Source organism: Sinohyriopsis cumingii, chromosome 1 (assembly GCF_028554795.1).
Source record: "Sinohyriopsis cumingii isolate HCF-2022 chromosome 1, ASM2855479v2, whole genome shotgun sequence".
NCBI classification, from domain to species: domain Eukaryota; kingdom Metazoa; phylum Mollusca; class Bivalvia; order Unionida; family Unionidae; genus Sinohyriopsis; species Sinohyriopsis cumingii.
In genome coordinates, this window is record NC_142961.1 from 123,015,695 (window position 1) to 123,159,873 (window position 144,179).

A 144,179-nucleotide genomic window follows, 5' to 3' on the forward strand; every position below is an offset into this window, starting at 1 on the left:
TTATAACTTTAGATATGTGCCAGTGGACACGTCACGCATAGATGGTGATCACAGGCAGTTACGAATAGGAGACCTCCCAGTGGGGATTTCCTGGCAGCCACCACAATCTTGATGTCAGGAAATAACTGCGGGAAATTAGCCCTATGGGCTCAAATGATAAACATGAAGTTCCTCTCAGCCTCAACATTCCATGATATCCAAGGCACCTATTTGGTCCCAACCATTGACACTTTCTGGGAGGTGCATAAGCAACAAGTTAGTGTGTATGTGTGGAAAATATGGGAAGATGCCCACAGACCTGGAAAAGATGTGTTGTGAGAGACAGCACTGCATATCACTTTTGCCGGTAATGAATAGATCAACTTTTGTTCAGAATGCGCATTGTTGCTTAATGCATTATTCTTGATATGCTTAAGAGTGAATTTAACGTAGAATGTTTCATGAACTGTAGCGAGACTGCTTACAAAAGGAGACATGGTTAGATTATTTCTTTGCAATCACTGTGAATGAATTTTAAAATTGTAAGCCGTCCAAAAACAGAGATACATACATATGCAAATGATAAGGACTTTTATTATTTACAATTGATACTCATCGAGTAGATTTTATTCATTACCTGGTTTCAATGGGGGTACCTCACTATGCTAAACAAATCAAAGCTGGTGATGATAGAACTATTCTTGTGTAAATATTATCTTCATCTGCAATCAGCCATTCCCATTTGATTACAATGCAGGTGTCCCTGACTTCTAGAAATTCTCCCCAAACACGTTGAGATGTCCATCTTAATATAAATTACACTTAATATCAGTTCTAGCTGTGATGGAACTCTCAGCGCTCATGTCAAAATAAAAAAGGACTTTTATTATTTACAATTGATACTCATCGAGTAGATTTTATTCATTACCTGGTTTCAATGGGGGTACCTCACTATGCTAAACAAATCAAAGCTGGTAATAAGTGCATGTTCTTATTATTTTATACAATATATTTTTTACATTTTTGAACTAGCATATTACAAATTGGAATAATTTTTCAGGATTTCCAGGTTCTAATCCTTGATGAGGCTGTACTTGCCTTGGCCAGGATGTACCGACGGGATGTTCTTGTCCTTGACGATGAAGTTGACTTGATGAGCGCCAACAGGCATGCTGCCTATAGGCAGTTCATACTATGGTAGCATGGAAGGCTTGGGTCTGGACAGAGACGTGTCATTTCCTCTTGCTGTGTCTGCCGGATACGTGACAAATATCCTGATGTTTTTGTACAATACACTGACTTCATCCCCTCTAGGCTTGCATGAACGTAAACACTTATTGCGGGTACAAATTTGTATATAAATATACAGTTGACTTTATTCTTTGTTTTGTTGTAACTGCACCTAATATTGTATCAAACAATGCTTCCATTCAGATATTTTTAAACACCAAGTCTATTCTGCCTATAAGGTCATATATATCCAACATAAAAGTTTTCAGCACTTGCTAGATACAACATTATACATTGTTTTCAACTACTGATATTTACAGTATATTATATAAAGTGTAATCTGCCTTAGGAGACGCCTCCATATATAAGGCTCCTTTCATATATTACATAGCTAAAATCGAGAGATCTTCTCCTTCACCAAAACTTGAGTTGATGGTTCTTGAGGCACCAGGGATCATCTTCATTTAGTTCTCTTCTCCTCCTCATACCCTGCTTGTCCTCAAGTTGACAGATGAGGGCTTTCTGAATAAGCTCCCTGATGTGGGGATATGTTTTAGTTGTCTTGCAAGGGTAGACGGAGCATCTGCCACTTTTTTTGTTTTAACAGCGATAATACCTGTTTTAAAGAAAAGATTATTTTCTTAACCTGGGCGACAAGCATCCCCATGTTATCCTTTGTAAAGTTTTCACTCAATATTAGAGCCTCATCACCCATTCCCAAGGAGGAGTTGTCGAGGGGTTTTGTTCTTATTTGTCCTGTCTCCGAAGTACTACTTGAGACAGGTTGCATTTTTACCCATTTCTTCAGAAGGCAACACATTTTCATGTTTATGTATTAGTTAGTAATCATCGTGATGACATTATTGTCCACAAACCTCCTGAGGAAATTCCATGAATCCCATATATCCTTAACAGAGTCGGTCAGTCCCCTCAGAAAGTGCTATATATATCATTGGATTCAATGATTAGACTTGCAGTGCTAAAATCAAAAGAAATATCCACTAGAATGATAACACGACTAATTACAAGATCTGTATGAAAGAAAATATTAAGATTCCCTACCACAAATGTAAAGAATTGTGTGCCAGTTGCTGCAAAATGACATTTACCTAATACAAGTTTTCATGACTTCTAAATGTGAATACTATTCCATTGCCTTGATGTCCAAGCTGGGATCATAATGTACAATCAATATGCAAAATTAATTCTAATATCCTTTAGTGAAACAAACTTACACTATCTCTCCTCCTTCCTTTCTTATTACACCCCTGCCGCTAAGTATATTGTGATCCAAAGCAGCTAGCTCATTTAGAATCCTATACACAGGAGGGGTGTACGAAAATCTATTGGCACAGTACATCAGGATGTGCGGATGAAAAACTTCGAGGTCAGCAGTGTCTCTGCAATTATCAATAACATGTATCTTGTAACATGTCATTTGTAATCTGCTAACAGATTAATACAATTATTAAATAATAATTTATTTCGGTAAATTTTGCATGCATTAAAGCTTCACTGAAGTGTTTATTGATAGTGTCATGGAATTGTTTATACCTGATGTGCATGTATTATACCTGAACTTACCAAAGACTTGAGGAGAGTCACTGTACATGTATTATGTGCACACAGTATCATGTGCACACATCTTATGACTGCTAACTTATTCAGATCTTCAAATGGTAACTATATACATTAATTTATTCTTAAGTTGAGTATAATACCATTTAAATCGGTTTTAACATAATTGTGAAATGGTATACATGAAATTCAAGTAATACTCCACTCTGTTAAGGAACCTTTGGTCCAAGAGTACCTGTGTCAAGGTTTTCAGGACTTTGGCATCTTTCTTGGGATCAAGCCAAGGTTTTGTCCTCTCTTCATTCTGTGACAAAGGTTCATGTAGGCATTTATTAATGCCTTGGCCATGTGAAAGGATCCACTCATGTTTATTGGTGATATGATGAAGGACACTCCTCCAGATACTCTGAAAGAATGGCACAATAGTTAAAGCTGGTCTCTTTTGTCATGGTTACCCGAATTTGATAGATTGTAATGCAGCTTGATTTATATAATCAAGGGAAAGCTACATTCTAGATTTGGCTTACGGTTAATGTAGCAGGATTGGAATTTTGCGCAGGTCAATGTTCCTTCAATATTCCACATTACTCTGACATTTCAAGTAAATTACTTTCAATAGACTACATAACTACAAGATTTGGTGATGTATGGATAAAATATATATTAAAATATATCATTAGATAAGGATTATGCACTGTAACTATGATTCCATTACAAATATACAGTTGCAAACCTTTACATATACCTGTTCAAAATACAAGTACAGAAATCTCACCACAAATTGTTCATAACTGCTTGCAGCCTTGCATAAAAACCAAAAATGGTTCATGATATCTTGGGACCATTGTAATAAAGCCACATTTTACTTTTGTTTGGCAACCTTGAAAAGAAGGTAGATAACATAAAGTTAAAAGTGCATGAAGAGCAATCATCAAAACAGAAACAGTTTTCCAATTCCAAAGGTTTTATAACAGGAAAGAGTGAAAACCAAGTAGTTTTGTACAATTCAACAAATCATTTTTTTTTAAAACTTACAGAATTGTGAATTAAATCCCCAAAAGTCCAACAAGTTCTATCGCTAGTCCTAATCAATACAAATTTAATAAAATTCCAGTGGTGTTAAAATAAATTCACCTCTGAATGTGCTGAGGTGCTTTTAGTCGCCTGTAATATGTATATATGCCAACAGTCTTTTGATGAACTACAATAATATAATCTAGGATTTTATCTGAATTCAGAATAATTTGAATAATATAATCCATGGTGTCCTTATCTGAATTCACTATAATTTCAAGTTAATGTTCAAGTCCAAGAATATTATAGATGAGCACTTTGTATTTCTAGTGAATAATAATCTGAATAGATAAATCCACCCAAATGAAATAATGAACACAACAATAAAACTGACTCCACTTCAGATGCTATATGCAAGAACGGGTAAATTCTCAAATAAACAAGATCAAATAAATAGGACACAAAACATAACTACGCTGAGGGTCAAAATTTATTTCTAGAACAATCTACGTTGTCAATAAGATAAAATCTGTTACTAAAAAAAAGAACATCAGTGAAACATCAGGTACATGGGGGAATACCAATGCCCTATACTGCTGAGTAATAGGTGGACTAGACAGGATTCTTACCTTCATTATTTTCTTTCCACGTGTTTTTGCAACATGCTATACATCATGGGAGTGTTTGATGGTGGGATGGGACATTTCTGAAATTAATAAAATGAACACAATAAGAAAATGCAGTGCCTAGAGAGGAAAAAAGCTGTAAAATCCAGTAATATAATCCTCGCAAATAAATTTTGCAATTGTTTACGAATACACATATATGAATATAATAAAAAAATTTATAAGTCAATATAATGAGGAGTTTATTGTAAGTGTATGGATGTATAACTTGTGCTATAATGTGGACTTGTGAAAACTGAAAAGTATGGTGATAATTGCAAACAAAACAAAATAACTCACTCATAACTGATCCAATTCCTACATGAGCATCTGTCTCCACCTCCTTGAGTTTTATTCCTCTCACAGTCATTTCTGTCATGGCTTTCTGAAAACCTGCCTTTTCTAGGACTGGTGATCTTCTCTGAGCCATCCTTTTGTCCATTGTGTGAATAGTCAATATTTTCTTGCTGTTATCTTTCATTATTGTGTAGGAACAATACTCGGATGAATGGCTTGGAGAGTCATTGCGTCCATCAACTTACGAAAAGAAATGTCAGACAATAATTTAAGAAATGAGAAAAAAATTAGAAGTCATCTTTCCAACATTATTTAAAAGACCAAATATGAATTAATTTGCACTTGTATGGATTTCAAACAAATCTTCGACAATTGGGTTCAGTGGCCCACTGAGCCGACAGATCCAATTATTATGAACATTCTGTGATAACTAACTTAAAATGTCTGGTAGCCTGATGATGTTCATCTACCGCAATACCGCAATACCAACATCCAGTTACAGTTGGTGATTTTGATCCTGCGATTTGCCCAAATGGCTTTTATTCTCCATACCTGATGATTCTTACCGATGACTGTAGTCAACATTGGTCTTTTGTCCATAGAGTATAAATATAATTTAGCAATGCAATTTATTAAGTGCTACTTAGTGAGATTTTATACATCGAAATTATGTCAGGGTTGTTCCATTAAAACATACATGGGATCCAGGAAAGGCACTTTTAAAGTGGGGTACTCACCCACAAATGCAATCTAGAAATTTCTTATCATTTTAAAGTGAACTCTGTGAAATCAAGTACCCTGGCATATATTTAACACAAAAATGACTTCCTTGGGTACCATGTATATTTACATGGAACATTCCTCGTGTAATCTGATATGTATACTTCATTATAATGCAGTATGACAATAAAGAAGTATACTCTATATCTCCTATGGACAGCATGATAAGTATTATATGTACATTTTAACGTCATGATCTGTTTCATTTTACCTATTACTACTAATTCTTGGTCCCAAAAGGACGCCAAAACCTGGTACTTATGCTCTTCCCAGAAAGTGTATATGGTTAGGACCAAATAGGTGCCCTGGATATCATGGAATGTTGAGGTGGAGATGAACTTCATGTTCATCATTTGAGCCGATGCATTTTTCATCATGTGTCAAAGCCAGTTTTTTTATCTGTGTCAAGAATGCTAAACATACAGTTGTTTCTGACAATCGCTGACAGTCCTTCTCATTCCTGATTTTATCAACACCAGGTCCAGTATCTTCATTTTCTGACTCGGACTCGGACTCGGACTCTTCCATCTCCCCTGTCTCTAGATCCATACAAAGTGCTACTTATTCTTAAGCCATCTCCTCAACTGCATCATTAACCTCATCTGGTCTGGAATATGCCGATTGACAAATGTAATTATCTTTGGTAAACAGAACATTCAACCATCATATTTTATATTAACCATATGACCTTGGATGCTGAATGTATATTAATATATATGGAACTTTATAAACCAGTTAACAAGACAGGAAAACTGCACATTCTATTTTTTTCTTTTGATTTTGCTATTTTACTCTCACTAACAGCATGGGCATTAGAAAAGGCTGTACAAAACGTTATGATGCATCATATCACGTTTTCATTGAGTTGTATTCTTCACCCATACAAAATTATGGTCACTTTCTGATACGCTGAAAACAATATACTTTGATGATGCAAATACAGCAGTTATTTTTACTTTCTAACCATTACCAGTATCAAATTAGAAATGGTGGTTGTTCCAGGTCTGAAAGTAAAAAGGTTGAAGTGAGTGTTAAAACAAAGTGGTTTATGATACCACCATTCAACCAATTTGAATTGGATGGCTAAATTACAATTAATTAAATTATTCAGAATTAACTTTACAGCTTTTACTAAAGAGAATAATTGTTTAACTTTTATTATACTTACTTACTGTTATATTAAAACTGGCTTCATACTCTGGATCACTGTCATCACCATCTGCATCCGTTACCTGTGTCACATAAATTGTCAAGCTGTATATATATATATATATATATATATATATATATATATATATATATATATATATATATATATATAATTACAAATATTGGAAATGTACTATTAAAAATATGGAATAATCTTACTATCTTAGTAAAATCCATCGATTGGATAATTTGCCTTTATACCAGGTTTTAACATGTGTGAGACACTTGCCATCCTAGATTATTCTCCCTATTTTCATCATAGAATATCTTCCAAGAGCTTACAAACATACAAAACTATTTATGAAATAATGTACTACATTTCAGACTTAGTTGAGGGGTCAACAAAAGAGTCAGTAGCTTCTTTTCTACAGTTCCGCCTGTTCTGGTGATTCTTCTCTTGGTAAGTTCCCATTTCCTGAAGCAAATATATCACAGGATTAGATTTATCCATTTGTAGAGGCTAACATTTTTATTTTGCCATCACAAGGTGCCTAATATTTTATTCCACTTTAAGCTAGAATGGTACATAGGCATGAATGTCACAATAGTTATCAAGAGTCACATGAAACATGTTGTGTAGTGTATGTGACACAACTCAGACATGCGGGTCCCAATAATTAGCTGAAGTCACACCAAATATTTAGTTACTATACACCAGTGGTTCCCAAACTTTTTTCAGGGCACCAGTTCCTTGGTTGTCCTCAGTGACCCCCACCTTACCCCGTAAAAAGCATCATTGAGCATTAGCGCCCTCTCAGTTATCCCACCACCAACCCCCATACTGCCCACGTTGGGAACCACTGCTATATACGACATAACATACTTGGAAAAATACATTTCAAGTTAAATTTCACTGGCGAAACATGAATCTCTCTCTCTCTCTCTCTCTCTCTCTCACACACACACACACACACACACAAACATCCAAATGATTTAACATCACTGTGATAAAGACTAATTACTTCCAAAATTTTAGATGGAAAAATAATTCGCCACTGAAATAAAAATGTATAGTCTTTGACGTCCAGCTTAAGTAATATTCAGCTGATGACTTGCTCACTTTCAAGTATATTTGTTGAGGGCCAGGTGGTGTTTTTGTGTTCAGTTGCTTGTCCAAGGTTTTCTTTTCGTACTTTTATAGCACTTTTAATGCTTTATTGGCTCTATGATTCTAAGGAAATCCAAGCTTAGTGCTCTTCCCAAGGAGACACCAGGGCAGCTGACACAGTCTCACCAGGGGTGGGGTGGTTTATTCAACCTGCAGTCTTTTAATATGTATAAAATTTACTGTCTGTGAAACACATTTAAGGACTTAGTTAACCTTAAAAACAATTACAACTTTACATAGTATCCTAAGTAATAAAAGTAAAATACAATAATATCTAGGTATAATGAACACCTATTAATTATGAGAACGGAACATATATGAACAAGAATATAACATTCAGGACAATGAAACATAACATTCACAATGACATTTATTTAATTATGTTCACTGCAATAGATTACTGAATTTTAAAAAGCTATTAAAATGTGTATTAATTATACTTACCCATTGTCTTCGAAATTACTGCTATCAATTTCCCATCATTTCTACACTAGATACATGTGGCTCACTTGAACACATAGAGAATTAGCTTCTTATACATACAATTAAAATCAGTTATTGAGATATGGCATCTTACAATTATCTCAATATTTTGTTTTTAAATTGAATATGTTCTATGTGATTCATCATAAGCTAATTGGATAGATGGGAAGAGGATGTTAGCAAGAATTGCATGTAGGGCATTGCTTTAAATGGGAAACTGCATAGATAAAGCATATGGGATATGTAATCACAATTTCAAACTATACAATCATTGGTTCTCAAAGTATTCATTTGTCAGTAATGAAGGAAGTGGAAGGTGTGGAGGGGACACCTGGGTTAGCCAGCACAGTATACTGGAACTTTTATGCCTAACCAAAAGAATTGCAGTAAAAAATTATGCCTTTTTCCATGCATCAGGTAGCACAGTTGAGGTACCCCATCCCACGTCTGAGAAAGTGAAATTCCTTGTATTTTTTTCTCTCTTCTAACTCAAAGTTAGAAAAGTATGAAGTGGGGACTAAACCTGCTGCCACTGTTTTAAAAAGTTCCTTTATAAGCTTTGTATTTGTTAGATTATTATCTTCAGTAGCATGCCCACTGTAGCAACCACTCCCCCCAAAAAAGAAAAATCTGCAAGAAATATGTAATTTTTACCTTCCTGACTCAGTAACAGATACTTTAGATAGTGATGGTGTCTTCATTCTCTCAGTATGTTACAAAAGCACTATGCATGCCAGGTGTTGATGTGAAGCATGAAGATGTACTGGTCATTGAATTTGTATGCTTTGGTTCATCTTTTGATATATTCTTTGTAACATCGTAACTAAAAATATGTTTTCATTTGTATTATAACTTATATTTTAAATCTTTTTCTTTGTGCTTTGTGTTAAACACTTAGAAATGAAATACTTAATTTTAGCAAGAATACATAATAACAGCTCGAACAAATTTTCACATAAATAAAGCTTATTGATTGCAGCTCAAAACTTTAACTGATAAGATAACAACCTGCCACCATATATTCTGGTAGCATTATAACACCCTTTCCCATCATGACTAAATATCCATTTATAATTGTAGTCAGTACAAAGCTTTATAATAAATTTACTAGTAGTGGAAAGGTGTAAAATAAAATCTTAGCATCCAGCCTATCGTAAGCACAAGGTCAAAATTTTACTGCATCTGTTCTACATTCAGATACAGAAAACCCTATTAAAAGTTCAACATTAAACATGCATTATTTGTTCTACATGTTTACATGAACAGGTTTTATAAGCTTTTGTGCAAGTAATGTACTTGTCACATTAACCTAAGGTGTGTGTGTGTGTCAGAGAGAAACAGAGAGAGAAATACTGATAACGCTTGTATATGTATCTAAGTTCCCTCACCAAATTGAGAAAAAAAAACCTGTCTCACGAAGGTAATTGACAGGTATACAAAATGAACTTTATAAGCACGCTGTTATAAAAAAAATTAAATTCCAACTCAACATACAATACACACAATGCAGTCACCGAGTGAAATATTGATCAGGCGATCATATATATATTTGGAATCTTACAAAGCAAATCAAGTCCTAATTCCTTGTGCAAACATAGTAATAATAGAACAGTGTACTTTCAAACATACAGTAGGAACAAGATATTGACAATTGGAGAACACGTACACATAGACATTGACCTACCTGTCCAAAAACAACTTCGCCATTTGAGTTTGATGCCAGTCCTAACTTCTCCATCAATACTCTCCATCGAACAAACCGGTCCCCAAGACGAATCCTTGATAAGTCCCGTTCGGTTTCTCTGACATTTTTTTTTTTTTTGTGGGGGGGGCGGCATCAGACACATGCCCCCCCCCATTCCAAAAAATATATAAAAAGTATTTTATGTTTGTGTGTTTCTCCCTCAGATATGTTATATGTTTTATTTAAAAAGAACTTTTGTATCAAAAATTTTAGTTTGAATTTTGATGGGATATTTATTTTTCCCTAGTGTTATCGAAAGGGTTGTTCGTCCGTGCCTGGTTTTATTCACCTTGCTCGGAGACACTTCCCTTGAAAATTTTGTAACCTTTGCTAGAGATCCCCTAAGTCTAAGTGTTTGCTATGTGTGTTAGTCGTATATTATATTTATGCTATATTTTATGTTTGTTTGAGACAGCAAGTATAAATCAAGTTTTTTTTTACCAGTTGTCTTATTTCAATTCTTTGGATTTAGAATCCATTATAATATTTTTTATATTATTTATCCGTTTTCAATTTAGAATTTTGGCGATCGGAACGGTGTGCTATATTAGGTTATGCAGAAAAGGTCTATTGTTTTACTCGTGTGATAATCTGTGTCATTCCTCGCAATAGGTTCTATAAATAGATAACCCGCCCACTAGACGAAGATGACGTATACGTTTTTGTGGTCACGTGAGGTTACCTAACAGTTCGTGACCTACAAATTTCAATTAAAGCGGGCCCCACAAAAGTTCATTTTTCTCGTTTATTTATCAATTATCTAGTTGAATCTTCACAAACTCTAGGTTTTTGTGAATTATTTCAGCTTATAAGTGGATACATTTCATTAGTTTCATGATATGTAACATTCACAAAATTACACACACTCTGCACTATTGTGCCTTTAAAAGAACTTTTAATTCCCTTTATTTTGATGTATGATTGATGGGTGTAATTTTGGTTCTAGAGCATGAAGCTTGGGCTCACTTAAGATGTGCTCGTATGAAAAAAACCTGCTAGCTCCGCATGGTCAATTTCACTTCCTGGACTTCAGAGATAAATTGTAGAAAAAAGAGCTGATAACTTTCCTTACTTTTCATATATTTTTAATTGGTTCATTGTACTTTCAGTAGCTGCTATTGTCTACTTCAGCAAAATTCGTTTTCCCTATTTTAATAACTGCTAAAATTATTGTACTTTTGATTAATTCTGGTTAATTTGTCATCCATTTTGTTATACATTGTGCTTAGATCATGTACAATTTCCACAAGTACAGTATCCAAAGAAATGTCAGCCACATTACTAAAGCAGCACAGTTTTCCATTCAATGCAACCTATCTCATCTTTAGAACAATTTCAGCCACAAGAACCAAAACTCAAAAGTCGTGCAAGTACATCCATTCAGAGCAGTACCCAGGAATGAGCAGACTCCTGCCTGCAGATGGTAGCCTGCCTTCCTGGTCATTGCCTCCCTTGCCTCAGTCGGACACAGATAAGTGTGCAACGCGAGCATAAAACACCTAACATAACTAAAAGCAAAACTAAATGAATAGCGAGTGGTACTATGGTGTCAGAATCCTTACATAATTATATCAAGAGGCCTACAAAAACTACCCAGTCCAGCAGCTAGTATAAGCAGCTAACTACATTTGTAAGTTACACATCTATCATTTCCGCGAAATTACCTGAGAGGAAAAAGGACTACAGAGAAATGTAAAGAAGCAGAAGAAAACGGGGAACTTTTGGTTATAAAGCCCTTATAAGGGCTACCAATATTGCCTCATATCCAGGGAACCATTTTGGCTTGGTATCCTGTTTCGAAAAAATACGCTAACTTGATCCTTCAATCCACCGCTTCAAAATTCAAACCTTTTATGACCCAACAGTGACCAAACTTGTTATATGTCGCTTAGACATATTAGTTATTAAAAATTTGTAGGGATCTGCAACGTACACTATGTACTAGAATTTTTACGATTGTTAGGACGTAGCAAAAGTTTACAACTTGTTTTGATTTGACCCAAATGCACAGGTGGCTAACACATTATTGGCATTTTTATTGTCCATTAGTACAACTACACTAAATTTGACAAAGTACGGGCTGGCGTTCTTGGGAGTGCACGAAATCCATGGCTGGCTTGCCGAGGTCCTTGCCCTCTTGCCTCTCTCGGACATCGTATAACGGCGGAGATACGGAACAATTTCCACACGCCTAAAGCTAGGTGTAACGATGTGTCGTCATCGTTGCGACCAATCGCAAAGGGCGTTACATACTGCTTGAGTCGACACCTAGGACAGTCAATAACGGACTGAAATCAACTCTTTTTTAACATGAGTGTGTGTTGGACCCATTCCCACTTATGAAATCCCTTCATACAGGTCGGTAGAGACATATAGTCCTACGTCCTGACGGCTAAATTGGCAGTACTCCTTGAGCACATAAACGCCTGGGGGATGTGGCACCAATTCCTCCCCCTCCCCGGGAACTTTTAGCATCTATCAATCAATCAAAGTCCCAGAATTTATCGATGTGTAAAAAATTCCAGATCACTATCACATGACCGTTTACAACCAATCATATTACAGAAACTCCGTTTCATTTATAAAAATTGAAATTATAAGGAAGGACTTTATTTACTTTGTGAGTGATTAGGTAAAATTTGCACATCGATAAATGCCCAAGTATGATCATTTAATCCTCTAATAATTGGTATGACCATGCATATCATTTGTGACGTTGTCAATGGTTGTATGCCAAATATTGATTCTTTTGACCAAGTTATGTCTATACCGCTAACGTCTTTGTTACCGTCTGTGTTAAGTAAGAGGTACTTTGTTTTGAACAAATAATCTCAATAAATATGTTGTTTTCTATCGATATCTGTATCTTCCGTATTCCTCCATATATTTATTCTAATGAACGAACAGCAAACTCTGACACTGATATAAATTTCATTTGAAAGGAATTTTAGCAGCTTTGTATGGAAGCAGAAGTATGAGATTTCCATCACCGGTACCTTTGTTTACTAATGTGACCACACTACATTTAGATTTTCATTTTTTCTTCTGACAGACTGCAATTTTTCTTTCTGACGTGGTCTGTTTATTTAATTCACAATTTTAATTTAATTTTATTACTGTAAACAAATCGGGGTGGGGGAAAGGCGGTGGAAGTGAATCATAAACTTATATATATATATATATATATATATATATATATATATATATATATATATATATAGAGAGAGAGAGAGAGAGAGAGAGAGAGAGTTGGGGTTGGCGGTTCTACCCGGCGAAGACCCCCGTTAAACGCCGGGAAGAACCACCAACCCACTGGAAGCTACTGGCAAACGTTCGCACGTACCAACATTGGCTGATGCCCAAGACTCGAACACAGACAGCAGAGGTGAGATGGCAGTAATCAATAAAGGCGATCGTCTTAGACCATTCGGCCACTAGGTGTACCGGGCAGTTAAAGGAACTGTAGTATTCGATGGGATTTTCATTGTTTGTCAAATTATATAATATTAGGGTATATAATTATTTACGTTTTCTTCAAATTTTATGATATTTTATATACTTTCATTATCGATAAGTGTCTATGTTATTTGCATGAGAATTTCGCATATTCTTTAACCTTCATCAGCAGTAGTGTTAATGCACATGATAAAGAATTCACCATTAACATAGATCGTGTACTGTACGGTTTATTTGAACACAATTATGTACATAACGGATAGGTAGCAATACTTGATACCCTTCCCCACTCCATTTCGTAGACTGATATGTGTTTTACGATAAACAATTTCCTGAACACTGACATAAACTTTGGTTAACCAATACAGTCAATACATAATAGGAAGAAAATTAAAACATCGTCATGGCAGGTGAAACATGTGCATCAGCATTGCTCATAATATTACTCCTCGTTGTCTTTATGCAGGTAGGTACAATTATGTAACAGACACTTTCAATCATCAGTCGAAACTCTCTTCAAGAATTATTCAAGTATATCAAGTTTTGACATAAAAATAAGAACGATATATTTACTTAACAAATGTGACTTCACGTGACGATGTAGAAAATATTTTGCAATAAGACTAAGAAAGGTTGCTTGCAGAAATAAAATTACAGGTAACACAAACTTGTCGTAAGAATATTATTGTATTTATTATGTGTTATTTCTCAGAGATTAGTATAGACGAGTACTTGTTTGCTGTTAATTGTTTTAGATAATGACACATTTGTTTACATATAACAATAAACTCTAAGTAACATGGTAACTGTTATAGATCGTACGAGTTGTGCTTCTAAGACTTGTACAATATACATTACTTGTATCAAGAGGATTGAATGATTCCCTGTAAGTAACAAATATTAAACCATAAAACTCTTTTGACTGAAATTCTTATATTATGCTTCATTTAAAAGATTGGAACTATGTGTGTGTGTGCGCGCGCTTGCTTGCTAGTGGTACCGTATTTGCACTACTGCCACATCGCTTACGTAAAAGACTTCTTACATTATCATAGGATTTTGTGAAGTTTAGAAATTTGGTCATAATCCGTGGTGGGGATCTGCTAGCTAGGGTCAGTATGACCGGCGTGGGTGGGGTCAAGTAGGAGGTGGGTAGTTGGGTGCGCAATAATTAAGAAAAGCTCTTGGACGTGATGCTTTTCTGCAGGTGTACGCTGCCTCATCAGGTTCGTTGTAACAGTGTGTTCAGTAGGCAATGTAATCGAGTCATACGACTTCATACGTGCACAGTATCAAGTATAGATTGTAATTACTTCTAGCTGATACCAATACATAGATTACATTATGGTACCTTATTATAGATAACAATATTTAATAAGCATCACTAGAACGAACAGTTTTTATTAGTTTCTAATACTTTCCCCAAATCGCACAAACTCCAAAATATTTTACATAAATTTTGAATTGAACTTTCTACAAGTACCTGTAAATCTGAGGCTACTCAGACCTAATATATACGAAGGGTTACCACGTTCAGCATTAGCGGGGTGGGGGAGGAGGAACAGGTTGGATAGATCTGGAGCACACACACACACACACACACACACATCTATACTTTCTTATGTTACGTGTTTAGGCTCGAATAAACAGTAACACAAGAAAGAGTGGAAAAAACAAGCTTTGAAAAATTTAAAAAATAATTTATTTCCCTGGAAAAATACTGTAAAATAAAGAAGAAGAAAAGAACTTACGGTTTTAAGAATCAAATCCAAAAATAATCTAAGAATAATCCAGAAATAAAATGTTTAGAAGTCCTAATAATGAAATGTTCTAATGATCTCAAGTTCGAGTCCGGACGAAGAATCCAAGATGAAAGGCGATGACGTATGCTGTATCCTGTTCAATGGTGTTGTCTACAGTTCTTTGTAGAAACACAAGAAATAATCATATGGTTTTGGAAATCCAAGTAAAATTTTTAAGAAATGTCTTTGTTCAAGAATTTTGTATGAGCACTCAAAATATTTCCAGAGAAATGAATTAATCATTTAGAGTCCAAATAATATGAAGAAAAATTAAATTATAACTCGAAAACCGGCTACAACTGAAGGAAACGACTTGACATCAAGCGTTTTTAAGCCCAGACTGTGAGATCTCTCTCTCTCTCTCTCTCTAAGCAATGGTTCAAAACTTGAATAATACGTAAGACAGATGCCCATAAAAGGGTCACGTGATCATGTTTACATTTAATAAAAAAAACACGTAGCCCTTTTATGTTCTTGATAGAAAAAATCTTTCTACTAAGAGAATAAAAGTTGTTTACTTCACTAAAAATTATTCACAAGTCGTGGGTTACGTATCCAACACAGCTTCAATCTCAATCTTATTATTCCCACAATAAAAAAATATATAAAAAACGAGTTGACGTGACTGTTACTATATTTGAACTAAGGTCGGAAAACAGGTCATCCTTATGTGTTTACAGAAACGAACAGTCAAGTCAAACTATTTTCTGGAAAAAGTACGAGTTCCTAGGAAACAGAACTACTTTATTTTGACATATAATGAAATAAAAAAAATTAGATTTTTTAAAAACATACAAACAATTAAATTAGAAATAAATTAAATCAAATATACATACCTACTTATACAATTCAAAATCTATCGTCAGACCGATTACAACGGATAAGTAAAAAAAAAAAAGAACATGCAGCAAAATGCACGAAATACACGTCATAATTTAAGGAATGTCTATTAAGGGATACACATACATACATACATACATACATACCACTTTCATAATCACGGTGGAATCGTTACTATACCAAGGATGGGTTCTTTGTAATCATATTTGCATATATATTTATCAATGTGGTTGATCAATATGTAATTTGAAAACTACAGTATACTGTGTGTCATAAGAACCTAGTAGATCTGGAAGTAAACTTGCTTGTATTGTAGTGCATTACCTTCCTGGAAGGTACCAGTTTGGTACATATAGGAAGATATGTTTTGTGAGGGTTTTTTTTAAAATCTTTGGTCATAAAAATATTTGTATAAACCTGATCAAGGGCACAGTTACGTATGGAGTATTTCATGTGTCATATGAAGTTAAAGTTACAAATAAAATTCAGGAAAAAATTGACATCCTTTCTATGCATATATCAACAGACTTTGCGAAATTGAGTTGCTTATGCTAACCATTATCAAACTTTTCACAATCACAATTTACGTGTGTGTTATGTATTTCGACAGTGAAATGATATTTATATAGCTTTTTAAAACTATGACAAATTAGGTATGTCTGTATAATATCTACTTTTTCAAAAAACTGTTTTATTATATATCTAAGTGTGAAATATAGAGGCTTAGTGGCAAAATATTTTTCACATTTTTCATTCATTTATTTTTACATATGATAAATATATCCTTTTATTTTCACATGTGAAAAATATATCTTTATGTTTTCACTTGTGAAAATATAAGATTTCCCATCTTGACATGCTACACTTGATTGTGTGTGCCTGCAAAAGTTGTACCTGCAACAACGAACGGAAAAAGTACCTTGTGAGGTAGAACAAGTAAATCAAAACTGACTTACATTTCAGCCATGGACATTAATTTTTGATAAAGGAGTTGGACCAGATGCCACCCGCGTCTCTTTGAAATCATTTATCCTTACTTCCTTGACAACAACAACAAAAACTCATTGCGACGCATTGCGGAGTCAGACATATTGTTTTCAGATTGGGTTTAATAGTATACAGAGTGACAAAATGTAATTTACTATGACACATTTGGTCAATTCAACCACTTTCTTAAGTCAGGTACATTTGTCTGATCAGGCTATGAAAATAAGATGAATTTTTGAAAAGGGTGTGACGAGCGCGTTGTGCAGAAGAGTGAATTTGATTTTCTAAACTTCGATTCTTGAGCAACTTTGATGTATAATAAAAAGAAAATTGTCTTTTCCTAATTTAATACCGAAGCTACTCGTTAAAATATCACGTTTTGGTACCGCACGATGAAATATATCCTGTGTTAAGTTAGGAAAAGAAAATATCCTCTATTTACTACAAAGCGTATTTATTACACCATCGTTCCTAGTTTTCTCCTTGATACCAAATATTATATTTTCTTTGTTTAGAAAAAGAAAGGTGTTCGTTTAGTTATACTTGCTCTTCATCCATTGTAAGACGTGATTTAAAAATGTGTATGATAGGTGATCATCTAAGAAGATGTTGTTGTTGTTGTAGGGTTTAACGCCATTTTCAGCACAAGATAGGCTATACATGGCGGCCAGTATAATTGGTGGAGGAAGAACCCTGGAAAACCCAGGGAAGAACCACCGACCCACGAGAAGCTACTGGCAGGCTTTCTCACGTACCAACGTTAGCCGAGGCTGGACTCGAACTCACGCAGACAGAGGTGAGATGGCAGTGATCCGTAACGGCGAGCGCTTTAGACCACTCGGCCACTCGGGGCCCCCATCTAAGAAGAGAAGATTTTGTTGTCGGCAAAAAGATCATTTGGGGTAGTTTTGATTCTGTTTATTTCAAGCATCTAAAATCAAGTTTCTGGGCAAAATTTTCATTTCCATCATTACGGTATGAGCCGATTGAAGTTTTATATACAAGCAGAAAATAATTAATCAACTTTACTTTAATCTTTATTGTTATACTAAACTGGGCATTTAATTTTCTAACATAAAAATGTGTGTATATTCAATGAATTTTACTTATAACAAGCCTTAATATCGTTTAGTTTATTTATCATAGTATGTGTCAAACAATTTATGAAAAGTTACAGTGAACAACGATTACAACTGACATAAAACTTCATTTTACAGCATTTTATAGCCATAATTATGCTTGAAAGTCTGGGAAGAAAGTACTAAAGGAGAACCTACTTCAGAATGTGTCATGGCACATCCAGGAACCATCTTCATTAATGAAACCATTAATAAAGATTATACCAGTATGTAACCATAGTTGTTGTTAAGAGCTCTCTTGCCTTATATTTTATTTTAGGATTAACCCATACAAATAATTGTAAAACATATTCATGTGAACTAAGCTGATCGGATTTATATCATTCTAGAAAGTACCAAATACGTTTATCCAAAATGGATTAGGTTTCTTTCTTATCAACGAAGCAAAATCTTTTCCAAAAAGGGAAGAAATTATAAATATTTTGCACTGTAAATTGTAATAGAATTTTCAATTAAGAAGTTACAGAAATCTCATAAGCAATGAAAGATTTAAAGCATATAAAATTTCAAATTGTTTATCTTCTTTAAACATCCATTACGGTAAACTTGTATTCAGTGTTTCCTTTTTATCTTTTGCTTCATTTCATAGAAATTTATGAAGGAGTCCGTCTAGTTCATGAATTACCTATTTTGAAAGGTTTCATAAAGTTAATAAAAAATCTTAAATGTTTGTGATCAAAAGCTTTTGTAATTGCTATCGTTCCAAATTGTGTATTAACGCGCCTGTTCCATTGTAAAAGTACATGTTTAATTTCTCTGATTTTGGTGGAATATTTAAGAAATGGAATATGAAATAAATCTTTATTCAGGAAAGAATTTCAACTTACTGAGTGTTTTGCTTTCAGACAATATTACTTTTGTTTTGTCTTTAATAATAATATGACAGTAACATTAAAATATTGATACGAAAGATCTAAATCAGATTGCAAAATGTTTTCTGAACCGTTGATAGTAATGTATCTCGTCTGCACATTTAAAGATACACGAAATGTACCATCAACATTTATTTCTTAAATGGTCCTTTTATATCAATTAATATTATTTTCCGCAAACATGGAACAAGGGTCTCCCTTGTCTGTGTCCTTTAATTATATCTAACCCTTTATATGGGGAGCAAGGGTCTCCCTTGTCTGCGTCCTTTAATTATATCTAACCATTTAAATACTTGATACCTAGTGGCTATACATGATCTAATGTTACGTCAAAAAGTTTAATCTATTTTATAATTAATGTATTAAGTTTAAAAACTTAAATTACTTTATCTCTGAACAATCATACAACAGAATCAAATGATTTTTCGAAATCAATTAGGTATCAATATGGAGCCACGTCGTAGATATAAGGATGGAATCTAGTCGTAGGTATAGATATAAAGTCACATTGTAGGTATTAGTATGGAATCATCTCATAGGTATAACTATGGATTATAGTCTTAGGTATTACCGTAAAAGCTAGTCATAGGTATAAGTATAGAATCTAGTCGTATATATAAGTTTGATTTCTAGTCGTATGTATAGATATGGAGGAGTTACGTCGTATGTTATAGTATAGAATGTAGACGTAGGTAGGTAGGAACATGGAGTCACGTCGTATGTATTAGTATGGATTCTTGTCGTTGGCATAAGTACCCAGTCTAGTCGTAGGTATAATTATGGAATCAGGTAGTTGGTATAAGTATAGAATCTAGTCATAGTTATAAGTATGGAATCAAAGTCGTAGGTATAAGTATGGAATCTGCTCGTAGGTATAAGTATGGAATCTAGTCAGTAGGGAACTACGTCGTAGGTATAAGTATGGAATCTAGTAGCAAGTGTAAATATGGAACAACATCGCAGGTATAAGTATGGAATATAGTCGGAGGTATATGCATGGAATTTAGTCGTAAGTATAAGTACGTAACCACGTCGTACGTTTAAGTATGGAATCTAGTGGTAGGCATAAGTAAAGAATCTAGTCGTATATATAAGTGTGGAATCAAGTCGTATGTATAAGTATGGAATCAAGTCGTATGTATAAGTATGGAACCACATCGTAGGTGTAAGCATGACATTTAGTTGTAAGTGGCAGTTTGTAACCACGTCGTAGGTATAAGTATAGAATCTAGTCGTGAGTTTAGGTATGAATTCTCGTTGTAGGTATAAATATGGAGTCACGTCGTAGGTATTGGTATGTAATCTTGTCGTAGGTATAAATATGGATTCTAGACGTAATTTTAAGCATATAATGTAGCCATAGTTATTAGTATGGAATCTAGTCGTGGGTATAAATATGGAGTCACATCGTAGGTATAAGTACAGAATCTAGTAGTGGGTTTAAGTATGGAAACACGTCGTAGGTATGAATATGGAGTCACGTTGTAGATCTAAGTATGAAATCTAGTCATAAGATAAGTATAGAACCACGTCGTAGGTATAAATATGGAATTTAATCGTAGATATAAATACGGAACCACGTCGTAGGTATAAGTTAGGAAGCTAGTCGTCGGTATCATTATCGAACCACGTCGTAGGAGGTATAATTACAGAATATAGTTGTGGGTTTAAGTATGAAACTGCGTCGTAGGCATAAATATGGAGTCACGTTGTAGATATAAGTATGGGATCTAGTTGTAGGTATAAATATGGAGTCATATCGTAGGCATTATAATGTAATCTATTCATAGGTATAACTATGGATTCTAGTCGTTAGTAGAAGTATAGAATCTAGTTGTATGTATACGTATGGATTTTAGACGTAGGTATAACTCTGGAGTAACGTAGTAGGTATTAGCATAAAATAAAGTCGTAGGTATTAGTATGGATTCTAGTTGTAGGTATAAGCATTCAATCTAGTCGTAGGTATAAATATAGCGTTACGTCGCATGTATCAGAAAGGAATCTAGTCCGTGGTATAGGTATAGAATATAATCGTAGGTATAAGTATAGAATATTGTCGTAGGTATAAATATGGAGTCAGTTTGTAGATATTAGCATGGATTCTAGTCGTGGTTTAAGTAAAGAATCTAGTCATAGGTACAATTATGGAAGCAAGACGTAGGTATATGTATGAAATCTAGTCGTAAGTATAAGAATGGAAATAAATCGTAGGTATAAGTATGTAATCCAGCTGTGTGTATAAGTATGGAATCTGAAACTAGGTATAAGTATGGAATCTAGTCGTAGGTATAATTATGGAACCACGTCATAGCTGTAAGTATATAATCTAGTCTTGAGTTTAAGTATGAAATCTAGTTGTAAGTATAAATATGGAGTCACGTCGTAGGTATTAGTATGGAATCTAGTAGTGAGTTGAAGCATATGCATGTTTATACCTACGAATGGGCTAAATCCTTTTTCCGGGGGAAAGTGCGCTAAGTTTAGAGGATACCGGAGTTGATGCGTGCAAGTAAGGCAATTGGTACCGATAGGTCCTCCTCCGGAGAGAGAGAGAGAGAGAGAGAGAGAGAGAGAGAATTTTAACCGAATTCGTTTGGAAGACTTACTAAAGTGGTATATAATGTGGACTATAGCTTGCTTTACAATCAAATTTGCAATCGCTATCATTGGTTAATATCTTTGAAGCCACTGCTGTCTTTATTGGTGATTTACTAAGCACGTATTAAGTAATTAATAGTTTTATTTAGTATAGACTTTTGAATAATCTCTTTTCAATCGACCATTAGCACGAATTGCTTGACCATACTTAATGCAATAAATTTGTTCTTTCCACATCTACCCATACAACATTTAATGCATTTCAGTGTTGATTCCAAGAAAATGGGCATACTATTATTTACTATTACCAGGCTTTTAACAAAATTGTCGTAATAAAAGGGAAAGTTGAAGCAAACCAAGTACTTTATTCTTGTATATATATATATATATATATATATATATATATATATATATATATATATATATATATATATTTGATTTCTTACACTTTTTAGAAAAGTTCAGTCCAGAAATGTTTACATTTCTGTCAATATTTTATACGGATTTATTATCAGCTCTTTGCATATATCTGTTCCTGCCACTGATTCTTGTGCATAGAACACTTTAGTACAGGGGTTGGCAACCTAAGGCACGCGTACCATAGGTGGTACGTCAAGAGGTTTTTTGTGGTACGCAAAGGGGAGCCAAAAATCTCAATTTTAACAGTGTTACTCTTTTACTGGTGGCACGCGCTCGTTCATTTTGTAATTAATCCAGAAAAAAGTGGCACGCTATGTAAAAAAGTTTGCCGACCCCTGCTTTAGTATATCTTTATTACTATTTATGTATGAATATGTTCACATATATTCAGGGATATCCTTGTGAATATTTCAGTTGGTTGCATATTTTACACCCTACTGGGCGTGCATGCAGAGCCCGTGTGATCTGGGTGGATTATTTTATAAATGCGTACAAGCCTCATGTCATGCGATAGGTGAGTAACATTACTTGAAGTACATATCTTAGTCTTAGCTGTAAATCTGACATCTTGTCTCATTCCGTCATTAATTCGTTTGCCATCATAAAAATCCCCATCACACAGTGGTTAGCGTGATGGACGCATACGTAGAATATCGAGTTCGATTCCTGGCCAGGTGGAGTTGGCTGCCCTCTTTCGTATCTCAGCAAAACACTTCACTATCGTTTCCCAAGAAAACTAACGATAGCCTTTAGGCAAGAATCCTGAAAGCAAGCTGAGTCCAAACCAAAGCAAGCTGAGTCCAAACCAAAGCAATCTGTTGTTGTGCATCTCTTATACACAGTATTATATTATTTCTTGTCGAACTAAATCATCTATACGATTTTTTACAAATTGTTTAATATATTTTAGTTTTTGCTATTGCGTAGAACCTAACTAATGTTGATGTTTCTATTGTTTGCCTTTTAGGCAGAAGATCTGGATCAACGAGCCGTATCAAATGCGTACCATACTCGTGTGAGACGAAAGGTGAATAACATTACGTGAAGTACATATCTTAGTCTTGGTTATAAATGCTGATATCTTGTCTCATTCCGTCATCAGTTCGTAGAAACTAACTAATCCTGATGTTTCTGTTGTTTGTCTTTTAGACAGAAGACGTGCAAAAGCAAGGAACCGATTGTTGCACGATCGTAATTTGTTCATGAATCTGTGTGGTACAATTTGAACTGATAGAAGAAACATTATTTACACAGTGTTAGGTACATTTGTTCTCTGTAACTAACAATAATGCTCTAAAAATTCAAACTTACGATCATGCTGTAATTGCTTCCATGTGCCAACCGGTGCAGAATCATTACGTCGACCGTAGATAACAGGGCATAAAATAAGAATATCCATGCTGTCAGAAAGAACTATTAAAACAGTAAATTATTGTTTGAATATTGTTTGCATTTTATCTACCTATATACATAATTTATGTGCTAGATAAACTTGTAAAATGTGCAGTACCAATAAGCTAACGTTGTAATGAATATTGCTGACGGGTGGTCCGCCCTCGCGCCGCCACTGTAAGTTATAACGAATATATGGCCTTAAGTTAAGTAACAAAAAAGAGATAAAACCAGAAGTTCAGTAAAATTCAACAGATGATTTCATTCCCATGAATACAAAGTGAAAAATGTAAAACGGTTAATTTTGGTGTTGCAATTAAAAAGCTAAATAAAACTATGATTTCTAACAGCAAGAATGATTAATTTCTAGATAAACAATATTAGATAGTCTTCTACTTGATCTCAGGCCACAATTAGCATTTTTAATAACAAAATACTATTACCTACTGGAAAATTGAATTCTGGAAGGTTCCAGATCATTGCAAGATAAAATAATACCTAAACTTAGAAGGCCTGTTCCTAAAATTATAATATAAAATGTGGTAAACACAGCTTCCGCGTTATGCTGCAGTTTCAGCGGTTACTGAAAATGCGAGGAACGCGTTGGAAAGTTAGCAAGCTTTTTCTTATCGGTAATAGTGTAGCCAGAGCGTGAGTGCCAAACAAGCATTGTGGCAGATTCATTTAACCGCCCCGTGAAAATATTCCGGTTGCTGCTTTAATATTTCGACAACCTACGAAGTTCACATCGGTTTCTCCCATTTCCTAAGGTGCAAACTGGCCGTGGCCGTAGCCGTAGACGCAATTGTGCGTGTACGTACACATATGCTCTAATCATCGTAGAAGTTGCCAGTAAATACAATGAAGCCAAACTACTGACGAGTAAAGATTACACAAGTCTCCCAGTCGCAATGAAACGCATCTACGTAGGTGGGCATCTAATATTGTGGAAACGTTTGCGTGTGGATCGGTACAAATAATTTCTCTGAGCTTAGCTACGTTGTTCGCGAATAACCATGTTCGTCGTGGAAATGCAGTCACTTGTAGTGGACAGGCTATTTTAAAACGATTTAACACGTGGGTGGGCGAGGAGACTTCGCTCGGTCATAGCAGCGTTGAACAATCAAATTACACGTGCGAGAGCTATAGCGCCATCTGCTGAAATTTAGCATAAAAAGCTAACCAGAAGATTCGCTTCTAATTGCCAAGTGGTCCATTTTCAGCCATCATCGTTAGACTTAGTCGAAAACAATTTAGTTCGGTATCTGTATGCGCCGGGGAAGTTAGAAGGCTTACAACGTCGTACTTCTTACCCGGTATGGTCCGGTCATATATTTACTATCTCCCACCAAATTGATATTCCTGGCAGGCAGCATTATAGCATCTGGCGCCACTGACTTTGCCCACCAAGTAAGGCATCTATGACAGGGTAATTACAAGTCAATCCAACGAATACCGAACTACCGCTAAGATTCGTTTAGGGATTAGAGCATGCTTTAGTGGGATTTCGTCAAGGAAAATCCACCACTTAGTATCAAGCAGAGATACATTTACCTAAGTACAACGATACGGGTTATTTTCACAAAGGTCACAATACCCACAATGCAACTCGCGCGCTCCTTGCGCCACCATTCTGATTCCTTAACATTTACCCAAGTACAACGATCCTTATTGTTTTCACAGTTTTCACAATGCTCAACTCGCGAGCTCTTTTCGCCGCCATTCTGATTCATTAACAAACCTTTGTTAATATCAGTCATTACGTATATTCATGATAAAAATCTGATTAATCGTCGATACAGATATTTATTTCATCGAAATGATATATAAATTATACTTCAAATCTGGTGCTCGTATATCACGAAAGACGCAATAAAGTTTGATGTTCCCTGGCTTATATCGAAAGATGGAATAGTGAAGTTGAACTACAACAAAGCATATTGCTATCCAATAGAAGTGAACTTATTTTAGACAACAGACACTATTGTAGCTTTAAAAATATTTTGCATAACGTGCCAAAGATTGTCATCTTGAAAGAGTATTTCTGGACAATGGTCTTCAGGATACAATATCAGTTACGGAATTAAAATTTCATAGCATGTGTATTACGCCAGAACGTGCAAGTACAAATACGTTTCGCGAACGCAAATTCTTGTTTCAAGGACAGCTGACAAACCAATTTTAATTAGTTTGGTCAAATATTGTACTTATGGTGGAGCCGAATGAAAGCGGGAACTGCTTAAAGTTGTGTTATCTTCATTGTATTAAGATTAAACATGTGCTTAATGGAACACGGCTTTGTGTCCAATCATCGATGGTCAAAATTTAGTATTCCTGAAATTCTTTCAGAAATATGAAATTATATATTAACTATTGGCTTAGTAACTTGAATGATAACCAAATGGTTGATTTCGGCCAATGAAAATTGCAAATCATTACATGTTTATATTTGTTTGTATTCATTTGTTTACACATTTGTGTATATATTTGTTTATGAACGAATAACAAAGATGTTTGAAATGTGAAGAAAAAAGGGGGGAAGTCACGAGTTCGGTCACGTGCAGTTGACACACACCACATAATATGATGCATCAGGATATCCTTACGCACTAAATGAAACGTGTTCATAATTATGTGGGGAAACAATGTTGTTTGATGCATGTTCACGTGCCTAACGAATCAGATTAGAGGACACAGAACTCAGCACGTTTTGTGACGTCATGTGAAAACAACGGATACACCCATATGACGTTTCATTGACCAAATTTTTTGTGTGAATTTAGGTCGTTGTTCAAGACCCTCTACGTGCATGTTATACTCCAAACCTTTCCCGACCACAACCTGAAAACTCCCTTGACTTCTTGATTTTCTTGCTAGAGCCTTTGGCGTGACTTCCACCAGAGCCAACAGTGATCGAGTACATTTTGGTAGCAGTTCAATGCATTTCTCAGTGGGCTCTGTCGCGCATTCGACTTTGAATTTTCCCACGAATTTCTTGATGACGTTACTGAATTGCGGTTGGTCCTTCAAGTACCTGATGGTGTCCGCCAATTGTTAAAAGTCCGCTTCAATGTCATTTGATGGTAATGTGCACCAGGAACGAATCGGTATCCGTGTACAGCATCGTAATATTGTCGCTATGTAGATCGTACATAAGTAGCTTTGATAGATCTAACATGGACTCGCCAACGCAAATTACTTTCGGCAACTTGTACCAAGATTTATATGGTCTTTGTCCCAAACAAGGTCGACAGGAATTCGATTTCGCATATTTTCCATAATTTTTCCTAACATGGCATTTTTCATCAGCTGGGAAGAAGACCTTTTCATATTTGTTTCGTGGCAGCTGTTCTCAGATCCATACTTATTTGGATATAAGGGACCACACATGTGTACTGGCGAAATCGAAGAATATGAAAAATTCGTGAAGCACGCTTTTGCTACGCAGATACAACAATGGATTTCCTACTTTGATAGCATTATTTGATTAAGCTTGGTGCATCTGACAAACTCCCCACCGGACCCTTCCAGGAGTGCACATTGGTACGGCAATAACCACTCACGGAGAACAACGCTTCGAAGCTAACGGAAAATAATTTTGTGACTGGTGAAGTTCATAGGGTATTCCAAGTTCACCAAGTTGCCAATGTCGCTGTTGTTGTTATTGCATATATCTTGTGGATATCCACGTCCGCTAGACGCACATCCTCAGATTCATCGACGTATATTTGCATACGGGCCTGAGTTGCATCATCGCCTAATCATACATGTCTGAATCAAGCCGTGGGTGGGGTGGGATCATATCTGGCCGCGCATGGTTTGTTCGCGTTAGCGTAACGGTAACTCACCATGGAAATTCTTCCGCGGATACCACGTTTGATACACAGCTGTTGATCAATGTAAGTGAGCAATTCCAACTTTCTCCATTTATCTTTGCTTTGCTAGTAAACTATTCAGGGTAAATTTTTCATCTGCAAGTAATTGTATCGCGTCATGTGCTGTCCAGGTCAGAGCCGTTGTATATCAATATGGGGATAGTCGAATCGCCTGATTTCTACGGTTTCAAATTTAGTCGAATTGCCAGAAGGTCACTGTTTCAAATAAATACAATAACGGTCATATCAATTTGAACCGTAAAAAGTATGATGTCCGAAACTTGTAACGGGAGTACTGTTTCCCTAAATTCAAATTCCCCTTGTGTTTTTGGTATTTTCGAAGTATTTTTTAGCGCGAATAAGATCGCTCATGCAAAACATTGGTTGTCGTTTAACACATTCATCACTGCTCGCCGTAGAATACGCTCAGCGTTTGACTATAACTCAATCCGTGGAAAGGCTTGTACGGGGCAAAATCCATATGAACTTCCCCGCATGAGGAAAGAATTCAGTCTGAACCTTCTCTGTGTGATCATCAAACTTCTGAAAATAGTTGCTAAGCCTTAGTTGATTTCATTATTAATTATAACAGCGTCTCCGCAGTTTAAGACCACAAGGGCACCACATGCAAACTACTAGAGTGAGCATTTTCCCCTTTCAATGGCTTTGATACGCTTCACCTGAACTAGTGGCATAGAAAAGTCACCATATAGAAGAATGTTGATCTTCGACCCGGGTAGCCAGATGCTCGCGTGCTACAAGTCTGATCTGACTCCAGGACGCACGTTTGAAGGAAGCTCCATTGGGTCGCTGAGCTGGTTATATCTGTTTGGAATGATTACCCGATAGGCTACGAAATCACAAGAACGCTCGTGTGAATTAAACTCTAGGACTTGAAAGCTCTGGCAAGCCTGTGTGTCAGACACAGATATGCGATACCTCTGAGTTTTTCCTCATCAGCGACCAATTCCTGCATTCAGCTGCTTTGTGTTGTGGCACGTATATATCTGCCTTTTATAAGCCACTTTGTAATATTAGTCCAAGCTTTTTCTCGAATTGTTGGAGCGAATTCATGGCAGGTACGCTTATAATAAAAAGGTAATGTAATTGCAAATCTATGTAATATTACTTTCATTTTTCAGGATCGAAATATTTTATTTCCTTGACTTCATTGTCTTTTTTCATTTGGTACCGTTGGTTTTTTCCACATTCGTGATGGAAAATCTTCACCTATGCGCGCGATAATATTCAGCTACGGACCTACACGACCTGCAATGCTGATTATACGACTTAGTTCTGATGTCGTATTCAAGACATGGCTGAGCACTGGTTTCAAAACAGTGTATGAGCAAGTGGAATTTAAAATATTCATAATGGTATTTTCTGCCGTAATGTTCGTTTTCCATGAGAAACGTACTGAGACTATTGCGTCCAAAAGATATCACCCTTTATATATATATATATATATATATATATATATATATATATATATATATATATATATATATATATATATATATATATATATATATGAGATTATTTACTTGGATTCTACTTCTTGTTTCTGTCGTCAAGGGGCCGCTCCGGTGGCCTAGTGGTTAGATTGTCCGCCCTAGGAGGTCGTGGATTCTAACCCCGGCAGAGTCATACCAAAGACTTCAAAAAATGGTACTAATAGCTGCCTTGCTAGGCGCTGAGCATTAAGAGGCTAGCGTTGGGACTGGTCGGCCTGGTGTCAGGATATTGTGGCTTGGTGGGACATCACGCTACATGTCTGCGGCATGATGCCCCGTGCAAGAAATGACTTTAAGCTATCACACTGCGGACACCGTAGCGATATGACTGGAAAATTGTTAAAGATACGTTAAAAATCTAAATCACCCACTCACTCACTCTGTCGTCGAGTATATCCTACTTTGAATGCATTGGTATTTTAAAAAAACACATCATAATGTAATTAAGGGTGCAATGGTCACTACCATAAATCGTAGAGTGATTTTTGCTCTGCGATTACTCGAATTTTCAGATCATGTTCTTGAAAATGTACAAGTTTCCAAATTTTCCGTTGCAGCCGAAAGTGCTACTGTTGCTCAAATGGATCTTGATATAAGTCCACTATAGGCCAAATTAGTCCCTGGGATCCATTACCAGAATTGCATATACTTTTCTCTGGTTATTATATGTGGTTTTGTATGAAATACTATCAGAAGACTTGGAGTGCTCGAACACATCAGAAATAGATTGTCTCCTTGTTGACCAGAATATCCGTTCATTAAATATCTCTCGTTCACTACACTGTCTTTATCTGCTTCTTCGTGCACTTCTTTGTATCTCTTCTCGAGGTTAGCCAATTTGGATACCATCTGTATACTATATACCAGAACAATTCTCTTTTTGTTTGGCCATTTGCGGGACGGAATAAAGATTTGTATTGTCTTCGAACAAAGGCGACCCAGTTAACGTGAGACACTTGGAGTTTTCTTACACCATATCATGCAAACACCTCTCTAGCGCCTTGTTCTATTCTTCGCTGAACTATCGTCATGCTTGCCCCAAGGTTATTGTTGACCCTCTTAATATATCAAGAAACTCCGGAGACATATTTGAAACATTGTACAGGATTTTGGGGCCTTTTTGATAAATTCATTTAATGAATCCAGGATAACTAGCGATTTAATCTTTTGTGCGGAATAAATAACGCAGCATTGGTCAGACAATTTAATCCCCACACTGCCTACGCGCATGAAATCTTTCAATTGTGCTTTCAATGCCATTATATAATCTCGCTGTTAGTAGCTAATATAATATTCTCAAAGAAACTAGAACCGCCTCCGCTCAGGTTGTGTTTTTTGATAGCATGTCTTTGAAACTCAACAGTGGGCTTCTATCTTAAGCTGTTCCACATCATTTCAATATAAGTATTCTGGGCATTGTTAATTACGACGGTTTGAATGTGCAACCATGAATGAACTCTAGGGTGCCAAAAGACATTCTAGAAAGCTCATATGTTGTTTCAAGCTTGATTACCTCTCAAAGAAGTATGAGTATTTGCTAGTGTAATTTTCACTATAAGTTCATCGGCACATTTGTGTTTTAAATTTATTGTGCCCCTTCAAAAAATAAAGATATTACGGCCAGCGTGATTTGAGCCTAAAATTTCTGAATTACGGATTAGGATCTAAACAATTAGAACAGGGCAACGCTAACACACGGATGAAAGCAACTCAAATACAAACTTAACAGCTTTAAATAGAAACATATAATGTACCCCATTTGATGGGAAACTTTGAGTTACTGAGGGTTTTGTGCCCTGGTCAGTCATCGCGGTCTCATTGCGTTATAATATTAATAATACAATCGGAATAATTTCACTGTCGTAGGTACTTCACATAATTTATTCATTTTTATATGTATTACATTTTAGTTCTTGATAATGACATCATGACATTGGATACGATTGTCTTCATCTCTAACTTTGTTCTCATGGTTGTGTTGATGCACACATGGAAGATGTTCAGCTTCTCTTTTGGCGGGTTCTCGTGCAAGGCGATCGTCGGTATAGGAATCTGGGCTGCTATTAATGGTGAGTAAGTTTTGTAATGCTACCTTGCCAGTTCATAAGAATTAATAGTTCCATAAAGGCCAATACTCTCATTCGAAAGAAGTGAAGAAGAAAACCGTATGATTTTAAAGTCGTTTTCTGTCCAAAGGACGACTGCTGTTAAATTCGTGCTAATTTCAGTCACCATTCTGCACTTAAATAGACGATGTTTCCATTGAGTGGTCGTTTAGCTCAGTCAATATACAGAAAAGCAGACTCTTAAGTTATTTGTTCGGTGGCGCGTATAAACATTTGCGTCTGTGGCTGTGGGTCAACTTGAGTTGTCTGTTTCGTATTTGACGAAGGCAGCAGCCGTTATACTCAGTCCCAAGAATAGTAATAAATTCTTTGTATTTAGTGTACCAATACAATGTGCCCTATTTAAACATACAGTAGTGCGTATATGCCTGTACATTGCTGAGAACCACTCCGTGTGTCAGCTTGTTCAGTTTGCACAAAGACGGACGTTGATAGATATTTATGTTAAAATTTCTTTTCTGGTATGGGTGAGTTTGATGATAAAAATGTGAGGCACAATGTCTAGGTAAGGCAATACTGTGTAATTGGAATCTTATTTCGAAAGATTATTACATTAAATTGTTCATATCATTACTGTGTAGTTTAAGCCTTATTTTTAAATAATATTACTTTAAAAGCATTACACCGTTATTTCGATGATACCTCCGGATAGAGATGCGTGTCAGAGAGAGTAGCATTTTCTGACCAGCCACTGCCATATTGTTCTGTGTGACCTTCAAATAATAGAAAGTGCAATACGAGGAACAGCAAATCATCTTATAGTCTTTCGATTCACGCCACCTTTTATATAGGTGGATATTTGACTTTCAAGAAGAATAACACGTGAAAAAATACTTTGGAATTATTTAACATACATAACTTTCACAAGATATACCCAAAGTTACCTCAGTATTTATCACCATGGCTGTATTCATGTTGCTTGTCGCGAAGTAAGAAAAACCATAGTCACGCGTAAGTCATGCAACAAACTCTCTGCATGTTTCATTGGCTTTCATGGTAGATTTAAACGGTATATTCTTTTCACTAAAAATGTAATTCCTTATTACAAAATATGCAGCTTCTAAATATCAATGCATTTTCGCTATAACATTCGACATATATGGTCCTTAAAAGCATAATGTATGCGAAATGTATGTTAGAAAAATTTTAACCCCGCGAAAACGTATAATTCGTTCCTTACACAGTGAATTCTGATGGCAAATGCTTGAGATAGGGCGCTTTGAAACTGATTGGTTCTGCCTGTACTAGCGTGAGGTGAGAACTTCATATGAAAACAAGTTGGAGCATAACTGACCAATCAGATGCCTATTTAGAGGCCTGTTCACTACAACGAACAGAGAGAAAACAACCACTGCTTACTTCAATCATCATTTTATACACAAACTCTGCCTTTAAGGATGGTGTCGTTGTGCTTTCACTTCTTTATATCATTTTCGTTATTGCCAATATCTAAATTTACATTTATAGTTAACGTAATTCTAATTTTTGCTTTCAATATCAAAAAGTTATAACAGAAAGTATTTATAAAAATAAATAGAACTACTTAAGTCCCAAAGTAGTAATGTTATTTTTTCCTTCCAGTTTTATGTCTATTCTGAAACATATGAATCAATTAAATTACACTGAAAAACTCTAATATCTTTTTCAGACATTCTAGCCATTGTTGGACTGATTCTAGTGTACGACAGATTTCAGATTGTTGGGTGGTCCGCCAATCTATTTACAGCAACAGCAGTTTTATTCTGTATTATAGACGCTATTGCATTCATGGCATGCATCAAAGGGAAATGTAGCAAGGTCACACCTTGGTAGAACGTTGCCAAATATTTTGCACGCACAGTCAAACTGGAACCATAATTCAACTTCACATATATGAATATCTTTGGAAGCCACCCATCACATTGATAATTTATGAATAATTTTGTTCGATGTGTGATGAGGTTCAATGCAACGCGAGTTTAGCATTCCATTTGATGGAATGTATCATGGCTTTCCTGCATGAAACTTAAAATAAAAGAAGATATAGTAAGATACGTATGTATTATTTTGAATGATAATTCAATCATATATTGCCGGGTAGCTTCATGTTTTCTCAATATTGGCTGAAAACCATAAGCAACTAAATTATATACATCTGTTTTATATATCTGCAATAAAACGTACTTGAAAACTACAATAAACACGGAAAGATAGTATTCAACAACTTGAGTTAAAGGTGTCCTTCAATCTTCACCCATAATCCAATTTTTTAGGAACACTGTCAAATTTTTACTCGACATAATTACAGCTATATGCAGCAGATAGATCCGTTTGTGATAATTTGCATGGCAGACCTTCACAAAGCATATCAGGCTTCATTATTCACCACTTCACAAGATTGCATTTTAATTCAGTTCAATAGATAACTGTGCTTTCATAAATCATACTGTGTATCAGAGGATATCTGTCACTGCTGAGTTCAGTGCCAGTATTTCCATGTCGTCAGTGAATGGGGATATATATATATATATATATATATATATATATATATATATATATATATATATATATCAATCATTGCGTGTGTTCGCAAAATAAAAAATAAAAAGAATATATGGTACAAAAGACCATATAATATCTAGACTATTTGTATGTTTAAATAAGAAAGGAAATCTAAGCAAAGGAAAAGTTACAAAATAAGAAAAAATCAGATGTAACATAGCATAAATATGTGAACTATATATCTGTCGAATATCAAAGATTTATGGAAAACAATCAAATGCTATCCACGTATTGAACCAAACTACTTTGTTCCAGACGAAAAAGTACGCCACCTAGGACCAGAAGCAGCAAAACAAATGACGTCAAACTTATATCCCGTGAAGATAACTGAAGAAAATACTACTTAATGAGAATGTTGTTTTGGAATATTACTGCCACTACTACTACTACTACAACTACTGCTACTACTACTTATAAAGAGCCAGGCATATATATATATATATATATATATATATATATATATATATATATATATATATATATATATATATATTGATGTCAAGACGGTCTTATTGCTCTGCTTACGGTGTCTAGCAAGCGTCTTGTGGCTTTTACTCTGATTAGAACAAGGCCATTCCTACGGAACAAAAAGTCATTCTTTGGCCTTAACAAAAGCGGGTAACATGCAGTCTTTGAATGAGCTTATTGACGTAAAGTAGTATTTATGCTTATGTATCTTATTTTTATAAATGTAATCGTTCGTATAAATAATGAAGTGACGGTTATCGATTACAACCAGTAATAAACAGGGAAATCTGCATGAAGCAGAATAAAATCAAACACACATTTGTCTACAAGAAGGTCAATGACGAGAAAACAAAGATTCCTACAATGAATCACACTAATGGAGCTTCAAAGAGACCATATTTTCTTGGTAATCATGACAAATGGCTGTATTCTTTTTAAAATCGAGTTTCATGAATGAGAGACAGTGCATTGTCATGTATTTATGTGGTTTTACAAAAAAGACAGGTACATATCTTTTTTCTTCTTCTTTAAGATTTCACGCCCACTGCGACTGATAAAATAGCAGTTACACGTGTGTAATTGTTACATAGTCTACAAGAGAAAATGTTATTAAGGGTCATGCAGGTAACCAATAAGCTTTTCTCCAGGAAAATTATCTTTGCGAATAAGACCTTGCAAGACATTAACTGTATGCACTACTATGACTTGACAGCAACATATCTGTTAGTAACAAATAATTTTGGTTGGCACAAAAACACAAACATTTGGTCACGTATATATCGGAAATCTAGCCTAAGACATATAATTACATTTCCATACACTCCTAAATTAGACAAAGTATTTAAGATTGACCGCATTCGTTGCATTAAATCTTAAATAATACTGTCGGATCCACATCATTGATCATTAACAATTGTCCTGAAAATACGGTAATGAATTTATTTTGATATTTTAAAAAGGCATTCGGAGCTTTCCTTTCATTGCTTAGATTTGGAAAGATTCAATGTGTCATAATGTCATACAAAATCAGATGTTTAACCCGGCATTATCAGCACTTAGAAAGTTTGAACAATGACAAGGCTTTCGTTTGTATCAGTATACAGGAACGAATCGGTTGTACTTGTCGCATGTATTTACGAACTTTCTCTTGTAAGGAAACGGAACACGATAGGCATCGTTTGAACAACTTTCTTGTATTTTGATTCCTATGAAATGAAAACAGATACTATTCAACTCTTGTTATTGCTCTTGATCGTTTCAGTGGATTTATGTTATAATGGTACCTATTATTATTATTATTTTATTATCATTGATCCGATCGCTATGTATTTTCATTGGGGATATACTAATAAGCAATGTCTGTCTGTCTATTTATCCGTTAGCACATAATCGCTATAACCGCTTGGTGGAAATGGACGAGAATGTAAGGTGGCATTGCCCGTATGGTAACCATTTTACAAGAGTGGTGTCATCATTGGCTTTCTTCTCGGGCCCCCGGGAAGATGTCAAAGATTGATCGTGCAAAAATTGTATATTCACGCACAGAAGGGTTTTATCTATCCTAACCTTGAGGTTTACATGTCACAAAAATCACGAAATTAAGTCATCGGAAACGTATAAGCCGTAGTTCAAAAGAAAGCACAACTTTCAGTGAAATATGTCCTGGTCACAAAATAATGAAACTTCAATTTCCTATGTCGAACATTTAGATTTTGTATGTTGATTTACATAGCAGAGGTTGAAATTGCAATGTTGCATATCGAAAATTATCATTTTAGACGTTGAATCAACGTGCTTGTGCTGAAAGTTCCATTGCATAAGTGGACGTTTTAGATTTCATCTGTCGAACCTCGCGGTTATGGTAGAAAGTTTCATTATATTTGTCGTAGTTGTTATTTATATATGCTGGAATGAAAAGTGTGCTGAAAGTTACATTACACAAAGAGACTAAGTTAACAATTACAAAAAAAGATCGAGTATTAAATTTAATAATGAAAGTTACCATTCACAGGTTAACAATTACTAAACATTTGCTCGCTGGAGGTCGCTCTCTTAACAGGACCGCATTATATTTAAATATGGAAGCTCGTCGTTGATTCTTTCTGATGATGAACGGTAATGCATTGAAACATTTCCCAACAGTATCTTAGTCTTCTTTATTGAACAAACAGCATTCAATATGGGGCATGACTACAGTTTTAGTAAACATCATTACCTATCAAATTTTACGAAATTGTGCTGTTTTTATTGCAATCTTAATACTCGCAGATGGCTTGTACTAGGGTTAGTAGTAATACCATTTATCGGAGTAATGCTGATTTGATTTAATGCAGCATATACAGTATAAATAGTGTACGTCCGGAGAGCATTTATTAACTTATTTGTAAAACGCTTTGCTTTGTTGAATGAATGATATAAGGGAGATAAACCAGTGAATACATACAATATAACCTTCTGCAGTTGTGAACTTGTTACATATCCACTTTCGGTTGATCGAGACCCAGTTTGAAACAGAATGTTAGTACGCATATACAGGCGCGTAGAGAGGTAAATGCTGAGACGTATGTTTAGTCCATACAAATGTTGTACATAATGTACTGAGTGTGGCGCTACCAAATAGATGGAAACTGTACCAAAATAAATGTAGTTAGAGACATAAGGGAACACGAGCTCATGAGTTTGCAGAATAACGTAGAGCTCTGCAATTACTGACAGCGGGAAGCTTTCTCTACACCGAGACAAAGTCGGTTTGCAATGAATAAACATAATGTTAAAGTCATGCACAAATTTCTCATCCACCCACCCAATACCAATATGAGCTATATTCTTCTATGCTTCTTTGAAACCTTGTCTTTTGTTTGTCTCTATTTATTCATTGAACTACCTGTCGTGCTATACTGAGGAAGATAATTAATCTTGGAATCATGCAGTCTGGGCTAAAAAGGAAATTCCACAACAAATGATCATTGTAGATGGTGGTGCATATGCACAAGCATACATTCCAAGACATTTTACGCGTTGAGACAAGTCTTCATAAGACCTCCTTTAGTCGATGGTAACGGACTGTATTCGGAAGCATTAGACTTTAAATTAAATGTTGATATTGTTCACACCTTCATTATTCACTGGAAAGCTGGAACAATATTCAGAGTTTAATCCTAAATTTTCTGTTATTACTTATGTTAATAAATGGTTTGTGTTTGCTCGGGGGACCGGAATGATAATCAGTTGTAAACAATATAAGCTAAGTTTCAGAAAATGATCAGATGCTTGTTCTTTTATGGGTTTAAAGCACATGATACATGGCGGTCAGTATATTTGTTGGAGGAAGAACCAGGGAATAACCAACCCGGAAAGCTCTTAGCAAGATTTCTCACGTCCGCTCGTTGGCCGGGCCGAGACTCAAACTCATGCTGACAGAGATTAAATGTATGAGTGATGTGAATAGGTGAGCGTCTCGGTAACACAGAGCCGCACAATTCTCAGAAGCTATGGGACCATTACAATGACGTCGTATGTCATGGTAACATGACATGTTACATTTATTCACCAGGGTAAGGTCAAATGCTATATTAAGATTATTACCATCAGTATATGTTGACCATTACACCAAGGTCATCAATCAGGTACGGTTAAAGATTTCAGTAAGTAGTCAATGTGAACATGACAGCTGACAGCTGTACTATGGAATCATCAGAAGAATAACACCAACTATTACAATCAGGTTTCCATATGCATAACGATTACAACAAGACCAAACAAATGTTGCATCTCGATCGCTTCGCATTTTCTATTATGTCCGCACTTGAACACACTTTGAATTTTCAATGTATACATCATCTGAGATGCTGACATAGCTGGACATAATGCACATCAGAATATACGATAGGAAAATGTCCATGAAGTAATACCAGCCTTTATAGGTAGTAATTGGTCATCATTCATAATAGTTCAACCATAGAAATAACCTTTCATGAGCATCAGAAGAACAAGTGCAGTAAATGATATATCATGATTATTCTTGGAGATTTCAACTTTCACTTTGACTGGTCCGGAAACCCAAATACATCAAAACTCATAGATTTCATTAATGTTTTCAACCTCAAAAAATCAGTTAATCAACCCACCCATAAATATGGTCACATTTTAGACTGGATTCTTCATAGACCTGATGATAACATTCTACGGTTCTCCCCGGTATCCCATGACCTTGCATCAGATCACCTCTGCATTATATACCATCTTGACGTATCAGTCCCTAACCCTCCACCTTTATCTGCTACTAAGGGATATTTTCGTATCATAAATAGAACCAAACTAATGCACGACATCCAAGCTAACCTAAACACTTGATTGCCTCCTACCGCAGAACAACCTGCGTTCATTGCTTCACAAACATACCCCAGCTAGCAAGTGCATAGTATCAATTCAAAAGTGTTATCCATGGTATAGCAGTAGACCAGCTTCGCACTGCTAAAAGAGACCGCCGTAAAGCTGAGAGGCTTTGGCTTTCCACCAGCCTCACTATTCATAACCAAATCTATGAAGCAGCTAAGAAGAATGTCACATATATAGTCTATTCAGCGAAATCAGCCCACTATACTACTAAGATCATGGAAAGTTTCAGCTGCAAAGAGCTCTTCCATATTACTAACAAGCTAATGCCAAGGAACAAATCTACACCAGTTCCAACTACCTTCTCTCCAGTTGACCTTCCGGACATGTTTGCAATATTTTTCCATGAGAAAGTACAAACCATTAGAGATAAGCTTGACAACACAATTTCAATTGACTCGTATTCACCATACAGTTAGGATACAGAATTTGAGCGGCAACCATTACCAGCATTTGACCCTGTCTCTATGGATTTCGTACGTACAATCCTGAAGAGTGCACGAAAGTCATGTGAACTTGATCCCATTCCAACATCACTGCTGCTTGAGTGCTTAGATCCAGTATTGCCTTCACTAACTGATGTTATTAATATCTTACTCTCATCTGGGGAATTCCCATAATTTTTCAAAACTGCCATTGTAAAGCCTCTGCTGAAGAAACCAACACTAGACCATAACGATTTAAAGAACTACCGCCCAGTTTCTAATCTCCCATTCATATAAAAAATCTTAGAAAAGGTTGTTCTATCCCAGTTTGTATCTCATCTAAATTTAAACAGTCGTTTTAGTAATGTACAACCTGCATATCGCCCTTGCCACAGTACTGAAACTACTCTTCTAAAAGTAGTTAATGACATTCTCTCTGCGTTGGACAGAGGAAAGATTAAAGTTCTCACCCTCCTTGATTTATCTGCAGCATTTGACACAATAGACCATGATATATTACTTCACCGTCTCCAGCATGTATTTGGCATTCATGATACAGCCGTACTGTGGTTCAAGTCCTACTTGGTCAACAGGACACAAATTGTATCTGCAAATGGAATACACTCCAGCCCAGTTGATCTATGTTGTGGTGTTCCACAGGGGTCAGTTCTTAGACCTGTTCTCTTCATTCTGTACACTCAGTCGCTCTCAAGTGTCATAGATCATCATCCAGTGTCTCACCAATTGTACGCTGATGACACCCAAATATGCAAATCTAGTCACCCAACTGAAGTTGATGCTACCATCCAATGTGTAGATAGGTACATTTCTGATCTGCAATCATGGATGACACGTAACAAGCTGCAGATGAATGATGATAAACTGAGGCCATTCTGATCACAACACAAAGACATTCTCATTCACATCCTTTACCTCAAACAATAAATATCAGCCTCACCAACATTAAATTCACACAATCAGTACGAAACCTAGGTGTTACTCTGGACGGTACTCTCACATTGCACCAACATGTCATGAACATATGCAAGGCTGCATATCTTGAGCTGAGACGCATCAGCTCAATTCGCAAATATCTTTCAGTTGATCCACTAAAAGACTTGTGTGTTCATTAGTACTTTCAAGACTGGACTATTGTAACTCAATTATGTCTGGTTCATCTCAATATCAGGTCCAGAAACTTCAACAAATTCAAAACACAGCTGCTCGGATCATACTTAGAGTACCACGATCAGAGCACACCTCCACGATGCTCTGTACCCTACACTGGCTATCCATTCGAATCAGAATCAAACACTAAATGTGTCCTCTGTGCTGCGTTTCACTGTCGGACTCTAGTCCAACATACCTATCTGACCTCCCCCATGTCTAAACACCAGCAAGATAATTACACTCCTCTTCTAACAATCGTATACTCATTATTCCCACTATGAAAACAAAGTCATATGGACAGCGTTCTTTTGCATACCAGGGACCAGCAACGTGGAATGAATTGCCCACTGAACTTAGACACAAAGACAGTGATCCCATTCAAGAGTGCTCTCAAAACTCACTTATTTCGACTGCAAATACAAACTTAAAGACCTAATAATGTTTCCTACCTTAAATATTCTCAGCATGTTTTTTAATATTTTCTAATTTCATGGTGTTTGTTTTTGTAATCATATCATTATATGTCTTTTATCTTATAGGTGTTGTCTAATGTTGTAAAGCGCTTAGAGCTTCTAAAGATTAGGCGCTATACAAAGTCTCTTTTATTATTATTATTATTATTATTATTAAACAAACAGAACATCTTTTTTTAAAAATGCAGTTGTTAAAAGTGAATTAGTATTTATGTACCCAAAATATCACATTTTAAAACTTGAAAAATGTTGAAAGGAAAAAACACTAAAGTCTAGGTAACTTAAATTATAAGTTAAATATTACGTTAAATTAAATCATAACTGAAGCACAAGTTTTGACTAAAACGTGCTTGGCGGAAAGTTAAGCCCATTTATAAAAAAGGGGGGAAAATAACAGAAGGGTGCATGATGATACATCAGTCACAAGCAGTAAAACAAAACCATGACAAATATTACTTGTCATCGTGACAGAAGAACTGGAAGGTGATGTTGGAGAGAAGCGGGTATTATGATCTTATTGGTTAATGATTAAAATGTAACTCGTTCCATTAAATGACAGCTGCATATATAAAAGACTTTTTACCATGTGCAAAGAATTTTATTCTTGGGACATAAAAAATTGGATATCTAAAAGTGTATTTATTGTATTAAAAATATAAAACGATCCAAACATTGGGTAGCGCACTTGTTGGTAGTTCTAATTAGTATAGACTATAATACGGTATCTTTCTAATTGAACTAGCTCCCATTGTTTGACCAAACCTAATCCAATAAAACTATTGTTTCAAAGCAAGGCAAGAAAAGGAGCTAATTAGATATCCAAATACGTCGGTATAAAGATTTTTGAGAAATAATTACAATGTCTGGGGACAGTATTAAGCTAGTTCGGTTAGTTTTTTATTTTTATTGTTCGGTGTTCACAGCACAGCGCCACAGGTAGGTTATTTAGTGCTGACATTATGTGTCTTTTAGTCTTACGTTACGTGTTTAGGCTAGAATAAACAGGAACACAAGAAAGAGTGAAAATAATAAGCTTTGAAAAATTTAACAAATAATTTATTTCCCGGAAAAATGCTGTAAAAATGAAAAAATAAGAACTTACGGTTTCAAGAATCAATTCCAAAAATAATCATAGAATAATCCACGAATAAAATTTTAGAAATCCTAATAATAAAATGTTCTACTGAATTCAAGTTCTAGTCCCGACGAAGAATTCAAGATAGAAGACGATGACGTATGCGGTATCCTGTTCAATGTTATTGTCTACAGTTCCTTGTAGAAACACAAGAAATAATCCAAATAAAAGTTTTAAGAAATGTCTTTTTCAAGAATTCTGTATGAGCGCACAAATATTTCCAGAGAAACAAATTAATCTTTTAAAATTTAAATAATCTAGAGAAAATTTAACATATAACTCGAAAACTGGTTACAACAGAAGAACAAGACTTGACCATAAGTGTTCTAAACCCAAACTGAGATTATATTCTCTAAAACGATAGCTTAAAACTTGAATTTTACGCAAAACAGATGCCCGGATAAGGGTCACGTGATCATGTTTACATATAAAACAAATTACGTAGCCCCTTTGATAAGATCCTGTAATTTCACTCCGAGAATAAAAGCTGTTTACTTCACTAAAAAGTATTTACAAGTGGAGGGTCACGTATCCAACACAGCCTCGGTCTTAACCTTATTATTCCCACAAAAAAAAAATTTAAAAACATAAAAAACTTGTTGACGTGACTGTTACTAAATTTGAATTAAGGTCGGGAACCAGGTCATCCTTATGTGTTTAGAGAAATGAACAGTCTTGGTCAAACTATTTTCCGGAAAAAAGTACGAGTTCATAGTAAACAGAACTACATTATTTTCACATATAACGAAATTAAAAAAATAGAAATATTTTAAAACTTACAATTAAATCGTATGTAAATTAAATCAAATCTACATTAGTTAGAATGACAAACCAGGGTAGTCGATTCAGATTGGACAGATAGTAGGATTCAAATTCACGCCTTTTCTGTGTCGAGTTTGGACGCTAACCACAAAGCCTTCACGGTTCATGACACAAGAGAGAGAGAGAGAGAGAGAGAGATAAAGAGGGCACAGTCAGGACGTCGTTCGAATACAAAGAAATTTTTACTTAGATAAGTGGTTGTTGACATAATTGGAAATTCAGGATAGAAATTACGATCAATGGAACACAAATTATTCTTCGGTAAGATCTTTGCTTTACAACGATGAGCCTATTTTACTTTCCTCTTCTTGAAAGAAATAGAAACAACAGCAAACACATCGATTAAAGACAATTATAATTTATCGAAATTTTGATAAAATAATATCAACCATTTTATCAAACTTTTTTAAAAAGCAGATGCCATCTTTTCTGAACTCAATAATTCTTAAAACTTTTATACATTTGGTCTGATGTAGAAGTAACTCGGTATTATTTGTTTTCTTTGTTATTTAAATTAGATACATTCAAGAAGATTTTGAAATGTATCACCCACACAGTTTTGCATGCAACGCTTGCACAATATTTCTTGTCTATGCAAATTTTCCCATCTTCCCTTCTCTATAAGTAAACAAGGATTGCATGCTAGAAATCGTATTATATTTCCCTCATATTTTTACAAATCTTTTAACAAATAATGTTCTAATTTTAATTCTGTTTTAAAAGTTCTACATGTGTCAGCTTTGTCGAGTTAATAATGGATGATTCCCATGTCTGTATAAACTGATCATGAAGTCTTTCCGTAAAGATTTTATGTAACCTGAATGTGTTGGGAACATTTGTATTGATCAAAATAAAATGAAACCTAGTTTCCGATAAGATGTTATGAATTCACTCTGTTAATTTCTTTCAGCAAAGACCATTATTATAATCCTGCAATAGACTCAGATACAGGATATAAGATAGTTTCGTTTATTTACGATTAATGAGATTTACTCCATAGCCAAACCATTCCCCTTGTTATTTGTAAATGTATAGGGGGTTCTACCAAGTTCACCAAAAAAGCGTATATGTTGGGGTGGATTTAAAAAACAAAACAAATCGCACATATTTTAGAAAGTAATAATAAACCCATCTGTCGTTGTCTAAATTGTCGCAATCCCAGTGTTAATCAATGTTTTCCATAAGCCAACTCTCCATGCTCTCGAAAGAATGAGAAAAATCCACAAAAGTACAAAAATAACGTTTTTCTTCTTCGATTTAAAAGTTCCATAAAGGAATACATGTATAAGTAAGAAAGAGAGACAAAAAAAGCAAGAGACCAAAACAAACAAACAAACTATTATCAGTTGCGAAGTACTCTTTCGAAAACCTGTCTGTACCTCTGATAGTAGAATTGTTTTCTTGTAGAATTTTTTTTTATTTTGCTACGAAGAGCAGTAAAGATCTATGTACTTTATATTTGTCTATTTTCCTATTTGTAACCGTATTAATAGCATTGTCGGAAAGAATTGCCTTAATTTCATCAGAAACCTCATTTACCTTTATTGATCGATATTGTTCGTGTCTCTCAAGCCGTGTATATCGCTAATTAAGGATTCCTCCGAATCTCTACTAATGATTGATATGAAGTTAGGTAAATATACAGATATGCTCTAATTAAAGCAAAGATAGGAACTGGCTATATTTAGGGTCGATACTTCTGAAATTTAATCTACATGCCAAGGAACGTCCCATAGACTGACCTGTTGTATTTCATATAGCTACCTATAATGGATGGTATTCAGTTTTCATAAACGTTGAACCGCTGTTATCCAACTCCATATAATACGACCCCGCCTGCCCACGCACAATTAATTGGATGCAAAATGTGTAACCCCGGGATTTCATGATATGACCTACACTCAGAAGTCTCTACCTCTTTGGAAGGTACCTGATAGTAAAGACTGTCAAAGGGAAATATATCGAATGGGTTATGTGTAGTCGTCTGGTCATGCGCAGTAAATGCATGCTGTGGATGTAACACGGTCTCGAAGTTATGACATAGGGTTTAAGTATTTTAGGTGTAAGGACTGAAACAGGGTCCAATGTCAGTTGCTTGTATAGATTTGTATTTGTATGCTCAGCAAGTGAATTATGGGTTATTGGACGGGATATCACAAGTTTCTGTGCTATAACTCCTGGCCCAAGTTCTTTATGGGTAGGGAAAGACCCTAATGCGTGACACAGTGGCCTAAGACTGGCATGTTGATATATTGGTACTTAATCATGTATTTCTATTTCCAGACAAGTTAGAGAACCATCTCAGGATTTTTAAAAAACAAAATTACCAAATCATTCCTAACTCCAAATTGTTGACAAAATCTACACTCACTGGTGAAATATCAGTGATTTGTAAAGGTGTAGCACTTTAGACCACTTGCCCTCCCCCCACCCCATCCCCGGCGCCCCCGATGGAGAAGGAGTATAAAGAGATTACACGCTTAAACACATACGATGGAAATCTCGTACATACTGGCAAACGGACGGATTGATCCACAAAACCTTGCTTATTTGAAAGCGCGGAGATAAGATATCACAATACAACGTTTAATGCATTCAGCGTTTATTTCATTGGAAATGTGGATGCTAATATTACTTCTGTCAAAATACTACCGGTAGGCCTATTTGACAAAAATATTATTAGGAAAAGTGAATGTAAACCATATACCTTATCGTTGTATGTATTACAATGGGAAAATTAGCCCAGCCCCATATATATATATATATATATATATATATATATATATATATATATATATATATATATATATATATATATATATATATATATATATATATATTGCAAATGTATTTGTTTATTTAATTTAAACACATTCTTTTACATTTATTTTATCGTTATTTTCTGTGAATATTTTGTACGTGTTTACCATTAACCTTTGTAGAAAATTTATTTCCGCTACTCACTGTAGTGAATAGAACACTTACTGGAATTAAGTTTCTTTAGTATTTATTTATGAATATGAATATGTATATTTATGAATATGCTTATGGCCCTATCAGTTTCTTGGACATATAACTCCTTAGTGGGCCTATAACCCGAGCCAGTGTGATCTATATGGATTGTTGTACACATATGCAAAAGGTTCCTGTGAGGAAAACAGTACGAATCAACACGTTAACGACATATTTCAGTCGGGGTTTTAAAATCTGACTTCGTGTCTCAGCAGTTCAGTTGCCACCGCAAAAATTTCCACACGGTGGTTAGCGTGATTAACCCCTCGTTGGAGGACAGGGTTCTGTTCCCAGGCCAGACCGGGTTGGCTGCCTTATTTGTGTATCTTGAACATTTCGGTCTCGTTGCTAAAAATAAGTCTAGACAAAAAGCATGAAAGCAAGCTTAGTCCAAAACAAACCAAACTGTTGTTCTGCGTCTCTTTTGCACACAGTTATATCTTTTCTAGACGAAACTAAAATTTCTATGTGAGAGTTTATTGCATTAGTGTAGAGACGAATTAACCCGGATGTTTCTGTTGTTTATATATATGGGAGCTGCTTCTGAAGGGAATCGATTACCGTCCGATCTTCACTTATTCATGTATCTATGTAGTACATTTTGAATTGTCACAAGATACATTATTACGTAATGTAACACATATTTATTCTCTGTAACTAACAAAAATGTTGTATAAAAAAATATGATCGCACTGTAATTGCTTCATTGCGGCTACTGGTGCAGGCACTCTACATTATGCAGCCTACATATACTGTAGCTAACAAGATGTGCAATAAGAATGCACATGCTCTTAAGAAGAGATATTTGTAAGAAGAAATTGTTTGAATATTGTTCGTATAAGAAGAAATTGTTTGAATATTGTTCGTATATTGATTTACCTTTATACGAATTCTTTTTTTGTGTTTGCTAAACTTAAAAGATGTGAAGAACAAATACTTCTACTTTGCAATATTTATTACTTTGGGGTGGATGGTGGTGATTGTTGTTTATTAAAAATTGTTTTTAGAGTTATTGATCCTTTGTTATATGACCTGCGAATCCTCAGTCTTTCATATTATTTTTTTATTGTGCATTTTTAAATTCGATTTTAAGTAAGGAAGCAGTTTGGGGTTGGTGCAAGTACCACTTAGCGCCGGGCGAAGTGGGTTGCAGTCTGGACCTTAGTATTTTCTTTCTTTGATTGCAGCTGTAAGTATAATAGTATTACACCTTCACCTTACTGTAACAGATAAATTCTTCAAAAAATATATATTTAGGAGGGTGATGGGTATAACTGATATAGTAACTATTCTCATTTGTAAGGCATGGGCGCCACCAATAAACTCTAAGCTGCTCGAAGAACAAACACCATGAAATTAGAAAACATAAAATAACATGCTGAGAATATTTAAGGTAGGAAACATTATTAGGTCTTTAAGTTTGTTCTTACAGTCGAAATAAGTGAGTTTTGAGAGCACTCTTGAATTGGATCACTGTGCCTTTGTGTCTAAGTTCAATGGGCAATTCATTCCACGTTGCTTGTCCCTGGTATGCAAAAGAACGCTGTCCATATGACTTTGTTTTCATAGTGGGAATAATGAGTATACGATTGTCAGAAGAGGAGCGTAAGTATCTTGCTGATGTGTACACATGGATGACGTCGGATAGGTATGTTTGACTAGAGTCCGACAGTGAAACGTAGCACAGAGAACAAATTTTGTGTTTGATTCTGGATCGAATGAATAGCTAGTGTAGGGTACAGAGCAGTGGGTAGGTGTGCTCTGATCGTGGTACTCTAAGTATCATCCAAGCATATGTGTTTTGAACGTTTTGACGTTTCTGGAGTAGATACTGAGATGAACCAGACAGAATTGAGTTACAACAGTCCAGTCTTGAAAGTACTAATGAACACACAAGTGTTTTAGTGGCATCAGCTGAAAGATATTTGCGAATGGAGCTGATGCGTCTCAGCTCAAGATATGCAGCCTTGCATATGTTCATGACATGTTGGTGCAATGTCAGAGTACTGTCCAAAGTAACACCTAGGTTTCGTACTGATTGTGTGAATTTAATGTTGGTGTTGCTGATATTTATTGTTTGAGGTAAAGGATGTGAATGAGAATGTCTCTGTGTTGTGATCAGAATGGCCTCAGTTTTATCATCATTCATCTGCAGCTTATTACATGTCAACCATGATTTCACATCAGAAATGCACCTTTCTACACCTTGGATGGTAGTATAAACTTCAGTTGGGTGGCTAGATTTGTATATTTGGGTGTCATCAGCGTACAATTGGTGAGACACTGGATGATGATCTATGACACTTGAGAGCGACTGAGCGTATAGAATGAAGAGAACAGGTCCAAGAACTGACCCCTGTGGAACACCACAATATATATCAACTGGGCTGAAGTGTATTCCATTTGCAGATACAATTTGTGTCCTGTTGACCAGGTAGGATTTGAACCACAATAAGGCTGTATAATGAATGCCAAATACATGCTGGAGACGGTGAAGTAATATATCATGGTCTATTGTGTCAAATGATGCAAACAAATCAAGGAGGGTGAGGACTGTAATCATTCCGCTATCCAACGCAGAGAGAATGTCGTTAACTACTTTTGGAAGAGTAGTTTCAGTACTGTGGCAAGGGTTATATGCAGATTGTACATTGCTAAAAAGACTGAATTCAGATGAGATGCAAACTGGGATAAAACAACCTTTTCTACGATTTTTGATATGAATGGGAGATTAGAAACTGGGCGGTAGGTCTTTAAATCGTTATGGTCTAGTGTTGGTTTCTTCAGCAGAGGCTTTACAATGGCAATTTTAAAAATTATGGGAATTCCCCGGATGAGGGAGAGGTATTAATAACATCAGTTAGTGAAGGCAATACTGGATCTAAGCACTCAAGCAGCAGTGTTGTTGGAATTGGATCAATAGGGAGGGGAGGCACTTTCTCTCCCCGCCTTTTGCCCGGATTGTACCTCTAAACAGTTTTTGGCCTACATCCGTAAACGTAATAGCTGACCACTACATGTTTGCCCTTCCCATCCCACCCCGGATAAATTTCTGCGGTCGCCCTTAGTGAGTTACGTTAATTGCTTTGCGGTTAAACCTTGCTACCTTCCCAGTTAACACAGCAGAAACAGGTGCAAAATAGGCTATGGTGTGTTATTGAAAGAAGACAACAACAACAACAACAACAAATTAAATGTCATATTCTGTGAAATTGCTGTGTCTTTCCTATTTCTGATCATATCAGTCAAAATTGAGCAATGAAGTCGACGATATTTCATTTTTGTGATAGTTAGCTCATCCAATATAAAAACAAGCAGGTCCTTCAGTACTTTGTAATATATGGTTCGTATAACTTCTTTCGTCTTTGGTGGCAAGAGTCTCCGATCTTAGCCCGAAACAATAGGAGTCACTTCTGTGCAAATTGTGTGCCGATACAATGTGCCCCACTGAGTGCATATTTGCCTGCACGTCATTGTAAACTATCCCTTTTGTGAACTCGTTCAGCTTGCTCAATGACTGACGTTGAAAGCTGTCTGCCTGCAGAACAGCCTTAATGGAAACTTAAGTTTTATTCGAATTTTATGTATAATAACGATATAATTTTAAATCGTGAAAATCATTACTGTGTAATTGAACCCTTATTTTGAAATAATATTTCTTTGAAAGCGTTACACGTTATTTCAATGATAATAATGTGTAGAGACGCTAGCTTGTGAGAGGGGTGTAAGCGGGAGCTGCATTTCTTGAAGAGAAGCTGCATTATCGTTAGATGTGGCCGCAAACAAATAGCAAATGCAATATAACGAACAGCACATAACCATGTAGTCGTTCGATTTGCGCCACTATTGAAATAAGTGGATAGTTTGCTTTCTACAGAAATAAAAGCTCAGATAAATGCCTGTAGAGTATTTAACATAGTAATTATATGACTTTCCCATGAGATACCCAAAATTCTCATCAGGACTGATCAGCATTCATGTCACTTTTTTGCGAGTTAAGAGTAACAACTATAATCACACGTAAGTCATGCAGCAAACTACTAGCATGTTTTGTGTAGGCTTTTATGGCAGGTTTGAGCTGTAAATTTGTAACACTAGAAAATATATTTCCTTCTTGCAAAGTGTACACCTTCAAAATATCAGTGCGTTTCCGCTATAAAATTAGACACATTTACTTCTTTAAAGAATTATGGGTGAGATATACATATGCTGGGAAAACAAACATCGCGAAAACGTACAATCCTTCCCTTACACAGTGAACACTCATAACTAAATGCATTAAAAACAGGAGTTTAAAGACTGGTTGGTTATAACTACACATGTGCGATGGGAGTCCATCCAATCAAAACAAAGTAACTTTTTAGAGTCCTGTTCACTCAAATAATCAGATCAAAAGAACGACCACTACTCATTTCAATTATCATTTTATACTTCACCTCTGGCATTTGCCTTCACTAGGTTAATTCTTTATTTTCTATGTCTACAGTCTACATTTACACTCGTTGTTAACATTATAAGAAACAAATTTCGGACATAAAAGTACTTAAATTCCTTAACACCAACGTTATTTTCATTTCAAACTTTATGTCCACTAAAAATGTTTGAAACGCTTTGACAATTAAATGAAATTTTATCAACATATACTTCTAACCTTAACGCCTAAAATTAAAAGAATTTTTTTATGATAAATCATACAACAATTCAGATAGCAGATCGAATTCTTTTCATTCTGAATAATGGGTTATTTTAACACAATTAAATCATCTTTTACACCAGCTAGTGGACGTGATTCATATTTAGATTTTTATATTGACGCGATCACAAAAGACATATTAACTGGTAATCATCAAAAGCAATATCATAGTAATATTTCTAAGGACGAAATTAAGTCTTTATATAATCTAATGAATGACGACAGTATAGTGATTAAAAAGGCTGATAAATCAAAGACTATTATTATTATGAATCAATAAGATTATGTTTAAGAAGTTGAACGTCAATTAGATGATGAAAAATACTACAAACATATTAACGAAGACCCGTCAATAGAAATTGAATGAAAAATTCAACATGCATAATTGAGATCGCTAAAAATAATAATTTCGTATATGAGGAATTTGATACTTTCCCTCTTATCATACGTACACCTCAATTCTACATATTACCCAAAACACATAAAAATCCTGACCATAATTTACCTTTAAATTATCCAGGACGACCCATTATATCAGGTTGTAATTCATATACTGAAAACCTATCCAAATTTATTGACAGTGTTTGACAACCTTTAATGAAATCACTTCCCTCATACATTAAAGATACTACTGATTTCATTAAAAAGTTGAAGTCTATTCCACAGCTATCTGATAACTCAATCCTCGTACCATTAGCTGTAACATCACTATATACCAACATTCCGCATGCAGATGGTATTGTAGATTGTGCATATTTTCTTGATAAAAATCCTAATAATAGTACACTGTCTAGTGAAGATATTTGTAAAATAATAAAACTTATCTTGGAAAATAATTTTTTTCAATGTAATAATACGAATTACATCCAAATAATGCGTACGGCAAGGGATAGTCCTATGGCTCCTTCATGCGCTTCCTTTTTCATGGGTAAATTAGAAGTTTTCTTCAAAATGAAAAGTTTAATCCATTTGTTTGGTTCAGATTTTTAGATATTTATGATATGGAACCATTCAACTGAAAAAATGAAAAAATTTATTGAGCGCCTAAATCGTTTTCACCCGACGATTAAATTTCCTTATACTTCATCTAGTACGCATGTTTCTTTTTTAGATGCAAATTTAATAAGAAATATTGACAACACTATCTCTACAAATATTCATATCAAGAAAACTAATATCCACCAATATGTGGAATATTCTTCATGTTATCCCATGTCATGTAAAAACGGTATATCATATGGCCAGGCAAAAAGATACCGACGCATTATTTCAGAAGATTTTCAATTACGAAATTCGTTGAATAAATTACAAACGTATTTCCAAAATAGAAATTATCCTACACATATAATCGATTCTGCGCTGAACAAAGCCCGTAATCTCACTCAATAAAAGGCTTTAAACACAGCACAATGTAAAATAGAGAAAAATATAATTCCTTTCATAATACAATATAATCCTTCATTACCTAATATAGGTCGTATAATTCATAAATAGTATAGTCTCCTAAATTTATGAAATAAATGAAGCATAAAATCACTTTACAAATATAAACCAATTTTCGCTTATAGAAAACCCAATAATACACAAGATCTTCTAATTAGAACTAAACAGACAGAAAATAAAAAAAGACAATTTTCGGCATCTAAATGTAACAGACACCGGTGCTCTCAATGTACAAACATGAGAGAAAGTACTTCTTTTAGTAACGCTAATACAAAAAAGGTATTTTCTCTACGTGATACCACTAACTGCATATCAACTGATGTGATTTATTTAATAATCTGTAAAAATGTATCATGCAATATGTTGGACAAACACTTCAACATGTTTCTAAGAGAATTAATAATCATCACTTTCATATAAAACAATTTATAGAGATCCTCAGTTTTCTTCTAATATTTCAACACACTTTAACACCAATAATAACTCTCTACTCGATTTTTATTTTATGCCAATATATATTGTGCACTGTGACATGAATAGACTCTGGTTTCTCTTCACATCGTATTAATCTTTCGCCTTTCAACGCGGCATTTTTATACTCCTTGAGAAGTACAGTCTGTTGTTTTATCGTCTAAAATGGCAAGGACAAAGCAAAGGACATAGTAGAGTACTGGTGAGACATTTCATTACTAACGCCTTTTACATTTATTTTATTATTATACATAATTATTTATCTTGATGTGGTCTTCTGCATGTAAATAATCCCGGCTGGGATTAACAAGCAGTAGACGGGAGTGAGATATACTCAGCATATACATATCATCGTCTAAAAACTGTTGTGTTTAGACACATAGCACTTTTAACCTTCTCTATATTTAGGGCCAGCTTAAATCTGATTGAGTGACCCCTAAAATAGATCTTTTGACGAAAAAGCAGGAATATTGACCGCCTTTCATTTAGGAAAAAAACATTCCAAAACTTACTTTTGTAGAAATAGTATTGTGAGACCTGTAGTTTTTGTGTTTACAAGCAAGCCTACACTGCAAAATGGAAACGGAGACTATGCCTGTAAGAGCCATACCGAGAGGCTCGAAAATCAAACAGTATTTCCACACTATAATTGAAGACACGAGGATGGTTGTCTGTCACCCAGAGGGATGCCAAACGCTCGATTTTGGGGCCACAACACCCATGCCTAGACAAGGGGAAGTACTCATGGGCCTACACACTCTTGGCATCGATACAGGGAAGATAGATGCCCTACAGAATGAAGGGATGAACAAATTTGTTCTTTATCCAAAACAACCAAATCATAACATACCTCTGATTGAAACTGACACAATCGAGATAAAAGGGATGCCAGTTATTGTTACTAAGACACCTCCTTTCATCAGAGAAATTGAACCCAGAGCAACGAAAGTCCACGTCATGGGACTTCCGCTAGAAGTGGACAGCAGAGAGCTAATTCAAAAGATAGAAAATAAACTAGGGGCCAAAGTGATTACTCATAAAATGGCCACTGTGTGGGGATTTGCCCCCATCAAGTCTGGAATTAGACTCGTTTACATGACTAAAGAAGATGCAAAGAAAATACCTGTTTTTGTCTACGTTCTTGGATTCCGACTGAAATCGTGGTATAAGGGGTGTGAGAACGATAGGATATGTCCCATGTGTCATCAGATAGGACATGGCCCCAGGGACTGCCAGGCGACAAATGCACAACAAGTGGGAACGTATGCCAGCAAAGGCGCTACCCAGAAACCAACACAGCAGAAGCAACAACAGCAACAACAAATGGGGAACCTAGAGCAAACTTTGGAGATACTCAAGCTCGTAAAGTAGGTGAGGGGAGAAAAAGAAACAGAAGAAGTGATTCAAACACTACCGGAACTCGACATAACCCACATAGAAGGACAGAAAACCCTAGAGTGGGAACATTTTCTAAGTCCCAACAAAACCGGAAGGGCTCCCACACTGGCAATGGAAACAGATGTATACACCAAAAACAAATTCGAGGGTCTTGAGATTGAATCAACCCAAAAGTAAGAAGAAGATGAAAAAATAGCAGCCGTTCCCTTAACATCCACACCTCTACCTAGGAGAAATAGGAAAAGAAGGAAAGCGGATTCTATATCCCCCCAAGAGGGGACTACATCACCCATAAAAGAAGCCAGTCAAAAGACCCAAACCAAACAAAAAAAGATAAGAGAAGAAGAAACAGATGAGGAAACAGATCAAGAGAGTGAGAGGGAAACAAATGATACTGAAGAGGATGTGGAAACTGACCATGGAAATAACCAAGAAGATGAATCAGAATATGAAACAGGAACAGAGATGGATACAGAAGAACACACCACAAATGAAGAGACAAAAGAAACAATTAGGACCGAAACAACTGATGGAACAAACAGTACACTACAAGAAACAACTCCAACAAACACACTAACATCAGAAATTGAAATTACACCCAGTTCATCTGAGGGGGGTGGAGAAACCAGTGCCCCCATCCCGTAAATTCCAATATAACCCCAATGAAACAAAATTATTTAAAGATAAACAAATCTTAAGGTATAACCATCAATGCGACATCCTGGTAAGAGACAGAAATGGAAGGAATAAACTTACAGCTCCTGTCTATTAATGTAATGGGATTAATAAAGATAAAATACTAAAGTTTCCAAAAGACCTAAAGTACGATTTAATCTTTATTCAAGAAACGCACAATGGATTTAATAATGAAAACAGAATATTATGTGAAAGTTTTATAGATGGCATACTCTTGATGAACAATTACGAAGGAAATGATGTTAAAGGGGGAGTAGCGACTCTTATAAAAAATAAAAGGGGATTGAATTGGGAAAGAGTAGAGGAAGGAAAATTTTTCAAAGGAAGGCTCCTACATATAGTTATAGAAAGAAACTCACTTTATAAATATATATATGCCACCTAATAGAAATCACAAGAAAATATTTCTAGAAAAATTGTCAAAATACCTGGAAAAGTTTTCCATGGAAAATGTAATAATAGGGGGGATTTTAATTGGGTAGGTGATAACATAGACAGGGAAGGGGACCTAGCACCAAACGATATAAGAATCAAACCAGAAATGGAACTTTTCATCAAGAAACACAGTTTAATAGACATATATAGAAGGTTAAACTTATTGAGAAAAGAATACACATATGATTATAAAATAAATAAACTCTAAAGGAAGTAGGTTAGACAAATTTCTCTGTACCAATTACAATGAAAAAACTTACAAAAAAGCTGGGATAGAAAATTTTAAAATTTCGGACCATAAACTTATATATATGACTATGGAAATTACAAATAGGAAAAGATGGGGAAAGGGGAGGTGGATGATTAACAACTCATTACTAAAAGATACAAACTTCATAAATGAAATTAAACAGGAAATAGAGAACTTTATACAAAAAGGAAATATAGATATTACGATAGAATGGGAAACTCTAAAACAGAAATTTAAAGAAATTGCAATAAAATATTCAAATATTAAAAGTAAAAAATTGAAAATGGAAAAAGAGGCAATTACATTTCAACTTAAAAAAAATAAACAATAAAGAATTAGAAACCAAGCTTAAAAATAGAATAGACGAAATTATAGGGGAAGAAATTAGAGGAAAAGAAATCAGAGCGGGAAAATTTACCCAAATCTATAAAAAGGCAGAAGGACTATATAAAAGGGAAGAAAGAAGGAAGGGGGGGGGGGGAGAAAAAATACTAGACCAATTAAAAGTAGCGGAAGATAAGATAGCAACAGATCAGGGAGAAATCATGGAATATATAAAAACAAATTTACACTAATTTATATAAATCACAAAATATCACAGGAGATTTAATTGATGAATATTTATTAAAAAAATCCCCTGTGAGGTGATATCGACAGAACATAAAGACTTATGTGACGATTTCATCTCGCAGGAAGAAAGAAGACAAAGTATCCTAACACTAAACAAAGGGAAATCACCAGGAGGAGAGAGACTCTCCGCGGATTTCTATATCAAATTCTGTGGAGATTTGTCGCCCATACTTGAATGGTTATACAATAATATATTACTAAAAAATAACGAAATGCCTGAAACGATGAGGGAGGGAATCATAATATTAATATATAAAGGAAAAGGGTAAAGAGATGATCTAAAAAATTGGAGGCCCATCTCCCTCCTAAATAATGATTACAAGATTTTAAGCAAAACTTTATCGAATAGAATTAAAAAAGGGTTGGACCAAATTATAAACATACATCAAACATGTGGACCTAAAAAGAGAAAAATCCAAAATAATATATTAAACATAAGAACAATCATAGATTATCTACAGGAAAATGGGAAAAAAGCTGCCATGGTACGTTTTGACCAAGAAAAATCATTCGACAGACTTGAACACAACTATATGCAAAAAGTCCTAGAAAATTTTGGCTACGGAGAAAACGTCCGAAAATGGACTAAAATACTGTACAATAATATAACCTCTAGAGTACAGGTAAATGGAGAGAAATTTGATATCCAAAGATCAGTGAGGCAAGGATGCCCACTATCCATGCTATTATACGTAATAGCAATCGAAATGCTAAGTATCAGCATAAAACTCAACAAAGCTATAAAAGGTATAAAAGTTCCAAACATAAAAGATGATGTGAAAATGCTACAACATGCTGACGATTGCACAAACTTGATAGAAGATCCTAATTCCTTTAAACACTTAAGGAATTTGAAAAATTCGGCAATGCATCAGAATCGCAAATCAATCACGATACAACAGAAATCCTAGAGATACGCAACTGGCGTGGTAAGCACTCAGACTTACCGGCACACCTGTTCAAACAGACAGTCAAAGCATTAGGGATATATTTTGGAGCAAATGAGGAAAAAGAAAACTGTAAAAGAAATGGAAAATAAAATTAAAAGAAACGTTGATATCTGGGCACTAACGCCACTATGCATCATGGAACGAGCCCAAATGACCAAAACATATATGTATACTAATGTGAATTATACTATGAAGTCCACTGATATAAGTAACGTTATATTAAACAATATAGATAAGAATATTATTAAATACATATGGAATTTTAAATTGCATTATATTAATAAGGAAACCCTATACAGAGCTAAAGAAATGGGGGTGGGGTGGGGTGGTGGATTGGTCTACCGAGCCCTATACTTATGAAAATAACCAATATTATTAATAGATTTAAAAATTAAATGCGGACCCCAAACTACCGTGGGAAGGAATATATATATATATATATATATATATATATATATATATATATATATATATATATATATATATATATATATATATATATATATATATATATATATATATATTGGTTCGGGTTTATTTTGAGAAATAGGGTAGATATATACAAAAATAACAAACTTACAAAATTGTTAGAAAGTCCGAGAAATTTAAAAACATCAAAGACTTATTATTAAAATTTAGGGATAGGAAGGAATTTTGGGAAACAGAAGAGAAACTTGCCTACGATTGGATTAGAAATGATATAAAAGGGAAATTACCATGCAGAATTGAAAAAGAGCACATGTATGTCAATTGGAAGAGAGCATGAGGGCACTGGTCTAAACTAGGCTTCCTAAAGATTCAAAGCCTCTCCTTCAAATACATGCATGATGCATGGTTGACGGGAGAGGCTGCAGCGAGACGGCGCATGGTCAGAGTACCGCCCAAATGTCCGCTGTGTAAAATAGGACCCTTTAGCAAAAGACACACACTAATACAATGCACACAGACAAAAGAACATAGAGAAAGGGTAATAGCAGAAATTAGGAAATATGAGACATATAAACCTCAGAATATATTAGTTTTAGACGGAAATTTTAATAAAAACACATCATACAAGATCACAGAGTTTATAGTTACCACAATGAAAGCGTGTGGTCAGGTAATAATAATAGATAAGTAGTATAGGAGTCCTCCATGAGGAAAGTACAGACAAGGACGTTATGGGGCTATGTCACATGGCGCTACGCGAAGTGAACAGGCCCATAAAAGAGTCTGGAAAAAGAACCCTCAAATGGACAACATAATTTATAGATATACCTTCATCAGATTACCTGTACCCCTCCCTTTATTTCTTCTTCCTTTACACATACTAACATAGTGCAGCTGCAATGCTGCGCCAATACCCCGAAAGGGAAGACTATTGAGAATTTTTTTTCGACCCTTTGGCATATTTAAAATGGGTGGACATGCTCTAGATGGGAGATATAAAACAAATAAATGAAGTATAAACCCCACCTCGGGCAAGGCCTATCCCTTCCTATCTGCGAAAGTGTTTCAGCACACACATACAAACCACTAAGGTTTCAAATAGTTTCTATGAAAAACACTTTTCGCCCAAATTTCAAAATTGAATATTTTTCTCCTGATGTGATATAAACAAGGAGAAAGTCAGGACAACTGGGATTATCTAATTTGGAATAACTGCTGTCCCTACACGGAAACATAATATAGCAACTACAGACATATAGCACATACACATAGCAAACACGGGACATAGGCGACCCAAGCAAAGTCGACAAAAAAAAGAAGAAAAAAAAAAAAAATAGAATCATAAAAGAAACTTATTGGATTCATAAGCTAGATACTTTGTATCCTAATGGCCTCAATTCCAATGCACTATATAAAATTGTATAATTATTTTTTTAAATTGATATATTGTATATACTTTATAACAATATAATTATATGTATGACTGTTTGTCTCTATTTTATTCTATTATTTTGCTAATTCAGGTTTCATACGAGACTCGTGTATCTTTTAGATCCTGTCATATATATATATATATATATATATATATATATATATATATATTCTCTTTTTTCTTCTTCTTTTTCTTCTCCAATTTCGTCCTTTATTTCGTCAAATCAACTGATTCCATCAACATATCATTCCAATTTAAGTAGCGCGTACTTCCCTTTCATTCGCCTCATCACATCGCCCCATAATACATAACCTGTACAGAATCACACGAAGATATCGACTACTGTCACAGTTACGTTTATTCAGATATTTCATACTTTACATCTTAGGCAATGGCTACCGGTGGTTTCAACACATTTGGTTTATTTACAACATTCTTGTTCAATTTTAGTCAGTCCCACCTGCTACGTCAGATGATCATGACCTTACATAATAACAGCAGATACGGAATGAACAAGTGTGCAAGATTAAATTTCCAATATAACCATAAATTATAATGGATTTTATCAATGAACAACATGGAAATATGAACAAGATGATGCTATCTCTTACTAACATAAAGGTAACAATTAAATAAATTGTATACAGGAATAACATTTTATATCATTCTCAACCGCTTTAATACTTGTGAAGAACCGTTCAATGATCTAATGTCAAATGAAATAAAGTGAAATAAAACGTGCAGTTGTTAAATGTAGAGTTGCCGGGAAAACCAGCCATATGTTTTTGTTTGGTTGCATAGTTGGGTGCTGGAATGCTGGAAGGAATTAATGACTTCACATCCAAAATAATTTAAATGAGCAAAACAATCACCTTTATGGATTACATATACATTTTTCAATGGTGTTAAGTCACATTGGTGGAGATGGTAGTTTTACCATTTAAAAACTTTATTCAGTCTTTGAATAATAGTCTCATAAATATTTGTTTTTATTTTAAATAAGTAAACAAAATAAAATTTTACCACTGAAACGCCAGTGCTTCATTTTGTCTTTCGGTTAATAACCTCTGAGTATTGATTTATTTCAATAGCTGTTAAGTCCACTTCGGATCGTGTATTGAATCTTGCATTAAATCCCTCAGTGGCCTCAAAATTGACTGGCCCAGTTCCTACGCTATTATTGCTGCTGTTGTGTATGGCTCGGGTGACTTACGATATGGGGTACTCTTTGGAGATTTTTATCAATCTCTGTTGTTCTGTTTCATTTTCAGCATTTGTAAAATCCATCGCATTATCGTCAAACCATTATTTCTTTTAACTCATTGTCATCTAATTGTTAAAAAAAACTCGGCAGAAAATTGCATTGAAAAATACCACCGTAATCGGCCATTTTGCGTGACTATGTAGCAGACGAACGCCAAATGCATTTCAATCAAAGAATATTTGTAAAAGTATAAAATGGGTGTAATTTATATTTATTTACTGAATAAAAAGCTAAAAGATGAATCAATATTTTCACAATGACGTGTCTGAAATGTTTATTTATATCGCAAACAGTACAAAAACCGAAAGTAGTCCCAGATTTTTGTATTGTCCATTAGTACAGCTAGACTAAATTTGACTAACTACGTGCTGGCGTTCTTGGGAGTGCACGACATCCATGGCTGGCTTGCCGAGGTCCTTGCCCTCTTGCCTCTCTCGGACATCGTATAACGGAGGAGATGTGAAATAATTTCCACCCGTCTAAAGCTAGGTGTCCCGATGTGACGTCATCGTTGCGACCAATCGCAACGGGAGTTACATACTCATTTTGTCGACACCTAGTACAGAAACTACGGACTGAAATCAACTCATTGTTGTTGTTGTTCTAGGGTTTAACGCCATTTTTCAGCACAAGATAGGCTATACATGGCGGCCAGTATAACTGGTGGAGGAAGAACCCTGGAAAACCCAGGGAAGAACCACCGAACCACGAGAAGCTACTGGCAGGCTTTCCCACGTACCCACGCTAGCCGAGCCTTGGACTCGAACCCACGCAGACAGAGGTGAGATGGCAGTGATCCGGAACGGTGAGCGCTTTAGACCACTCGGCCACTCGGCAACTCATTGTTAACATGAGTGTGTGTTGGGCCCATTCACACTCATGAAAGCCCTTCATTCGGGTCGTTAGAGACATATAGTCTTACGACCTGACGGCTAAATTAGCAGTGTTCCTTGAGCACATACACGCCTGGGAGATGTAGCACTAATTCCTTCTCCAGGAACATTTAGCATCCCGCTGTGCGGGAATAAACCCGTCGCACATGCCCTTCTGGGCGCACGCGACGTAAATCCAATCAATCAATCAATCAATCAAAGTCCCAGAATTTATCGACGTGTAAAAATTCCAGCTCACTATCACATGACCGTTTACAGCCAATCATATTGCAGAAAATCCGTTTCATTTATAAAAATTGGAATTATAAAGAAGGACTTTATTTACTTTGTGAGTGATTAGGTAAATTTACACATCGAAAATGCCCAACCATGATCATTTAATCCTATAATAATTGTTATGACGATGCAGATCATTTATGACGTTACGTAATGATGTAATTGTTAATTTAAAATAAAAGATGTCATCCGTTTTCTTTCAAAATATTTCCTGCCTGAAGAAGCATAAATGCGAAACTAGTTGCATAGAATTTTCAACGTTTGTGTTGTTTTGTTTTTAATCCCAATTTATCTGTATCAGACATTCTACCCGTTGTTGGACTGATTCTGGTGTATGCCACAGGTGCTCGATGCGAGCTTGATGTTGAGAGAAAAAAACAAAACAAAACAAAAAAAAAACCAATAATCTGGACAAAAAATCATACAGAATGACAAAAATACCTTTGATTACCCCCATGACCTATTCTGACACAGGACACTCTCTATTATAATATATAATATACACCTGTGGCGTATGCCAGATTTCATCTTGTTGGGTGAACTACCTATTTCTTTAAAGCAGTATTTCCCGCCGCGACATTGTTTAGAAGAAGAGCATCTTCATTCTGAATTATTTGCATTGTTGGAATGCATCATAGATAAATCTTGGTAACGTATCTTAGGCATACTAGAAGAGAAAAATTCGAATATACGTCTTTATTATTATGGCAACAACAACAACAGAAACTACTAGTACATAATAATTTTATTCGGTTTTGTAGTTTTCAAAATATTTTTAAACAGGAGGTAAAACTGCATTGAAACTGTACAACAAAAATAAATCACTTTAATGCAACTCTTTTTCTCCCGGCCCAAAAGAGCTGCATCAAAAATCTAAACCATCGAAAACTACACTCTGGAAATCAATAAATAAGTTCAAAGGCAATTAGAACACTTTTTAACACACTATTTAAATCCCATGGAATGTTTATGTGACTGCATAACTTTAAAGGCATTTAAAAAGTATTTTTTTTGAAAAAAATGTTATCCATGTTTAATTTTACACTTTACACAAAAGATGTGTAAATGCGTGCATTGGGATAATCGATTGCCGGTATTGAGAATATATAAGGATTCGTTTAGAATTTTTTAAAGTTTAAAACTGATTTTTATCGAACTATAAATGTGTCTATGAGCCACATGTAGTAATATAATAATATAATAAATTATACTATTCTGATGAGAAGAATAAAGGGTTTTCATTTGGTGTGCTTTATAGCGGCACTGTCAACACATTATTGGCAATATATAATGCCGAGAAAATGCGTGCTAAGTGCCTTTCCCAAGGACACACCTGGGCAGCTAGCTTGGACTGGCCCAGGTGGGCATCGAATCTATGGGCCTTAAATTACGAATCAGATGCCATCAAACTGAGCTACCCGGCTCCACCATTGAGAGAGAGAGAGAGAGAGAGTATTTATATGAAACTTTGAGGAATGCAATTAATTGCTAAGTTTCCGATTAATAACTTAGTTTCGATATTGGAACAATAAATGACTGTAAATAGTAGTAGTAATTACTTGAGCACCAACCGTAATTGTCAAATAGTATGCCCTCGTTGTCAATGGTTGTATGCCAAACATTGGTTCTTTTGATCTAGTCATGTCTATACCGCTAACGTCTTTGTTACCGTCTGTGTTAAGTAAGAGGTACTTTGTTCTGAACAAATAATCTCAATAAATATGTTGTTTTCTATCGATATCTGTATCTTCCGTATTCCTCCATATGTATATTCTAATGAACGAACAGCAAACTCTGACACTGATATAAATTTCATTTGAAAGGAATTTTAGCAGCTGTGCATGGAAGCAGAACTATGAGAATTCCATCACCGGTACCTTTGTTTACTAATGTGACCACACTACATTTAGATTTTCATTTTTTCCTTCTGACAGACTGCAATGTTTCTTTCTGACGTGGTCGGTTTATTTCATTCACAATTTTTATTTAATTTTATTACGTCTAAAACAAATCGGGGTGGGGAGAAGGCGGTGGAAGTTAATTATAAGCACACACACACACACACACACATACACACACACACACACACACACACATATATATATATATAGAGAGAGAGAGAGAGAGAGAGAGAGAGAGAGAGAGAGAGAGGGGGGGGGGGCGGTTCTTTCCGGCGAAGACCCCGGTTAAACTCCGGGAAGAACCACCAACCCACTGGACGATACTGGTAAACTTTCTCACGTACCAACATTAGCCAATGCCCAAGACTCGAACCCAGACAGCAGAGGTGAGATTGCAGTAATCAATACAGGCGATGGTCTTAAACCTCTCGGCCACTAGGGGCTCCGGGCAATTAAAGGACCGTTAGTATTCGAAGGGATTTTCACTGTTTGTCAAATGATCGGATAATATTAGGGCATATAATTATTCATGGTTTCTTGGACATCATTTTCTCCAAATATTATGGTATTTTATATACTTTCATTATCGATAAGTGTTTATGTTATTTGCATGATAATTTCGCGTATTCTTTAACCTTCACCAGTAGCATTGCTGCATCAAAAGTGTTAATGCACCTAATAAAGAATTCACCATTAACATATATCAGGTAATGTACGGTTTCTTTGAACACAATTATGTACATAACGGATAGGTAGCGATACTTGATACTCTTCCACACTCCATTGCGTAGACTGATCTGTGTATTACGATAAACAATTTCTTGAACACTGACATAAACTTGGAAATGTTTGGTTAACCATTACAGTCAATACATAAAAGGAAGAAAATTAAAACATCGTCATGGCAGATTATAGCTGTGCATCAGTATTGATCCTACTATTACTCATCGTTGCCTTTATTATGCAGGTAGGTACAAGTATATAACAGACACTTTCTATCAGTCATAAGTCTCTTCAAGACTTTTTTAAGTGTATCTAGTTTTGACATAAAAATAAGAACGGTCTAAAATAAAGTATGAGAAATTATTCACGTGACGATGTCAAAAATATTTTGCAATAAGACTGAAAAAGGTTGCTTGCAGAATCAAAATTACAGGTAACACAAACATGTCGGAAGAATATTGTGTTTACTACGTGTTATTTCGCAAAGATTAGTATAGATGAGTACATGTTTGCTGTTAATTTGTTTAGATAATGATACATTAGTTTACACATAACAATGCCTCTAAGTAACATGGGGACTGTTATAGATCGTACGAGTTGTGCTTCTAAGACTTGTACAATAAATATTACTTATTTCAAGAGGATTGAATGATTCCCTGTAAGAAATAAATATTAAACCATACAAATATTTTGATTGAAGTTCTTAAGTTATGCTTCATTTAAAAGACTGGGACTATGCGTGTGTGTGTGCGCTTGCTTGCTAGTGGTCACGTGTTTGTACTACTGCCACATCGATTACGTAAGAGATTTCTTACATTATCACAGGATTTTGTGAAGCTTAGAAACTTGGTCATACTCCGTGTTGGGGATCTGCTAGTTAGGGGCGGTATGACCGGCGTGGGTGGTGTCAGGTAGGAGGTGGGTGGGTGGGTGCGTAATAATTAAGAAGAGCTCTTGGACGTGCTGCTTTTCTGCAGGTGTACGCTGCCTCATCATGTTCGTTGTAACAGTGTGTTCAGTACGCAATGTAATCGAGTCATATGACTTCATACGTGCACAGTATCAATTACAGATTGTAATTACTTCTAGCTGATAGTAACACATAAATTACATTATGGTACCTTATAATAGATAACAATATTTAATAAGCTTCACTGGAACGAACAGTTTTAATTAGTTTCTAATAATTTCCCCAAAACGCACAAGCTCCAAAATATTTTACATAAGTTTTGAATTGACCCCTTCTACAAGTACTTGTAAAGCTGAGGCTACTCAGACCTAATATATACGAAGGGTTACCACGTTCAGCATAAACGCGGTGGAGAAGGAGTAACAGGTTGGATATATCTGGAGCACACACACACACACACACACACACACACACACACACGTATATCTATACTTTCTTATATTACATGTTTAGGCTCGAATACATAGTAACACAAGAAAGAGTGAAAACAACAATTTTTGAAAAATTTAACAAATAATTTATTTCCCTGGAAAAATACTGTAAAAATGAAAAAAGAAAAAAAAGAACTTTAGTTTTAAGAATCAAATCTGAAAATAATCCAAGAATAATCCAGAAATAAAATTTTAGAAGCCCTACTAAAAAATGTTCTAATGAATTCAAGTTCTAGTCCCGACGATGAGTCCAAGATGGAAGGCGATGACGTATGCTGTATCCTGTTCAATGTTGTTGTCTATACAGTTCTTTGTAGAAACACAATAAATAATCCTTCGGGTTTGACCTTAAGAAATGTCTTTGTTCAAGAATTCTGTATGAGCGCTCAAAATATTTCCAGAGAAACGAATTAATCTTTTAGAATCCAAATAATCTGAAGCAAAATAACATATAACTTAAAAACTAGCTACAATAGAAGGAAACGACTTGACATCAAGCGTTTTTAAACCCAGACTGTGAGAGCTTTCTCTAAGCAACGGTTTAAAACTTGAATAATGCGTAAGACAGATACCCAGAAAAAGTCACGTGATCATGTTTACATATTTAAAAAAAATCACGTAGCCCTTGAATGTCCTTGATAAGAATCCATCGTTTTACTCCGATAATAAAGGTTGTTTTTTTTTTAGGTCACTAAAAACTATTCACAAGTCGAGGGTTACGTATCCAACACAACCTCAATCTCAACCTTATTATTCCTACAATAAAAATAAATATAAAAATTCTTGTTGACGTGACTGTTACTAAATTTGCACTGAGGTCGGGAACTAGGTCAGCGTTATATGTTTACAGAAATGAACAGTCAAGGTCAAACCATTTTCTGGAAAAAGTACGAGTTCCTAGTAAAAAGAACTACATTATTTTGACATATAATGAGATAAAAGATAGAATTCTTTTAAAACTTACAAACAGATATAAGTTAAATGAAATTTACATAACAACTTATACAATTCAAAATATATCGTCAGACCGATTAAAATGGATAAGTAAAAAAAAAAAAGAACAGGCAGCAAAATGCACGAAATACACTCCATAATTTAAGGTACATTTATTAAGGTACATACATACATATATACACACACATATACACACAAACAAACATACATACATACATACATACATACACACACATATATACACACAAACATACATACATACATACATACATACATACACACACATACATACATACATACATACACACACACACACACACACACACACACATACATACATACATACATACATACATACATACATACATACATACATACATACATGCATGCATGCATGCATGCATGCATGCATGCATGCATGCATGCATACATACATACATACATACATACATACCACTTTTATAATCACGTTGGAATCGTTACTATACCAAGGATGGGTTCTTTGGAATGATAGTACATATATATTTATATTTATGAATATGGAGTGACGTCGTAGATCTAAGTATGAAATCTAGTCGTAAGTATAAGTATAGAACCACATCGTAGGTATAAATATGGAATTTAGTCGTAGGTATAAGTACGGAACCACGTCGTAGGTATAAGTAAGGAAGCTAGTCGTCGGTATCGTTATCGAACCACATCGTAGGTATACGACCATAATCTAGTCGTGGGTGTAAGCATGAAACCACGCCGTAGGTATAAATATGGAGTCCCGTTGTAGATATAAATATGGAATCTAGTCGTAGGTATAAATATGGAGTCATGTCGTAGGTATTAGAATGGAATCTATTCATAGGTATACCTATGGATTCTAGTCGTGGGTATTAGTATAGAATCTAGTCGTATGTATACGTATGGATTTTAGACGTAGCTATAAATATGGAGTAACGTAGTAGAGCATAAAATCTAGTCGTAGGTATTAGTATGGATGCTAGTTGTAGGTATAAGCATTGAATCTAGTCGTAGGTATCTATATCGTCACGTCGCAGGTATCAGAATGGAATCTAGTCCTAGGTATAGGTATAGAATATTGTCGTAGGTAAAAATATGGAGTGAGTTTGTAGATATTAGCATGGATTCTAGTCGTGGTTTAAGTAAAGAATCTAGTCATAGGTATAATCATGGAAGTAAGACGTAGGTATATGTATGAAATCTAGTCGTAAGTGTAAGTATGGAATTATGTCGTAGGTATAAGTATGGAATCCATCCGTATTTATAAGTATGGAAATAAATCGTAGGTATAAGTATGTTATCAGGCCGTGTGTGTAAGTATCGAATCTGAAACTAGGTATAAGTATGGAATCTAGTCGTAGGTATAACTATGGAATAGTACGGAGCCACGTCGTAGGTATAATTATGGAACCACGTCATAGGTATAAATATATAATCTAGTCTTGAGTTTAAGTTTGGAATCTAGTCGTAGGTATAATTATGGAATCACGTCATAGGTATAAGTATATAATCTAGTCTTGAGTTTAAGTATGAAATCTAGTCGTAGGTATAAATATGCAGTCACGTCGTAGGTATTAGTATGGAATCTAGTAGTGAGTTGAAGCATATGCATGTTTATACCTACGAATGGGCTAAATCCTTTTTTCCGGGGGAAAGTGCGCTAAGTTCAGAGGATGCCGGAGTTGATGCGTGCAAGTAAGGCAATTGGTACCGATAGGTCCTCCGGAGACTGGAGTTTAGTTGTCAGTAGAAGACGAATGAAAATTTCACTAAACTGCAATTTAATATTGTAGAGAGAGAGAGAACCGAGTTTGTTAGGAAGACTAACTAAAGAGGTAGATGATGTCGACTATAGTTTGCTTTGCAATCGAATTTGCAATCGCTATCATTGGTTACTGTCTTTCAAGCCATTGCTGTCTTTATTGGTGATTTGCAAAGAACATATTAAGTAATTAGTAGTTCTATTTATTATAGACTTTTATATAATCTCTTTCCAATCGACCATTAGCACGAATTGCTTGACCAAACCTAATCCAATAAATTTCTTCTTTTCACATTTACCCAGAGGGCAACAGAGGCTAATCAATGTCATAATATGTCGGCATAAAAGAATGTACACAATAATTACACCAATGGGGCCATGTTACAGTAATCAATGTTATAATATGTCGGAATAAAGGAATATACGCAATAATTACACCAATAGGGGCCATGTTACAGTAATAACTCGGACATTATGATCTGCCACTGGAAGTTTGGTGTTTTTGCTTTCGTGTTCTTCTTGCAGCAACATGAGGAGGTTATTTTGTGTTGAGGCAGTTTTAGTAACCTACTGACAAACTAAAAGGACTGTTTCACAAAACCACACTGCTTTCTATTAAAACGCGACTATTAAATCTTATCAATAAATGTTTAATGCATTTCAGTGTTGATTCCATCGATGGAAATGGGCATAATATTATTTACTATTACCAGGTCTTTAACAATATTGTTGTAATAAAAGTGACAGTTGAAGTATACAAAGTACTCTATTCTTGCATATATATATATATATATATATATATATATATATATATATATATATATATATATATATATATATATATATATATTTGTTACTGATTTTCTGTCAGTATTGTTTTACGGATTTATTATCAGCTCTTTGCGTATATCTGTTTCTGCCACTGATTCTTGTGCATAGAAAACTTTAGCCGATTTTTATTACTATTTATGTATGAATATGTTCACATATGTTCATGGGTATCCTTGTGAATATTTCAGTTGGTCGCATATTTTACTCCCTACTGGGCGTGCACCCCGAGCCCGTGTGATCTAGGTGGATTATTTTATAAATGCGTACAAGCCTACTGTGAGAAGAAAGGTAAGTAACATTACGTGAAGTACATATCATAGTCTCGGTTGTAAACGCTGACATTTTGTCTCACTCCTTCATCAATTCGTTTGCCACCATAAAAATGCCCATCACACAGTGGTTAGCGTGATGGACACCTACGTAGAATATCGAGTTCGATTAACGGCCATATCGGGTTGGCTGCCCTTTTTCGTATCTCAGCAGAACACTTCAATCTCGTTTCCCAAGAAAACTAATGAAAGTCGTTAGGCAAGAAGCCTGAAAGCAAGCTGAGTCCAAACCAAAACAATCTGTTGTTGTGCATCACTGATACACAAAATTATATTATTTCTTGTCGAACTAAATCATCTAAACGAGTTTTTTGCTTTTGGTATAGAAAATAACTAATCGTTATGTTTCTGTTGTTTGCCTTTTAGACAGAAGACCTGCAACCGCAAGGAACCGATTGCCGTACGATCGTTATTTGTTCATGAATCTGTGTGGTACTTTATGAACTGACAGAAGAAACATTATTAACGCAGTGTTAGGTACATTTGTTCTCTGTAACTAACAGTAATGCTGTAAAAAATCAAACTTACGATCGTGCTTTAATTGCTTCCATGCGGCAACCGGTGCTGACTCATTACGTTGACCGTAGCTAAGTGGGTATGAAATAAGAATGCACATGCTATCAGAAAGAGATATTTAAACCAATAAATTATTGTTTGAATATTGTTTGCATTTTATCTACCGATATACATATTTGATGTGCTAAATAAACTTGAAAAATGTACAGTACCAATACGCTTTACTTTGTAATGAATATTGCTTGCGGATGGTCTGCCCTCGCGCCGCCACTGTAAGTTATAACGAATCTATGTTCTTAAGTTAAGTAACAGAAAAGAGATAAAACCAGAAGTTCAGTAAAATTCAACAGATAATTTATTTCCCATGAATACAAAATGAAAAATGTAAAAAGGTTAATATATGGTATTGCAATTAAAAAGCTAAATAAGACTAGGATTTCTAACAGCAAGAATGATTAATCTCTAGATAAACAAGATTAGAAAGTCTTCTCCTTGGTCTCAGGTCACAATTAGCATATTCTAATAAAACAATACTATTACCTAATGGAAAATAGAATTCTGGAAGGTTCCCAGATCATTGCACGATAAAATATTAGTTATACTAAAAAGACCGGTTGATAAAATTATAATATAAAATGTGGTAAACACAGCTTCCGAGCGGACTTTGTCCGTGTTATGCTGAAGTTTCCCCGAGGAAAGCGTTGGAAAGTTAGCAAGCATTTTTCTTATAGTGTAGCCAGAGTGTGAGTGCCAGATTCATTTAGCCGCCCCGTGAAAATATTCCCGTTGATGGTTTAATGTTTCGACAGCATCGGTTTCTCCCACTTCATAAGGTGCAAACTGGCCGTGGCCGTGGTCGTAGACGCATTTGTGCGTGAACGTACACATAGTCTCTAATTATCGTAGAAGTTTCCAGTAAATACAATGAAGCCAAACTACTGACGAGTAAAGATTACACAAGTGTCACAGTCTCGTTGAAACGCATCTAAGTAGGTGGGCATCTAATATTGTGGAAACGTTTGCGTGTGGATCGGTGCAGATAATTTCTCGGAGGTTTGCTGCGTTGTTGGCGGATTACCATGTTCATTCGCAAGTAATTGCATCGCGTCGTACTGTCCACGTCAGAGCTGTTATATGTCAATATGGAGATAGTCGAATCGTCTGATTTCTACGGTTGCAAATTTAGTCGAATTGCCTGAAGGTCACTGTTTCAAATAAACACAATAACGGTCATATCAAGGTTGAGACGTAAAAACGTACGATGCCCGAAACTTTTAAGGGGAGTACTGTTTCCCCAAATTCAAATTCCCCTTGTGTTCTTGGTATTTTCGACGTATGTTTTAGCGCGAATAAGATTGCTCATGCAAAACATTGGTTGTCATATTTCACATTCACCACTGCTCGCAGTAGAATAGACGCAGAGTTTGACTATAGCTCAATCCGTGGAAAGGCTTGTCCGGGGCAAAATCCTTATGAACTTCCGCTCATGAGGAAAGAGTTCAGTCTGAACCTTATCTGAACCTTCTACGTGTGATCACTTCTGAAAAAAGTTGCTAAGCCTTAGTTGATTTCATTATTAATGATACCAGCGTCTTCGCAGTTTAAGACCACAAGGGCACCACTGGCACAGTACCGGTGTGAGCATTTTTCCCTTTCAATGGCTTCGATACGCTTCACCTCCAGGAGCGGTATAGAAAAGTACCCATATAGAAGAATGTTGACCTTCGACCCGGGAAGCCAGATGCTCGCGTACTGAAAATCTGATGTAATTTGCGGACGCACGTTTGAAAGAAGCATCACTGAGTCGCTACGTGGGCTATATGCGTTTGGAATGATTTCTCGACAGCCTACGAAATCACGAGAACGCTCTTGTGAATTAAACTCTAGGACTTGAAAGCTCTGGCAAACCTGTGTGGCAGCCACAGAGATGCGATACTTCTGAGTTTTTTCTCACCAGCAACCAATTACGGCATACAGCTGCTTCATGTTGTGGTGCGTATATTTGCCTTTTTACGCCTCTTTCTAATATTAGTCCATGCTTTTGTTGGAATTGTTGGAGCGAATTCATGGTAGGGATGCTTATATAATAAAAAAGTTAATGTAATTGCAAATCTGTGTAATATTACTTTTATGTTTCAGGATCGGAGTATTTTATTTCCTTGACTTCATTGTCTTTATCCTTTGGCACCGTTGGCTCTTTCCACGTTAGTGATGACAAATCTTAACCTACGAGCGCGATAATATTCAGCTATACGATCTGCATTGATGATTATACTACTTGGTTCTGATGTCATATTTAAGGCATGGCCGAGCACCGGTTCCAAAACGGTGTATGAGCAAGTGGAATTTAAAAATTCATAATGGTATTTTCTGCCGTAATGTTCGTTTTCCATTAGAAACGCCTCTGCGTCTATTGCATACAAAAACCATCAGCCTTTCTATATATATGAGATTATTTAATTTGATTCTACTTCTTTTTTTCTGTCGTCGAGGGGCCGCTCCGGTGGCCTAGTGGTTAGATTGTCCGCCCTGGGAGGTCGTGGATTTTAATCCCGGCCGATTCGTACCAAAGACTTCTAAAAATGGTACTAATAGCTGCCTTGCTAGGCGCTGAGCATTAAGAGGTTAGTGTTGGGACTGGTCGGCCTGGTGTCAGGATAATGTGAATGGGTGGGACATCATGTTACATGTCTACGGCATGATGCCCCAGTGCTAGACATCACTTCAAACTACCACACTGCGGACATCGTAGCGATATGACTGGAAAATTGTTAAAGATACGTTAAAAATCTTAATCACTCTCTCACTCTGTCGTCGAGTATATCCTACTTCCAATGCACTGGTATTTGAGAAAACACATCATAATGTAATGAATGGTGCAAAGTTCTCTACCATAAATCGCAGAGTGACTTTCACTCTGCGATTATTCAAATTTGCAGTTCATGGTCTCGTAAATGTACAAGTTCCCAATGTTTCCGTTCCAGCCAAAAGTGCTATTGTTGCTCAAATAGAACCTGATATAAGTCCATTATTGGCCAAATTAGTCCATAAGATCCATTACCAGATATTGCACATACTTTTCTCTGGTTATAATGTGTGCTATCAGAAGACTTGGAGTGCTTGAATACATCAGAAGTACCTTGTCTCTTTGTTGACCAGAATATCCGTTCATTAAATATATCTCATTCACTACACTGTCTTTTTCTGCTTCTTTGTACACTTCACTGCATCTCTTCTCGAGCTTAGTGAATGTGTATATTATCTGTATGCTATATACCAGAACAATTCTCTATTTGATTTGCCATTTGAGGGACGGAGTAAAGATTTGTATTGTCTTCGAACAAAGGCGACTCAGTTAACGTCAGACACTTGGAGTTTTCTTGCACGATATCATGCAAAAACCTTTCTGGCGCCTTGTTCTATTCTTCGCTGAACTTTAGTCATGCTTGCTCCAACGTTATTGTTAACCCTCTTAATATATCAAGAAACTCCGGAGACATATTTGAAACATTGTACAGGATTTTGGGGCCTTTTTGATGAATTCATTTAATGAATTCAGGATAACTAGCGATTTAATCATTTTTTGCGGAATAAATAACGCAGCATTGGTCAGACAATTTAATCCCCACATTACCTACGCGCATGAAATCTTTCAGTGGTGCTTTCAATGGCATTATATAATCTCGCTGTTAGTATCTAATATAATATTCTCAAAGAAACTAGAATCGCCTCCGCTCAAGTTGTGCTTTTTGATAGCATGTCTTTGAAACTCAACAGTGGGCTTCTATCTTAAGCGGTTGCACATCATTTCAGTATACCTATTCTGGTCAGTGTTAATTACGGCGGTTTGAATGTGCAACCACGAATGAACTCTAGGGTGCCAAAAGACAACATAGAAAGCTAATATATGTTGTTTCAAGCTTGATTACCTCTCAAAGAAGTATGAGTATTTGCTAGTGTAATTTTCACTATAAGTCCATCGGCACATCTGTCTTTTAAATTTCTTGTGCCCCTTTCAAAAAAAAGGTATTACGGCCAGCGTGATTCGATCCTAAAATTTCTGAATTACGGGTAAGGATCTAAACAATTAGAACAGGGCAACGCTAACATACGGATGAAAGCAACGCAATACAAACTTAACAGGTTTGAGTAGAAACATATAATATAACCCATGTGATGGAAATACTTTAAGTTACTGAGGGCATTGTACCCTGGTCAGTCAACGCGGTCTCAATCCGTAATAATGTTAATAATACAATCGGAATAATTTTATGGTCGTAGGTACTTCACAGAATTTATGCATTTTTATATTTATTACATTTTAGTCCTTGACAATGACATCATGACATTGGATACGATTGTCTTCATCTCTAATTTTGTCCTCGTGGTTGTGTTGATATTCACATCGAAGATGTACAGCTTCCGTTTTGGTGGTTTCTCGCGCGAGGCCATCATCGGTATCGGAATCTGGGCTGGTATTAATGGTGAGTAAGTTTTGTAACGTAAGGCTCAACCCTGCTACCTTCCCAGTTCCCAAAGAAGTAATAGTTCTATAAGAGCCTATAATCTCTTTTCAAAACAATTGGAGAGAAAAACAATATGGTTTTAAAGTCGTTTTCTGTCCAAGGACGACCGCTGTTAAATTCCTGCTAATTTCAGTCAACATTGTACAATTAAATAGACGATGTTTCCATTTAGTGGTCGTTTAGTTCAGTCAATATACAAAAAAGTTGACTCTTAAGTTATTTGTTTCGTAGGCACGTATAAACTTTTGCGTCTTTGACTGTGAGTCAACTGGAGTTGTCTGTTTCGTGTTTGACGAAGGCAACAGCCGTTATACTCAGTCCCAAGAATAGTAAAACATTCTTTGTATTTAGTGTACCAATACAATGTGCCGTATTTAAACATGCATTAGTGCGTATGTGCCTGCACATTACTGTGAACCACCCTTTGTGTGAGCTTGTTCAGTTTGCACAATGACGGACGTTGATTGATATGTATGTATGCTGATTAACCTTTATGAAAGCTAAAGTTTTATTAAAATTTATTTTCTACTATGGGAGAGTTTGATGATAAAAATGTGAGGCACAATTTATAGTTAAGGCAATACTGTATAATTAGAATCTTGTTTCGAAGGAGTATTACATTTAATTGTTCAAATCATTACTGTGTAATTTAAGCCTTATTTTGAAATAATATTACTTTGAAGACATTACACCGTTATTTCGATGATACCTCCCGGTAGAAATGCAATTAGTTTGAGATGCGTGTCAGCGGGAGTAGCATTTCCTGACCAGACACTTCCTTATTGTTTTGTGTGACCTTCAAATAAATAGCAAATGCAATACGATGAACAGCAAATCACCTTATAGTCTTTCGATTCACGCCACCTCTTATATCGGTGGATATTTTACTTTCAAGAAAAATAACACGTTAAAAAATATTTGGGGATTATTTAACATTCATAACTTTCACACGAAATACCTAAAGTTACCTCAGAATTTATTACTATGATTCTATTCATGTTGCTTGTCGCGAAGTAAGAAACAACATTATAGTCACACGTACGTCATGCAACAAACTCTCTGCATGTTACATTGGCTTTCATGATAGATTTGATCGGTATATTCTTAACACTAGAAAATATCCTTCCTTATTGCAAAATGTGCAGCTTCTTAATATCAGTGCATTTTCGCTATAACAATCGACATGTATGGTCCTTAAAAGCATAATGTATGCCAAATGTATGTTTGAAAAGTTTTAACCTCGCGAAAACGTATAATTCGTTCCTTACAGAGTGAATTCTGATGCCACAACTCTTAAGATAGAGCATTTTAAAACTGATTGGTTGTGCCTGTACTAGTGTGAGGTGAGAACAAGTTGGAGCATAACTGACCAATCAGGTGCCTATTTAGAGGCCTGTTCACTAAAACAGAGAGAAAACGAACACTGCTTACTTCAATCATCATTTTATACACAAACTCTGCCTTTAAGGATAGAGTAGTTGTGCTTTCACTTCTTTATATCTTTTTTAATGCTAATGATCTAAATTTACATTCATAATTAACGTAATTCTAATTTTCGCAATAAAAAATAATTTATAAAAGAAATTTTAAAAAAATAGAACTACTTAAGTCCCAGAGTAGTAATTTTATTTTTTCCATCCAGTTTTATGTGGATTCTAAAACGTATGAATCAATTAAATTACACTAAAAAACTCTAATATCTTTTTCAGACATTCTAGCCATTGTTGGACTGATTCTAGTGTACGCCAGATTTCAGATTGTTGGATGGTCCGCCAATCTATTTACAGGAACAGCAGTTTCATTCTGTATTATAGGAGCTATTGCATTCATGGCTTGCATTAAAGGGACATGTAGCAAGGTCACACCTTGGTAGAACGTTGCCAAGTATTTTGCATGCAGTGTAAAACTGGAACCATAATTCAGTTTCATATATATGATCATCTTTGAAAGCCACCCATTAAATTAATAATTTATAAATAATTTTGTTCTGTGTGTGATGAGTTTTTATGAAACACCAGTTTAGCATTCCAATTGATGGAATGTAACATGCCTTTCTTACATGAAACGTAAAATAAAATTAAATATAGTAAGATACAAATGCATTTTTTTAATAATAATTCAATCACTCATATATTGCCGGGTGGCTTCATGTTTTGTCAATATTGGCTGCAAACAATAAGCAACTAAGTCATATACATCTGTTTTGTATATCTGCATTAAAACGTACTTACAAACTACAATAAACATAATATTCAGCAACTTGAGTGAAAGGTGTCCTTCCAAGAAACTGCTTCACGATATGATAAACACAATCTTTACCGATAATCCAATTTTTAGGAAAACTGTCAAATTTTTACGCAACATAATTACAGCTATATGCAGTAGATAAATCCGTTTGTGATTAAAAAAATTTGCATATAAATATTGACACCCACAGAATAAATAAGCGTTTGATATTATGTGAGTTTAGCACACCCTCAACCATCATCAAAGATGAAACAACGGCTCAAAAAACACAAAAAATCAACCTATTACAATAATGTTTGATTGGTCCTGAAACAGGTTTCTTGCGGTAAAATTATGATACTTATCTATAGTTATTTTATTTATTTTATTGATGTTTATTACATATTTAATGATTTTGTTAAAGACATATTGCTCAGTGACATATATTAAATTTGTTTAATGGTTCTTCCCTCATTTATCCAACTCTTTCTCTTAAAGTAATAGATGGGTATCAGTGCGGGAATAATGTCTTGTACAACTCAATAACTTTTAAATGTCTGTTTTGTCTTGTATGTATATAGAGACACAATTGTTTACTATGTTCGAATTAGAATGAGTTGCAAAAATGCTGTCAAAGAAAATGCAATCATTTTTACATTACACTACACTTGGAATGGTGAAAAAAGAAGACAGAGCTTATTGCATGGCATACCTTCACAAAGCACAGTAAGCTTCCTTATTCACCATTTCACAAGATTTTATTGTAACGCAATAAATTCAGTTCAAAAGATAACTGTGCTTTCATAACTGATACTGTGTACCAGAGTTTACCTGTCACTGTTGAGTTCAGTGACAGTATTTCCATATCGTCAGTGAATGGGGATATATATATATATATATATATATATATATATATATATATATATATATATATATATATATATCCGTGTGTTAGCAAAGAGAGAAATAAAAGAATATATGATACAAAAGGCCAGAGAGTACCTATAATATTTGCATGTTTAAATGAGAGAGGAAATCTACGCACAAGTAAAGTTACAAAAGAAGAAAAAGATCAGATAAAATACAGCATAAATATGTGAATAATGTATCTGTCGAATAGCTAAGGTTTATGGAAAACAGTCAGATGCTATCCACCTATAGAACCAAACTACTTTGTTCCAGACTAAAGACTGATACAATACCTGGCGAAAAAGTACGCCACCTAGGACCAGAAGCAACAAACAAATGACGTCAAACTTATATCCCGTGAAGAAGACTGAAGAAAATACTTAAAGAGGATGTTGTTATGGGATATTACTACTACTACTACTACTACTTAATAAAGAGTCAGGCAAATTTACATGGCTAAAATCTGTATTACAAAACGTGCATTCCGTGTATTGAATTGATGCCTGGCTGAAATTCGATAAGATAACATTAATTTTTCTTCGTCATTAAAACCAAACTTCCCATGAGAACTCAGTTTCAGAATCCAGTGTTGCTCCTCTCTCTTTCTCTCTCTCAATCAAATCAATATATATATATGTGTGTGTGTGTGTATGTGTGTGTGTGTGTGTGTGTGTGTGTGTGTGTGTGTATGTTGATGTCAAGACGGTCTTAGTGCTCAGTTTATAGTGTCTACCATGCGTCTTGTGGCTTTTACTCCGCTTAGAACCAGACCATTCCTGCGGAACAAAACGTCATCCTATTTCCTTAACAAAAGCGGGTAACATGCATTATTTGATTGTGCTTATTGATGTAAGCAGTATTTATGATTATGTATCTTAGTTTTTTTAAAAATAATCGTACGTATAAATAATGAAGTGATGGTATCGATTCCAACCAGTAATAAACAGAAAACATCTGCATGGAGCGGAATAAAATGAAGCACACATGTGTCTACAAAAATGTAAATGCCGAGAAAACAAAGATTCCTACAATGAAACACACTAATGGAGCTTCAAAGAGACCATACTTTCGTGGTGATCATGTCAAACGGCTGTATTCTATTTTAAATCGAGTTTCATGAATGAAAGACAGTACATTGTCCTGTGTTTATGTGGTTTTACAAAACAGACTGGTACATATCTGTATTCTTCTTGTTTAAGATTTCACGCCCACTACGACTGATAAAGAAGCAGTTATACGTGTGCAATTATTAGACATTCTACAACCGAAAATGTTATTATCGATCAATAGGTAACCAATAAGCTTTTGTCCAGCAACATTATCTTTGCGTATAAGACCTTGCAGGACATTAACTGTATGTATGACTTGACAGCAAAATATCTGTTAGTAACAAATAATTTTGGTAGGCACAAAAACACAAACATTTGGTCACGTATATATCGAAAATCTAGCCTAAGACATATAATTACATTTTCATACACTCCTAAATTAGACAAGTATTGAAGATTGACTGCATTCATTGCATTAAATCTTAAATAATACTGTCGGATCCACATGACTGATCATTAACAATTGTCCTGAAAATACGGTAATGTATTTCTTTTGAAATTTTAGAAAGGCATTCAAAGCTTTCGTTTTATTGCTTAGATTAGGCGAGATTCAATATGTGTCCCAATGTTATACAAAATCATGTGTATAACCCGGCATGGTCAGCACTTAGAAAGGTTGAACACTGACACGACTGTCGTTTGTATCAGTATACAGGGACCATTAGGTTGTACTTATCTCAAGATTTTAAGACATTTCTCCTGTCAGGAAGCGGAACAAGATAGTTATCGTTTGAGCGGCATACGTATATTTTGATTCTTATGCAATGAAAACAGATACTATTCAACTGTTATTTTTGCTCTTGATTTCCTTCAGAGGATTCATTTTATAATGGTACCTATTAGTTATTACTTTTTTGTTATTATTATTGATCCGATCGCTTTGTATTTGTAAATGTCTGTCCGTCTGTTTATCCGTTAGCACATAATCCTTTTACACGAATGTAAGGTGGCTCTGCCCATATAGTAGCCATTTTACAAGAGCTTTGTCATCATTGGCTTTCTTCTCGAACCCCTGGGAAGATGTCAAAGATTAATCGTGCACAAAATTGTATGTTGATGCACAAAGGTACACCCATACATAGACGATATCTTTCAGAGTGGTTGTATATATCCTAACCTTGAGATTTACATCTGTTACAAAAAAATGATGCACCAGGACCACAAAATTAAGTCATTGGAAACGTGTAAGCCAAAAGAAAGCACACCTTTCAGTCAAATATGCCATGCTAACAAACTAATGGAAGTTCCATTTCCTATGTCGAGTATTTAGATTTTGACTGTTGATTTACACAACGGTAATTGAAATTTCAGTATTGCATCTCGAGAATTATAATTTGTCAACTTGCTAATCTTGAAAGTTCCATTGCATATGTGGACGTTTTAGTTTCATCTGTTGAACTTCAAGGTTGTGGTAGAAAGTCTCATTGTATTTGTCAGAGTTGTTATTTTTATATGATGGAAGATATGTGTTTGTTACAAGTTGCATTACACGATGAGACTGTCTACATTAGCAATAAGAAATACAATAATATCAAGTATTAAAATATTATCATTTGTGTATTGAATGAAATTAATGCAGTGACGGTTCGCAGTTTGCCATTCTCAGATTGAGAATTACTATACATTTATTCTCTGAGGTCGCTGTTTTGATATGACCGCGTTATATTTAAATATGGAAGCTGATCGTTGATTCTTTCTGATGATGAACGGTAATGCAGTGAAATATTTTCCAACAGTATCTTAGTCTTCTTTATTGAAGAAACAGCAATCAATTAGCGGCATGACTATAGTTTTAGTAAATACCATAATTTACAAATTTAACGAAATTATACTGTTGTTATAGCAAATTTAATACTCGCAGTACTCTTGTACTAGGGTTAATATTAATACCAGTTATCGGATGAATGCTAATTTCATTTAATGCAGCATGGATAATGTAAATATCGTACGTTCCGGATACCAATTATTAGCGTATTTGTAAAGCACTTTGCTTTGTTCAATGAATGATATAAGGGAGATAAGCCAGTGTATTACGTACAATATAACCCTCTGCAGTTGTGATCCAGTTACATGTTAACTTTCGGCTGCTTCAGACCCAGTTTGCAGCAAACATTCGTTGCGCATATATAAGTGTGTAGGGAGATACATGTTGAGATGCAATTTTATTACATACATATGTAATACGGAAGAAAAATTGAGTGAGTGTGGCGCTACCGTAATAGATGGTAAATGTAGCAATATAAATGAAGTTAATGACATAAGGGAACACGAATTCATGAGTTGCCAGAATAATGTAGAGCTCTGCAATTACTGACATCGAGAAGCATTCTCTACACCGAGACACAGAAGGTTTTCACTGAATAAACATAATGTAAACGGCATGCACAAATTTCTCACCCACCCACCCCATACCGGTATAAACTACATTTTTCCATACGTCTTTGAAAATTTGTCGTTTGTTTGTTTCTGTTTATTCATTCAACCACCTGTCGTACAAGGTTGAGGAAGATAATGAAGCTTGGGATGATGCAGCATGGGCTAAAGAGGAAATTCCATGAAAATCGATCAATGTGGCTGGTAGTGCATATACACAAGCATACGTTCCAAGACATTTGCGCGTTGAAACAAGTCATAATAAGACCTGTTTTAGCTGATGGTAACGGAATACATTCAGATGTATTATACTTTAAATTAAATTAAATGTTGACATTGCTCCACATTCATTAATCGCTGGGCAGCTCTTACAGTCATCGGTGTGAACATAAACGAGATTGATCCAAAATTTCCTGTTATTATTTATGTTAATGAGTAACTAGTTTTGGCTTGGAGGACCAGAATGATAAGGGTTGTAAACAATGTCAGCTATGTTTCAGACATTTAAGAAGTTAATGTTGTATTTTCTAAGTCTATCGTGGTATAAACTGTCAGTTTCAGTCACACTGCAAACAACTCCTTTCTGTCGAATTTATGCTTTGTGATTCGGCAGCTGACAGTGCTAATCCGAGTGCTGCTATTCCCATACCATCTGAACATGTTGCCCTGCTAGCCTTGGTCCAATCAATACGTTACATACTACTTTCTATTAATTTCTCACGCTTTTTTAGTGTTCGATACCCTGAAAAGCTAATATGATCCTGGTTCAAGTTTACCTATTCGATTGTCATTTGCCATTTCTAAAATAGCCACGTGAACCTTGTTTTCTGTTTTCCTTTTAATTTTTATATTTGCTATCTTCCATTTCATTTAAATCGAAACATGGAAGTTAGATCAATATCAGTCTAAAACGGAACAAAGTTTTGTTGAATGTAATTTTTTACTATTACTTTGAGTAATGAAATTTAGCTTGAATGGGAAAATAAACCAACTTGATTTAAAGATACGTTCTTTTATAGATATAATCGTTATTGCAAACATTGACATAAATAGTATATAAAAAATATTGAGATTTAAACGAATGAACAACTAAAAGCGTTTATATGATATTAGAACGGAAGATAAAGAGCAAGACACAAAAATGACAATAACATAAAATTCAGGTTAATTAAAGTGATAGGAAATAGTATTTTGAAAGAGCAACAAATATAATATGATATTCAATTTCCTCTTTGTATCCTTTATTGATTCTAACAGAAATGGCTACATTTGACAAAAAGCGGAAGTTGTTATTGACACTGATTCTCACTTCATGTTTATCGTTTGCTTCATTAGATCATCAACCAAACAGAACATGTTTTATTTGGTCAAACGCTTGATACATGGTAGCTTGAGAAAATAGATTTGAAAAGTTCTAAGATGCCTTCTATGTAAGAGGTTGAAGGGCACAATAGACACGCTGATTTACTCAACGTGTTCAACATTCTCACTGAAGACCTTCTGATCAGTATTGCCTACTCCACCTTCCCGTCACATTTTGTTGCATAGTACGCATCTATAGATGTAATGATTACTGTAACATACTGTCGATAAAAGGTACAACTGCATCAACAATGCAACAAGTACATGTTCATATAGTACGCTTCCTTGCAGGATATTTCTGATTGTATTTGTTCTTTTCACTTTTAGAATTAACACGTCTGAAGCAACACTCAATACTATCAGAGGTAATCCTAATTTTGAACTACAAGCATTAGTGAAGTCTCTAATAATAATTGAGTCAGGTAATCATATTTCATTTCATTTAGTAAACTGTCTAAATTATCAATGAAAATACACTATGTGATTATTGGTGTTACAGTATCAATTGCATCAGACAGGGAAACTTTATAGTGTTAGCATTGATATACATATACATGCGTCATCTTGATTTGCTTCTCTTCCAACTCTTTGACATATAAATCTTTACTAGTTACCTCGCTGAATGTTATTTTATCAAACGTTCTGTTCAGTTATTATGTGTACTCTTCGACTGTTGAATAAAAGGAGGTATTTATATTTTGTCTTCAATTAAACAGCAATTCTTTTTCCAGCTGTGCTTTGTCCATTTCTTTGATATTTAAATAATAAACACTGTGGGAATGATCAATGTAAAAATGCATCATCTATGAAATCTAATGCTGAAATATTAAACAGATTGGGAACATAAACAGACACCAGAAGAAAATATGATGCAACCAAAATGTTCCAACTGTAAGAACTATTGGCAAATTATGAAAGTAAAAGTGTATTACGTTTGACAAAAATACAACAGTTCAAGAGTAATTGTATAAAAAATATTGAAAAAGAAAAAAATCAAATCTTATAACAGGTTACTTTTAAGTGAGAGATTGAACAAATATTGAGAAATGTATGCCAATAGCTACTATTGCTACATCAATGAGTATTTTAACAATTGCTATGTCTATGGTTGATTGGTAAATTTTATGAGATAGCGGAAAAAGTAGCAGTAGTAAAATATATTGACTTATTGGTAACTTGATAAGAACAGCCTCCAATTTGATTTGAATGTTTTCGTACAGTCCAATTCAGTAGATGTTTTCCTAAATACACTTAGGATGTAAGTATATACTGCAAGTCAATGATTAAGACACATGGTTTGTAAATTTCTGTTACATATACAGAATCATATTTTCATATAATTATCTCATAACAGAAAATGTCCAACAGACCCAGAGAAAATAATTTAAATTATTCATTGGCTTTGATAATATCTGCCTGAATGCAACAGGGACATAAACTCTGATCGTGCAGCTGGTTAAGAAACGGCACCTTAGAAAGTGAACTACTACAAATAAGAAGCTCTGAATAGCACAACGTTTCTATATTTAGATAAAGATCTACATCATACGGTAACTCAGTAAATTATGCCGGACAGGGGATTATACAGCGATCGAACTGGAACAAAATAAATAGCAGTATTATGTAAACAGAGCAAAAGCAATTGGCTTTCAGATTATGTTGTAAAAATTATCATTAATTCACCCAACCCCTAATAAACTAATCAGTAAGAAGTACTGCCCATAAAATAATACATTACAAGAATCATTTCTCCGCAGAATTTGTTTTCCGCAAACTGAGGATGACGAGGGTTAAAATGCCTGCTTTTGAATGATTGTGGATTTAACTGTTCACCATTACACATAAATCTGTACTAGTAATATTTGTAAATGTATTGCCAATGATTGCCAGTGATGATGGTTTTCAACTCTACAACTAGGTAGTTTTTCATAGCATTGTTTATCCACCAAAATGAACTTGAATATTTATTCATATATATTTGTAACAAACTTCCCATTGATTATCTCTCCAACTGGTTTGCGACAATATATTAAAATTTTATCCTTTACCTTGCACAGGTAAATTCTACTCAACTACTGCAAGCTTAACAGCATGTGACTTCTGAAATGCAAATAAAACTAGTACAAGTATAAACGGAGTGTACTTTGTTAGAGTTCTTATATAAAAATCATTCAAAACGTTTTGGATATATATATCTGATTGTGCATACTCGACTTGCCACGTTACTGTTCCATATTCTAACCATGTGCAAAAGACCAATCACTCCCTCCTTTCAGTTTTCTGACAGTGGCCAGAAGTTCAAAATTTAAATTTAAATAAAATTTTGAATTAGTTTTGCAGGGTAACATGATACGCGTATATAATGGATTAATGAGATAAAATAAAAACGCTCAAGCTTTGAGCGGGTTTGGGATTTAATAGATGACATAAAATTCTTATTATAATAAATACATTATTCTTCATTACTTGACATTGTCATGGTCATTGTTTACTGGCTTGTACCTAAAAGAAAGGCTTCAAGAAAGTGGTATAAAGTTTTATAATATGTGTGTCACTTGTATTTTTCTACAAGCGGTTAGTTAATCAATGCGAAATAGAGTTAATAAAAAATTGCATATGGCAGGATACTTTTTATTGCTGACATAATACATCCGTCAAAGTAAAATAGCATAACTTTTCTTGCATCAACTAACCTTTTTCTCAAATTCGTATCCACCTGCGAGCAAACGTCTGTCTCGGTGGTCATTAAAGTTTATATTGTTGATAATGTTTTCAAGAGTAGACGTATTTTCACTGGCTTTGAGAATGTATGTCTGTGTATACAATAAAAATGCTGTAGTCTTGTCTAAAAATCACATGATTGAATTTCTAATAGTCATAATACCCTCTTTTCACAAAAGGTGGAAATCAAAGCTAATATTTGTTACAGTAAGACTAATTTGAATAATTACAATTATTTCCTAATTGACTTAAGATATTGGTACAAAAGCAATATATAAACAGAACACGCTTAGTTTCGTTCTATCGGACTAATTTTATCCTGGAAGGATATATCAATTATTCAGCACTTAGCTGGTCATTAGTTACTAGATCTTTTCACCAGACTGAAGACAAATGATAGTCATGGTTACTTTAATACAGGCATTTCATGATTTTATTTTTATCTCCTTTGAAAATCACTAAAGAGGACATGGCTTTAATAATACTGTCGGTCTTCGTCAGCAAACGATCAAAAAGGAGGTCGCATGCCTGGTTAATAAAGTCCATTTATTAAATTAACAAAGAAAAGATGTAGCCATACAGCTCATTACCAATTTCCGACTAATTGTCAGCAATCCACATTCTCATAATGCCTGATTGAGATGATATCATGTATATTGTCCATTGACATGATAACTGTACGTGTTGATATGATTTTCCTTTTCAACGATTTTTTTTTACCCGTCATGAGAGTTATACTTAATATTAAAAACTGAACTGAACTTTATTTTAGTTATGGACATACATGTTCCTATTGCACAAAATTGATGCGCCACTGTGCATATTGTAATAAATACACGCATCTTCTCTAGTTCGACTAACCAGATCCTACCTGTGACGGAGACCCGGATGTAAACATGTGACGTCATAGCCGTCTTTTCCTAAAGCGCCCTTACCGTGGGTCTGCTTTTGATTGCTAAATGTCTGATCATTCTCTGTTGCTGCTTTAGACTGATATTATAGGAGATCCTTTGGAAAGAAATGTGTCTTTTAATGACATAACTTTCATCCCTTTACCACCCATATTGTACCCAAAGAGCCTGGTACATTATAATAGTGTAACATAATCTGAAAATGTCAAATAATGTCCTGTTTCTATATATAATTAAATCTTACTATTACCATCTTTACAACCCAAGAAAACACGGTGAATGAAATGTAACCTTAACACAGCGGTAGCCTTGTTAGGGTTTACAGTCTACTTTGCAATGACAGAGATGATGACACATGTCGGCGATAATGGCACACTTATATTATCTTTAGTTAGTCTCACTGACCTAGCAGCTGCGAGACGTGCAGTACTAATCAGTATACCCCTTATTGTTTCAAGAGGAGATTTAGCCTGTTAGTATATATATATATATATATATATATATATATATATATATATATATATATATATATATATATATATATAGATAGATAGATAGATAGATAGATAGATAGATAGGTAGAGATAAATATATAGATGCTAATAGTATCAACCAGGTTGCTTTGGATAGATTATGCTTCCCAAGTAGGAATTGAACCTATGCCTGCAGATTGCACATATCGTAGGCACCCAAAGGCAAATTATATATTAAAGCTTAGTTTATCACAGCTCTGTCTCTTTTTCGAAGGATACACTTACTGAAGAAGACAAGAAATCTAATAAGTCATATAAAATTAAAATTCTAAGACTGTCCACCATTGTGTTTCCGAGGTCCAGTGTACATTGAATATTGTTTTCATTAATTGTTGAAAAAATCTAAAATTATGGCATCATTAATTATTCTTGTTTCAGATTCCTCTTTATATTGTAACATATATAATTATATTGTGTTTTCATTACCTCAGTTCCACTGGCCGCTTTTTATAAAAAAAATCTTTTCATGTGTTACCCACATATTTTGTTCCAGTGTCTTTAATTCTTGAATTAGCCTCTGCAAGGTATGAGCTAATTATTGTACATCAGCTTGAGAAACAAATGGCACGACATATTTGAAGGTTTTCCTGGATAAAGCATGATGTTGCTAATTCATTCCAATTCCTATCTTATATTGCAATTTCTACACAAAACAGCAACACTAAACTAGTTCTTGATTGATTAATTATGGAAAGAATTCGTATTTAATTGTAAATATTTGTAATTGTTTTAAACGTCAATAATTCTTAAGCAGAATATCACTAAAACAAGGGAAGCGTATACTAACAAGGTGTAATATAGCATTGTTCTATATTGCACTGGTCGCTTTCGCAAACTGAAGATGTCTACCAGGTGAAAAGCTCAAGATTAAGAAGTGATAAATAAGGATAAAGTGAAAGCTCCATAGATATAAAGTGCATGAAACTGTTTTGCTAATCTATGCCACTTCACTATTTTTGCAATGAAGATACAGAACATATTGCTAAAGACAAGCCTGATACATACGCACAGTTTTGCACATGTACACACCACACAATGGCAAACAGTTGTTTTCTGGGAAACAATTAATTTAAAACTTGGTTACAAATATATAAACTGATATTGTATTTTGTATACATATAATATAAACTGGGAAAAGATCATCAGCTTCCTTTACTACTCACCACGTGCTGCAACAAATGCTATAAATAAAATAAATACAACACAAATAATCCAAATCGCACATTCAAATATTAATTGAAGGAAAACTTATGAATATTAGTTACCTATTTAAGTAAGCATATACACATATATACAAAATGTACTCTTCCATCTGACTGCTGATCTTGCCATCTAGCCGAGGTCGAATAATATATGGATACCCAAAGGATTTGCTGAGAAATCTAATTTTGTTATTTGAGAATGCTTAATCTACTCTTGCTCTGTACTGGTTTGTATGTCCTGGAAATATGGTCGTCACGTTTGTCATCCTTCTTCTCCGCACAGGTTTTACGCAGTTTGCTTTCATTTTTGTCCTCTACAATTTGTTTTTCTATTGTCACAGATTGCTTGTCACTCTTTGGAATCCCATACTTTTCTTCATCATTATATCTGTATCAATAATATTTTTTAAATGAGTCACTACAGTTTGGTGGATTGTTGGTATAGCCGCCAATACTACCTATTTTACACATATATGTCACTCATCAACAAAAATGTATCGTCATCTCCAATAGTGGAGTGTAATTTCGTTTTTGATTCTGTTATGTATTGTTGAAATCTTACCCTATTGTTATCATCTGTGTTGTAACTTTGCTGACCTTAACATAATAGCTACACTGACTTTTTCACAGTGTCTGGCACCGAGGAAGCATCCTGTGTAATAGAAGTTCTGTTTGCTTTTGATGTGAACATACTAGACTGATTACATGAGACAATATACTTTAATTCACTCTAGTCAATACCTTGTCCGCTGCAGAGAGAACTAGGTCTATCTAGCTGGTTCGTCTTTGATTGCTGTAGAATTCATTTCATTACCTGACAATGTTGTCAAGTATTGCACAATGTCTGCACCACAGTTATAGTTACGTTGGTAAGAAACTAATACAACATTAGGTGTAGGCTTAACAAATCCTAGGTGTATACTTTTATGTTTTGCTTGATCATTATCGATGAAGCATTTTTGCATTGTTTTGTCTTATATTTTGAATAATAAGGACATTGCATGTAGTAACACTGGCGTCCGCTTGCGTTTACATCCAACATTAATAGTTTGGTGCATGTGGTTATATATATCTTTTCGTTCTCGGTGGGTCGTTTTCGTATGAATACTGGTAATCATCAGAAAACCAATGTTTTTCCCAATAATATATCACATTGTTGCTCAAGGTGGCGTTCCAGAGTCTTGACATATTTACCCTGTGAAAAGTTTCGGGTTTCGGGTTCACGTTTTTGTGGATACCTATATGGTCGTCACCTTTATCTAATCACCAAGTGATGATGTGCATTATTTTTAGTGCCATTACTTATTAATAAAAATCACAGATAATAACTTGCAACTTAGCTGAGGAGGTATTGGCTAGTTAAACGTCTACTGTTTTTTGTTAGTTGTACATGTCAATAAAAATTACAACGAAATGTCAAGAGACAAAAAAAGTGGACAACAATTTACATCCCAGGACAGACCATATTACCCGAGCAGGTGTACCTTGCTTAAGTGACTTCAGAAATTTACGTGTTAATTGTTATACAGTGAAGCCTGTCTGAGGTTAGTCTTGGCCTGTCCAGATTGTGTCAGCATTGAGTATTTGTGAATACTCAATACTGAATATCAATCAGTCTGGAGAAAATACGGTAAAACAGGGTCATCTCTTTCGTGCATTAAGCGCATGCATCTTGATCCCATTCGTTCAGCAAGTGTTGACATCATTGAGACTATGACGTTATAATTTGCATAATTTCAGATATATGAGGTTAGGCTAATCACAACGAAATTGATCTTAGAACATTCTTGCTGACTGATATTATTAATAAGATAGAATCTTTTTGGATTGCGCTAAAACAAGGAAATCCAGGTTGAGGGGTAACATTATTTGTCTCCAGCGAAGTTCTGCCGATAGGGGGAGACTATTATTGTAACTCCCTAATTATGGTTCGGCATTTTCATCACATACAGTATTCATCAGGTATCATTATTTCGTCATGTTATTCTATAGGTCATTCGGCCTTATAATGATATATGAAACTCTGAACTATCATCTCAGTAGAATACAGTTGTATCTGAAAAAGTAAAGATAAACCAATAAACCAATACACACCAACAACAATTTAACAGTTCCAATTCTTACATGTTTTAGCTATTGTACAAAGAGCGTACAGAGCCACGAATTACTGTTTTGTAAACGAAGCTCATTAATACAAATATGTCAATACATCCTGATCTGAAGTACGCAATTCAAGTTGTGAGCAAATCATTTATGATTATGACGTTTACTTGGTTGATATATTATGAAATTAGCAATAAGCAAATAATTTCTTTGATAAAGTTAACTTTTAAAGTTCATCGGTTCTGGAAAAGTTATATGGTAGTCATTAATTTGATACTGGGTACACAGCTCTAACAAAGAGTGAAAATTCGAAGGATTGGCAATGGACTATTCATGAATAATTAGATCTGTGCCAATGTTACGAATAGCTCTCTTTTTCTTTGGAAGATTGAAACTGTTTGTTACTTAGTGATATTATAACTGATATTGATTGCAAATTACTTCCGTGTATGAAATACACCCCTTAACCCCCGTCCTCAACGGTACTCAGCTGATAATCACATGAGGCGCTTTCTACTTCAGGATTTCGTGAAAAATTGTGATTTTGTCCTGCATGGACAAACTACATATACATCTGCTTGTGAAATAGCGTGTAGGTGGGTAACGTTCATGTTTCATTCAACTATGGCAAATGGGGAGGGTTGTATGGTAACATTAGAAGAAAGCTTCGTTTGTCATAACACAGTTCTGGTTGTTACTAAGTTGTGCGGTAGTTGTTGAGAGAGTTAAAATTTTGTGACCAGTGATGTGTATAGCATTATGTTTCGAATATTGTTTCTTCGGTTAATTTCTGACATTATTACTTTCTCGCATACAAGATTTTAATGCGTTTAGAAACCAACTTTGGGAAATTTGCCTGCACAGCCATCATTTGTATAAAGGTGCTAAGCATTTGCTTAGCTCCAGCTGGTGCCCGTAAAATCTTTGCTCAGTTGACCCAGGTTCAACCACGTGAGTTACAGGGGCCAGGTGGAATGGTTGGTTAGGGTCACATAAATCATGGGACACTGGTAGATAGTTTCAGAACACCTGTATGTCAACATGGGGTAGCGTACATCAGTAGTTAAGTGGGCCACCATAGGGACAATGGGACTTAGCATTAAAAACACCCCTGGGCAACTCTAGGGACAATGGAAATTTAACATGGAGAAAAACGCTGGGCCACTTTAGGGACAATGGGAATTTAACATAGAGTTTGGGTCTGTCTAGGGACAAGGGAAATTAACATGGGAATAGAGTTTGGGTTTGTCTAGGGACAAGGGGAATTGAATATGGGATTTTTTTTTTCTTTTAAAAAAGTTTTTTTTTAAATTTAAATTTTAATTTAAATTTAGAAAAGGGGTAGGCAATGGAAAGGCTATCTCTTTTCGAGAAATATGGCTGGCCCTGAAAAGGGCCTTTGGGTTTATGTTAATGTATTCATTAACATAAATGGTACCGCATTGGTCTTCTTCTTGTCCTTAGGCTACGTCTCACTGTTGGTCCGTAAATCAGCACTCTTTTCAGGCATCCTTGTCTTTCTACGTAGATCCTACGTATCCACAGGCTGGTGTTTGTCCTGTGGACAACGGCCCACTTGGATCGGACATACATGGGTATGTCCGTCCGGAACATCATGGAAGACACAAGCGTAGAAGATTGCACATCGGTCCACATCTTGAAGCGACGAGAACAGGTGAATCAATGCACTGAACTGCGCTTATTTATAGGTAGAGGCAGGATTGAAACGGATTGAGTTCATTCACCAATCCAAACACGCGTTACAAAATTCAGTCAGCCCGCATCCAATCCGAAGAGAGTAGTCTGTGACGTCAGTTGGTCTATATAGATTCGCTAGCGCTTGTGTGCAGTCAATCTATGCGACAGTGATTCAACATGACGGAAACTCAGAAAACGATCCATTGGGGTGCACCAGCAGGGGAGACTGCCCAAGGGAACCCGGACTTACTTTCAGAAGAGGTACATTGGGATTTTGTGGATTTTCTTACCTCGCATGAATTTGTTCCGGAACCTTCGTTACCTTCTTCATTACCGCAAGTGGAGAATTTTAGACAGAGACAGAAAGAAGAATTGGAGAAATTTATGCAACGACAAAAGGAAGCGGAACAAGCTTTTCTCCTACAGCAACAGCAACAGCAACAAGAAGAGGTAAGAAAAAAACAACAGCAACAACAGCAAGAAGAAGTAGCAGCAAAGAAACAAGAGGGTGAAAATCAAACGGCTACGGTACTGTTGGACATTTTAGCGGAGTTAAGAAGTCTGAAACAAATGTATCAGACTTCTTTATCACGACCGAAGAGAATACGACCTTCCCGAGTTAAACACGCCAACCCTGTGACTAAGCCTGTCCTACCACCCTTAGTGATTTCAACCCAATCATCAGAAGTAGGCCTTGGCCGTGGCAAAGGCTTAAGGCAGTTAAAGTTGATTGGTTAAACTCACTCCTACACCATAAAGAAAAAAGGCCCTTTTCAGGGCCACCCACATTTCTCGAAAAGAAATACAATTTCAATTTGCCAATAACTCAAAAATAAACCCACCCATTTTACCCTTATAGTACGTGTCTGTGTATGAGTGCGTGAGTGTAGCTTCTTATTTTAAAATCAAAACTCAAAGACACTTACCTTATATCATTCATGTATTCTTTTATCCATTTTTTTACAATCCAATTCACAATTCACCACAGAACACTTTAAAAAGTTCGTACACTTCTTCCTTTTCATTATTTAGTCTCTCTGTTTTTTTGAATTTCTTCACCGTTTTTTCCTCATTTTCTTCCCTTCTTCTTTTCTTCTCCTGTTTCTTTGCCTCTTTTAAATAGAATTGTCTTCTTTCTTCCTCTTCTTCCTCTGAAGAATCCCTCTCTTCTTCCGAACAATCCCTCTCTTCTTTTGAAGAATCCTTCTTTTCTTCTGACTCCTCTTGTTTCTTTTTTGGGCAATCTGGAGACCAATGTCCTTTTTCTTTACAATAATAACAGGTATCTTGACTTTTGTCTTTTTTAGCCCCTGTTTTTGTTCTTTTTTGACGGTCTGGACACTCTGAAGACCAATGCCCTTTCTTCTGACAGATATAGCAAGTATCTTGACTTTAATCTCGAAAGGAAGGAGAGTAGTCCGTCGGCTGGTCTGAAGAGAATTTTCTAATGACCCCTCGCAAAGCTCTGACGAAACGTTCCATCTGGGTAGTCTCTTCCATCGTTGTGCTCAGCTTGAGAGTGAAATGAATAGTGAAAGGACAAGACAAACACCCTTTTTATATACGCTGGTTTGCCAAGACTATAAATTAGTCTATGGTGTTTAAACTTGAGTCATTTGACGTTTTGCACTCAAGATGAAACGATCCCATTCATTCGAGAAGAAAGAAGAAGAAGAAAGTAAGAGGCAGAAACGTGATCTATCGCCTCGTACCAGGGCTGAAATCTTGGCACAGATTCATGCCAGTGATTTTGAAGAGGACATGAGTGAACCAGAATTTGAAACCTCTAAACCAAGTTCGTCACCCTTAGTCAACCCTGAAAAATACTATTCCATTCGAGAGACGGAAAAGCGCTCCTCTAGAAAATTTAGAACCACGGCTTACACCTACACGGTGAAGTTTAAAGATTTCAAGGCCGACGTACCCTTGGAGAAAGCAGAAGGGTTCATCACCGAGATGTGGGATTCTTTGCTCACCGCACTCAAGCGACAATGTCAAGCCAAAGAAGACGATCGCTTGACACTATCCATAGATCACGACGGTTTGAAATCCCCTGTTTGGATCGAGTTTAGCAGACCTGCAGAACTAACCCCTTCCAAAATCATGGACAAGATTCAACACGTACAACAATCTAATGACCAGTTTGACATCACCGATGGTAAAGCCACACTGAAAATGGCCCACGTCTCTCTTCCTCAAGGGACAGGACGCAAAAAGATGTTATTGGTGAACGAGCTTCGCAGCATTAAGCGTAGTCTTGTCCAAATTCACAATCCTCATGACCAGATGTGTTTAGCCCGTGCCATCGTGGTGGGACGAACCTATGCCAACAAGAACGACACGACAGAATGGAAAAGAACCTGGGAGAACATTCGAAAATCGAACCGAACCAAACAACGAAACGAAGCAGAACTCCTGTTGCAACAAGCTGGCCTGTCCAAAGACACACCCTGTGGCATTCCTGAGATGCAAAAATTGCAAGATGACCTAGCTCCACGCTACACCTTGAAAGTGCACCCTCAAGAAATGCGCGGGTCTCTGTTGAACGAGGCCAAGACTTTAAGGACGGAAAATACATTCATGTTTATCATCACGATGACCATTTCGATACCATTACCAGTATCACAGGATTCCTGGGATACAGATATTACTGTGAGAAATGTGACTATGGTTATAATAATCGAGAGCAACACAAGCATTGTGGATGGAAATGCCCAGGATGTTTGGCCTCTCCACCCTGTCTGAGCGAAGAACCAGTGCCTTGTTCGACTTGTCTGCGCACGTTTGTCAGCCCTACCTGTTACCAACAACATTTGAAAACACAAGGTTCACAGAAGAAATGTGCTTGTCAACTCCTGAGATTGTGCCCTACGTGTAGACAAGGCATACGTATCAACAATGCCAAGGCACACGTATGTCGAGGAAAGAAAAAATGTCACATTTGTCACCACATCGTGGACTTGGAACACGAATGTTACGTGCAAAAATACCAACCCCCACCAGAGAAAGAGGACGGTCACAAGAAGAAAGGCAATTTCATCTTTTTCGATTTCGAATGCATGCAAGAGACTGGCATTCACATTCCTAATTTCTGCGTGGCTCATCGAGCGTGCGAGAAGTGCATTCAAGAACCTATCTTCAGTCATTGCCCTCACTGCAGCAAGATTCCTGGAGGACGTGAAAAAATCTTTCGGGGACCAAACACGTTAGCCGATTTTGCCCAATGGGTCTTAGACCCCATCGACAAGACGTGGAGCCAAGAGGACATCGAACGTTACGGAGATTGTCATCGTCATGCCACGGTGATGGCTCACAATTTCTCCGGATACGATGGACAGTTTCTTTTGAGGTACTATACGGAACATGGCACCGAACGTCCTAAAGTGATTTTGAACGGAGCCAAAATCATTTTCATGCAAGTGGGACAAGTACAGTTTAAAGATTCGATGAGTTACTTGGCCATGCCTTTGAGCCGAATGCCTAAAACGTTTGGAATGACAGAAATGGCTAAAGGGTACTTTCCACACTTTTTCAATACGGAAGCCAATCAACATGCTGTTCTACCCCATTTGCCTGAGGCTCACTATTACGACCCCGACAACATGCGTACCGAACAACGAGAAGCTTTCTACGCTTGGTACCAGGCTCACGCCTCGGACCCTTTCGACTTTCAGGAAGAAATGTTAAAGTATTGTCGTTCCGACGTGGATATTTTACGGCGTTGCTGTGGAAAATATCGAGAACTGTTCATGGAACACGGAGGGGTCGATCCTTTGAAAGAAGCTTGCACCATTGCCAAAGCGTGTTCCTTAGTGTACCGCCAACGATTCATGCCTGAAAACACCGTGGCTGTCATCAGTCCTCAAACGACCCACTATGTCAAGCGTCAATACTCGGTCAAAGCCCTACGTTGGTTACATTACTTGTGCGACAAGGAAGACAAATGGATTCAGCATGCCCGCAACGGAGGAGGCGAAAAGACCATCGGAACGTATTCGGTAGATGGCTGGGACTTAGAAAACCCCAAGATCGTGTACGAGTTTAACGGTTGCTTATTTCACGGATGTCCCGTCTGTTTCCCTGACCGTGGCACTAAAAATCAGTTTTTGCAACGAACCATGGAAGACTTGTACCAGGACACTTGTCAGCGACGCCTAAAGTTAGAACAGCAAGGATACCAAGTGGTGGAAATGTGGGAACACGAGTACGATCACCGTATGAAAACCGATCCCGAGTTTAAACGCCTCGTGGAAAGTTACCAGTTCATGGACCCGCTGAACCCGAGGGATAGTTTGTACGGAGGAAGGACCAATGCCACCTGTTTGCTGTACCAAGCCGACGCAGAGAAAGGAGAAGAAATCAAATACTTGGACGTGTGTTCGCTGTATCCCTACGTGTGCAAATATTGTCGCTTTCCTGTAGGGCACCCGCAATTGTTCACGGAACACATCGACCTGAAAAACATTCGACAATACGAAGGCTTGATCAAGTGTAAAGTTTTCCCTCCCACGAACCTATACCATCCCGTCTTACCTCACCATTGTCAAGGCAAACTGATGTTTCCCTTGTGCCGTACTTGTGCCGAAACGTGCAACCAGGACCAACCTTGCCATCACAGCCAGGAAGAACGTGCCTTGACGGGAACCTGGGTCAGCGTGGAATTGTTCAAAGCTCTGGACATGGGATACCAACTGTTAGAAGTGTACGAAATTTGCCACTTTCCCAAGACACAACAGTACCACAAGGGTGACCCTACTCAGAAAGGCATTTTCGCCGACTACGTGGATGCCTTTTTGAAACTGAAACAAGAAGCCAGCGGCTATCCTTCCTGGTGTCACACTCCCGAAGACCAAATACAATTCAAAGAGAAATACTACGAACAAGAAGGCATCTCTTTAGACCACATCGAAAAAAACGAAGGCAGGCGATCGTTTGCCAAAGTGATGTTAAATTGCTTGTGGGGTAAAATGGCACAACGACCGTGTTTACCCAAGACGGAGTATTTGACAGAACCTTCCCGCTACTTCCAGATGATTCACGACAAAACCAAATACATGAAACACGTGGACGTCGTTCGCGAGGATTTGATCTTGGTCAATTACGAAGAAGATCTGGACTTTGTACAAGACGACCCTTTTGGAAACGTCATCATTGCGGCTTACGTGACAGCTCATGCTCGCTTAAAATTGTACGAAGCTTTAGAACTGTTAGAAGAACGCGTCCTGTACTTTGACACGGACAGTTGCATTTACATCCATCACCCGATTCAACAGCACCCTGACATCGAAGGAGACCGTTTAGGAGCCTGGACAGACGAGCATCCCGACGACAAGATTCTAAGTTTCGTCAGTGGTGGTCCCAAAAATTACGGCTACGAATACCGGGACAAACAAGGAGAAGTGCACACGACGTGCAAAGTGAAAGGACTGACTCTGAATCATCGTACCAGTCGAGTGGTCAACTTTGGGGTATTGAAAGAAGCCTTGCAATCGGGAGAGGATGGAAACTTTAAAGTGACCACCTATCAACCGAACAAGATTGTACGTTTACCCACTCACCACATCGTCAGTCGACCCTTGGAAAAAGTCTACCAAATTGTATACCAGAAGCGAGTGCGACTTCCCAATCACTTCACCTTACCGTACGGTCACGTCGGTATTGGTCTGTATATGAAAAGGAACCCTAGGCAAGATCGATAGTTCATTGTCCATTGAAGTAACTTACCATGTCGTTGACGAAGAAGAAACCAGATTGGTTAGGAGTCAAATGTTGGACATCACCGAGACCAGGGTTTTGAGGCTTGGACACAAGAGGTGGCCCAGTATGCACGAGAGTTATTCAAGGAAAAAAGTTACTTTTCAACCTGTGTTAGTGACGGTGCCAGAAGAACCCGTCACCCAGGACAGGACTGTCGTGGACAGGCCTGAAAGACCCTTTCGGGAGGACACTTGTGTGACCTTACCCCTACTATAGAACTGGTTAGAACTTTACCCAAAACATGTTGTACAGACACTTGTGTTTATTCCACGTTCATGGTTATCATGTGCCTTTTATTCTTGTACTTAAGCCTTTGGCTTTTATGCATTTTTGTCTTTCGTATTCATGTTTGAAACATTCAATAAACGTGTTCTGAAAAAGTATATAAACTCTTGTCTTGTTTGTTTTTCGTGTCACAAGTGACATTCATCACACCATGCCTACCTCTGCTGTCTCTGCTCCCTCTTCCTCTACTGTCAAAGTCATCGACGAACACTTAGATCGTGCCAGTTGGGAGGCTTTGTATCTTCGCCATCCCTTTAACATGCTCATTGCTGGACCTAGCGGTTCAGGCAAAACCGAATTCGTCAAACGTTTGATCGAACATAAACATCATATGATCGATCGACCCCCTCAACGAATCGTGTGGTGTTACAAAGAGTGGCAATCGGCGTACAGCCTCTTGCGAGAAAGTCAAGGCGATTCCATCGTGTTTGTGGAAGGCATTCCTAAAGAAGACGATGGCATCGTCTCGGACTCCCGTCAAACCCATTTGGTCATTTTCGACGACATGTTAGGAGAAGACGAAGAAGAAATTAAACTGTGGTTCACGCGCAAAGGGCATCACCGTAATGCCAGTGTCGTTTACATCACCCAAAATTTGTTTCAACAAAGTAAAGCCCATCGCACCATCAGTCTCAATGCGCATTACGTGGTCTTGTTTAAAAGCCCTCGAGATAAATCGCAAGTGCAAGTCTTAGCCAAACAGTTAGGAACGCCTTAGCTGACTCAGGCGTACGACGATGCCACTCAAACGCCACACGCCTATTTACTCGTCGATTTGAAACCTACGACTCCTGAGGATTTGCGATTTTGTACCCACTTGTTTCACCACTGGTGCCAAGACGGAGGGCCCGTCCTGTACACGTCTCCGTCCTCGACTTCATTTCACTCCCCATAAAAAAATCTATAAAAACCTCAGACCCTTTTTCGTCTGTCTCACTCTCAGTGCGAACATGACGTCCCTTCAGTCGCATCTTCCCGTCAAATTGATTCGTGCCTTGTATGGCATCAGTCGAGAAAAAGATCCACAAACACGAGCTCGTGTCTTAGAAGCTAGTCTCAAAGAAGTCTTACAATGGTTCACGGTGACGGCACGTCAATTACTCCAAGGAATCATTCAGATTCCTCATCAAACCAAACGCTTTTTCGATCGAAACAAAGTCGCTTTGGTCCAACTGGCCGATCCCCGCATCGACACTCAAACCAAAAAACAAATCATTTTGAAACCTGGAGGGAGCGGTACTCTAGGAGGGGTCATCATTCGCTCACTCTTAAGATGGGATCCTAATACCCCCAAAGTTATACCCAAGACAAAAGTCCAACGAAGCCCCCAAGAAGAAAAAGACCAGGTCCCCAAGGAGAACTTCTCCAGTGGCAGGACCCTCCTCTGACCAGACACCACCACCACCCCGGAAAAAGAAAAGAAGCCCCCAGAAAAAGAAAAGTCCACAGAAAACTAGTCGCAAGAGAGGCACTTCGGCCAGGACGCAACCTTACACTCGCAAACCACGCCCTGCCACGGCGGTGACTGCGTCTCCGGCAGCTTCACGTTTGTCCACTTATCCGTTAATGACACCCAGAACTGAAGAGTACTTGGAGACGTTGATCACACCAAGAACTTCTCCGTTGATGACCCCCAAAAGAACTTCCCCAGTGGCAGGACCTTCCCATTTAGTGGCAGTGGCTGCTGCTCACAAAGTACCTTCTCCCAAAATCAAAGTTCAAGAAAGATCGGGCATGTTACAAAGTTTACTGGATTTGTCCAAGCAAGAACTGGCTCGATTTAGTCCGTTACGTACCCCTGCACGACGTGTCATGCCTGTCCTCAAACTGATACGACGTCAAGACAATCAGTGGCGACGCGTTCCAGTATAAAAAAGGCCTGTGACCAAGTTGGGTATCAGTGTTTTTTTGGTGCTCCTGAAGACTCAAAGATGTCACCCTCCAGAAAACCCCAAGGATAGAAAAGGAAAGGACTGCCACCACGTTTAGCCAAACATGGGGACATGTTATCTGTCCTGTCCAAAGCTTCTCCACCCCTACGAAAAAAACTCATTCAAACAGCCTCCAAAGAGGTCATCGATACCGTGTGCGAATGTTGTTTGAACGTTTTGAAAGGCACGATCCCTTTGTCCAAACATCAGAAACAATGCTTAAGCAAACATCGTCACGTTCTTCGCCAAATGGTTCGAAAGAAAATTCCCATTCGTCAAAAAAAGAAGATGTTAGTGCAACGTGGAGGTATTATACCTCTCTTGTTAGGCCCCATACTGAAAGGAGTCTTGGGAACCATGTTGGGAGGACTGATGGGAGCAAGATAAAAAGGCCTTCGGAAGTCCCAAGATCTCAGAATTCACCCCTGACAACCCCATGGAAGGACGAAAACTAGCTTTAGTGCCTTACAAACGATGGATGGAATACCATCGGTGGCAAGAACAACACACCCCGCATTTACCTCCCAATCCCCATTTGAGCGAGATGTCCCAGTTACAACACGAATTGCAATCCTTGATGGATCGCCAAGATTTGTCCGAAACAGAAAAATCGCAAAAGTACGGTCAACTCTTGCAACGACTGCAACTCTTTCACCAGAAAGCTTTAGACGAAACAGCTCTACCCACTCTGAAAGATTTTAAGACCTTGATGAAAAGTCCAGCACCATCACCAGTACCAGTACCACCAGTACCCGTGACCAAGACAGAAAAAGGAGAAGAAGAGGAAGGGTTTCAAACTCCACCAGAAAAAGTACGCAAGTTAACAACACCACCTACCTCCAGAATTGGATGGATTAAAAAGATGATGGCCACCCCTTCTTCATCACAAGAGAAAAAGAAAGTGAAGACAGAAGTGAAGACAGAAGTGAAACAAGAACCGATATCCCCCGCTCAGACATCCTTCTCCTCTTCGATACCTATTGCTGGCCGCACACGCAAAGCATTGCAATCCAAGAAAATACCCGAAGAGGAAAAGAGTAGCATCCTCCAAGTGTGGGTGTCTTATTAACACACCAACCAACACAAAAAAATGGAAAAAGTCTTAGCCAGCATTTACTACGATCCCTCCTATCCTGCAGATTACGCAGGAGTTCAAAAATTGTATCGTGCTGCCAAAACTCGACTGAAAAGTCTCCGTTTACCTCAAGTGCAACGATGGTTACAAGAACAAGCTACCTACACTTTACACAAACCCATTCGACGCAAGTTTGCCAGAAGTCGCACCCGAGTGGAAGGCATAGATCATCAATGGCAAGCCGATTTAGCCGATGTCTCTCATTTGGCCAGCTACAATCGTGGCTACAAATATTTGTTTTGTGTCATTTTCCAAATTTGCCTGGGTCGTGCCCTTGACTTCCAAATCGAGCAGCGAGTTAGTGCGAGCCCTGCAACGGGTGTTGAAACAAAGCGGTCGTCACCCTCTTCGATGGCAAACGGACAAAGGCACCGAATTTCTGAACCAAGCTTTCCAAAAAGAATTAAAGAAACGTGACATTCATTTTTTTACCACCGAGAATCCCGAAACCAAAGCCAGCATCGTGGAACGTTTTCAACGCACTTTGAAAGAACGCATGTGGAAATATTTTACGCATCACCACACTCTGAAGTACATCGACATCTTACCGCACCTGGTGCAAGCGTACAACCAATCTTACCATCGAAGCATCGGACGTGCCCCGCAAGACGTGACTCCCGACAACGAAGTGTTGGTGTTTGAGCGTCTGTTTGGTACGTCCCCGACGAGGGCTGTCCCCGAGAAAAGTGGAATGTTGGTCGTCGGAGATTGGGTGCGCATTGGCAAAACCAAACGCACTTTTGACAAAGGTTACTTACCTAACTGGACGACCGAATTGTTTCGCGTCACTGGACGAGTGCATGGCCGTCATCCTACCGTCTATAAATTGGAAGACATGAACGGAGAAGTGCTCAAAGGAACGTTTTATTTGCCCGAGTTACAACGTGTCACCAAAAAAGAAGACGACGTGTACGACATCGAAAGCATTCTCGAACGCAGAACCCGTAAAGTGGGCAAACGACGTGTCAAAGAAGTCAAAGTACGTTGGAAAGAATATCCACCCAGTTTCGATTCTTGGATCGACGCTTCGCAAGTCATCGACTATAAAAAGAAGTGACCGTCATGCCCTTTCACACAGCAGACGCAGCTACGTCGACCACTCCTCCTTCACCTAGTTCTTCTGTGCAAGATTTACAAAAACAATCCTTGTGGGTGTGGTGTGGAGAACGTGTGCCTAAAACGCAAATCGTCTTTTTCTGCCAAATCTTCGTGGTGTATTGTGTCATCGGGGCAGCCATCGCCAATTTGAGTTTGCAACAAGGAGACAAACAATTGTGGACCATTTTATTGAGCAGTTGCATCGGTTACCTGCTTCCTAATCCCTCCCTGAAATTCACCTCGAACGGGAACCCCGGGAACCTTGTGTCCAGTGCCAGTGCCAGTCACCACTTCAATCACAACCAGAACCCCATTTTAGACGGAGACACGCCTCTGACGTCCAGTAACCCCTCGGACAGCCACATAACTCTGGAATTATGAGTCACCAAAACCAATTTTACTTAACTTTACCCAGTGACAGTTCCATGGAGGTGTTTCCCAACAACACGTTGTGCTGTTACACGGCCAAATTACCTCAAGCCATCCAGTTAGATCACGAAGCCCATTGGGAAGTGGCTTTAGTAGAAATGATTCATCCGACCCAAGTCCTCAATGTCCTTCCCAATCAAAATTTTTTTGATGTGGAAGTTCATGACGAGCAAATGCAAAAGTGGATGGATAGCAATGTCAAATATGACAAGAAAACCCGTACACAAAAGTACACCACCTATCACTTGTTCATTCCCCAGGCTATTATTTTAGTGGTCAACATTTGGTCAGCACCATAGCCTCCAGGTTTAATGTCGTGTTTCTGAAAGCTTTGGAGCATGTCAACAAAAGTGTCACCATGGAGTACCACAAAGCGGCTCGTCGCTTCTTGATGAAATTTGAACGGAGTAAAATCATGTCCATTTTATTTTGTCCTGAATTGTTTGACATGTTGGGCGGAGACATGGACATGAGAAAGACCATGCTCAAGAAAAACGAATTACCCATCGTTTACGACAACGAGTCTTTTAGCAAGTTATTTCGTGCCCCGGTAGAACTGAACCAAGGACTGAATTTGATGTTCGTGTATTCCGATGTGGTGGAGTACAACGTGGTGGGACACACCTCCGTACCGTTACTGCGTGTCATTCCTTTCAAAGTGGATTCTGCCACGAACACTGACGAGGAAGGTGGAAACACTTACCACGTCCACCGCGAATTTGTACATCCTCACTATTTGCCGGTCAGCAAGTCGTATTTGGACACGGTCAACATTGCTATAAAAGGAGATTTGGGACAAAATATTCCATTCACCGAAGGAAAAGTCACGGTGAAACTCCATTTTCGAAAACGGTTCTCTCACGACTCTTAAGTCATGTATCCAGTGTACCGAGGGGTTGCTCGACAGCGAGGACACGGCTTAGGAGACATGTTAAAATCGGCCTTTCGTTCGGTGGCCCCGGTGTTGAAACCGATGGTGACACGCGGATTGCACGCCTTGAAAGATGCGGCACTGACGCAAGGCAAAGAATTTCTCCAAAATGTCATCATCGACAAACAAAACCCTAAAGAAGCCTTCATGAGGGCAGGCAAAAATATCTTGCTGCAAACGGGCAAAGACATTTTAGGCCAACGAGAAACACCTATAAATGCCCTGCACGCTACCGAGTCAGGCATTCAGCAAGGACAAGGCAGAAAGAGACGACGAAGAAAACACCCTTTCACCAGACTTCAAGCCAGAAAGGCCAAGAAAAGAAGAACCGTTCGAGACTTAGACGTTTTCGATTATTGAGAAAAGAGACAAAAAAATGATGCACCGAGAATCTTGCGCTTGTTCCAAGACGGAACTGGATCTGTTTGCCATGCCCGCTGCCATGATGACCATGCAAGAATCCCAGTGGGTGGAATTTCACCCCGTCTCCTCACTGACGGATTCCGCTCCCATCGAGTTTGAAATCAAAGGACAGCCCGAAGATTACATCGATCTGAATAGCAGTTACTTGTACCTGAAAGTCAAAATTCTAGATAAGACTGGAGGTGCTATAGACGATGAAGCAGTAGCTCCCGTCAACAATTTCATGCATTCCTTGTTCAGTGGAGTGGACTTGTACTTGAATAACAAACTGGTCAGTAGCAGCATGGATACTTACCCTTATCGTGCCTACCTGGAAAATCTTTTGACGTACGGAATAGATGCCAAGAACACTCATCTCAATGCCTGTGTGGTATGGGAAGCTGACGAACCTACCAAGTTTGAAATATTGGAAACTGATGAAAAGAAAGACAACAATGATGGATTTGTAGAACGAAGAAAGAGAATCACGGGAGCCGACACAAGTTTAGAACTGATGGATCGTTTGCATTTGGACATGTGGTTGCAAGAAAAGTATTTGCTGAACGGGGTGGATGTCCGCCTGAGACTGAATCGTAGCAGTGCCGCTTTCCATTTGATGGCTGATAGTGACGGTTACAAAACCAAAATCCTAGAAGCCAGACTCTACGTACGCCGTGTGGAAGTGTTACTTAAAGTGGGAAACGACATCAGTCAGACGTTGAGCAGAACGACCGCCAAGTATCCCATACGACGCGTGGAAGTGAAAACCTTCACCATTTCCAAGGGACAGCGATCCATGATCGAAGATCATCTGTTCCAAGGACAGTTACCCAAACGTTTGATCGTTGGTATCGTCGAGAATACAGCCTTCAACGGAGCTGCCGAAAAAAATCCTTTCTACTTTCAACACTTTGGCGTGTCCAAAATCGAAGTCAGTCGCGATGGCAAGACCTTGTGTACCCGACCTTTCGAACCTGACTTTACCAAGAAGAATTACTTGAGATCGTACTTGTCCCTGTACGAAGCCACCGGACAGTTAGGAACCAATACCAGTCACGGCATTACGTACGAGGATTATGCAGGAGGCTACGCTTTGTGGGCTTTCGATTTCACTCCAGACCAAGGCAGCGACGAGGGACATTTCCACCCTATAAAATCCGGCCAGATTCGTGTGGAAATTCAGTTTAAAGACCGAGACCCTGATGAAACGGTGAACGTCATCCTGTATGCAGAATTCGATAATACCATAGAAATCAACAGTTTGAGAGAAGTCATCCTAGATTACTAGAAACCATGGAAGACTGTTATCCCTCTTTACCTAGTGGAGAAACTTTAAAGATGGAATGTGATGAGACTGTGGAAAAAAATATTGTGTTTTGAAAAAAATTGTTTGATGTTATGATGTTGGATTATTGTTAAAAATGTTAGAGTTGTTGTTTAGTGTTAAGTGATTTTTGAATAAAAAATGTTGTGTTTTGAAAAAAATGCCTTTGTCTTTTGTTTAGCTATAAGAATGTTGGATTGATGCTCTTTCATTTCTTACTATCCCTCTCATGACACTCACTAAACGTTGCGACTCAAAAACCGTGTGGGGGATGTTTTCCTTCACGTCCGCGCTTTGACTTTAAGAACCGGGTTGTTTCCAGTCTAACCATCCATTGTCGACTCATCCTCCTAAGAAGATGTGCTCCAAACTAGCTAAACTCAACGAAGCCTACGTGAATTTGCATAGGGTCAGACACAGTCTGATACCGAAGCCAGAAGAAATAGAGAATGTGAGAATGTTAAAAATCACTGAAGACCTGATAGAAGAGCTCTTCAGAGAAGAAATGAACAGGGAGAAAGAAGAATGGACAGAGAAGTACAGACTTCAGAGACAGCAGCAACAGCAGCAACAACAGCAGCAGCAACCTGAACCTGACAGAGGCTTTGTCGATTGCCGTATCGACACCAAAGAGTTCTTCTTTTCTTTCCGAAGAAGCAGACCTATCGCCAGAAAGTCTATCCTCAGAGGACATCGCATTCTTAGAAACTAAAAAAGGAATGCCATAGCAAACAAAAAAAAAACAGCCCTTTTCGGGGCTACCCCAATACTCTAGAAAAGAAATAACGATCGATTTGCCAATGTGTGTAGGTAGAGTAGTGTGAAAATAAACACTAACTCTTTTTTAAAAAATGTGAGGGTATGTGTTTGTGTGTTAGTAAGTGCTTAAGTAAGTTGGTATGAATAGTAGATTAAAATCATGTTTTTTTGGTGTTTGAGGTGTATATTTGGAGTTAGATTGGATTGCTTTGCGTATGTGGATAGTCTATTGAAGTGATTTATAAAAAATTTTAAAATAGTGATGGGTAGCATAAAAAAGTGAGTGAGTGTTTCTTTTAGGTCCGCGCGTTGTTGTTTTTGGTCATGATGTAGGTAACATCAATTTTATGTTTTTTTAGGGGGATGTTTTCCTTCACGTCCGCGCTTTCACTATAAATTGAAACTCGCTGGGCAGTCTAGCTACCCTTGTTGATTGATCAACACCAAAAATGAACACGAGACTGTCTAAACTGTTGGAACTTCATGTGCATCTGGAATATGCCAGGCGCCTGTTGAATGAACTGGCCGCGGAAGCCATTGTGGAGGAGGGAAGGATAAGAGAGGAGGAGGAAAGAAGAAAAAAAGAAGAGGAGGAGAGAAGATATAAAGAAGAAGAAGAAGAGGAAAGAAGGTACAAAGAGGAGGAGAGAAGAAACAAAGAAGAGGAGGAGGAGAAGGAAAAGAAGAGAAGAAGAATAAATTTCAGAATCCCAGAGAGCGAAAATTGGGATTCTGAAGCGACATATCCTGCCTCTGCTCTCTCCCCCAAAAAAGTAAAAAGTAACTGGGGGATAAGATGTGTATGTGGCGCCAGGCCTGGAAGGTGCCACCATTAACCAGGTGTCCATGAAGTTCCAAAAAAACAGCCCTTTTCAGGGCTACCCAATACTCTAGAAAAGAAATAACCATCAATTTGCCAATGTGTAGGTAGAGTAGTGTGAATATAAACACTAACTCTTTTTTAAGATAGTGTGAGGGTATGTGTTTGTGTGTTTGTGTTTGTGTGTTTGTGTTTGTACCCGCTCACGTACGATTGTGTGGATAGTAGATTATGGATTTGTTTATCGTTTCTTAGCGTATGTGTTTGTGTGTTTGTGTTTGTGTGTTTGTGTTTGTACCCGCTCACGTACAATTGTGTGGATAGTAGATTATGGATTTGTTTATTGTTTCTTAGCGTATGTGTTTGTGTATTTGTGTTTGTGTGTTTGTGTTTGTGTGTTTGTGTTTGTACCCGCTCACGTACGATTGTGTGGATAGTAGATTATGGATTTGTTTATTGTTTCTTAGCGTATGTGTTTGTGTGTTTGTGTTTGTGTGTTTGTGTTTGTACCCGCTCACGTACGATTGTGTGGATAGTAGATTATGGATTTGTTTATTGTTTCTTAGCGTATGTGTTTGTGTGTTTGTGTTTGTGTGTTTGTGTTTGTACCCGCTCACGTACGATTGTGTGGATAGTAGATTATGGATTTGTTTATTGTTTCTTAGCGTATGTGTTTGTGTATTTGTGTTTGTGTGTTTGTGTTTGTGTGTTTGTGTTTGTACCCGCTCACGTACGATTGTGTGGATAGTAGATTATGGATTTGTTTATTGTTTCTTAGCGTATGTGTTTGTGTATTTGTGTTTGTGTGTTTGTGTTTGTACCCGCTCATTGAGTCATCCACCCTTGTGTCTTCCATGATGTTTAGGACGGACATGCTCATGTATGTCAGGTCCAAGTGGACTGTTGTTGATAGGACAGATACTAGTCAATGGATGATGAGAGTTTACATAGAAAGACAAGGATGTCTCAAGAGGGTACTTGTGTATGGACCGGTAGTTAGAAGGAGTTTAAGAAGAAGAAGAAGAAGAAGAAGATGTGACAGATGCCATCTATGTTAATATTAATATTAACATAAACCCAAAGGCCCTTTTCAGGGCCAGCCATATTTCTCGAAAAGAGATAGCCTTTCCATTGCCTACCCCTTTTCTAAATTTAAATTTAAATTTAAATTTAAAAAAACTTTTGTAAAAAAAAAAAAAAAAATCCCATATTCAATTCCCCTTGTCCCTAGACAAACCCAAACTCTATTCCCATGTTAATTTCCCTTGTCCCTAGACAGACCCAAACTCTATGTTAAATTCCCATTGTCCCTAAAGTGGCCCAGCGTTTTTCTCCATGTTAAATTTCCATTGTCCCTAGAGTTGCCCAGGGGTGTTTTTAATGCTAAGTCCCATTGTCCCTATGGTGGCCCACTTAACTACTTACATCCTTGCTATTTAATTTCTTGTGTTAATTACGTCCTCCTTTGTCTTCGTCTGTCTCTCGATGAACTATGAATAATCCATTTTTATTTTATTTCAATTCTTGATTTTTTGGTTGGGGTTGATCGGTGAAGTTATTCGTTTCTTTCCTTCTAAATAGTTTGATTAATTTGTTAAGTATCCGTGATTGTTTTGTTTAAAATAACTCCATCCGGCATAGAAGAACTAGACAAGAGTTGCGTCCCTTGTAACATTAGAGCCTAGTAGTAGAGACAACATGACAGATACAGAAAGTAAGGTTAGCAAATCTGGTAGATTCCTTTGCCGTAAGGATGAGACCAATTGTACTTTTGTGTACCTTAGAGGTGTGATTTGGCGTGCTTTTTCCAGTGTGAATTTATTTAACATTTTCACTGCTCAAAGCGCAGTACATCTTTTCTCGGCTTTCTGTTGCAGGCACTGGTTGACATTTCAGTGCATTGTAATGAAAGCAGAAGTGGACCGGTCATCCGTGCTAGTTCAAAATGTGTTGTGGAATTTCGGATTTTTTTTTTCTCCCTCCAAGCGGTCGAACATAAACTTTGGAGACTTATACAAGTCTTCTTGGTCAATTTTGCAAATGTGGAATTAGTATTGGTGATGCATAATACAAAATTATAATTATACAGATATCGCAAAGATAACAATTTTGATTGAACTATTGGGAATCCAGTTGCCGAATGTTGACCCTCCGTTAGCCATCTTATTAGTTCTGCTATTCCACGGCCTAGCTCACCGCTGTCACCACTTTGTTGCGGGATTCACTCGGCTATTCTACTCATTAATAAAACTAAGCTAAATTGTTTTGGAAAGAGATAAAATCTTCGTTTAATTATGTTATTGCATAATTATTCCGGTGATTACTTTTATTCCGGTATTTATTCTGGTAAATACCTTTATGAAGCCATGGCCTGCCTTAGGCCGATTGGAACGATTTGGTACACAGTGGCCCCGCGCTTCCGCAATTTTTAAAAATATATCAATATGGAAAAAGTAATTTTAAAGCGATGGAAGAAAAATATTTAACTTCAATATCATATGAAGCTTGTTTAAAAGTATATTTCCAAATGCTTCGCTCAGAGTAGGCCCCGCGCGTATATCCAGGGTCCCCGCCAACATGATCCAAATCGGGACCCGCGTTTGCTAAGGTGAAGCGATGAAATTACTATCGCTCCAGCACATCACTTCATCTCGTCATCGCTTCATCGCACCATCGCATCGCTTTTATCACACCGTAAACCGCTCCGGTGGTCTAGTGGTTAGAGCGTCTGCCTCGGATGCGGGAGGTCGTGGGTTCGATTCCCGGCCGAGTCATAGCAAAGACTTACAAAAACGGTACTAACAGCTGCCTCGCTTGGCGTTCAGCATTAAGAGGTTAGTGTTAGGACTGGTCGGCCCGGTGTCAGGATAATGTGACTGGGTGGGACATCGTGCTACATATCTGCGGCATGATGCCCCAGTGCTAGACATCACTATAAACTGCCACATTGCAGACATCGTAGCGATATGACGGAAACACTGTTAAAGCTACGTTAAAAATCCAAATCACATCACACACATTATCACACCGTAGAATACAACACGACGGAGCGATTAGCCATAACAGGATTCCATAGTTGTCAACCAAGGAAACCGAATATACTTTTAAATGAAGGGAACTGTGTATTAACAATGCCTGTGTAAGTCCCAAATGAAGTGAGCTGTCGGTGCTTGTTAAGATCGGGGTTATACAGCTAGTGGGTGTGTGATGAGATCACGTGTACATCATTGTATAATAGAAAGGTAGGACAAGGGGAAGGCACTGCATATATACACATGCTTTTGCGCTGGAGCGACAAACAACATATCGTCTGCTGTCTACCTGGTCATTTTGGATTAGGAAAAGCCGTCCTATTTATTAAAGTAAGTACTTTACAATTATTTGAGAATAGTTACATTTTAATTTTCAGGTCAAGTAACTTTGCTTTATTGGTAAATAATTCGTGGCTACCTTTACGGAGAGTTGGGGTTGGCGTGGACAATACAGACATCCATAACAAGTAAAAGAATTTCTTGTACATAATTTGTTCGCCAAGCATCGCGAATAATATCCGCGTCTGCAGTGCAGTGAATTTTCAGATTAGCGTCATTAAATGTAAGCTAAGAGTAACTAATCCATTTGGCGCAGGAAGTATTTCAACACCGCTCAGATTGAAATAGAGCGTACCATATATCATTATATATGTGTTAAAATAGGGTGGTTTGTTGACAGAAATTTTTTCGCTGCGCCATGAATTGTGGAAGAGTTGCTTACTTTAGTCTTTATTTGTGTACTGAAAACAGTTGTGACCAAGGAGCAAACAAGAGAGAGAGAGAGAGAGAGAGAGAGAGACTCCGAAATAAATCTTTAATTTAAATATCTCGACATTTTTGTGGGAGTTAGTGGATTAGGGCAGCACTTACGATAATTTAAATGTTCAGCCCAATATTTTTCTTGATTTAAAAAAAAAAACTGATAGGGTAGAGGAGATCACTTGGTTTTAGGTTCAAAGTTATGTCTATGTTGAGATTAGTATTTCTCTGACGTCAGGAACATATTACGTCTGCTCAAATGAACATATAAAATTGCCTATCGGTATCCTCTTTTCCGAATGTGAATGAAGACTCCCGACAGCTGAATTTAGATGCTGTCGTGATATTTGCATAGCTGTTTTATAAGGACAAAATGATCATAATATGGTTGTTGTTGTAGTTATTGTAGGTTTTAACGCCATTTTTCAGCACAATATAGGCTATACATGGCGGCCAGTATAAATGGTGGTGGAAGAACCCAGGAAAACCCCGGAAAGAACCATTGATCCACGAGAAGCTTCTGGCAGTCTTTCTCACATACCCACATTGGCCGATTTTAATATGGATAATACATATTAGATAATTACTACATATAGGCAACATTACATTAAACAGAACTGTCATTTTCTGGCGTGTGCTTGTAAGAATGAAGATACCTGACAATTAAGTTTCTACAAAAGCTTTTGATACTCACACCACATCAGAAAACAGACAGTAGACTGGTCAACATAAAACACACCATTTATCAAATATGTAACTGACCTTTTAAAATATAAGATTTTTTTAGGTAAGCATAACCTGCTTATAGAGAAGAAATTATACGTCTGTTTAAGGTTGATAAATTAAACACATTTTTATATTAGCGAATTCAGAGGAAGAATTGTTGGGAAATCTATCAGCATTAAATTATAATATAATCAAAGATTTCCTTTTAACATAATTGCTTCATATGCATATTTTCCTTAATTAAGCACAATGTTTTATCTTATTTCGAAAAATTAAAAATAAATTCAACGCTTAAGATTATTTAAAAACTTAACAATGGATAATGATTTTCTGCTAAACAGCCTTTTGTGATTAGCGTCACACATCGTATTAATATCCAGTTTCCTGCATTTTAAAAATACAAGAGAAAATGATTTCTCTCAATTCTGCATTTATATTTGTTGTGATGAATTCAAATGTTTAATTAGTCTCTTAATTCAAAGCATTTTATTCACCTTAGCATTTTTTAAACTTCATCATTAAAATCCGCACACAACTCAAGTTTACTCGAATTTCCAAGCTGAACACTCCATGACATAATAAATATTCCTCCAACCTTGACTCTAGGATCGAAAACAAATTTCACTTCATAAAACCATTCAAAATATTAATTACTTTGTATAACCTCTATATACATTTATGTTTTGCTACATGAGACAAAAGTACATAATGAAATAGCTCTAATAAAATCGTTTTACCTATTATTTCTGAAAACCAATTTTTTACGATTCTGACCAGCATATACCGAAATATCTATTTTCAAGTTCGCCATAAGAAACATCGATATTTATTGACTTTTCTTCTTTTACATTTAACGGATGTTTAAAAAATAGCGTTTTACATGTTATACTGCATTTACAGATGAAAGAATCAAACATTTAGGTCATAAATGAATATTAATAATATACACATATAAAGTAATTACAGGTACGATTAATATCAACAAATGATTACTTAATAGTACATATTTTTTTTCTTTAAAAACCTTACAATTGCCACAGAATACTAAACCTAAATTCTCAGTGTACATCAGTGTATTCCAGCTGTTACTTAAACATGTCACACAATTTGGCAAGGTCTTTCAAAGCCGTTTCAGCTAATTACCATTGTTTTACTGCGAATTTTATTGAAAATTGAATCGATTGACTATTTCGGAAAACAAAACCAAATCATCTGCAACAGTTTTAAAACAACGACATTTGATATAATGCTAAAGGATCTGTGAGTTTGGCATTGCGTGGTATAATTCTGCGTCCTTGAGTTAGCACAATGTTTACCTCCACATAAACCATTGACCGGATTTGAGATTGTTTGTAATCTTGGACTGATTATTCATCGCAAGAAAGATTTCAGTTAGTACCTGATCAGAAAACCCGTAACAATTGTCGCCATGCAGCCCAAATTATGCATCTTCTGGATACTAATTGAACTTCATGGCAATTGGTTATTTTTTCTCTTGTCTGCCATCCAACTTATGTGCACGAACACGTACAATAATTTTGCCTCTGAAATTCCTGATATTGTTTACGCTATCTTCAGGTACATTATTCTGTATATTTACATTCTTATAACCTTGTGGTTATTGTTTTGGCATTCATTTAAACTTGCTCAGGGAACTTGTTATTCGCTTAATCTCAAATAATAAAAATCTCTGTAATTACCAAAGTCAACTGTTTTTGTTCCATTTTTTCTCTATTAAATTTTGTCTGCTGCATTGTCAAGTACATATTAGTCCTAATTTTCTAATATCTTCTCTCAAATCCGTTGTATCCACTTCTCCCAAAATTGTTTCATTTGCATTTAATTTATTGCTTTCCTGACTACAGTAACCTTTCAAGATCTTTAGATAGAGCAGTGATTGAGCGTGCAACAAGAAACAATCCTCAGTATTCCATATTGTGACCCTTACCCATTATTAGTATGTTCCATGCATGTTTTGTAATCGTTATCTACAAAATGATCATTTCATCAAAATACTGTATATTAAATACGTTCAATGTTTTCTTTTCGTGTATACATTTTGCAGGTTAGTCTTTATACAATGTTCCTGTAACATTTATGCATCACCTTGGCTTTGCTTCCCGTTATGCAAGACCGTAGAAGAAGAGCCTGTTTTTGAACAATTTATTAGCTTTATTTCCATTGTTTCTTTTTAAAAAATTAATGTCAATAAATTGAGATAAGGGAAAACAAATTTATATTGTTACAGTGCTATTATTAAAAAACCCACTTCCATCTTGATACAATTTACTTCATGCAATAATCATCATGTTGATATATCAGTCTCAAATTTATTATTATTATTATTATTATTATTATTATTATTATTATTTCGAAAAAAAGGAGTCTTCGAAAGAGAAACTGGAAACCGGCTATTTATCAATAGGGCATATCGAGATAAGAAAGGGATTCTAAGCGTAATTGATACACTAAGGAAGTAACCTAAAGCATGAAGTGCTTGGGATATACTTTTGCACCGACAATACTAAATAGTTTTGACATCCCTTCATCTATCACGTTACATGCCACACTAACATGTATTTCCTTCTTTTGATCGCAATTTTAATAGAAGAGCGATAGTTTTGTTTTTACAATTTTACTCTCTCGAGATCACGAACAATTTTATTTCCAGAGGTGCTTGTGAAAGACAGCAAAATCATATCCCAATTACCAGTAAACACTCAAGGTAGCCCGATATATTAGTTTTGCTAAACGATTGTTCCAGTGCTTAAAATCTGAATTGTGTTCGCATTTTGAAAAACAAATTCAAGAAGTTTTATTCGACAGCTTTCGTCATCTCAGAACATGCTCTAGTAACGTATCGAGGCTTTATCTGTTGTTGAAGTTGAAATCAAATCTAAATATGCATTCACCAGGGCAATACATTATCTGTCGACAATTCATGAACAAAAGGAACTGGTTAAATCTTGCCATGTGTTATGTATATCTATATTTTTTGTAACTCTTGGTAATGAATGGATGCATATTATGTGTAATTTTTGTGTATGACTTTAAATTGTAATGATCACCTATAATCAAGATATTAGATAACTAATTTTTGCTCACGAGTGCAAAATTCTCTTTTAAGATATTAAGTATGTAGATTGCTTAAGATTTTTTTAATATGTGTTTGCGTTGGTGTTTGCAATCATTAATAATAATATTAGTAATAAACCTGTTTACAAGTTTGGGGTTATTTCCCTTTGGATAGGTCGGTCAGGTGGGTTATTTGAAGAATTAAGTTATTTCCCAAGGGATGGTTTGGTCATGTGGGTGCTTTAACGATGTGGGATATTTGCAAAATATCGCATAGGGAGTAGGAGCTAAATGTCTTTTCACCACTCTTGCTTGTATATAAATAGATAGTTATTCTTATTTCTCACGTTCTTGTTGTAGCACCAGTCTGCAGAAGTATTTATTATTGTGTTTAGACATTAATTACAAGGAAACATTCGTTTATATTATTCATTGAAACTACAAAGTGCTCAGTAGACTAAACTAGTATTCTGGGAATTGTGAATTATTCATTGAAATTCTGGACAAAACCATTTTCATACACCAGGACTGTTAGAATATCACTACATTCGATGATATGAAATTCATTCGGAACATTCGATTCTTTTGGACTTGAATATAACTTCTTACGATTATTTTGGATTCAATCCATATTACTGTATGGTTCTCTTAAATATTAATTTAATAACTGTCATGTATATTTAATTTGTATTAATTGATTGCTTTTCTCCATGATTATGAGCTATGTATATCTATATATTTTGTACTTGATCTTTGTTGAAAATTAAGTTAATGGTGTACCTGACCAGAGCCATTTATTTTGTAAACAACATAATACATAGCTGATATTTATGTGTGATTGTAAATGAAACATTCAGATCATTGTTAATTGTAAGGATGTTTACTTCAATTTGAGTTACATATGTAGACTTGCTTCAGACCATTGGAAACTTCCAGAATGGAAATTTCCTATTAAGATGACAGAGTATTTCCAGACATATTGTAATTGCGACCTAAGTAAAGTAGAGCGGTAAATAATATTGTTTACCTAAGAATTATTCCTTCTTGCCTTAGCATTTGAAGCAGAATAAACCTTATTTTTGTGTTCAGTTTTTATTCTGGTTGGACTTATTTATTCAAACAATAAAGTGCTCAATAATATTCTTGGACTGAGAGATTAATTTGGAATTATAGAGAATTCAGACAGGGACCTTTTGGATTATATTATTGATATACATCAACATATTGTCAACACATCCCGCGTGAGCATATTTGAGACTACAGGTATATTAACACATTCAATATTGGAATTTTGTTTGGAATACCACTGAAATTTAATTATAACATCATATCGTACATTTGGACTGGGATAAAACATTTATCACTATTTGGGAATTAATTCACAATACTGTAAGGTCTATTTAAATTTTCACTTTGTATTCTAGGGAAATAATTTATTTGTTGAATTTTTTAAAAAACGTGTGGTTTTTCGCTCTTTACTGTTACTTAGTAAAGTATTTCATCAATACTGACTGCTAAAACTTTTGGTGTTTGTTATTCATGCTGCTATTAGTTCAAAAAGAGGAATGTAAAAGTGGCACAGTGTCTATCGTATCTATTTAAAAATATCTCTGTGTCGTCATAGGGTGAAAGGGTGACTTTATATAACGTAATACTGTATATCTAGTGATGGTAGGATCTAACGACATATATTGTTTAATTTAAATATAGATAAGATGACAACGTGTTTTAGTTCTTTTGGTATTGATCAATCTGTTATAAAAGTAGAAACTAGAAAATATTTAGTTAAATTCTATAATTGTGAATGATTGTATGTGGTAGCATCAGAAAGGGAAGAATCTGTAAAGAATTCCTGATTCGCTTTTGTATGAATTGTTTTTCGGTCTAACAGATTTTGTTATATTAGTAAACATTAAAGTATGATATAAAAATATTGGAAACTTGTGACTATTAATGTAACATCATCAGATAGTAGTTATATTTGATGTGTTTATACTATTTAACTTTTTGGGCTAAACCGCTTTAAAGTGGATAACGGAGTTAGAATGGTCAGCCAGCTTTGAAAATAATGGTATATGATTAAATGATGTGACACCAATGTTTTGAAACATTTAAAAATAGAAAAATAAGTTTTTGAACCAAGTGATAAATCAGAATTTTTTTGAAAATTCCAGAGTAGCAATTATGGACGAACACTACTTTTAATGTCTGAAAATGGTAGTGAACATGGTTTCAAAAACTAAACCTATAGGGGGTCATATGATGATGTACCGTTTTTCCAAATATTACAAATTTTGAATAGTAAACTTTCATTTGTTAAAAAAGTTTGAAAGTGTGGTAACCCACATTGTTTGTTTATTTTTTTCACAAAACACCCAACTAATTCATACCTCTAGAAGATAACGTTACACAAATAAAAAAAGATTTGCAGGGTCACATACTGGTGATCTGGCTTTTTAAAACATGTTTAAAGTGATTAAGTAAGGTAGTGTACAGTCTGTCTACTTTATTCACGTGCAAAGACTAGTATGCCGATTATACTTATAGTTAAATAATCTTTTTAAGATTTAAATGTTTGAAATTCGGCTACTTTTGAAATGTTTAAAAAAGCAAAATTGTTTTCTTCAGGAAGTCACCTTTTCTACAACGGCAGTAGCTTGAATCATTGACCAAGAGAAGCAGAATATAATGATCCATCAAAGTTGGAGGTGTTAATGAACTTAATCTATGACTGGCATCATATATATTATTATTCAGGACGACAGACATACAATGCGGTATTTTAACAAACAACAGTGAATTTGTGCGTTTCTAGAAGGAGATTGCTATGTGAATACAACCTTTACTAAGTAGCAACTGTAATAGATTAGGAACTAAATGCATGCTTGACCCCACCAACCACTGAACACTGGACAAGCAATAAGCGTGGATCAGAAAGAGAAGAAAGAGACGATGTAAAATTTTATGATTTGATTAATACTGATGCGACATGTAGATCAATTCTTTCGATCAAACTGCAAAGAACGAGTCACTGTTGCTGAAGTAGGATGTAGTCCGATAGGAAGAGGAACAAAATGTATGACGTGAATAAATGAATAAATACTGATGGCATAATTGTGACGATAAAGACAATGATGGAAAAACCGTAGCTCAAAGTAAGATTGAATTTCTATCCTGGTAATCACTGAACAAATCATAATGAAGAAAGGAGGATTTGTTGAGAATAAAATGTGACGGAAATACCAAGTGACTTCAGAATAACAAAAAGGCCAAGCGAAAGTAAATGTGAGAATACTTTAAATGTAAAAGTAGGTAACCAATGCAAACAGGGAATACCACGACACAATCTTCCAAACATAGAAATAGACCATAAAAGAGATGGAGCAAGTATAACTGGATCCCCTGAGAAAGACCAACCAAAGTCTTAACATTAAGAAAATGGATTTCATCGGTTTCAGTAATGAGAAGGTTGGAGAGGACCATGTTGGGGTTGAGGAAGAAAAAGGATCCGATGAGGTTTTAGAACCTAGCATGCCAGCTCAACAAACGCAAAAAACTCAGAATGTAGATACAATTGGCAATGCTAAAGATAGCTTGTTACGTGTACTTAGAATTTTGAACTTGAACGACAAATATCCGGGAAAATTGACTCGTGAGGATATATATACAATAACAAAAAGTTCTCTATTTGATGAGCAGCCGAAAAGTCACGAAGATTTGGCTTATTATTTTATTAAAAAAATTGCGCAGCAGAATTACACTGCTCGAGAATTTTACATAAAAAGAAGAGAAAATAATATAGCATCCATCCAGAAAACAGGTCATGGCAGTACATATAGACAACAAATGAAACAAAGAGCGGAAGAAAATAAAGGACTTGAAGTAAGTCCAGTGGATATAATAATTGCAGTATTTCTATGCTGCGATGATATTTGCAGGCAAGATTTTGTACAACATATGTGGAATTGTCGATTGGCTGTTCCCCTGATAATTCAAGAGCAAACACTGACTAAACCACCATCGTGCTACTTGTGGCCTTTGAGGAGTATTTGTATGAAGTGGAAAATGAAAATAGAAGGAACGGAACATGTACGAGAATGTCGTCTAGTGAACGAACCCATTAAAAGTATTGCATTCATCCGCGTAGGAACAATTGATTTGTCGAAATCGGCTCTGATAAATAGCGTCATCAGTCCAACAGAGAAGGCACATTCTATTTTCTTTCATAGAGACTCGCCAGGTTCTACTGAGCACCGACACCTTGTAAATGGACTTGTTGATATTACTTGGTATTTTCCATCACCCGAGTCAGGGACAACAGTTTCAAATCATTTCCAAGAGGCAGTGGTATTTCTTAATCTGCATGGGGATGCATCTAAACTCCAAAATCACCTCAAGATGTTATATAATCTTGCCAGTATCGTAACTATATTGTGTACGGTAAAGGCTCTTGTTCCTTGCGGAGATATTGCCAAGTTATGTCTTGATGAAGGAAAAGCCGTTTTGATTGTGCTGACTAACCATGCAATCCAAGAAGATGAAGAGGGTATCATTGAGTCTTTTATCGAACGTCACAAAGTGGGTGAAAATCGGTTAGAATTAATGGAGGTAATCGACAAACAAAGAGCAGATGTAGTACAAGAAACAAGAAACATATTGATAAAGTTGTCAAATGGAAAATTAGTCAGTTTTAACGATATATTCAAATCTGATATCTATCCAGATGTCGATGAGAAAACGGATGAATTCACTAGAACAATTAAAAAAGCAAACGCTTTGTCAAACCTAATCAGCAAAACGTCGTATAAAGACAGAAAAAGATTATTTCTTCCCCTTCAGGGAGACCCTTGGATAAAATGGGCAAAGGCGGATAAGGAAAATCACAGAAATGAGAACAAGATGACGGATGCGCACATACAATCACATATAAAGCAGAATGAAATAACGATGACTGAATGTCGTTTGAAGCAGTTAGAAATTCTGAAACAGGAAGAGAATAGAACATTTATAGACAAGTTTCTATATTCTGTCATTAAACTACGGCGGACAAGGAGATTGTTTCTGAGGTGGTTACACTTTGAAATGGATGATTTGGCTAAAAAGGATCTTGGACTTGTATATGAAAATTACCATAAAATAATGCAAGAACTTGCTCAGGCAAACTATGAAGATAGAGAGAAGCTGAAAACAAAACTTCAAGACCTGGATGATGAAGTGGAATTGCGATCCTTTGGCTTGGAGCACGTACTACGAGAGATGGGCCAAATGTATCTTGCGTCAGACACATCAGGGTTTGACTTACCTGGATTGGCAGCGGAAATTCTATTAGCTGGATATCCATTTGAGCTTATGGATGGATATGTAAATCACGTTCCACTTGAATGGGTTGTGACTGTAATGAAGAAGGTAGAACACATACTTGCCATAAGAGATGGTGGCAAGCCTGTCAGAATAAAAGTATTTGCAGCCCTTGGGATACAGGGCTCTGGGAAGTCAACCATGTTAAACGCTCTCTTTGGATGCCAATACCCTGTAAGTTTAGGGAGATGTACGCGGGGAGTGTATTGCCAGTTTGTTAAAGTTGAGGAGGGATACAGGGAAGAACTGGAATCAGATTATATCATGGCAATAGATACAGAGGGACTCCGATTACCACAGTTTTCAGCGAGTGGACAAATGGTCCAGCATGATAATGAACTATCTGCTTTTGTCATTGGTTTGGCAGATTTAACCATCATGAATTTCATGGGAGAAAGCGTAATGTACTTAGAGAAGCTGATTCCTAAATCATTACAGACCTGTTTGAGACTGAATATGACGACAGATTTCGGGCCAAAGAAGTGCCTGATTGTTCACCAGAATGTTAACAAGGAAGACAAACAAAAACTGCTTTTTCAAGGAAATGCACTGGAAGAAATGCTGGATGAAATGACAGAATTGACCTGCAAAGGCAAGATTATAGATACGAAGTCATTTCAAGATATTATTTCGTTTGACGTCAGCACTGACGTAATTTACCTGCCGTCACAGTATGAAGGAAGTTCACCGATGTCACCAATCAACATCCGATATAGTGTAGAATTAAATGTTTTGAAGCAAACGATGTTGGTTTCAACAAAGGGCAGAAGGAGTAAGACTCTTAAATCCTTTTCTGATCTTTTACGATCTCTCTGGTTGGCGATACAGAAATATGACATCGAATTTCAACATCGGAATGCACTTGAAACTAAAGGGGAAACTAAGCTTGACATCTGTAGTGGGGCATGTGACGAATTAAGCAAGCCAAATTTGAGTAAACTCTCGGAAGGTCAAAAGCTACAAGACTATAAAAACATAATGAAAGTACTGAAAACCCTTGACAATTTAAAGTTACATTTTCCGACCAGAAAAGAAACAGAGGTGAATGGTCCAATAGATTTAAAACAAATAGTATGCAATTTTCCAAGCAATCTTTTCAGCTCAATGTCAAGCAAGCCTACAAAATAAGTGTAAAAAAGAAAATCGACTAAGGAGACAACCGCAAGAAAACAAACCTCAGAAACGATATAAATCAACCGGTCCTATTAATACAACCGTTCCTATACAAACCAACTTCAGAACAAGCTAATGTACTTCAAAGATACTTTCCAAAGGTGGTGTCTAAAATACAAGAACATATTAAAAGTCCAGGATCAAATACCAAAAGCGAAGAGAAACCTCTTGCGAAATTTGAAAATCCCTTCAAAATTTGATGCCTTGATTACGTTTCCATAAATGTGTTCTATAATGTTATACACCTTAGAGAAATTTGAACCCGAACAATTTCTTTGTATGTTAGAACGTGTCAATACTTTTTATTTCGTCAACAGAAAACGAAATAAATGACTTTGCAACTAAGCTGTTCAATGAATATTAGAAAACATTAGAGTCCTAATAGAGAACAATTCCTCCATATATAGAGATAGATGTAGACCAAGTTGTTACAGTAGTACTAAGTCACTATGAAACAATGTGTGCAAACCTTTAGTTAAAACCTAAACATGGAATTTATCTCGCGGTTTTGGTTTGGGGTCGTGCCATGAAATACCTAGAAAAATTACAAGGGTCACTAAGGCCAAGAACAGTCTCAATGGAAAAATAAAGAACATTATCAATAAAGATTTAAGTTACTCTACGGCGAATTAGAATAAGAAAACCCGTTAACTATTTAGTTCTTTGAGATTATTAAACATGAGATATGGAAACTTTGCGTACCATCGCAAGTAAGGTCGAGCAAGAAAGAAGGAAATCCTAAATGAAGCTATCAAAACTATATTTCATGCAAGAACCTTTGCTCGGACAATGTCTTACTGAACGTTTGATAACTTTCCAGAATTTATCCAAATCACAGAAAAAAGCATTTCCTTTCCGATTTCTAATTACTTTATGAATATGCCAAGCAAAAGACCAACGCTCTAGAAAACATATAAAAATATGGCTAATGATACCAAGGGTAAAGTAAATCTGATTCTAATTAAAGATTACCAAAATATTACTGGACGTCTTATATCTTGGATTGAAACGATCCCGGATAGATTATCGTTCTGAATGCAATTAGCAGACATCAAGAATTAGCTAATACGATGGACTTTAGTTTAAAGTTGCTCTTGACAATAACATCCAGCTGCTTAAGAAGCATTGCCGAGTCGAGCAGCTGAAATATTTGCGTGACTCTTACACTGCATAATGTTTGCTCAGCCAGTAGGCAAGTTGTCGAAAGTATCGAAAAGGTTATAATGAGATAAACGGACGATTGTCCATTTTACGGACCTAGTTACTTATTAGTGGTTGTGGGAATGCTGTGATAGAAACCAATAAACTAAGTGACAATACATGACTAGAGATTCATGTTCAGGAAAAATAAGGACAGGATAGGTGAATGGATTCCACGCAAGGAATACAAAAGTGGTTGTCTTAAAAAGAAAGAAAAAATAATGATGAACCTGTCGATTTCCATATGCTTCTGGTATTGGCACTTTTGTGAATATAATATTGAAATTACAAAAGTCTATAATGCACAACTTCCATAAGTATCCCGATCATGAACGTTGAATAAAAGTAAGACATAAATTGAAAACCTAATGGCAACAGTAAATAAATAATATGGATGAACAAATTGTAGGATTGGAAATTTCGCCTACACATGATAACAGTATCATACATTATGAAATGCTTTTGTGTTTGACATTCATATGGATTGGAGCAAAACAATTGCGTAAAGGGTTCAAATGCAAACAAACATGAATTACCAATAAATTACGAGCATTGCCTTAAGAGCAGGTGTTTCAAAACGCAGTTCAATATTTCCTATACGCGAGGTAATCTTTACGTAAATAGAATTAAAACAATGTGATAGATCTGAAAGGAAATATAACGGTATACACAATGAAATTAAACTTAATTTTAATTTAAAAGCAAGTTGAAACCTGTTGTTGGCAAACGGCAAATGACATTGACTTGTTTTAAAAAGAGTAGGGACGGACATTATTTCTAAAATCTTACGAACCTTATCATTAATGTTTTACAGGAGAGGGATAGAATTAGTATGCATCATATATTTAGTTTGCAGTAATGAAATAAATTGCCATGTCCTTTCATTCCTTAACTCTTTTTCTAAGTTCGACTGCAGTATTTTACTTACCAACGCCGTTGAAGGTACGTGCATCAAAGAGTTTCTTGAAGTTGAAGTTAAGTACAATTGCAGTAATAGTAATTTAAGCTTTGTTTAAAAACAATGAATTTTAATGTGCATTAAAATATAGATTTCAATTACGAAGTTCTCCACAGAATAATGTTTCCAAGTTTCAAATTGCAGTCAAGTATATTTTCTTTTCTGACATTTTCCAGATATACAATTTTGGATGTCAAAGTTTTTCTTGTTATAAATATACTTTTTAATGTATAAAATCAACTACTTAGGGCATGGCGTTATTTACTTTCGACTTAAATTAGATTAATATTACATGTTTTGTAGATTGTTTACTCACTTGCATTATATTATTATTTGTGAAACGTAAACATTCAGAGAATTGATAACCATCTGCCACTTTGTCGCTTAAGAAAATAACCAGAAAAAGTTTTTGGCAACTTAATATACAGCTTATTTCAGTTTTTTAAAAATTCATTACATTTTTGGATTTGGAACTACGTCTATGATTATGTATCGAGTTAAAAAAATGAAATTCTAATGGTTCTACTATAAAACAGGTCATTCCAACTATTCTCGCAGACCAACGGTCATCGATAATGATTATGTAACCTTTCGTTATTTTTATGCATTATACATTGGCATGGTGCTTTTCGGGGTTATTAGTTAATCTTGTTCTAAACCCTACCACTATACAATGAAATCATAATACTATATGCTGTCTTTGTATTGACACGTGTCCTTAAAAAGACGCAGTAGACTTTTCTTTTTTCACCCATTGCACCAGTTTCATTTGGCAACTTTCGATTTCACGTAACCATCATCAACGTTGGTTTCTGCATCCTTGCCATTAATGTTAACTGTTCTTTTCCTTCGATTTAAAACAAGTGTATTTTTCTAAAGTAGTGTGTTTGCTACTAAATACAAATACTAATGTATCCTTAATTAATAATATTCTTAGTAATCTTTTCTGATTAAAATGTGTGTGCATTTTACAATTTAAGCACAAACATATATAATATTTGATTTCATTAGTTTTGTTTCATTGCAGATGCAAGCAAAGCAATGCAACTTGTATGTAAACTATCATCTCTGTTTTCACGTATGTACTTTAAAAATCTATGAATTTTATACGACCTATTTTCATATTATGACCTGAAAGAAATGACTCTCTTGTACGTGCGTATTATGACAGTTATATGCATTATAATTTATAACAACATAGTTTAGTGAAGATAATAAAGTGAATGGAGATTATTATGTCAGTAAATATTGTACCATGATACATTAAGGAATTTAGAATGTATGTTAGACTTATAGAACAGACCGTTTCTTCCCCCTCATTTATGAATGTGATTCTGCCATGATTCATCGTCAGATATACTTAGCCTCTCTCATTATTGTTTTAAGTGGCCGAGTACATGCATGAAAACCATTCTTTCTCTGTACATGAATTTTGTGCTTCTGAATCCTGATGTACCTATCTTTTAATTAAGGTATATTCTAAAGAAATCCTTCTCATGTTATTATAACTTTGTTAAAACGCGAATTCTTTGATCATAAATAATGGCTTTATTGCTTCTTATAGATACTTAATGTAGCCTATGGTACATGCCAAATTTCATAGTTTGAAATGTAACAAATTATAATATTTAATTAAATATATGATATTTAATTTTGAAATTGAATTGCATAATTTTTTGAAAGTTACTAATTGAATTTTAAGACAGAGAGTTTCTTTGAATATAATTGACACGTGTATAGAATATGCATATTGTTATGCATTGATAATGTTTGTAAAAAGAGTCATTCACACTTAAGAAATGCATGCACGAAAGTTTAAGGTTTGTTCTTTGAGTTTAAAGTTTTGACAGTGCTGTAAATATACTGAGAACACATTAGATAGCATTGTCTACTAAATGCAATGCAAATATATAAAAGTGACAGTTCTGCATTAAAGAATTCCATGTCGGTGACATTATAAAGTTAATTACACATGCCAAGTTTGACTTAATGCATAACCTTCTTTGACAGTGAACAAAGTTTGGATGTACTCAACAGGCATTGTCGTTCAGGTGTTCTTAATTACAAGTGTATGTTTTAAGCAGTGCTTTCTATTTTCTATGCAGCATGTTGAATAAAAGATTCATTTGAAAGTCAAATGTGATGTTAAAGTTTTATTCTAAGAGAAAAACAAGTTCTTTTTTCTTGGTGAGCGCTAGAAGTTATTAACGTTTGTTTTTCAAATGTTTAAATCTGCTAATAAGATTATTAGCGAGTGTTAGGAAAAAGGGTCTTAATATCTGATTAGTTTAAAACTTAATTTGCTTATATGTATGTATGTGTTTATGTTTATTAGTGTTATTTATATTTAAATTTTTAACTTTTTAAAACAGTAGTAAACTATAAATTTTGACTTTAGTACTAATTGCCCGGAATTCACTTATTGGCTCAGGAATAGATAAACTACCATTGAATTATTTAAGAATTGTGCTTGAGATTCAATAACTCAACTTTGCGTGCGTGTGATTTGGAATTTGAACGTAGCTTTAACAAGTTTTCAGTCATAACGCTACGATGTCTGCAGTGTGACATATTATAGTGAAGTCTAGCAGCATAGCATCATGCCGCAGACATGTAGCATGATGTCCCACCCAGTCACATTATCTTGACACCAGGCCGACCAGTCCCAACACTAACCTCTTAATGCTGAGTGCCAAGCGAGGCAGCTGTTAGTACTGTTTTTGTAAGTCTTTGGTATGACTCGGCCGGGGATCGAACCTGCGACCTCTGGCATCCGAGGCAGACGCTCTAACCACTAGGCCACCGGAGTGGTCTCCTCAACTTTTAAGCATGTTGGAACACATAACATAACTATGGAGATCAAACTGTTTAATCGTTGTGGGTGATTGCTTTCAACTCTCGTTGTGAAGTCAATGCATTGTTTTGTGAAGATATAACATCCATATTAGAGTAACTTACTTTGGTCGGATTACATGGGGTAGAAAATAAATATGATCATCACAGGGATTGCGAATTGCAGGTTATAGTCGGTAATGGCGGACTGGTTCCAACATTGTGGTGGATATAAATATGGGGGGGGGGGTCTGCAGAATTTCGATCGTTATAGGAAGGGTAGTCAAAGTTACATTCAGGTAATTAGGCGTGGTTTTACCGTTTTAGATATTGTGCTCTTTAATTTGTGCATGAATTATAGAAAATAGGCGAGAGATATTGGATTCTCAAAATGCTGACATTAACTCGCAACATGATAAATGTTGAATATTCATGATAGGTCCTGGATATCTCATACTTTCTGCTTAATCAGATTAATAAACTCGAGAAGAATGATCAACGATTCTTATAAAAGAATGATTTGGCTTACATTAACCAGAGGTTCCAAACAATCATAATAGAAATCGTCCATCTTTTGATAACAATGGAAAAAATGAACATAAAATAATAAATATTCCAATATCCCATAATGAATCCCGCATAAGATTTGAAAATGATAGCATAATGTAGTGTCACTTAATGCAATTTCTTTCTTTTGTTTGTCTGTACTCTCGTACGCCAGTACAAAATATGAAATGCATGATACCATTACAATTTATGTATGGAGCAGTGGTAGTTCAGTTGGAAGAGCGTCAGATAAGTAATCGAAGCGTGGCGCGTTTGATACTCGCCCTGGACAGCATAGGTCATTTACTTCGGGATGTGTCCATGGGATATATATATATATATACAAACGCTGTCCTTGGTTCTACATTTGTCACCCACAGGATACGTTTAGTATCAAGCAAATGTAAAACGATATCCCAATCATCAATCATTTCTGCTATTGGTTATAGGTATCATCTGTTTATTAAGAATTATTGTCATAGTAATAAGGTTGAAACTGATTTTATAACCTAGTTTATTGGAACGGATGCGAAGATTATGCATTGCTTAGTTTTTATGTTTTAATATGTTGATGTATATCTCTGTTCACCATGTGCATCTTTACTGGACCATGGTACATTGTTTAATGCTTTTTATCATCATCGTTGTTACCGTTCTTAGAAATAATGCGAAATATCATGACCCCACGCCTTGAGGTTAGTGAGCCTGGGTTGAATCAACTTCGAAGTTCAATCTCGAGTTGTCTTGCATTCAAGTGCATCTCATGCCTATTCTCAGCATCCTGACAAGAGGACTATCATGTTTTAAACAATCGTACCAGTCGTGTCGTTACATCAGGATCCGAAAGTCGATGGCCGTAACGAGAACCAGACCTTACGAGAACCTTCCCGCTTCCAGCGCCATCCTGAACACGATTAAGTTACGACCTGTTCCAATTACCACAACGATGTTACTAATGAATCAAACGCAACGATGCAGCTCAGATTCACCGGATGATACACATTAGGTACAAAATTAACGCATAGATTGTTAGCGTCTTCTGTCAGATTTATCATCAGTTCGGTCAGTAGAAATAACCCAGATGTGAACAGCATTTCAAGATAGGAACGTGCGTTTAAGTTTTTATTTTTTTATCCAACCTGTAATATAGTTGTTAGTACAAATGTCTTGCTGTTTGGATCAGCTAGGTTATCAAATGACCTAAAACACTGGCATCTTTGAAATCTTTCAGCCTTATAGATACTAGAAGACTTCATTAATCATTTAAAACAAATTACCTACTTACATGATCTCCCTGCGGTACACAACGAGGAACCCCTTTATAAGTCCCCCTCCATTATAACTCCTCTTCTTTAGTTGTTATGCTGTTATTTTGTATTAACGTTTCTAGTAAGATGAATTTATCGATACTCATTTGTATTTATGCACTGTATGTCTGATCCACGCATAAGTATATACATGTACTCTTAAACCTTGTCACTTTTCATGTACATACTTGTGTATTTGCGGGAGGGCTGTTGCTAAGCTGTGAAAACTTGTAGCCCGACTATATATGCTGTAAACGTGGTAATATACTATTTTTAAACCATATGATATATTAAATCAGTGCACGCTCTCTCCCTCTCACTCTCTCTCTCCTTCTTTCATCAAAAGCTTTCAAGCATTTAACAACGTGTAAATTGGGGGGGGGGAGGGTATTGTCTCTGGATAATAGAGTAACAAAAATGTATAACCTACACTTATGTCTATAATCACAGTGTATCACTTCAAGTCTTGGAAATTAAATATACATTTCTATAAGATCATTTAAGTCATACAAGACACACGAAAGTGAATACATCTTACTATGTGGTCTATCTAAATTCCAATTTGACGGGCTGAATCCATCTCTTTTTTAAAATATACCAGAAACGTGTCTTTTATTATGTTACATATTTTACATGTGCCTAGGTAATCGATGCGTATTGATCTTATAATAAAATTGCATAGTTTCTTCAAAATACGCGAATGTGTGTGTACAGTTCTGACATGTTTCATGAAAACAAGGACCTAATGAGAAAAAAATCCTTGGAAAATCAATATCCGCTACTTACATTTATCTTTATTCCAAAACCTAGAGATTAAATGAAATCAGTCAATCTCAGCAGAAACATTAACGGTAATGCTTCATTTGTATGGACCTAAGTTGAATATTACTTTTTTAGCAAAGAAAATATGACAGTTGACTCTCAGTTCCAGAAATTTACTTTTTCTTTCACCCATGCTGTTTAGTAAATGGAAATCTGTTCTAACTACCACAATATACAACAGCTGAAGACATATTGTTTAACTGAAAGAACAGATAAGCATACATTTCAAAACTAATAGTAATAAGTGTTTAGTTATAGTTTAAACCTGGGTTCTATGGTTTGTACTAACATACTATAGTAATCTGGAAATAAACCCAGTTAGTAACATTATTATTATTATTATTATTATTAGTAGTAGTAGTAGTAGTAGTAGTAGTATTTGTATTATATGAGATTTTTCGATCTGTGAATCAATCGCTTCTCGAGAAGTTGTCATTCTTAGACCCTGTTACGACTCCAGGTCTTAAAATATTAACAAAATGAACAGCAACCAACACGTAATGTAACATTTAAAAAACCATTTATTTCCCTTTAATACAAAGTCAAATTTCAAAAGAGTATTACTGTATTGTGAATAAAATCCCAGTCAGTTCTAAATGTCATATTACAAGTTCAAACGTACAGCATGTTCCGAATGAATTCCAATAATCTTGAATGTCCTGTTGTACCAATGATGAAATCAAGAATGCCTGTGAATGAATTCACACAAATCTAAACTAGCGTATAAATATAAAGTAAACGAGCACTTTAGTAATTCTAATGAATAATTTAAACAATTCTTCTCAGATAATATTCGAACACCAGTGCAGACTTTTATCATATGTTCCCAAAACTGATATGAAACATGAATTATTTGTTTACCAAGTCCCCTGCAATAATTTTAATATTCTTATAAATGTTGTTGGAGATATATAAATGGGAACAATAAATAACTAATGTTGAAGATCATACTTCTGTACATCGGGGTTTTGGTCCAACCTATAACAGTTGATCTGTAAACTGTTTAAGAACGTGAATATATTTACGGAGCTGGAAAAGTTGAATACTGGTGAAAAATATTTACTGAAGAAGTTAATAAAATATTAATAAGTGATGAATTTATAAAATGGACTCCTTTCCTCTACAAGATAGTAAAGGACTAACAGAAGATGGAACAATTGATTAAATCAAAGTATAAAGTCATATGTCATATGTATTTTAATTGGCCAAGTACAAAACTGAACATCTTGTCACATGGTAGCAGGCTGGGGTGGCGAAACGTATCAGATCTTAGAACATCTCATAAATAAAGCGAATCAACATTTGCTGCCACGGCAAACTGATTCCCACAAACACGAACATCTTGAAGTTCGACTACGCCACTGTGATTACATCATTGAAAACATCAATTATCTCAATTATTTAATTCATAATTATATGTGGTATCACGACTGTCATAAATATGATCACCCAAAAGATGGTGGCAAGTAGAAACCATCTGATCACTTTAACCAAGAGAGTCACGATGTGTTGTCATGCACAGACAAAAATATGTTTGAATTGCTAGAAGAAAGTTCTCAAACTGTAGATGCTGCTCTACAAGGACACTCGAGAGGAGATTCAACGCATAATACAGGAGAAAGGCTTTAATCTCCCGACGGCAGGACATTTGTGGAAAGCCGCACTTAACACAGGAATCCGCAAATCATAAGCTAGCACATCTAAGGTGGAAAAGAAACGTTAAAAATATTGGATGAACCAATACAGACATTACATGGACAGAAAGGAAAATAAAGACCAAAGTCTTTAAGTCTCCAAAACCCCTCCGACGAAAATAGTAGGAAATCACTTTCCAGCGGTGATAGAAAATGTGTCACCTAAGATACTCAACCCTGCTTACGAAAGATAAAACCGGCAAAATAACCTCCCCCCCCCCAGCTGGATCAGTAAAATGTATGCTCTAGCCCAACAAAGAGAGAATTAAAGACTCTACTAGACTTATGAAACAGACTGCCAATATTATCAGGCTCTTTGATAAGTTAGTAAGTCTAAAAAATATGAACACTGGAGAGCACACTGATACCGTACGGTGGACAATTCAATGACTTTGAAACTAGTAATACAACGGCTTAAAGGCAAGCATTATACAATTAGTCTTCTACCTATAAAGATGAGTCAAAGACGTATTCCTGCAGAAGACCATATCAAAGAGAAAAAACCCTGATATAACTGCTGCAGGACTGTCCTTCTTCATCAATAAAAATACTCACCATAAAAAACCAACCTTATGACTGCATTACATGATATAGTCTTTTACTTGTCCAAGCACAATTGTTTTACACTTTTGCTCAAAATATCTCCCTCCATGGCCTCAAAATAATCAAAATTCACCTTGACCATCATATTAAGCAGTTACCATCGAAGTTTGTTCTACATGGCAATTTTTACAGCCACCATATACTATGAGGAACAAGTGAAGCCTCATGCAAAGTATTTAAACACTGACTTGCGAAAGGGATTTACTAATCACCGTTTGACCGGTATAGTAATTTCCAAGTAATTGATTGCCGGTATGAGATCAGACTTAATCAAAATTAGCTTACTGGTGATGACTGATCAAATTACAAAAGTATTTTCCTTTTATACTTATCACTTATTTACATCTATGTAAATAAAATTGAACTTTTCCTTCTGAATATTGAATTAGTCACGGTACCCATTGTGTTGCTGATTATAGGGTTCCAATACATGTCTTGGAATCCATAGAAGTAAGAAATATTAGGGCTTGGATTCGCAACTGTCTTATAGTTCATGTGACAAAGCGGAATGCCATAGATGCAATAGACACATTCATCATAGATACATGAATAATTTCCTTTCATGCAAAATCAGTCTTCCCTGAGTATACCGTCGTAGTGGAATACATTCTCGACAAAGGCATTTTTATGCGTCCGCTGAACAGTCTGCTCGTCCATTTGACAAAAATTAGGTATCCGTTCACTTATGAGTTGTGCATTGCATATTTTTTATAGGCGGATTTCTATTAATCTATAAGAAATTATCATGGTCAGTATAGTACTAGTTTATGTAACAATATCAGAAAGTAAAACGTTCTTCACAGTAAATGTTCTTGGTTTAACAGGACGTCTTTGCTAAGTGTTTGGTAGATATTTAATTGTTAGGTATTCAGTTCTTAATAGCTAAAAATGCATATGTGTCTTGATTATAATGTAACAAAAGTCACAGATATCTTAAAAGAAATCTTGTGTTCATGTAATAACAAAATGTACATTGCATTTATTCGTAATCTTCACGACAAGATTGCTTGAGGCGCAAGAAAAGAAAAATATTGCTTGAGGGGCAAGAAAGAAAAATGTCAAGGTGTTGAATCAGAAAGTTGTTGTTCCAAAAGTTTGCACCTTTTGCACCTTTTGCATTTTCCACCTTTTTTGGCTGATAAATACGGCCTTTTAGACTTTTCTGACGATATATTTCATTATCACCTCCCCCAATGCTTTGATTTTCATTTCTTTTATTGTCACTTGGACAGCTACAACCAAAGTGTATGCTTTAGACGCGCTAGACCGTACTGCTTTTCATGTTCTCACATTTGTCGACTTCATCTCGGATGAGCTTGAACTCTATCTCGCAGATATCATTTTCCAAGATGACGTTGCCATTCTTTTGCAGCTAAGACGCAGACTCATCTCGAGGTTGACTTTCAAGAATAGTCGCCTGTTAATACAATTTCCCACAATGGAAATCATAACACAGCTCAAAGAAGTAATCACAGGTGAAATTGGCATATGAATTGTTGACAAGATTCCATTCCCAGTCACGCCGGTGGACAGATGCATTCGTTGATATAGTGTCAACACAAATCACCATGAGTACTGCTCGCCTGTATATGTTTTAGAGGACTAGCAGCAGTTCAGTCTCAGCCCGTAAGGAAGTTTTAGCCTCGCAGTTCTTTTTCACTTGGATATCACGTGGATCTTAGAGTTTTGGGCATCGCAAAATTAAAAATCTTCTATAATGAGCATTGTCTGAATGTTTGATTGACCTATAATGGACTTGGGGTTGGTAGCTCTGTGGACACGCACCTCTAAGCTATCGTAGTTGTGCACGATCAACACCGCGATGAGGCGAAAATAATGCCAGTTTATTGAAATTCTTTAGTAATGGCTATGGCATGATCTTCAATGTGCCCGTAAACACGTTTACTAGGAGTCACCAATTGTATGCCCTTTGTTTGCAGCTTTTGTGACCGAGTGCTTCTATGGCTATCATTATAATGCAAAAGAACGCGTTTTTTCTTTAAACAAAATGTATGTGATGTTCTTTCTGAGAAGATGGGATGATAGAAGGCGTTACATATTACAAAGGAAGGTTATCGCCTGGGCCACATCTCCAAATATTACAGCAGTAATGTACGACGATTCGGACTCAAATTGGATTTAGATGTTAAACAAGACGAAAAATGTAGAGCCTCCAACTGGTATTTAATATATTGGCGATGCTGGTTTGTAGGTAACAATTTAAGTAGTGATTGACCTCAACTGAAGGCGCTATTGCTACATTATCATTAGTAATTAAACTTAATGGATCATGCAGAGCCAAAGTTTATACAGTCATGAAGAAATTGACATTAAGCGGTAGGTTTAACAAATGGACATCGATAAAGCCTTAAATGGAAAATTTAATGTTAACAAAGATAGTGTAGATAGTGTTATAGGCTGTTCCCATTTTGAACAATGTGTCCTATGTTAAAATTTTGACATACTATCGCACACGCACATTTTGATATACTGTACAACACACACTCTTTAATATCCACCAAGAGACTTTTTTAACCCAACACACCACATATACAATCTCAACCCACTATCAAACGAAACGATTGTAGATACACTCACCCTATACTTGCATGCATGCAAAAGTACTATCACACAAGAGACATGTACTATGTGGATGTAGGAGGATGTGATAGAAACACACTCTCACACAAACATATTATATCACACAAGGGTATTAAGTGTTGATAGAGATACTACTATACCTGGCCTAGTCGGCGAAGGTTTTATTGAACTTTCAACACTTTTTATGTTTTAAGCAAGGATGTGGAGGACACCATCGCTCCCACAGAATATGATCTCGACAACAAATACAAATGGAACAGAAAGAAACCATTCTTTTGAGTTTTTAAATGGGTTTGTACACAGGAAAGGGAATGTTTATAAACACACTTTATACCCACACGAACACACAATAACCAGCAAATAACCATTTTATAAGGAAATAAGTTTGTTTTCGGAAAGACGAAGACATGCATAAACGTGCACAAAACATAAAAGAAATAATTGACACGTTACTAGTATTTCTCTTTTCTAGAGATGTGGGTGGCACTGAACAGGCAATTGTGTTTGTGTCCTGGATTTTATCGACAAGAAGGACGGTCACGTTTTACTATTGGTGTCACAAAAACACAGAGTCTTCTCTTTGTGAAGTAGAGAGAAATCCTCGGTTTTCATCTTACTCTCCACATCTCCCTCTCATGCTGTCACTGTGTTCATCTAATATATTCTTGATATCTGTTATGCGACAACGTTGGGTGGAATGACGGAGGAATGAACCGCTTGATATGGAAGAAGCACAGACGTGAGAGGAAACATTCTGCTTATTTGGTACACCGAAGTGAATGAACGCATGAATAAGATAGAGTCGACGTGAAAGAGCGTGTCAGTACATTTTGTTTTCAACAAAAACAAAAATGTCATAACCATTTTCTTCAAAATAAAAGTATTAAATAATAATAAGAAGCTTCTATAACTCAAAATTGAAATGCAAAGACATATTTAAACATGAACGTATTTAAAAGGTTGACGATGTTGTGGAATCAGGCTTGACTTTTAGTAAACTAAGGTACTGTCATTTTGCTATCGATGTATACACATCGGGTCTGAGCTAAAGATGCGAAATATCATAATGTTCGCAAAGTCATTCTTAGTATTTCATCATCGTTTCAAGAGCACTCATGATCAAGACAAGTCATCAAATGTTCAAGACTGCGTTGATGAAGAAAATAAATATAAATGTTGTTCAGACATCACTAAATCTGATCCATGTGATCCCGCAATATTTAATTCAGAACAGAACTTCTACTCATGAAGTCCATGATATCGTCTTCCAGATGAGGTGATCCATAAGAATCAAATATTCCTTTTATCTTGTCTTGCCCTTCTGGATCAAAAACATCCGCATCACCTATAATGTTGTCGTGTTCAATCTTTCAGTTCATTTTAATATCTGAGGCTCCCAACTCTAAAACTTCTGATTTCCGCAGTATCGTCAAATTCTTCATAGGAGGTAACGTTCACTCTGTTCGCCAGAGCTATTGAAAACTGAATTTTCCATACAAGGATGGCTGGAAATGTCCTTTGTCGCTGCCTCGGTCTGACATGAAATCCAATCCTCACAAATCATATACTCTTTCGTAATCATCTTACAAAATAACGTGGCTGTTATTGGTTTCTTTTCGTTAGTGTCAATCACCACCATTCCTCTTTTTGGTCTGTCGTCTTTTGGGGAAATTCGCTTTATTTTAGCTTTGGCATTATGATCCCATTTTAAAAGTGACACCTTCTTAAAATATACTGCTACCACGCTTTAAAATGATTTTTGTTTTGGTTTGAGTACCAATTCTTTGATCAGCCATTTGTGCCAACGCTACTTTATGGTTTTTGTTTCTTCCAACAAATAAATATATTTTGATGTGGCATGTGAAAGTGAACACAATAGTGCATTTTCCCGCGACTTATGCCATACAGCGCACGAACCAGTTTGGCAAGAGGATGAGATTGAAACGATGCCATGCTGAATACTGTTATAATGAAAGGAAGTGAAAGGGTGCTGTATTGGGGGTGGGGTGGGGGTGGAGGAGTCAGACAAGGTGAAAAGATGTGTTCAACTGAAGTCAGTCACCATCCCATCGTCTATGCGAGGTATGTCTTCTATAAATCAAATAGGGTCTCCTTGATTGTCTTGGCATAATTTTTCAGATGTTTTCCACTCTCGTTAAAGGGATGACGAATATAAAAGCCTCCCAACTTTAACGATCAAGCTTTACCTCAATCACTTTGAGAACGGAGGAGGATTTAACTGTTGTAGGTAGAATTCGTGGTATCGAAATTCGTCTGAGTCGTGGGCAGTTGATCAATGACCAACAACCTGAACACTTTCAAAACAATCATTACTTTTACAGCTTTCATGTACCAAGATTAATACGTATATGTCGTAAAGGATGCAATTGTTCATGGCGATTTACTGCAAAGCTCAGGACACATAGGTTTACAAGCGGGAGACGGTATGTGAACAAGGGGAAAAAGTATGTTAAATTTGTTCATAAAATTTACTTTGGGGGTAAATTGTAACATTGTTAGAAGTGACTGACCTCAATTGGGGTTACAGAGTAACATTGTTAGATTTGACCTCAGTATGTGTCACTATATGTACACATGGGAAATCCTATGTTAAATTTGGTCATAGTTTTATCAAGGGATATTATTACAGTGGTGCATGTAGTATAAGGACAATGGAGAAAATAATGTTAAAATGGCAAACGGTCAACAGTTTATAGGGATAATGAAAAATATAATGCAGACTTAGTGATCGTTACAGTCACTTTCCATGTTGAAATCTTTAATGAGACGTATGGAAACTTAATGTTAAAATATTTTATTATTATCCACACATATCGCGTACAAGCCAACTCGAACTTTTTGACTGCTATCCAAAAACACCCGTACCACACATTTACATACAAACACAATAGACACATGAAGCTGAACATCTCTGTCCACATTTCTTCAAAATTGTTTTGGTGGAGACCACGAGCCTAAAACCTATGCGTTGGCCAGAGTCACCCTGTATTCCTTATTCTCTTCCTTCTCCTCCATTCAGTCTGGATGACCCAATCTTCTGATGCATTTTCATCCAAGAGACGTTCAGTATATTTAACGTCCTCTCTCTTCTCCTTCTCCCATCTTCACTCTCTTTCTTCTGTCTCTTCTTTTCACTCCTCCATTCTACGCACGCCTGTTTTGACTTTGAGGAATCCTTCAGCTTCACCTTTTTCACCAGCTCCTTGGAAATTATTAACGAAGTCGCCTTGATCATTCAACGCCTCTTGTGAGTGTAACAGCCTAATTCTTCCACCAGACCCAGGAGGTGCTCCACTCTATCCAATAGACTTGTGGCTTCTTAAAACTTTCCAACTCTACGAGGGTCAGACATTCTTTATTTACACAGAGGTCGATAATGATTGGCACGACTGGTAAAATCACCTTTAAATATTCCTGAAGGAATGTCGTGAGGGAAACATCCCTCGCACAAAGTACAGGGCATGCAAAGAATATCAAAGGAAACAGAAACAAAGTCAAAGAATACTTTTTCTGATTGTTTTTGCATAGGTGTTCACGAATTAAAGGAGTGTTTATATATACATACACTATATACACACAAACATACAATACCGCTCAAAACACATTGTACCTGACAACAGCTGTTAGAGGACTCGTGGACTATAGAGGACGAATAATAAAAGAAAAAGGTCTTCGATTACCTGGAACAACTCGCAGAATAACCCCAGGCAGATGTTTTCTTCTATCAGAACAACCAGCAGAAGCGGGTAATCAGTCTTGAGTTGCTCACAATATTAGAGACAGTCAACCTGGAATGCATTTGTTCGCATATATAATAGTACGTAAACATTTATCTGAGTTTGACTATATGGGGCCTAGTCACCAATTGAAGCTAATGATTATTTATATCGACGACAAAGTCGTCTACCACTGTTATATTCTACTCTACCATTATGAACTATGTTGGATTGGCCAATATGCAGTTGAAGTTAAAGCACTGCATGCACTTGCGGGAAGCAAGTATTCATTAGACCAATCCCACAAAACGTATTGATTTTACATAAAAAAGTATGCTTAACAGTATACAAAATGTATAATAATATGTACGGACGATGCTCAGCTTGACGCGTAGGTGATGTTGATCTGAGCATCTTTGCCACCAAAATGGATTTGGCTGAGTTTACCAGTCAAGTTTTGAAGACTGAACTGGAAATTAAAAACGTGTAACATGGGCATTCAAGATATTTTTGTCAGCCTGCGATGACCACATCGCAAATAATCTGACAGTGGTCAGGGAAGTCAGAGCAATCGATGACACGGGAGCGTTTATCAAAGCTTATGTTGATAATGATGATACTACAACAAAACAATACGTGGCTGAACAAATTACATACGTGACAGCACCACCACGCATAATATTTTCATTTATAGTATACAAAGAAGGTTCTACCAGTGAAAATGAAGGAACAACTGCCACCACTATAAGCAATGGTCGATTTATTTTCACTAATATATATAATTTTGATAAACTTAAAACTCAGATCCTAAAGGTGCGCAGGTCTGGATTATAGTTATGTATCCTATTTGGTTTCTCAGTTTAATAGGATAGAATAGCAATAGTGAAAAAAAATATCCAAAGAGGTGAATTCATGGTACGGGTCACCCCCATCCCTTTACACGACAAGGGTCTACAAAATTTACATATACGGTGTCAGTATCGTTTGTGGCAGGAGATAACATTCAGTTCGACGAATTCGATATCTTTCCACTCAGGCACTTAAATATTTTAGCGTTAGTGTTTACGAATAGGGTTATTATTGCAGATACGCGATAAAATCTGACCGCAACAGTGAAGTTGCCTAATTTATCGACGGGATGTAGGATTAGCTAGCCCGTTATACTAACATTGATAGTGATTTCTTTCCATTTGTTGACCAATATCTGCTTCAAAGGGATGTTATCATACCCTCGTATACACGCAAGTATAACCTTGTTACGGGTTAAATAGAAATCAACCGTTTGGACCACACAGGTGTTGATAAGCCAAGTCGAGGACAGGTAGGCGTTAATGCATTAGCAAATAAATATTCCCAATTAGGGACTGCTACACCATCTACAAATACACCCATATATTGTTTCAACAAAAAGGAAGTGTTTTTCACCACTGAATTTACTCAGGTAGTATTTATCAAAGAATATGCTCCACCAGCATTAACTCAAAAGAGAAAAAATTATCTAAACTGTTATTGAACAATGACTGACTTATCTTGCAAACGTTCTTGGGCGAAAAAGAAACTAATTGTTTCAGATATTATTCAGTGGCATATTTTATTTGTTTTAATTTGAACGTGAGAAAAAAATCGAAGCGAAGAAACAACTGCAATTGCTAGTATAACCGCTTTATTCGTTAAATAAAAACGTTAATTTCTTGTTACCGATGCAATCTGTGGAAATTCCGCGCCTCCAACCGTTCGTGTCTGTGTGGCGGATGCCACAACTATAGCAACTATTATTGGTACACCAATTGGAATTGTTGTTTGGGCTATATCGAGAGTCACAGACGGTGGTGATAAAATCTTTCCGATAAGATTATATTGCAGTATACGAGTTTATTCAGAACTTCTCGACGAGGCACAGCGAACGATTAATAATTTGTACTCGATGACTATCGAGGATAAAATTATTATTAAAATCCTTCTGAATTTATCATTGTAAATTGAAACTGCAAGCACCATGTCACCAGTGATACAAGAAACCTATACTCAACTTAAGATTACCAAAGAGATTATGAAACAAAGAAAAAGTTTCTTATCATTAGGTCCTAAGTGCCATCAAAATATCTGTCTCTAAGGTTTTGGCATCGTATGCGCGAGTGACAGTCCCTACTGCAGTTGGTGCAGTCATACTGAGAAGCCTCAGTTGTTGAGTTTCTTGCCGCGCTCTTCTTTCTCTAACATTTCTCTGCCGCCAGCTGGCCTCTCCTCACATCAACGACTGTTATGCCCTTGCTTAGCGTCAGTCTTCATGTGCCTCGGTCCTCGGCCTGCACTACACAGCTATCGGGTGAAATGTCGCATTTCTTCATGTCCCTCTTGCACACATCCTTGAAACGGAGTGAGGGGCGGCCAAGTCTTCTGGTGCCAGTGGCCAGCTGTCCGTGCGTTGGACGTGTCCACCCAATGAAGGAGGCGTTTGCTCAGCAAAGAGTACATGCTGCGCATACTTGCACGCTGCAGGATCTCACTGTGTGGGACGTGGTCATGTCAGCTGATTTTCAGGATACGTTTTAGGCACCGTATATGGAAGGAGTTGAGCCGACGCTCTTTCCTCATGTAGGTGCTCCAGCTCTCACTGCCATATAGTAGGGTGCTGAGAACGCAGGCGTGGTAGACTTGGATCTTGGTGTAGTCTGTCAGCGCGTTTTTTCCACACCCTCTTCATTAGTTGTGCCATGATGGTGTTTGCCTTTCCAAGCCTTTTGTTCACCTGAACATCGAGCGAGAGAGTGGTGCTGATGGTTGACCCCAGGTAAGTAAAATTGTTGTCTGCTTCCAGGGTAGAACCGTCGAGTTTGATGAAAGGGGAAATCGTGGTATCTTGCACGCTGACGTTTGTCTTTTTCAGGCTGATGGTGAACCCAGACTGCTTGCAAAACGGTCTCCCAGTCTCTGGAGGGCATCCTCAGTGTGGGCCACAAGAGCCACGTCATCTGCAATTATCATTTCCCTGATGAGTACTGACCTCACTTTGGTCTTCGAGCGCAATCGTGCCAGGATGAACAGCCTCCCGTCAGACCTGGTGTGCAGATATACGCTATCGGTGGCCGAGTCGATGGCATAAGACAGGAGCAGGAAGAAGAAGATCCCGAAAATGGGCGGCACCAGCCCTGCTTCACGCCGCTGTTGATGGGGTAGGAGTCTGAGGAGGATCCATCATACAGGACTACCTCCTTCATATCGGCATGGAAAGGGATTATCATGCTGCGGAGTTGTTTTATTTTTTCTTGGGGGGGGGGTAACCGATCTTACTGAGAAATTCAAATAGACCCCTCCTGACCTGGTCGAAGGCGTTGGTGAGGTCAATGAACATCATTCATAGTGGCTGAACTTGCTCTCTGCTCACCTCTTTGTCGGAAGGAGAAGATCATGTATGTTGTCGACCTGCCTACTCTGAAGCCGCACTGGGATTCCGGGCACACACGGTCCTTCAGCAGTTGCAGTCTGTTGAGTATTATCTGGGCGTACACTTTCCAAACGATGCTCAGGAGAGAGATACCTCGGCAATTATTACACTCACTGCGGTCGTCCTTGTTTTTGTAAAGGGTCACAATAATGGCGTTGCGCATGGCTTGGGGGACGGCTCCTTCCCACCACCACAGGCAGAGTAGCTCGTGCAGCGGCTGAAACAATGTTGGTTTCTCACGTATGATAGCTTCGGACGGGATGCTGTTGCCACCTCGTGCTTTGTCGTTTCGGAGGGAGTCGATTGGTTGTTTGAGCTCCTGTGGGCAGTTTCATTATGCTGATAAGGGCCGCATCGGTGAGTGACGTTTCTCGGGAATATATCTCTCAGTAGTGCTCCACCCATCTGGCCATCTGTTGCTCACGGTCTGTGATTTTCTCTCCCATCAGAGATTTCAGGGGGTCGATCACTCTCACTGTAAGGACTAGAGCCTTCTTGATGCCACTGTACATACCTTGGATGTTTCCAAACTCGACACGCTGGGTTCTTTCACACAGTTGCTGCCAGTACTCGTTCGCGCACTGTCTAGCGATGCGTTAGGCGATGCTTCGGGCACTTCTGATTTCAGCAAACTTCCGTTCCTTGGGGCATTTTTTGCAGGCTATGAAGGATTTTCGTTTGTCCTCGATTATTTGTTCCATCCTTGAAAAAGGTGCGTTGAACCAGGCCTGGCTGGGCCGTTGATTATTGCCAAACATGGACATGGCTGTGCTACAGATGGCACCCTTCAAGGTGTTCCACTTGGTTGTGGCATCGTGCTCTGGCAGGTCCTGGTGAGTCTGGTCCAGGGCGGACGCATACTCCTCCATCTGGTAGGGGACCGGACATCTGCGCAGTGTTGATGCGAGGGCTACCATTTGGTTTTGAGTGGTGTAGTGTGTGTAGCTGTAGGCGAACCCTGCTGCTTACGAGGGCGTGGTCAGAGTCACAGTCTGCACTGTGGTAGCATCTGGTGGAGAGGACGCTGTTTAGGGCAGACAGGCCATGACTCGTGGTCCACACCTACTCTGGCATTAAAGTCGCCGAGGATGAATAGTGTTTCGTCTTTGGATCATCCTTTTATATGTTCGTCTTTTGTGTCTTCTGAAGACGTGAGGGTGGGAACGTAGACACTGAGGATGTTGACAGGACCTGCAGACGTTGGCGGGTCAACAACTTACTGACCGGGGGCTGCCCGGCTTGAGGCGGGCGGTGGTCGGCCTATAGGACACGATGATCCCTTCCACCGTCGAAGCTGGCCCGTGCCGCCCCTTCCCTACGCCAATCGGAAAGGAGAGGCTGTGAGAGACGCGTCACTTTCCTTTGACAAGCGGAACGTCAGGCCCACACCTCGCACCCCTCGATATATATATGTATGAAACGAAATTATATTTTATTTGATTCATTAATTACGATTTATTTGTATAATTCCATTGTATTTCATGTCTAATATTCGCTTATCCATTATGAACCCTGCATATATTTACAAACTTTGCTACAAGGAATAAAATTGTATTAAATACGAAATTTAGTATTCATTAGATTTCATTAAATTGCAAATGTCAAAATTTCCAATACTTTACCAAACAAATTAATCTTATTAAATTTATATTTTCATCCAGTGAGAAAGCTTGATTTTGGTATATGCTTACTATTAATATCGGGAAAAAAGGTTTTAGTTATGTGAAAATAATTGTAATTCTGAAATTGTACATGCATACTAAAGTCTTTAAAAATAGCTGACACAAATTTGACTCACACGATTGAGAAAGATTGCATATAGAGGGCAAATTATAATTTATAGAAATCCAGAATCACATTTAAAGAACTTTACAAGAGTTTATTTTAATTGGTGTTAGAGTTTGTTGTGCTCCATGAGCATATCGTTTGTTTTTATCAATAGGTCATAAATTTGAAACGCTTGTCATCTTATACACCATGCACTGAAACTACCATTGATTGAACATCCAAGTAAATACTTTGCTTAAGCATTTGACAACAACATTTAATTTATTGTTTATTAGTTACATTCCGCTTGTGATGCATATTAATAGACACTGAAATAACCAATTTCAGGGGCTTTTAGAGGCGTTGTATTCCTACGAAGCTGCACAGAAATAAAGTGGGAATGCAGTCGTGTAGCAAACATACCGCACCAAGACACAAAATTTGAAAATTCGGCAAAATATGACGTGGAACAAATGAAAATGTGTATTTTGTTTTGACCTAAAACAAGGTCTTCCTAGGAGTTCAAAAAAGAACATACAAAGACACTCATGCTCACAAAAAAAGAAATCAGAGAAAACGTGTTTTTTTATTTTTATTTTGCTACCTATTTGTTTTTCTACTCTCCTTCTGGCAGCAAAACTGTAAATATCTACTGCTCTACCTGCGCCAGCAGTTGTCTCCCAAATTGCTTGTCGTCTTAATGTTGACAAAACATAACCTATGACAGCTTGTCGTCAATTGAATTTGGCATGAAGCTTTATATTGATTATAATTTTTATGTGTTTGTTCCACAAATGTCATATCCAAGAGTTATGTCACTTGATTCTCCATTTACCTAACTTTGGATTCCAGAACATTACCAAGCGTTGTTGATACTTTAAATAATATTAGCTCCCAATGTCACTTACAGGAGTATCAGCCCTTATGGTCCGTCCAAGGTAGGTTTCTGCTGTGAAACTTTACGAAGAAATTTTGGACTTGAGGGAAATTTATGTCGGTAATTTATATTGATGAGACCCTGAATTAGTTGGATAACCAGCGTTCCAGGTCATCATTTATGGCCCTTAGCGGTCTATTCTCTTGCATTTAGATTCCCAACACAAGTTCGTATGTTTGTGTTTGTGTTCCATAACCGATAATCATATAAAGTAATGATATGGTCATGTTTCTGAACTTTGTCCTTCAGCATTAGTATTGCATTACGCGAACAAAATTAATTGTCAATTTTAATAAGATTGATATAAAATGTCCTACGGACATTTACTACTAAAATTGTTCCTGTCGTTCCTTCCTAAACACTATTGTTGATATCACGGCGTATGAAGGAAAAACTTTTATTTCCATTTCTTCAGCAATATTTTTCCAGTATTGGTCACGTTTAATAGGCGGTGTTCATTGCCTGCAGTTACAAAAAAGAACAGGTTATCGAGGCCTTGAAGTTCGTTCAAACAGGACCATTGGGACATGAAATACGGCCTCCGTAGGTAAAAATTACCAATTGGTATTGCTAGGCTGAATCCGGAGCTTGAACTTGGAGACTACAAGCCTATGGTCAGTCTAGCATTTTACATACTTCAGAGCCTTCGCTACTGGACATTCGCCCGTTTCCTCTCCTGACGACAATCTAGTCAGTGAGATGTCGATGCGTGGAACGATGGGTGGAACGCAGGTGAATTCCAGACGTTTTCTTGCGGTTTTGGTTGGGCAAAATACTTTGTTGATGACTAGGAGGTCGCGTTCAATGCATGTCCTATGCAGCGAGAGTTCATTGTTGATGTGAATGCGGATGACGCGAGGCCATGTTCGGTGTCCTGTGCCAACCATAGCGTTGAAGTCATCAAGGATAATTAGCTTGTCCGACTTCGGTATTTCTTCAAAAATATGTCCTTTGTCTCATCTGGGATGTTATGGTGGATGCATATGCACTGATGCTTGTTGAGTGTCTTTTCTCCAGGCGGTGTGGTCACCTTGCTTTAGTTATATTTTTCAAGCCCTTTACGAGATTCCTTAACTTGCTACCAAGTTGTCGTTTGATATAAAACTCAGCACCAGCTTCACGTCGCTCTTATTTTACGTCGGCCAGTCCAGAAAAAAGTGCAACCTGCTCCTACTTTGGTGAGTAGTCCTCCCTCACTTCACTTCGGACCGATATCTGGTTGTTGAATCTATTTAATTCTCTACCAACAAGAGTTGTTCTGCTCTCTGCAGGTATCCACACTATGCGCTGCTTTGCCGCTTGCCCATCGTGACAGGACCTGAACATGTATATTAGCAATCGCGTTTAAAGGTGCGTTAATATTTGCAGTTTGAAATGTATTTACATTCTTTTGGTTGCAAACTGATTAACAATGCTTGTGATTGTATCTACTCTGTAATGAATGGGCAACTTCTGCTGTAATATATAGTAAAATGTATGACAACCTAAACCTTATCAACAATATTTTTCAAATCAATTATATACCACGGCCATTTTCCGGTATCTCTCTAAGGTTGTATTCCATGCATCTCCTGTCTTAGGCTGTGTGCTAGTGTAAACTGTTAGATATTACTAAAAATGTCGTGAATATTGACCCCATAGAGAAACAACAAATAGAAACATCCGTTGAAACCTTTTCATATGCTGACGAGAATTGGTTTACAAATTCATTGTTATCCGTCAATAATGGAATTGAGGAAGACCTTTTTCAGTAAATACCAGTTCTTTAAAATAGCAATAGACAGCCTTCGTAGTATGTATCATGATACACAATTGCGAAAGT

At 36.5% G+C, this 144,179-nt stretch overlaps 3 protein-coding genes and 1 pseudogene across 4 annotated transcripts; 3 read left to right on the plus strand and 1 right to left on the minus strand.

The window, feature by feature from the left end:
• Nucleotides 1-1,623: 1,623 nt before the first annotated feature.
• On the minus strand, nucleotides 1,624-5,893 carry LOC149807789 (uncharacterized; annotated as a pseudogene).
• Nucleotides 5,894-13,925: 8,032 nt separating this feature from the next.
• Nucleotides 13,926-33,279, plus strand: LOC149807790 (uncharacterized). The gene is made up of 5 exons (XM_089945519.1): nucleotides 13,926-14,009; nucleotides 22,619-22,718; nucleotides 23,172-23,231; nucleotides 30,896-31,054; nucleotides 32,760-33,279. The coding sequence occupies exons 1-5, from the start codon at nucleotides 13,947-13,949 to the stop codon at nucleotides 32,921-32,923; spliced, it is 546 nt and encodes a 181-aa protein (XP_089801645.1). The 5' UTR covers nucleotides 13,926-13,946; the 3' UTR covers nucleotides 32,924-33,279.
• A 25,627-nt stretch (nucleotides 33,280-58,906) lies between these two features.
• On the plus strand, nucleotides 58,907-76,786 carry LOC149807791 (uncharacterized). Of its 2 annotated transcripts, none has more exons than XM_089945686.1 (4): nucleotides 58,907-59,000; nucleotides 68,585-68,684; nucleotides 73,567-73,725; nucleotides 75,477-76,786. In XM_089945686.1, exons 1-4 carry the CDS (start codon nucleotides 58,935-58,937, stop codon nucleotides 75,638-75,640), a joined length of 489 nt encoding a protein of 162 aa, XP_089801812.1. In that variant the 5' UTR covers nucleotides 58,907-58,934; the 3' UTR covers nucleotides 75,641-76,786. The 2 variants fall into 2 exon arrangements, with proteins under 2 accessions (XP_089801812.1, XP_089801732.1); XM_089945606.1 differs by lacking the exon at nucleotides 58,907-59,000 and adding an exon at nucleotides 63,542-63,680.
• Nucleotides 76,787-108,792: 32,006 nt separating this feature from the next.
• LOC149807792 (interferon-induced very large GTPase 1-like) lies at nucleotides 108,793-124,204 on the plus strand. Its single transcript, XM_089970625.1, has 2 exons — nucleotides 108,793-109,147; nucleotides 116,006-124,204. Exon 2 carries the CDS (start codon nucleotides 116,816-116,818, stop codon nucleotides 119,861-119,863), a length of 3,048 nt encoding a protein of 1,015 aa, XP_089826751.1. The 5' UTR covers nucleotides 108,793-109,147; nucleotides 116,006-116,815; the 3' UTR covers nucleotides 119,864-124,204.
• The last annotated feature ends 19,975 nt before the right edge of the window (nucleotides 124,205-144,179 follow it).

Excerpts from the sequence above, each read along its gene's own strand:
- LOC149807790 (XM_089945519.1), top strand. The coding sequence starts at position 13,947 with ATGGCAGGTGAAACATGTGCATCAGCATTGCTCATAATATTACTCCTC. Across the intron at positions 22,719-23,171 it reads AGCCTCATGTCATGCGATAG|GCAGAAGATCTGGATCAACG; the intron begins GTGAGTAACATT and ends TTTGCCTTTTAG. Across the intron at positions 23,232-30,895 it reads ATACTCGTGTGAGACGAAAG|TTCTTGATAATGACATCATG; the intron begins GTGAATAACATT and ends ATTACATTTTAG.
- LOC149807791 (XM_089945686.1), top strand. The coding sequence starts at position 58,935 with ATGGATTTTATCAATGAACAACATGGAAATATGAACAAGATGATGCTA. Across the intron at positions 59,001-68,584 it reads TATCTCTTACTAACATAAAG|TTGGTCGCATATTTTACTCC; the intron begins GTAACAATTAAA and ends TGAATATTTCAG. Across the intron at positions 73,726-75,476 it reads AATCTGGGCTGGTATTAATG|ACATTCTAGCCATTGTTGGA; the intron begins GTGAGTAAGTTT and ends TATCTTTTTCAG.
- LOC149807792 (XM_089970625.1), top strand. The coding sequence starts at position 116,816 with ATGGATTTCATCGGTTTCAGTAATGAGAAGGTTGGAGAGGACCATGTT.